Here is a 131287-nt window from a genome sequence, read left to right as displayed (position 1 = left end):
GTAAGAGATACGGTACTTTAAAAACGCCGTATCTTTCAAAGCAACTTTAAATACCCTTGCAACGTTTTCGAGACTAGCATACAACCAGAGGAAGCTTTATTTCTATATCCACTCACATGAATAATTCCATGTTGCAATATCTTAAAATATATTCATTTAGAAAACGGATCTTGGAAGATTTATATTACAAATGTCAAACAAGTCCATGGCTTCTTAGAAGGCAAAATATATCTTGACGTTTGAAGAGGGGAGGGGGAGGCGTTGATGGAGGGGGTGTATGTTCAACGACTACTAATGAACTTATCAATTTATGCATCTATATGGAAATAGTGTATTATTTAGCCTCAATATTTTTCTAGGGTTTAGTTAAATGTGGTTTTACTTATAGAAATGTGTTTTCAATACAAACGTATATATATGTTGCCAAGTAGAATTAGAAAAAACTTGGAGTCTGAAACATGTTACCTAATGCAGTACATTTAATATGAAATGAGAATTTCCATTTTGCTTTGTGTTTTACCTGTTGCATCTTTGTTGTTAACTTCGGTTACTTGTACAATCGTTAAGTCCAAAACAAGACAAGAGACATTAACTTATAAAACAGAAGAAGAATAGCCCACTTTTATAAATATGTCGTATAAATATAACTCAACTGGCTTTGTTTTGTGAATCCCATATATTAACCTTACAAACTTAGGTAAAATAAAGCGTCATACAATGCACATCATCATATATAAGACCACAGTCCGACAGTTATAACTCTGCACGGAGAAATTCCAAAAGATACTACAACAAACTTTGATTAATCAACTTTTGCTCTGTATTATAACAATATTTCCACAAAAGAAATCGATTAAATTTCACAAATGAAGGTCTTTTATTTTCAATGCCAAATGATTACCAGAGTTTAAAGTATTCCCAGATATTTCTCAAGAGATTGGTTCGTTTTACGTTACATGACGATGTGAAATAAAACCGTAAACCACAATAGAACACATTGATGATTCTATTGAACGAATCGATTTACTGTTGTTTTAATATCAACTTTCTCGTGAATGCGAGAGGCATCGGTATCTTTTGATTACTTTCTTTTAGTTTTTAGGAATTTGGAAAGATTCCTTTAGTTTTCAGTGTTTTCCTTTCTGGTATTACATTACTGCATTCAGATATTATTACTTACCTGTATATCTTATAGAATCTTTCATCGCAACATATATATCAGCAAACTAAACGCCAAGAGATTATTTGAAAAAGAATTTTACTCATGAAAGTAATATACAACTATTATCAATTTGGTGTATCGTCAGCCTGTCAAAGATATTTCTTTGCTTGTTTGTTTTAGGAAGTACGAAAAGTTTCTTCACCTTTCAGTTTCAAATATTTATCGATCGACGAATCTCATCTTACAGTCTTGTGGTATATTGTTGATTGTTTATAAATTGTTGATTATTAATCGCAACAGACGAGCATAGAACTAAACTCCATTGGAAAATGCCAGAGAATCCATTTGCTCAACTAATTCCGTACTACTATTATCAATACACATACTTAGTACTATCATTAATATTCATACTTAGTACTATCATCAATATTCATAGATATCACTGTCGTCAATATTCATACTTAGTACTATCATCAATACACATACTAAGTACTATCATCAATATGGATACTTAGTATTATCATCAATATACAAACATATTACTGTCATCAATATTCACACGTAGTAATATCATCAATATTCATACTTAATACTATCATCAATACAATCTAAAAACTGTTGGGTAAAACGTTACCCAACCTGGGCATTATTTTTGCCGAACGCTAGGTCAGTTTGCCACCATATTGTATTAGGGTAAAACAAATGTGCCCAACTCAGTTGGTTAAAAGTTTTACCAAGAATTTGGGCAAATCTTTCCAATCAACCATGGAGCTATAAACAGATGAATCAACCAAGAAGTGAACTAAAAAATAATAAAATATACATATTTGGGTGAATGGAAACTTGATCCCCAAAACCCTTTTTAATCTCCTAACTTGTAGCTCAAAGTATGCTATATTTATTTTAATGCAGTCTTTTATTAAATATTTCAGTTTTTGCTTATCACAACCAAATTAATACTGCATAAACTACCGTCCGTCCTTGGGAATGACTCAAAAATAATCTGAAAACTTTCTTACAAAAGAGAGCAAGAAACTAACAAAACCATTTCCCCTGTTTGTTAATTGGTGACTGATCCAATTATGACAAGTTTTCAAACTTTCTCTAATATGCATAATTGAATAATATTTTCATTACTTGGATGATAACCATTTAATATCTTAAATATTCTTATTATGAAATAATTTGAAAGAAACCAGGTTAAATACATGATCCAATCTACTGGGAGTGATAGGGTTTCTGCTAATGTCAAGATTCATTTTAATCAACAGCTGATGATATTAACCACGATTAGAGATGCCTGTAAATAATAATTAGGGATATCTTTATATAATAAATTATCAATCAGCATGTTAATAAAATACTATCATATTCCTTTCCACACGCAGGCATATTTTTTTTTTATGACAATGAAAGACTCCTTACAGTATAATCAGACACGAATCATGTTTGATTAACATATGAATTTAAAATCAATATCAACATCTTACAAAATGTGTATAACAACAGAAATAATACATTTTTTATTCACATGTAAGCCAATGCATATATCAGCTTGCCAGTTAACACCATTTTTTTGGCAACTCTAACCAGTATGGTTTTGTACGCAGGCATAGAATGCACTTACTCTTCTTTTTTTCAATGGCACCAAACATTTCCGGTTGAGATAAGGCTCCCCTGCAGTGGGACTAGTATGAGAGATCCAGGACAAAGTGACTCTTGAAAAAGTCAACAGCTGCTAAGAATCACGGTTTCAATACCATTTCAGACCAGTTATTCTAGCTAGGAAAAATATTATGCTCCTTAAGTTTATGGATATCAGACCTATTGATCTAGCCAGTATAGCGTTGAACAGTTTCCAAAATATTATGCTCCCTCAATTTATGGATTATGTAAATCAAATTGCATGGATTGCTTATAAGATTAAAAGAGTATCCTGTATTGATGCTGTTTTTGTACTAGTTCACGATATTGTTTCACATTTGAATAAGAAGTTAACAACTATACATCAAAAGTACTTTACCTTGATGTTTTTCTAGTGCTTTCAACGCAGTATTGCCAAATCAATCATTATTTAGAGAGATCTGTCGATATTCATTGAGCCTTGGCGTATTCGTTGACTTGAACAATGTCTACATAGATGGACAGGGCAGGCAACGCTGGATAAAGGGTTTTCGGAAATTTAAAAAAATATAAGTTGGTGTGCCACACATACACACAGATGAAATCAAGTCAAATGAATTTATTTCGGTCATAAATGTATGCTGATGACACTGCACTGTCATGCAAAATTTAAAAAAAACCTTTACCAGGGATCTACTTTTTTTTATCAGCAGGCCATAAATGGTATAGTATATCGTTGTATGTGTATGTATATTTGTCAGTCTGTACACAGACATGGGTAGGCTATATTGAAATGACGTTCTCGTCATCAGAGTTACATTTATTAAATATACTTACCAAGGGACAGTGCCGACTGAAGAAGATTCAATCTCGGAGGGTGCTGGGACAGTGGGATAAGTGATTTTGATTTGAGGGGCAAGACCAACCGTCCCCCCCCCCACACCAAAAAAAAAACAATAAGAAATGTATAATTTCAAAGTGCCAATTGATGAAGATTTGTTGAAATGCAAATACTGGAATTTGTGGTTCAAAATACCCAGAGGAGTCACTTTCCCGGAATGTTGAAAGTGATTTTACGGTTTCCTTCCTACACGCAAAGTCAAATTTCCACTAGCCACTGGAATTTGTGCCAGCACCCCCACCCCCACCCCACCCCTTCACGCCTCTGACCTGGTTGATGTCTCTTCCGCTGTTTCTGGCGATACGCTATCGTCGCCCCTTTGTGACCGTTAAATTTCGTTTGATCTAGTTCGTGCTGTTCCATGTTACAAACAATTATTAATCCTTGAGAGCTCCTCCCGTCAATATGAACTTGACATGCTAAGAGAAAAAAGAGACAAGACTAGGGAGCAGGTTTCACTTCTATCCAAACTTGAGACATTAACAGCTTGAATTTGTATAAAGATACTGAAGACAGCACACAGACAAAAGTACACGATGATCTACAGACAGACAGACAGATAGATATATCGGTACATTGAGAACAGAGGGGACTTTTTGGAGTGTGTTGCTACTAGATCAGCTAATGCGCGATTGTGTATGAGAGGTCCTCTCAAGGCTGTCTCTATGAGGTCCACACAAGGTATATCCACTAACGTGCAAGTCAGATACAGTTGCTTTAGTTTCTGTTTCTAGTATTAATGACACGTCAGGATATATGAAGGGTGACATAATTGTTGCCTTAAGAGTAAATGTTTTAACATTCATAATCACGAATATATGACACGTGAGATAGATATATGTCAAGATCTCCTTGAGGCTATATAGATGAAAATATTCAAAGCTTTGTCGAAATAATTAAATTGAGGAGCTCTGCTGTATGTATGAATAACCCAAAGGTATATGTACCAGTTAATTGACTTACTACGAAAGACGATGAATACAACCTGTGGGCCCTATCGCTGGATATATAATCAATTGAAACATGCCAAGATGTTACCGTATTCCAACCCATTTTATAACACACCGCCATCGACAGTATATATTCTTTAATAAAATTTGTATGAAGCAACAACAAAAAAAGCAGGTTTCTTTCTTTACGTTGTTTTACTCAACTCATGGGAATCGCTACCCTTTTATCAGTGAGCAACACTTCTATAAACACATCCTCTCGTTTCCTCCTTGTACCCGTTCAAGTACCACAAGTTGTATTTTCTCCTCTGTATATTTGAAGAGGCTCAATGTCGGATGAAATTGAAACTGGCAAAATAATCAATATATGGAGTATCAAATTTGTAGTGATATTTACCAAACGGACGAACACTTTCACTATAACGTTAATGGATAGAATACGTCAACTAATAAATTATCAATAAAAATGAGAAAATTAGAGATATTAAATATTTAATGTACGATCGATCGACATGCATTCGTTTCCTTTATTTTTAATCACTCAATAAATTGTCTCCAGTTTTATCTTCAAGTCATTTGTAATTATATCTAACATAGACAAATAGATCAATAATTGTTGTTTTTTAAATAATATTTTAAGGTCTTAGTTTTTTTAAATTAAGTTGTGCGTTAATTCAGAGGGGGTTCAATCGGGAAGGAGAGGGGGGGGGGGGGATGTACCGGGCATATTCGAGGAGCAGAGGGATGTTTGACCTTGATTGACGAGGAAACCACAAATGCGACCCAAGTGAGTGTGGTTTAGTATTATCAATGTAACACCAGAAGTTCACACAAGTTTATAGTGATGTTACAGGTTGTATCTACAGCCATCCATGGTATGTAACTCTTCTCATGCAGTCAGTCTGCTAGCCTTTGTATTTTATGCATACTTTGAATGTATCTTATGTTTCTTTGATATATGTTGTATTTAAACATACTTGAAATGTCTCTTATGTATCTTAGATATCTGTTGTATTTTATGCATACTTTAAATATATCTTATGTATCTTTGATATCTGTTGTATTTTATGCATACTTTAAATGTCTCTTATGTATCTTAGATATCTGTTATATTTTATGCATACTTTAAATATATCTTATGTATATTTGATATCTGTTGTATTTTATTCATCCTTTTATGCATACTTTAAATTTCTCATATGTATCTTTAATATCTGTTGTATTTTATGCAAATGTATCTAATGTATCTTTGATATCTGTTGTATTTTATGCATACTTTAAATGTCTCTTATGTATATTTGATATCTGTTGTATTTTATTCATCCTTGAAATGTCTCTTATGTATAATTTGATATATGTTGTATTTTATGCATACTTTAAATGTCTCTTATGTATCTTTGATATCTGTTGTATTTTATGCATACTTTAAATGTATCTTATGTATCTTAGATATCTGTTGTATTTTATGCATACTTTAAATGTCTCTTATGCATATTTGATATCTGTTGTATTTTATTCATCCTTGAAATGTCTCTTATGTATAATTTGATATATGTTGTATTTTATGCATACTTTAAATGTCTCTTATGTATCTTTGATATCTGTTGTATTTTATGCATACTTTAAATGTATCTTATGTTTCTTTGATATATGTTGTATTTAAAACATACTTTAAATGTCTCTAATGTATAATTTGATATATGTTGTATTTTATGCATACTTTAAATGTTTCTTATGTTTCTTTGATATCTGTTGTATTTTATGCATACTTTAAATGTATCTTATGTTTCTTTGATATATGTTGTATTTAAAACATACTTTAAATGTCTCTAATGTATAATTTGATATATGTTGTATTTTATGCATACTTTAGATGTCTCTTATCTATCTTAGATATATGTTGTATTTTATTCATACTGCAAATGTATCTTATGTTTCTTTGATATGTTATGTATTTTATACATACTTTAAATTTCTCTTATGTATCTTAGATATATGTTGAATATTATGCATACTTTAAATGTCTCTTACTTATCTTTGATATCCGTTGTATTTAAAGCATACTTTAAATGTCTCTTATGTGTAATTTGATATATGTTGTATATTATGCATATTTTAAATGTCTCTTACTTATCTTTGATATATGTTTTTTTTTATGCATACTTTAAATGTCTCTGGTGTATCTTAGATATCTGTTGTATTTTATGCATTATTTAAATGTCTCTTAAGTATTTTTGATATCTGTTGTATTTTATACATACTTTAAATGTCTCTTATGTATAATTAATATATGTTGTATATTATGCATACTCTTAATGTCTCTTACTTATCTTTGGTCTCTGTTGTATTTTTATTCATACTTTAAATGTCTGTTTTGAATCATTGGTATCTGTTTTGTATCTGCTGTTAAAATACTAATATAAAAGGTCGGAGAGGGAAAGGCGGTAGTGAAGCAGGCATAATTACGGACGGTATTTAACAAAGTGTAACCCTCAAGTCGAATTATTTTTCATATATACATACTTCTCGAATACCCTCGTACGCGAGCCAGTACCTAAAAGGCTTCAATGACAGTATTTGTAGAGATAATTCAGTGTTTGTAGTTAATAATAGATGATGTTACTCCGTTTGATCCACTGCAGTCTTTCTTCTAATATAATATTATGTAGAAGACTAGAAGTTCAAACCTTCAACAGTGAATTGATGACATGTTTTTCTCATTCGCCAGCATGAACAATTTAGCACTCTAGTTATTATTAGTACACCCTATTATGTTCCTCTTCGTTCATGCCAAATCGTAAATCGTTTGAAAACACGGTCAGATCTTGCCATGCCCTCATCTGATGATACTAGATAAGTATATATATCGGAAAGATAAGAACTGCTTGATGTGACGTCGGTAAAGAGTGTGTTCTCATAGCACGGGTTTTATAACTATTAAGAGTCCCTTAACATGGAACTTCACACATTACAAATATACTACATGATAAAATATGCACATGTCTACAATGTGGTTAGTTAATGAATGAACATTAATAATTTAATTTTTTTTAAAGCATGGAGTTTTACTTTTCTGTCATCATTGGAGACGACGGTTGACTATAGACACGCTAATGTGTATTCACCTATATATATATTTTTTAATCGTTATGGGATTTCAGTATTGCAGTGGCGTGCACAGGATTTCAAAGGTGGAAAGGTCAAATAAATACCCCGATTGATTTTGGTAAGGGGCTGAACTTTTACGGAAGGGTCGGAGGCGAATACAGGATATGATAAAGGAGGAGGATGCCCTGGTTTTATTGATGGAGACTCCTTTTTATGGGAGTATGGGGATCTCCACCCTGACAAAAACAAAACTTTCATATGGAAAGGTGGCGATCATTTGATCCGTGCATAGTCGACCTCGGGCCTTAAGTGTGTGTTTTATACCTTCCAAAACGACCGTATCGCGATCTTTTGAAAAAAAATCAATGTACCGATATCATTTACTGACATCGGCTAAAACAAATTACAGTAGTTTAAACATTTCTCTTTCATAATCTTTTAACGAATCATCATTAATCTGAACTTTACTGTACGTCGTTTTCCGATTAAAAAAGTCTAAATTTTTAGTCCAGTTGGATTTATGTGCTTGCATATTCGTTTATTCTACAAGGACGCTAACTTCAAACTACTCGAATTCTCAGACCGTTTGATCAAACTGCATGGCTAAACTTGCGCAACTAACTTCAAATTCTGTTCTTTCATATTATATAAGCCTATTTCTGATTGGTTAATGTTCACTGTCTTTTTTCCATCGAATGAAAGTTTCCGTTAGAAATTTTTCTTCGAAAACCTCATTATAACGCCTTATTATTTATTCATGAGCTACGTCACGAATCAGTGAATTGTGTATCAACAACATTCTCACTGATGCTTCGTCCGACAATCGTATTGTGATTTCTGAGGTGAATTTCGAGATTTGTTAAGTAATATGCAATGAAATAAGATGACGACATTGCAATAAACATAAATCAACAAGTTGAGAATCCTATTTCATAGTTTCCTTTGAAATAGGATGAATATAGTGATATAAATTGCCCGCGTAAACGTTTGTAGCGAACGTACAGGCCTACCGTGCTTTATGCATTAATGCATATGGTTTCGTACAGTTAGGTTAACACTCGTATGTACGTAGGCTAAAGCTATCGTTAGGACTATCACTGGTTGTTTGTTTGGATGATACCACTATAAGTGGGTAACTCTCTATTTTGCTTTTACAACCAATTGATTTGTAACAAATGTTATTTTCTCAAGTTCGATTAAAAGGTGTGCAAACAAATAAATGTATAAACACAACGTCATGTCTCAGTGTTCGTTTATATTCACTGCTATAATTATTTTAGCATCAATTCATTTAGAAACAAATACAATCCCCATACCGGTAATGGAACAGTCCGCCTGTCAATATGCATATTCATACCGGTGACATCGGCGGATTTTAGTCTGTGTGGCTTTGTAGAGCAAATGCTCTTTTATAGCCTAAACTTTTCCATATGAGACGTTAAATTGTGCTTTGTGAGGCATATTTAGAATAAATTGTAGGTCAATAGAAGTACTTCTAAACGCAAGATTGTGCTGATCAATAAATCTTACGAGCTCCCCGACTGGTATACCCCAGCCCCCCCCCCCCCCCTGGTAGCAATGGTCCAATTCTTCCCCGGTTGAATGCAAACAGTACCCCGGGTGAACCATTTCCCCCGACTGACGACCGGAGATGGGGGCCAACCCCCCCCCCCCCCAAAAAAAAAAACGCCCGCCCTTTGTGCACGCCATTGCAGAATGGATTAGCATAAATCACAAAATTCATCAAATTTCAACTGTTTAATGGCTTGGTTTATATATAAACATAAAATTAGGTTTTTTTCTTGTTCCTATCGCAGCTATTTACATGGTATCTCCATTCAATCCATTAACATGGAAATATTTACATACATTTGCAGCGTTAGAGGGACGAACATTTATATAACGTCTCATGTAGTATGTTTCCATTTAATTGCTTAGTTGTTATTGTTTTGTCATACAGACATTATATTTTGTTTTAAAGCAAAGTTTATTTATCTCTTTATTGAGCTTTAAAATATTTAGGATACCCTCTCTTACGTCACGGTAACGTCTTCCTAAACGAAACACACCGAAGGAGAAACAAGACCGTTCTGTAAATTTAAAACTTCGGAAGCAGGGAGATAGCTTTAGATTCGTTTCCTGCGCTCTTGTGTCAACGGTTCTTTAGAAAGAAACAAAGTCGTTATTGACACCGTCACATCTTAATATTCACACAACCTACTTTCTAATAAGAGTTTCGCTGACAGTTTCATTAGTGTTGGCATTTGCGGTGTTGTAAAATCGCATCGTTAAATTAATACAAAACTCCCCGATCTGTGCTTATCGAAACATGTTTCTTCATTTAAATTGTCACCGGTGGGATGAAACGTCTCGAATAACATGATAGACCTACTAGCGACATAATAGAGTTCCCAGCTGATAGTTAAAACCTCCATGGAATAAGATGGCTTGTCTGTGGGGAAAAATCATAAGTTTCTAAGTGTTTAGCAGGTCACCGGCATGGTTTGCATGCACGGCGATAGAAAGTGTTAAAAGCCACACAAAAAATGAGACAAGAGGAAAATCGTGCCTAATGATAAAATTGGCAACTTATGTCTCGATTTATGCGAGTAGTAATTTATTGAAGTACTTTATTTAAATTAGTAAAAAAATCAAAAGATACTTAAGAAGAAGGATACTATAATTCATTATATAGATTAAAGTTAATTGTAAGAACTGCAGAGCCCACTTTACCATCACACTAACTGCGTTTAGCCGTAAAAGTAGATCAACCAAGCGTGACAGGATTTTAATGCAGCCATCTCTGAAATTTTACTAATAATAAACTTCAGTCATCTGGTTTAACGATGCATGGTAACAATTAACACACATCAGTAGGATATAAATCATAATGTTAAAGTATTCAACTTATTTTAAAAAGACGAAAAAGAACAGCGTTCGTTAAGGGGGACGCAAATCTAACAACCACCATTGGCTTGTGGCATCTAGATTTATTGTGACGTCGACAGGAGGAAAATGGCGGACGATACTTAGTGATATCATGTATATAGACTTCTTCGGAGTGGCACGTGCCCGTTTAGAAGCAGGAAAGTGAACCCCGATCTAACGGCAATAAATCAGTCAAACTTACTGTTAGTTTAAAGTAACGTCTTAAGTACCATATGGTGACAGCTGTCTCCCACCCATACCCAGACTCGTGACAGATCTACACTATAAATCTACTATGCACGGGCCTGGTTCCATATTGTTTTAATAAGAGCGTCATGAAACGTGGTGGCAATGACGTCATTGAACGTAAGTATTGATGAAGTCATATAACCCTATGTATATGCCTATAGATGATAACATTTAAAGTACAACCCTGGCGTCTTCTACACCACTCCACTCCCCCCCCCCTCCCTCCACACGCACAAACATACCCACTTGGATATTAAGCTTCTTGTTATTTATAATGATCTGAAACCATGTCACTCGCCATTTACCACACTATACGACTTTGTCAAAACAATAACTAGGAGAACTCTTCCATGTATTCGTTAAACGCCATCCCACCCGCTCCCACCCGCTCCCACCCACCCACGGCTGTGCAAATATATCCGTCCCTCTCCCACCCACCCCACGACTGTGTAATTCCATCCGTCACACCCACCCCACGGCTGTGTAAGTCCATCCGTCCCACCCACCCAACGGCTGTGTAAGTCCATCCGTCCATTTAAACAGACCATCCCAACTAAAAAGTCATCCGTGCCTTTTCCAATCCTAGCGGTTGGATTTTTAAGTTCTTTCCTCAATAAAACTCGAATCAAGATAAAATATTGTCTTTAAAATTCTGGGTCATAACAGAAAAAGGTTACATTTATCCCTCAAAGGTCTGATTATTCTGATTAACACCACCAATGTTGATCATAACCCTGATACAAAATAGTAATAAAAAAAATACTTCTTCGGAAGTACACTTGGCCCTGGATTGGTACAGTTATGTACCTTTCTATTATCAGGTCCTTCAATTCCGTACACTTAAATCTTTAAAAAACAGCAGAGGTAGGCTATTCACTTTACTCTGGAAAGTGCAAATCAATATACCAGACATCTTATTCAGAATAAATAAATAAATAATGACTTGAGAGTTATCTTAAAAATACAAATTGTGACAGATGAATATAATTGTTAGTACGTTGACTTCACAGCCATGTATTGACCAGTCAAATAAATCAATACTTCTGACTGGACAGGAGTTGATTTTGTTGATAACAATAATATAAGTTTTTACTGCACGGTAAATTGTCATCATTTATTTTATCTATGTTGTCATTCAAGAAAGGAATGGTCAAAATGAGGGCGGTATCAATATATTCAAGACTCGCTTTACCGCTTCTGCAAATCGCGTTTTACATAGATAATTAACAAAACAACAATAATGTTTGCCGCCGGAAGTTCATTGGATGTGAAATAAATCAGAACCCATTTATAGTTTGTATTTTCTGATAGTTTGCATCCGAAACTCTCCTTAGCGAACTAAAAAACAATACTAAATCTTAAAAGTTAATTGCAATCACAAGTTGATGAGATAGCGTTGTGGAATTGTTAGTGTGTTATGCAAGGAAACAAGAGGGGATCGTCTATCAGGTCACGTACATGCAGGCCGAGGCACAGGGGGACGTGCCCTATTTGCAGATGTCTCCCCCTACCCCCACCCCACCCCCCCCCTCCCCGCACCCGTCACCGATTGTTGCCACCATCATGTGTACAAAAACTTCACAAGTCAAAGGGCACGAGTATTTTGCCCCTTCTTAAAATGTTGGTGCACCTTTAAAAAAATTGTTGGTGCCCCTCCGACTTAGAATTACTTTGTACGATTTTGCATTTACTTTTAAGAAACTTACATCATGATATGCTCAATAACATTTTCAAGAATAATACAAGACAAGAAAACCACTATTAAGAATGTTTTCCTTTTCCCTTTGTTTATTTGTAATGAAACTGAATAACAAAAAAACGTTTGTACAAGCGTTGTGTATTCCATCTGAGGTTCCGTGTAAATACTGATAAAGTTTTAACGAACCGAAGCTTCGCACATTATTTGTCGCTCGGCAAGATAGAAAAGCGCTTTTACGAATTTAAATTGCATCTGGATCGAACAGAAACGTGATTGTGGTTACGACCACGCCCCTTTAAATCCACTGGGACTTTCCGTGGTCGAAATCACGACCTAGTTATTTTGCTTTGTGTGTACTGTCTTTGTGAACCACAATAAATACACAAAGGAACCAAAATATATATATATATATATATATATATTACTTCAGAATCTGAATGTCATATTTACTCCAATTATGGTCTCGCTTGACGCCAGAATGTGGATTTGTAACATATTCTCCAGAACATGTTTGAGAAAATTAATCATATCTTTTTCACTTGATTTGTAAACATATATCAAAAGATAATGAATCAATTAATCCAGTATTAGTGTTCTTTAACAGCAGAAGGTTCTGCAGGAGTTAGTTTTATTTATTTTGTTTATGCGTTGTCTGCATTCAATCGCTTCTAAACATAAATATTTGTTCATTTTCTCACACCAATTGGAAGTGTATTCTCACCATTGTTCCATGTGTTAAATATAGAGTACCTCTGTAAAGGAACTCTAGTATAATACAGAGCCGTATATAGAGAGAGTTTGGCCAACTGGCGATTTGTGACGTCACACGCAAACCATGGGCATCAAAATAGGTCCAGTTGTCGTTACCAGTTGCGCGAAACACGAAAAACACCACACACAATATATAGCAACTTTGCACACTGTGCTCGTTGCGAACAAACGAAGCGACTCAGAATGTCAGATTTTGACAGGCATACGAGGAACAAAATGTATATCAGGTAATGAATTAGAGTATGCGTTAGTTAATGACATTTACGTTTATCTTCACACCTGAAATGCATAGAAAACTAGCTGAAAACCTGTCATTACACTTGTTTTATTTTACGCCTCATACTACTAGTCCTACTTTAGTCATACAAACGAAAAGCACACATCACAGTCCTGGCTAGGCTAGATTACAGACGCACAACAATAGCATCAGGCCTACATTAATAGATCCTTCAATTAAATAAAGTAGGCCTACACATAAAATGACAATTTATGCTTCACTGATCTTTTCAGGTTTGCCAAAAAGTAGTTGTACCAGAGGTCATTGTATTAAACTCCAGAAGTTACATACTGTAGTAGGATTAATATTCGGCATAACTTTTTCTCTAAAGTCTAATACAACTTATACAAGGGTTGTGAATGGATGGAATGGTTTGCCTGAGAAGGTTGAATTGCAAGTAGTGTGAATGGGTTTAAGAATACTTTGGATGAGTACATTAAGCATTGTAATTGGGTATGACATTTGATGTCCTCGGTTTTATTCCTCTCATATAGCCTTAGGGTCCTTAATGGGGACTTGAATGTCTCTCCTGGTCTTTTTTTCTACTAAACTAAACTATATACTTGAGTGTAGGAGTTAGCAATAGTTGGGAGTCTGTGGGCAAACCTAAGAATGATATTGTGGTGTTAATTTCTCAGGAATGTAGTACTAGGCTATAGTAGGTGCAACAGATTGAATGGGTCTGTCGAGAAAAAAAAAACCTGCAACAACTGAATACTGGTGTATGGTGTAGCTTATGTATTTTCCATTAACATATATACTATACGGTCATGTCCTTAATAAGGTTTCATGGATCACACTGACATAGTGTGCCTACTTGTCAGTGTTGTCAACTGAGCACAGGGCTGATGACATCATTCAGTTTGTTATTATGCAGACAGCAAATGGCCATAATGATAATTATTAATTGTTACTTATTCTTCATACTGCCCTTACTGGCCTTACCTGAACAGTGATGTATAAAAATGCAAGAAGTCGTTAAGCTTTTCATTTAAGAATCGTTTCAGCCTGTCCTATTTCAAACATATGATTGGCAGGTTTCCGCGTTACATAGCTTATCAAAATGGAGCTGTTCTGTAAAGCAAGAAAATCACACATATGCATGCATACAAACACACTCATATATAACAATTTCTGAATATCTTTTCAGCTGCCCAAAGGTACTGGAATGCAAGCTCTGTTGGGTGAATTAAAAAACCCTCATTGTACTCTTTTATCATGGTCAGCGTAGCTGGAACCAGCAATGATGGTGATGTGGATTTGACAGTACCTAGACAAGAATTCAATAGCTGCTTTGTGTTGAAGTGGGTTCAACTTGCTCAAGGCCATGACAGGATGACGACTAGACATTAGGATGAATTATCTGTTGCAGAGCTCTATAAACCAGGCAGTTGTTAAAACATCCATTGGGTGACCCTCACAGTCTACCAGGCACTGCATCGCAGAAGCAAAATGAAGTGTGTGTTATACCTTCATCTTATGAGAGTGGAATGGTATCAGTGTGGCCTCTGTCAATTTGGCTTCAAGTCTTTGTTTTCTTGAAAGCTGAGAAGATCTTTCATTGGTTTCACACTGACCTCTGTACTTGACAATTCATGTGTATTTGCCAGCTCAGGAGGAAGCCAGATTTTAATTACATTAACCAATGCTGACTTTTTTTTGGACATGTGGTACAACTGCAAGGAGGTGAAGGAAGCAGTTGGAGTTGCATGGATGTGGAATCTTGTTGATAGTCTGGCAGTCTTATCCACAGATTATCCCAAAGCTTCTCCACATTCAGAACTTATTACATTGATAAACTTGAAAATTGCAGGAATCTAACGAAGCACCCATCAAGGGAATTTGTTTGTATAATTATTGAAAGCTGTGACCTTCTGATGTGACAGACTAATGTGAAATAAAGGGCAGTAGATTACCTTGTAAATGAACCTTGTTATTGTTTGATTGTATCTAATGTTTGCAAAATTTTAAGTTGCATGCTACCAATTGAAACATAATTCTTTCTCTATTAATGGGATATAAATACTTCTCCTTAAAGGGTGTGGAGACTCCCGCACAAAGAAACGTCTCATGCCGGTTATCTGACCTAGTTTCGAATGCGGTGTAACAGAAGTGTTAGACACCACCATTGATCCCAGAAAATACACATACAGCTTGCTACCATCTGTAAATAGACATTAGTGTACAGTCAATACAAACATCACGGTCAATACCCACAACACAGTGCACATAGCAGCGTGGACATCTCAGGTCTAGATAAAAGATAACAAGGTATCAGGTTTCATTACTGTCTGCATTTTGTAGCGACACAAAAAAAACTTCACTTGCAAGCAACGGAAAGTAAACTTTTTCAGAGCGCGGCATGCGGTTTAGGGCAAGTCTTCAATACCTTTAAATATACTGCATCGGTTGTTGTCACTTGATCATTTGCTTGTGTGTGAGCTAAACAGCTTAAATAATAAGTAAAAAAATAATACAAACTTTCAAATTGCCAGATATTTACTTACTCAAAATCATTATCCAATCATGATTTGTTGCTATCCTTGAGTCCATTATTCAGATGATGAGGCAGATTCCCTTCAACTCTCCATGATGAAGGTAAAACCTTATATCTTAACCAACTGCCATTGAGTGTCCATTTGAAAGTTTCAAACACACAAGTGCATTGATTAAAACAAAGACTTTATTGCTGTGGTTGCAGGAACTGGATTTCAGTCTAGTAGTCACTCACCAGGTTTGTCATTATCACAGTCTGCTAACTGTGGCTTTTTATGTTAGGAGTTTTTCTTCAGAGCACATGTCACCTTTGATTTGTAAAAAAAGTCCTGAAATTCAGGGAGTTAAAATTTACTGTCTAAAGATAATTTAAAAAGATTTTTTTTAACTTCAATCGTCAATGTGGGTGTCAATTAAGGGAATAAGGAGGTACTGATGCAACTTTGATAAATGATAGTTGACTGCATCCAAATTAAACCAAGGCCTAGGCTATCCTTTTGAAGAAGAAAAAATTAGGCTGAATTCATGTTAGCCTAAAAAAGCTAGGCCAATGCTGACAATTAACACAAACCAAGATCATTTTACCATTTGGGCACTTGTTTATGGAATACTAAAAGGGTCTATATAATTAGGCCTGTATGTGTACACAACCCACAAGTTGCCAATGAGTATAGACCTAGCCTAACTAGTTTAGGCCTAGGCTACTTTGTTTTCCTTAGACCTAGTTGAATTGGGCCTTATACTGTGCCATATTATGTAATGTGCTATAACAGTTGTAGTAATAGCAAGAATGGTCCAGGTCTATAACTAAGCCCAGGCTTAACTTATGCTTCGGGCTTAACTAAGGATTAGGGCTTTACGTGATGCCTAGAGGCTAGCCCACCCTTTTACATTAAACTACGTGATACTTTTTTAGGCTAGGCATAGCCTAGGCATACAATAACTAGGAATTAGGATAACTATATGTGCGACTGAAACTGCCATGCCTATGATTAGGAGAGCTGGCATAATGAAATCGAATTTCTGGATCGTAAAACGAGAGAGAATAGCCATGCATGTAATTACAGAAACCAGTCTGAACGTAAAATTCTCGCATTGCTTGTACATTACTCGTATTACACTAGGGCCTATGGCTAGTATGGGCCTAGGCTACACAGACTTTTTTTCATTAGATCTCCATCTTGTTCTTTCTACTTCCAAAAATTCCTCTTCTTTTATGGTCAGTCGGATAATCAAACAACAATATCCATGTTCTGACCGATTGCAGTATCCCCAGCACCATTTCTTTCATAATTTCGTACTTTTTTCGTGTACACAAACGATAGTCTATACACTGTGAGTATGCGTGTCGTCTGCTATAAAGTTTTCAAGTGGACCTATTTTACCACCCTGTGTGGGCGTTTTCCCTCTCGACCAATCCAAATCGGTTACATGGTTGGCCAAACTCTCTCTATATACGGCTCTGGTATAATACAGAGCCGTATATAGAGAGAGTTTGGCCAACTGGCGATTTGTGACGTCACACGCAAACCATGGGCATCAAAATAGGTCCAGTTGTCGTTACCAGTTGCGCGAAATACGAAAAACACCACACACAATATATAGCAGCTTTGCACACTGTGCTCGTTGCGAACAAACGAAGCGACTCAGAATGTCAGATTTTGACAGGCATACGAGGAACAAAATGGATATCAGGTAATGAATTAGAGTATGCGTTAGTTAATGACATTTACGTTTATCTCCACACCTGAAATGCATAGAAAACTAGCTGAAAACCTGTCATTACACTTGTTTTATTTTACGCCTCATACTACTAGTCCTACTTTAGTCATACAAACGAAAAGCACACATCACAGTCCTGGCTAGGCTAGATTACAGACGGACAACTATAGCATCAGGCCTACATTAATAGATCCTTCAATTAAATAAAGTAGGCCTACACATAAAATGACAATTTATGCTTCACTGATCTTTTCAGGTTTGCCAAAAAGTAGTTGTACCAGAGGTAATTGTATTAAACTCCAGAAGTTACATAGTAGGATTAATATTCGGCATAACTTTTTCTCTCAAGTCTAATACAACTTATAAAAGGGTTGTGAATGGATGGAATGGTTTGCCTGAGAAGGTTGAATTGCAGGTAGTGTGAATGGGTTTAAGAATACTTTGGATGAGTACATTAAGCATTGTAATTGGGTATGACATTTGATGTCCTCGGTTTTATTCCTCTCATATAGCCTTAGGGTCCTTAATGGGGACTTGAATGTCTCTCCTGGTCTTTTTTTCTACTAAGCTAAACTATATACTTGAGTGTAGGAGTTAGCAATAGTTGGGAGTCTGTGGGCAAACCTAAGACTGATATTGTGGTGTTAATTTCTCAGGAATGTAGTACTAGGCTAAAGTAGGTGCAACAGATTGAATGGGTCTGTCGAGAAAAAAAAACCCTGCAACAACTGAATACTGGTGTATGTTGTAGCTTATGTATTTTCCATTAACATATATACTATACGGTCATGTCCTTAATAAGGTTTCATGGATCACACTGACATAGTGTGCCTACTTGTCAGTGTTGTCAACTGAGCACAGGGCTGATGACATCATTCAGTTTGTTATTATGCAGACAGCAAATGGCCATAATGATAATTATTAATTGTTACTTATTCTTCATACTGCCCTTACTGGCCTTTACCTGAACAGTGATGTATAAATATGCAAGAAGTCGTTAAGCTTTTCATTTAAGAATCGTTTCAGCCTGTCCTATTTCAAACATATGATTGGCAGGTTTCCACGTTACATAGCTTATCAAAATGGAGCTGTTCTGTAAAGCAAGAAAATCACACATATGCATGCATACAAACACACTCATATATAACAATTTCTGAATATCTTTTCAGCTGCCCAAAGGTACTGGAATGCAAGCTCTGTTGGGTGAATTAAAAAGCCCTCATTGTACTCTTTTATCATGGTCAGCGTAGCTGGAACCAGCAATGATGGTGATGTGGATTTGACAGTACCTAGACAAGAATTCAATAGCTGCTTTGTGTTGAAGTGGGTTCAACTTGCTCAAGGCCATGACAGGATGACGACTAGACATCAGGATGAATTATCTGTTGCAGAGCTCTATAAACCAGGCAGTTGTTAAAACATCCATTGGGTGACCCTCACAGTATACCAGGCACTGCATCGCAGAAGCAAAATGAAGTGTGGTGATACCTTCATCTTATGAGAGTGGAATGGTATCAGTGTGGCCTCTGTCAATTTGGCTTCAAGTCTTTGTTTTCTTGAAAGCTGAGAAGATCTTTCAGTGGTTTCACACTGACCTCTGTACTTGACAATTCATGTGTATTTGCCAGCTCAGGAGGAAGCCAGATTTTAATTACATTAACCAATGCTGACTTTTTTGGACATGTGGTACATCTGCAAGGAGGTGAAGGAAGCAGTTGGAGTTGCATGGATGTGGAATCTTGTTGATAGTCTGGCAGTCTTATCCACAGATTATCCCAAAGCTTCTCCACATTGCCACATTCAGAACTTATTACATTGATAAACTTGAAAATTGCAGGAATCTACCGAAGCACCCAGCAAGGGAATTTGTTTGTAGAATTATTGAAAGCTGTGACCTTCTGATGTGACAGACTAATGTGAAATAAAGGGCAGTAGATTACCTTGTAAATGAACCTTGTTATTGTTTGATTGTAATTTGTATCTAATGTTTGCAAAATTTTAAGTTGCATGCTACCAATTGAAACATAATTCTTTCTCTATTAATGGGATATAAATACTTCTCCTTAAAGGGTCTGGAGACTCACGCACAAAGAAACGTCTCATGCCGGTTATCTGACCTAGTTTCGAATGCGGTGTAACAGAAGTGTTAGACACCACCATTGATCCCAGAAAATACACACACAGCTTGCTACCATCTGTAAATAGACATTAGTGTACAGTCAATACAAACATCACAGTCAATACCCACAACACAGTGCACATAGCAGCGTGGACATCTCAGGTCTAGATAAAAGATAACAAGGTATCAGGTTTCATTACTGTCTGCATTTTGTAGCGACACAAAAAAAAAACTTCACTTGCAAGCAACGGAAAGTAAACTTTTTCAGAGCGCGGCATGCGGTTTAGGGCAAGTCTTCAATACCTTTAAATATACTGCATCGGTTGTTGTCACTTGATCATTTGCTTGTGTGTGAGCTAAACAGCTTAAATAATATGTAAAAGAATAATACAAACTTTCAAATTGCCAGATATTTACTTGCTCAAAATCATTATCCAATCATGATTTGTTGCTATCCTTGAGTCCATTATTCAGATGATGAGGCAGATTCCCTTCAACTCTCCATGATGAAGGTAAAACCTTACATCTTAACCAACTGCCATTGAGTGTCCATTTGAAAGTTTCAAACACACAAGTGCATTGATTAAAACAAAGACTTTATTGCTGTGGTTGCAGGAACTGGATTTCAGTCTTGTAGTCACTCACCAGGTTCGTCTTTATCACAGTCTGCTAACTGTGGCTTTTTATGTTAGGAGTTTTTCTTCAGAGCACATGTCACCTTTGATTTGTAAAAAAGTCAATGTGGGTGTCAATTAAGGGAATAAGGAGGTACTGATGCAACTTTGATAAATGATAGTTGACTGCATCCAAATTAAACCAAGGCCTAGGCTATACTTTTGAAGAAGAAAAAATTAGGCTGAATTCATGTTAGCCTAAAAAGGCTAGGCCAATGCTGACAAACAACACAAACCAAGATCATTTAACCATTTGGGCACTTGTTTATGGCATACTAAAAGGGTCTATATAATTAGGCCTGTATGTGTACACAACCCACAAGTTGCCAATGAGTATAGACCTAGCCTAACTAGTTTAGGCCTAGGCTACTTTGTTTTCCATAGACCTAGTTTAATTGGGCCTTATACTGTGCCATATTATGTAATGTGCTATAACAGTTGTAGTAATAGCAAGAATGGTCCAGGTCTAACTAAGCCCAGGCTTAACTTATGCTTCGGGCTTAACTAAGGATTAGGGCTTTACGTGATGCCTAGAGGCTAGCCCACCCTTTTACATTAAACTAAAAGTGATACTTTTTTAGGCTAGGCATAGTCTAGGCATACAATAACTAGGAATTAGGATAACTATATGTGCGACTGAAACTGCCATGCCTATGATTAGGAGAGCTGGCATAATGAAATCGAATTTGTGGATCGTAAAACGAGAGAGAATAACCATGCATGTAATTACAGAAACCAGTCTGAACGTAAAATTCTCGCATTGCTTGTACATTACTCGTATTACACTAGGGCCTATGGCTAGTATGGGCCTAGGCTACACAGACTTTTTTTCATTAAATTTCCATCTTGTTCTTTCTACTTCCAAAAAATTCATCTTCTTTTATGGTCAGTCGGAAAATCAAACAACAATATCCATGTTCTGACCGATTGCAGCATCCCAGCACCATTTCTTTCATAATTTCGTACTTTTTTCGTGTACACAAACGATAGTCTATACACTGTGAGTATGCGTGTCGCCTGCTATAAAGTTTTCAAGTGGACCTATTTTACCACCCTGTGTGGGCGTTTTCCCTCTCGACCAATCCAAATCGGTTACATGGTTGGCCAAACTCTCTCTATATACGGCTCTGGTATAATATCAGCACGAGCGCCCTCTATTCTCTTCTACAGCATTCGCCTGGTTTCTTATAGTCTCAAACATGTGCTTATCTGATTTTCAGTTATACGAAATATGTCTATCGAGACCCTATAGGTTTCAAACTGTCGAATAGGAGCTCAGTTATAAAGCTTAAAGAACTCATGTTGGGAATCATATGGCGGCAGATTATTTGTAATTGACAGATTTGAGACCTCTAAAATTAAACGAATTAGAAAAGATAGAAGTTTATTTCCCCCTACTGAAATCCCAAATCTGGCTTTATATCTGGTTTAATCTGGCCAGATCAAGTTTTATCTGGCCATATAAAGCCAGATATAACTGGATATAGAGTCAATCCAGATATGCAGATAAAGTTTTATCTGGCCATATTAAGCCAGATATAACTGGATATAGAGTCAATCCAGATATGCAGATAAAGTTTTATCTGGCCATATAAAGCCAGATATAACTGGATATAGAGTCAATCCAGATATGCAGATAAAGTTTTATCTGGCCATATAAAGCCAGATATAACTGGATATAGAGTCAATCCAGATATGCAGATAAAGTTTTATCTGGTCATATAAAGCCAGATATAACTGGATTCACAGCGCGTACTCCCTCACCTTATATAACCTATGCATTACCGTATTAACCTCGCTCTAGCATCTGGCAATTGTCTGTATCAGAGTGTGGCCATCTCCCTTCCGTAATTGCCAGCCTTTTGCACAAGTATCGCTCTCTCATTGATCTTAATAAAACTTAAGATTTCAATCACTTCGTATAATATTATCGTTGTTTTTGTAATTCTATTTCATCTGTTCAACGTCCTGCACGTTTGAACTGCTTCTTGTCTTTAAAACGTTTTATTTTTCGTGATTTTCGAACGTTTTTTGTTTGCCTCGTGAACGTGGTTCACGTAGCGTGGTTAGGCCCGCACTTTAGTGTAGCGTTGTCCTAGCGTTTGTTTACTTTCACGTACAGCAGTCGTGTACGTTGTCTCACTTTACAGTTAGGTAACTGCTTTGTTTAGTTCTTTCATACTGTTCACGTACAGCAATCGTGTACGTTATCATTTTGCAGTAAAGTAACTGCCTTGTTTATTCTTTCGTACTGGTCTAGATACGAATTTCATTAGGTTTCCGTGCTGTTTCTATTTTAGTTTCACAGCTTCGAGTTTCGTGGATTTCTCAAAAAAAAATCAAAAAAAAAAAAAATCGAGATTTTTCAGAGGATGGAAAAATACCGTTCTTGTAAGCAGTTCCGTCCGTTTAAAGCATGGGGCAAACACGATTTGTGTCCGAAGTGTCGCCCATGCGGGAGCAAACAGACTTGCTCCATTTGCCAGGACTGGACCCAGGAGAGCTGGGATTTGATCGGTACCTGGCTGGCGGATAAAGCCGCAGAGAAAAGAAAGAAGGCGGCTTCCTCAAAGCAGGGGAAGAAGAAACCGCCGGCGAAGGAACCCCAGGCGGCCATTCGAGATGGCATAAGTCCTAAACATGGGGGAACGGAGGGCGCCATACGAGATGGCTCAAACCCTCCCCAAGAACGGGTATCCATACGAGATGGAGCTAATTCCCGTGCGGCGTCGGCACAGCCACGGCCGCGGCCCCAAGAGGGTCCGTCCACATCAGGCCATGTGGAGTCCAGAAGCCCCCGAAGGCAAGCGGTGGCGGACTTATTTACATCTATTCCGGGGTCATGGGACCACAACCGGAGAGATTTCTCGGGGTTCTCCCGGAAAGTACGGAACGGCGCCAAAGCCGAAGTATAAGCCGTACCCACAGCCGTAGCCGCGGTAGGAGCCGGGAAAGACACCGGCGACCTCGACACAGGTCGAGGTCTGGCTCGTCGCCCTCGTCCTCGAGTGGACATTCTTCTGGGCGACACAGAGCCAAGAAACGCAAGAGGAGACAGTCCCCAGACTCGGGCAGGCTCTCCTTTCCCAGGTCAAAGACCTCCTGGGACAATTGTTACAAAAGCCGAGTCAACAGGACCCGGAACAACAGGGGGCTCCGTCCATTCCACGACAACCGGCGCCACCGCCAGCACCGGTTACGGACGATCACGCCCCTGAGGAGGCCCAGGTGGATCCCTGGGACGATGCCTCCTCCAGAACTGACGACGCTCTGTCGATCGCAGCTAGTGCCCGCCTCCTCAGTGGAGATTCCGAGGCGGATGATGAAGAACCCCTACGGGGTACAGAAATTTCGGCGGAAGCCTTTGAGAAGGCGGCGGCAGTACTCCGCAGAGTCCTCGGCTTCGAGGAAATGGCGGATGCGCGTGCCCAGGAGGGGCCGGCATCCAAACTCACATTGAACGCTGCCGCTCAAAAGCCTCGAGCCTCCATCCCGGTGGATGTGGAATGTAGAGAGCAGTTCGAGGCGGTGGCACAGGCGAAACGCTGGACAGCCTGCCAGCGATCAGCCCATCGCACTTTCCACGTGGGCGACGAAGACTGGGAAAGTCTTTTTACGCCACCCCACATCCCGCCTCAGGTGAAGGAGAGACTTCGGTCGGCGGGTGCTTTAGACGGCAAAGACAAGTTCAGGGAGAAGGGTGCACAGACCCTAGAATCCTCCCTGTTTGACGTAGATAGGGCCTCCCGCGCAGGGATGAAGTACTCGTCGGCCTTATTGCTTTTCGCCGAGCTGTTGAACAGATCGTTCCAACAGGCCCAGGCATCGGGTATCTCCCGCAACGATACCGCCGCCATCATTGCCCTCCTGGGACCCGTTTCCAGGATGGTATTAGACCAGTTTGCCCGCGTCTCGGTTAAGGCCACCTTGACACGCCGGGACCTGGTTTTGAACTCCCTGAATTGGTCGTCCAGATCCACGGCGGACGGGTTCCGCAACTTACCAATCCTGGGCAGTGACCTCTTTGGCGGCAAGTTCGATGAGAAACTCCGGGAGGAGGCAGAGAGAATGAAATCTCTGAGGGAGGCAGACGAACACATGTCCCGCTCGGCCTCATCCTCGTGCCCACGATATGACTCACGACAAGGTAGCCGCTTTAAGCAACCAAGATCCAGCTACAGTCAGAGTCGGGGCGCCCCGCGAACACAGCAACAATCCGCTCCTTCGCGGCCCGAACACAGGCCGTACCGACCGCAATACCGCGGAAGCCGCGGAAATCGCGGCCGCGGTAAACGGCCCTAGGGATGCCCACCCCACCGTAACGCCCAAGGCCAAGGTGGGGGGGGGGCGACTAAGAGTTTTCGGGGCTCACTGGGAGGAAATCGACCCAGGAGCCTGGGTACTGGACGTGGTAAAAGGGGGCTACAAGATAGAGTTCTCGTCTACCCCACCCCAATATCGCCTCTTAACAACCACGCCAGTACCCGAGATACCGGAAAAGCGGGCCGCCCTAGAGGACGAGATCAACAGTCTCCTCAAAAAAAGGCGCCATTACGCGGGTCACCGCCGCAAACGCGGACGGCCCCCTCTTCCGGTCCTCGTTCTTCCTCACGCCGAAGAAGAACGGGACTTGGAGGCCCATCCTGAACCTCAGATCTCTCAACAGGAGGTTCATCCGACCGGAGAGGTTCAGGATGGAGACCCTCACATCAATCCTTCACCTGCTGCGCCCAGGGATGTGGGCATCCTCCGTCGATCTAAAGGATGCCTACCTACATATTCCCATCCGACGCGAGGACCAGCGATTCCTCGCATTCAGGTACAAGGCAATAGATTACCGCTTCACAGCGCTACCATTTGGCCTCTCCACAGCACCCAGGGTTTTCACCAGGGTAACGAGGGCGGTCATGGCTCACCTCCGTCGAAACGGGGTAATGGTGTTCACCTACCTAGACGATTGGTTAGTACTCGGCAACTCCCAGCAAGGGGCACTCGCCAGTACAAACGCCACCGTCTCCCTCCTGACGAGACTGGGCTGGTTAATCAACGTCGAGAAATCCAACCTCGTGCCCGCTCAATCGATCATATACTTGGGGGCCCGTCTCGACCTCGCCCGCGGCATGGTCTACCCGACGGCCGAACGAACGGCGAGCCTAGTGGCCACGGCCAGAGAAATACTAGGCAATCGGAATACCCCAGCGCTCATGTGGCAGCGCCTGTTGGGGAAGATGGCGAGCTTCACAGACCTTCTGGACCTGTGCAGACTCAGAATGCGGCCGCTCCAGCGGCACCTCCTCAAACATTATGCCCCGGACCGATCGTCTGCGGCAACGCCAATCCCACTTTCAACGGGGCTAAGCCCGTTTCTCACGTGGTGGGCAGAGTCGAACAGGATCGCGGCAGGGCGACCTTTCCGGAACCCAGCCCCTACAACGTCGATCACGACGGATGCCTCCCTCAGCGGTTGTGGAGCTGTTTGGGGCACACACACAGTCGCGGGCGAATGGGCGGAGCCCGAGAGGGGTCTCCATATCAATATTTTAGAGACGGAAACGGTCCTGAGGGCCGTATGTCACTGGGCAACCCACCTAACGGGCCACACTGTCACGGTCCGGTCAGACAACACCACGACCGTGGCATATATCAACCGTCAAGGGGGCACTCGATCCCTGGCTCTCCTACGCAGGACATGGGACCTGCTCTTCCTCTGCGACTCCCTTCGGATCGGCCTACGGGCGTCCCACCTAGCAGGGAAGGACAATGTACTGGCAGACGCACTGTCCAGGGGGTATCTCGACAATGGGGAATGGGAGCTCTCCCGAACGTGGTCCGACCACGTATTCCACCTGTTCGGCAGGCCGTCCGTCGACATGTTTGCGACGGCCAAGAACGCCAAACTCCCGACGTTCTGCTCCAGATACCACGACCCACAGGCCTGGAAGACCGACGCCCTAGTCGTCTCATGGGCGGGCCTCTCCATGTACGCCTTTCCCCCACTGGGATTACTCCGCAAAGTTCTCACGATGCTTCGGGACGTGGAAGCGGACATGCTTTTAATCGCTCCTTGCTGGCCCAATCAAGCATGGTTCCCACTCATCATCGAGATGCTGGTGGACCTACCATACAAATTCCCAACGGCCTCGAAGCTCCTCTCCCAATGGAGCGGCCAAATAACCCACCCCGACATCACGAGCCTCCATCTAGCTGCGTGGAAACTCTCCGGCTCTCGCTCCAGACAGCGGGGTTTCCACCGGAGGTTGCGGACATTGCAGTGGATGCCCGCAGGCAGTCCACGATTAAAACATACGATTCTAGACTGAACCGATACTATGTTTGGGCCAGGGGCAACGCTGTTGATCCCGTGGAGGCCTCAGTAGACCAGGTGGCGGCCTTCCTACTTGAACTCTTCCGAGTAGGGAAGCAAATAAGCACAATTAGAAATTACCGCTCCGCAATAGTGGCGGTTCACAGCGGATTCTCGGATGGCTCCACAGTAGGAACCAACCCGGTCCTCCGCCAGGTCTTAATGGGCATGTTTCACAGGCGCCCTCCCAGGCGCCGCCTGGCCCCATCGTGGGCCCTCCACGAGGTCCTGACGACCCTCGCGGGCTCTCCGTATGAACCGCTACACAATGCTCCATTGGACAAGCTAACACACAAAACACTGTTTCTGATCGCGGCCGCCTCTGCTAGGCGCAGAAGCTGCCTCCACGCGCTCACCCTCCAACGGGGGTTCACAAGGTTCGAACCAGGAGGAGTCAGATTACTACCTGACCCTCACTTCCTCCCAAAGAACCAATCAGTAACCTTTACCCCGAACGAGATCTTCCTCCCGAGTCTGTCACAAGCCTCGTCAATCGCGGAAGACAAGCGCTGGTGCCCTGTCCGAGCCCTTAAGTGGTACATAGAGAGGACCAAACAGCTACGTACCTCGGACAGGCTCTTCATTTTACCGAGGTCGCCTTACGCCCCGGCCTCAAAGGACACCATTTCACGGTGGATGGCCGACCTAATACGTGTCCACACGCAGCCTGGGGAACCCGTCCGGGCGCATGACGTCCGAGGCCACGCCACGTCCAGGGCGTGGTTCCGGGGGGTTCCCCTGGAAGATATTATGAAGGCTGCGGCCTGGAAGACTCCGTCTTCCTTTGTCGCCTGCTATCTCACAAACACCCCTGCCACAGAAGGGGATTTTGCCCGAGCGGCCCTAGGTCCGCCGCCCGCGAGATCCTCGACACACCGCCAGGGCTCCTGTGTCATAGGTTATATGAGGTGAGGGAGTACGCGCTGTGAATTCCCCAAACCTTAACCGGTTTGTGAATTAACGAGCGACGTACTCACCTCATATAACATCCCGGCCCGCCTCCCCACTATGGGGGACCTCGCGGACGCGGATACCCTCCTCGGATACTAGGGGAGCTGGCCACACAGATATGACCATGTGACGGCCTTTCCTCCCAGGAATTTTCGAGGGATGTCGTGGGGGTCACGCCTACACCCACCGACGACCCACTCTGGACCCACTGCGGGCCCGCTCAGGCCCCACCGGTCACCCACCACAGCCCACCAAGGGCCTCTTCAGGTGAGAATGATTTTTGGATGTATCCTCGGGGTTTCCGCCCCTTGGTCGGTCCTCTCCCCCTTCTCCGTCCGGTGCCGCACCAGTGCGGCCTGGAAATTACGGAAGGGAGATGGCCACACTCTGATACAGACAATTGCCAGATGCTAGAGCGAGGTGAATACGGTAATGCATAGGTTATATGAGGTGAGTACGTCGCTCGTTAATTCACAAACCGGTTAAGGTTTGGGGAATATAGAGTCAATCCAGATATGCAGATAAAGTTTTATCTGGCCATATAAAGCCAAATATAACTGGATAAAGAGTCAATCCAGATATGCAGATACAGTTTAAATCTGGCCATATAAAGCCAGATGTAACTGGATAAAGAGTCAATCCAGATATGTAGATAAAGTTTTATCTGGCCATAAAGTCAGATATAACTGGATGTAGAGTCAATCCAGATATGCAGATAGTTTTATGTGGTCATATAAAGACAGATGTTACTGGATATAGAGTCAATCCAGACATGCAGGTTAAGTTTATCTTGCAATATAAAGCCAGGTATAACTGGATATACATGTTAGACTGTATGCTCTTACATAGTGTATTTTCATAGAGATTTACATTGCACTATATTGAGGTACTGCACTATGCATATATATTTCAATGGTAAATCACCTACAGTGCACACTAAGTCAAAGGGGGAATAACTATCTATATCTGGGAGTGTTTATAGCTCCATGGAGTGAGATAGGAAAGGGAGCTATGTGTACACTAGTGTGCACATGATAGGAGTAAAGAGCAGAAGGAAGTTTAACAAAAAGGATTGGTACATTAAGGAAAGGTGATGGAGATTCGTAAATAATAACCTATTGATGTCAGGACATTGGCAAAGGATTCTATATTGAACTGAACAGTCAGAAGTAAGGAAGAAGTTTTTGGAACGGATCAAAACAAGGAATATATTTTGGGACTGAACTTCGATACTGAATGGAACATATATCGCCCTCCTGGAACTTATTTATTAAAGCAAATATATTAAATAAAAGAATAGCACAACGCAATTTAGTTTCAACCTCCTCAGGACCACAGAAGAATAAAGAACTCAAGCTTCAAGTATTATTTTTAAGTGTACTAGTGATACCGCGCGATATCGCGATATGCCAGTTTATTTAAGTAAGTAATATGATTTACCTGGGCCCAAAATTTGAATGTACTTGTATCCAATATCAGTTTGCAAATGTTTTGGTACGGTATAGTAAAAATGTGTAATGTGCATGCACATTACATATTTCCACTATGTTCCAATCCAGTTGAGTTCTGTGTTTATGTGTGTGTCTAATTGCTCTCTGGATTTTCTTTATATCAACCAGATAAAGTTGTATCTGGCCCAGATATGGATGGCAAAAAAATTAGCCAGATAAACTTTTATATGGGCCATATAAAAGTCTATCTGGATTTTCTTTATATCAACCAGATAAAGTTTTATCTGGCCCAGATATGGATGGCAAAAAAATTAGCCAGATAAACTTTTATATGGGCCATATAAAAGTTTATCTGGATTTTCTTTATATCAACCAGATAAAATTTTATCTGGCCCAGATATGGATGCAATAAAATTTAACCAGATCAAATTTTATATGGGCGATATAAAACTTTATTTTATATCAAGTTATATCTGCCCAATTTTTTATCTGGCCAGATATAAATTCCAGATCTGCAGCATATCTGGCCCAGATTGAAATTCCAGATCTGGGCCAGATCTGGATTTTTATATCTGGCCCAGATCTGGGATTTCGGTAAGGGTCATGCTGCATTATTTCTCTCATTTTAAACTTAATCAACTAAAATAACGGAGGAAGCGCAATCACAGGAAATATACATCAGATTTGTAATACACAAACCCAGTTAATTTGTAAGATCAGAGAGATTCCTACTGTTTTACTAGAATCAGGGAAGCAGGAGCCAGGAGTGGGTGGTGCTGGGGGTACGTCCCTTCAAGTTTTGTTAAAGATCACAGCAGCGACCCATTTTCAATAATTAAGAAAGACCATATTTGCTAAGGAATTTATCCTTCTTTATTATTGCAATGTAAATTGCCCATTTTCTATTCTAAAAAGTGCCTCTTTGTTGAAAAAAGTGTGAAAGAAAGTGCCCATTTGTTGTATTTAAAATAAACGAAATAGTTATTAAGAAGGGTAATAATATTTTGGAATACGTACATATACTGGAATCCGTTGTATAAACTGCACAGGTGATATGTTTTCTCCGGCCCGCCATTTGTGGTGAATTTGCGGTTTGCCTCCTCAAATCAAGTCATAATCCCACCGCCCTTCAAATTTGTGTGCCCACACCCTTCCAAACTAGATTAAACCCTATTCCGCCTCTGTCTAGAGTGATCATTTTGATCTGTGAAACCTTCTACTTACAAGTTCGATTAAGACTACTTATTGGATGTAATTTATAAGCTCGCAATTCATCGATAGAACGTACTTCCTAAATATCATATTAATAAATGGGTGCTACAAATACGCGAATATGCGTGTCGCGCATTTCTCTTATATCCTATGCCTGATATACTTCGAACTTAGTGGGTATGTCAAAAGGTCAAAGGATAAATGGTCATTAAAACCGAAACCTTTACGCGTGAGCCAAAATGACAGAATGGACAAAACCCTGCTACCATGGCGGAACGACTTTCAATGATTAGAGCGTATTGATTAACCGTTAGTAAAGATGTCAAAGTGTATGAGATCCGTGTAGTTCAATGAGGTGTGTAACAAAGAGTTGTGTAACAAAGAGGTGTGTAACAAAGAAGTGTGTAACACAGAGGTTTAACAAAGAGGTGTGTAACAAAGAGGTGTGTAACGAAGAGGTGTGTAACACAGAGGTTTAACAAAGAGGTGTGTAACAAAGAGGTGTGTAACAAAGAGGTGTGTAACAAAGAGGTGTGTAACAAAGAGGTTTAACAAAGAGGTGTGTAACAAAGAGGTGTGTAACGAAGAGGTGTGTAACAAAGAGGTGTGTAACAAAGAGGCGTGTAACAAAGAGGCGTGTAACACAGAGGTGTGTCACACAGAGGTGTGTAACAAAGAGGTGTGTAACAAAGAGGGTGTAATAAAGAGGTGTGTAACAAAGATGGGTGTAACAACGAGGTGTGTAACAAAGAGGTGAGTCCACCTGAACCGTAAAGCTCATGTACGTCAAACTCGTTAGGTGTGTGAAAGAGTGTTGATGTCAAAGCGATAATGCAAGAATATTGGAATTAGTTCTGTAACTCCTTGGGTTGTCTTCTTATTTGTTTCGTTTTCCTTGAACAAGGTCTCCTCCTTACATATGGCAAGGCGGTTATAGCTCTATAAATTCTAGTGAGAGGTCGAACTGGTGGACGTGACCCCCGTTTAGCCATAGACACGAACAACGGCAAATGTCATGCACGATTTAATAGAAAAAACAAGCATACACAAGTATGCGAGTCGCTTTAGTTTGGGTTTCATTTTGCATATTATCGGTGATAACACGCACTTATCTCTATTGGAGATCTTTATCTCCATGTAATATTCCACTCTTTGATTACCCAATGCTCCCTTGTTTACCATAGAATCAATCTATAAATTATTAATTATATTTGTATTTGGTTCTGGCAAATACAAACAGCTTCTTTCACTATACTGCCTGAGTATGTATTTTATTAACCGTTGACGACAAAGTCCGAATAAAGCTTGTCTGTGTCAGTGTTATAAATGTGTTTTTTTTCAAAGCGGGTAGGGAGAATCGTCGTCGTCGTCGTCGTCGTCGTCGTCGTCGTCGGCATCATCATCATTATTATCCTGTTGCCAAGACAACCTACATATATTGGACAAGCTGAATAGATTTAGATATCATCCTCCCTTGCCTTTTGTAAAATACTGTTTCCTTCGTGATCTCCGAGATTGGTATATGGTCTGGGGTTTGCCATAGTGTGAGCACTACAGTCCTGAACAATTCTTTTCATTCTGGGAAGCTAAAAGGCAACTACAAAGTCGTTAATGACAAATTATATAATTGTGTGGAACACAATTATTGTGAATGCACACACACAACTCATTAAACTTGCAACGTTAAGAAATTCTGGGATAATTTTCAGGGAAGGTAAATGAAAATTGGACACTGTTTTAACGACATAACTACAATCTTGTGCTGCATATTTATCAGAGTATCGACATCCTCTCCAACAAGTTCCTTTAAGATAGACTGAAGTAGCCTACTTATCTGAATATAGCTGTAACAACCTTCTCAGGACTAATGAAAACCATGAACAATCTAGCTCATGATAGCTTGAATACAGACCAGGCTTTCATTTCAAAATACTAAATAAAAAGTATTTTGTATAATGTAAGAAAGCGAATGGAATCATAAATTAATGGCTTAAACATTCAGTTGATCAAACTGGAGAGTGCTCTAAGGTGATGGGTGTCCCATTCTCTATGAATTAATTGTGTTTGAGTTAGATGCAAACAGTTTAATAACTTTCATCATTTTACCTATATTTTACAGAACAAGTATTCAATACTTTTAAGGTGTTCTATTAAATGTTGGCCATTTGGAAGAAACTTTTAATCCCCCCCCCCCGCCATTCCTTACCCCTGTTGATATGGCCCTGGTAGCAATTCATGAGTCTATACTTAGGAGCAATGAACTTGCAGATAAAGCATGGTTTTGTAGATGAACCCAGCATTGTCACGGCTGGATGTTTGACTGACTGACTTAGGTGCGTAGGACGCTGTGTCCCTTTGCCCTCTGGCGAGTAATCCTCCTCCAATTTGGTCTGTCTGCTGCGCAACTTTCAACAGCTTGGGTTGTCATACCTAGGTCTTTCTGGATTAGGTCCTTCCATCTTGAAGGTGGTCGTCCTGGAGGTCTTGGCTTGCTGAAGTCATTCTTGAATGCTTGGTATGGAAGCCGATGCTCCGGCATCCTAAAGACATGGCCGGCCCATTTCAGGCGTCTCTTGCAGATTGCATCATTGATGGTAGTTGTTACATTCAGCCTTTGTCTAGTGGTGTTGTTCCTCACTTTATCTAGGATGGAGACACCCAGTATTGCTCTGAGACATCTCATTTCAAAGACATCAAGTCGATGACGATCTTTTTCACGGAGTGCCCCATCTTGTGCATGCTTCTTGAAGTTCGTTGGTGGCCTCCTGTAGGCTGAAAAGGTCCATTTCTATGAGAGTGGTGTCATCAGCATAACGGATGTTGTTTATACACATGTTGCCCATCTTCAGACCTGAGTCAAGATTGTTTATCTCTTTCATGACAAACTCCAGGTAGATGTTGAAGAGACAATAAAATGTACTTAACTAAATGTACTTACATGTACTTAACTAAAAGGGATTCTAAACAAATTTCTTTGGACTTTGTGGTTCAATGTTTGAACACTTGAACAAAGAACGAGTACAAGAATAGCTATGAGCGGTATTTGCAGCTTCATATATGTATTTCTAGAATATCTTCATATTATTTGCATTGGCTATCATTGTTGAAAATGAAATTTGAATTTTATCAAAAGTTACACATCAAAGTACAAAACAACAATCGTTTCATTTTTCAGAAGTACCTCATCGTCCAGGGACGGCGGATCCCAATTTAGGCGCGTAGCCAGCCTTCGGGTGTCACGGGGTTATATTACGGGGTTATGCCTCATTTTATGAGTGAGGTATAATTTAAGTTTGATTAACGCTTGTATTTGTTTGACTTATCATGACAACGTATATGGCTTTGCCCTCTATTATGAAAACTTTGCTAATGTCGGTTCTGGCTAGGGGTCCAAGGGGACCAAAGGGTCCAAGGGGTCCAAGGGGGGGCGAGTTTGTAATACTAAGGGGACTTAGGTACAAAATGGTGCTATCATATTTTCTAATTTTAACTGAATTTAAAAATATGCAATAAACGCACGAAAATTGGCATATTCCAAATTAAGTGCACATCGGTCGATATCATCAAATCAGAACTCTAGCATATGTATGTATGTATGTATTTTAGATCCTCCCGCAAGCAGGAACTCGCGAAGAAGCCTCATTGGCTTATCAGAGCCGCAAGCTGACCGAAGTCAGTCTCTTACATTCATATTTAACGTCCATGATTATAAATTGTTAATTGTCAACAACTCTGTAACTGGACGACATACATTAATCTGGGAGTGACTCGAACCGGGGACCTTATGATTGAAAGGCACCGGCGTTAACCACTGAGCTAACACTCCACTCCACTCCACTCCCATATGAATGGGATCGTGTAAGAACAATTCCTTTCGTATGTTTATTAATAGGCTATATGTATATTCAGTGGCGTAGGAAGGTACTTTTGAGTGGGGGGGGGGGGGCTGAAGACTGATGGCCGACCTTGAGGAGGGGTCTAAGGGGGGTCCCCTCTCCCTTTGGATTTTTTTTTTGCATTTCCAGTTGGCCTTAGATGCAATTTGGTGCTCCAAATAAGATTTTTTGGTCATTTGGAAAGGAAAAAGGGGTTTTCTGACTAGCGAAGCGGGGGGGGGGCGGAATGATACTTCCGCCCCCCCCCCATATTTTTCACTGGGGGGCTGGCCCCTCCCCCAGCCCCCGGTTCCTACGCCCTTGTGTATATTAGACGTATTTCTATACTTTTATTAACATTATACTTTGGATTTGCAAACACTCTACTTCCCCAATTCGCATAATGCAGGTCCACGTTGATAAGATTTGGTAAGATAGTGATTGGCTGTACGTAAATTGAAACTACATGGACTTTGGATCTCGACGCTGTTCCACCCAATATTACTGAGCATTTTGATATTTGTACAGCAGCGGACTGAAGCAGTGTTGTTGGCAACCTTCCACAAGATGACATAAGGATTCGAGCAATTCGTCGCCTTGCAATATGGGTGTTCTTTAACAGTGGAAAAGGTAAGCAGTAATAAACTTTTAGTTCTCACACTTCTTTGTTGCTTTGCATGTCCTTCGACATGCGGCTTTGATAAGCCAATGAGGCTTCTTCGCGAGTTCCTGCTTGCAGGAGAATCTAAAATACATACATACATGCATATCAGAACCAAAAATTCCATAGATCCTATTGGTTCTATTCTCAATCATTTCTTTCGAAAGTTTAAGCATGATACTTTACATCAGCCATTAAGTCATCATACGGCCAATATATTAGTATACCTTTGTAAGAAGCACAGATGGATATAGTTAATGTACTGTTTTACCAATGACAGAATACGCCCGCAGGCATACGGAGCTTTATATTTAGGTGATTGCACTGGCGGATCCAGGGCCTTTGTTTGGGAGGGGCCAAAGTGGCATTAGAGTGATATGGGGCACCCCCTCCAAAGGGGAGGGGGTGCCCCCCTCCCCTTTGGAAAATTTTCTATTGCTGAATGCCCTCAGATGCAATTTGGTGTGACAAACGTGTACAATGGTGATGTAAATTTACTTCTTAAAAAAATGTTTCCCAGGTGTAATTTTCTAAAATATTTATAAAACAAAGTTGGGATTATCTTTCTCAAGAAATTTTATTTCTCATAGGTTATAAATTTCTTACAACCAGCCTGTAACTGCAAAATGGTGTTAAACTGTAATTCCTCATGCTTATACATCTACATAGCTCCCAACTCTTGAGAAGGCAAATGCTGGTCCATGACACGAATCGCCGTCCTGGGGGAGGGGTATAAGGGGAGGGGTGTCCCCCTCCCCTTTTGGATTTTTTTTTTGGAATCCTGGTGATGCCTACATGTAAAATGGTGGCACTTATAGAAAGGCTTTTGTCACCCAAAATTTTCTGAGAAATATGCATTTTTTTGTGTGTAACATCAATAAATTGAATAGTAGGTGATAATTCATTCTTTCCCGTGGCATGAAAATGTTCGCTGCTCGCCCCAATGAAAAGAAATATAGACTAATTTGAGGTTCAAATGATGCTGTAAAGGAGGTTTTATACTCTATTATGCTAAATGCTAAAGAAATGATGGTTGCTAAGTCAAAATTTGATGCAAATTTTTTATGTATACTTGACAATTACAATGCATTTTTTTCGGACGCTTATGCGGGTCAGCGGGTTTGGGTGTTAGAATGCGGGTCTAATTCCCGCGAATTGCGGGTCAGTTGGGAGCTCTGCATTTAATTTTAAACCAGAAAACGAAAAGGTTTACACTAGTCTACCACTGCTATTCCTCTCGATTTTTTTAATTTCCAATCATATGATTTAGCGGATGTTCGGAAACACTTTTTGGCTCACCTTGGGGGGGGGCCATGGCCCCCCTTGGCCCCCCTTGGATCCGCCAGTGGGTGATTGTCGCAATTCGGTGTGATTAAGTGGCCAAAGTTGAGGGCTAGCATCAACGTTTTATGTTAATGGATTCTCTTTATTTCTTCAGATCGCTACACTAGACTAAGATGTATAAAGGAATGATATTTAAGAAGTGAATTTTATGACTCGCCATTCCTTATTTGGCAATGAGCGTTTAGTTAAAATATTCTTTAATTTTCGATACATTGTTAGTAACTGCACGCTCATTAATATATCTTTCTTTATGTAGATTAAACAAATGTACAGATTTTGTTATTCAAATTGTCATATTTTCCATAAATTAATTTATATTCATCGGCTAACTGATTGATTATTCTCACTGATTGGAACATTATCTAAAGTCCTTCACAAGACTTGCTAACTACTTGTGTATCGTAAATTGTAACATGAATATTTTACCCATTCAAGGAACCTGAAACGAGATATCACTCCTTCATTTCAGATGATAAATGGTACATCCTTCTTAATATGTAGGATTAACAGATATTGTTCTCCTTCCATGCACCGTTAAAGATCAAACGGAGCACAATGTCACTAGAAGGTAAGCATCTAGTTTCTCCTCACGTGTGTCTATAGTGCAGACCGTTTTCAAAATGTCTGTAAGTCTGTTACTCTGTCGCTGTATGCAGGCGTGGTGTTTGTTTTCTCGCTAAATACTATGTCTGATTTGCTTTGGCTGGATTCATCAAAGTTTTCAATCATTTGTAGTATCATTTAACTACATAAAAAAAATGATTATTACACGATTTTATGCATCTAAATTTACAATTGATTGTGTTTCTGATTGATTTTGTAAGATTATTCCTTCATAGGATATATAGTTTAGTAGAAAAAAAAAAGGATCAGGATGGACACTTAAGTCTCAATCACGGACCCTATAGAGAGAGAAAAAAACTGAAGATACAAACACTCAGACCCGATTACAATGTTCAAAGTGCTTGTCCAAAGCATTCTTAAACCCATTGACACTACTTGCAAGTACGTGCAACTTTCTCGGGCAAACCGTTCCACTCCTTCACAACCCTATTAGATAAAAAGTTATGCCGAATATTAATCTTACTATGTGACTTTTGGAGTTTAAGAAAATGACCTCTGGTACAACTACTGTTAGCAAACATGAAAAAGTCGGTAAAAGATAAATTTTCAAAACCATACCCAGTCTTGAAGACCTGAATCAAGTCCCCACGTAACCTCCTAAGCTTCAGTGTGGTGAGATTCAACAGATGTAACCGCCTATAATAAGGAACACTCTTTAAGGAAATAATCATCCTAGTAGCCCTCCTCTTGTCCTTTTCGAGTACTTCCTTATCCTAAGCAAAATATGGGTTCCAAGCCTGCACAGCATACTCCAGATGAGGCCTAACCAACAGCTTATAAAGCCTAACTACGATGTCCTCTCTCAGAAACTGAAGTTTCTTTTGATTATACCTAAAACCATATTACCTCTTTTAGCAGCTTCACGACAATGTTTAGAAGGTTGCAGAGGTGAGTCAATGTAGATAGCTAGGTCTCTTTCAACAGAGACCTCCTGTAACTCATCACCATTATATAGGTTATTTCAAACGAATCGGTTTCTATACTGTATACCCATAACTAGGCTATAATGGATCATTTCGCATGTGTTAGTAAATAGAGTAAAGTGCTGCTTTACGGTCCATATATCTTATTCAAGAAACAAAGTTCGAAACAGTAACTATAGGCAACTCTTAAATCCTTAGTTCCCAATTGCCACGTCATGTCATTGTTCCTGGGGAAAATATTTACACATTGTAATTACTTAAAATCTGTTCATTTTTGTCAATAGGGACCCAAGTATTGACAGATAGGTATTGAAATAAGGTTTTAATTTTTATAATTTTTTTATAATTGAGCTAATTAGATATGTAAATATGCAAATGAGGTTATGATACATAACTGTACTTTCCTTTGCCCATTTGAAATTATTTCGATGAAATCTGCTGGACTTTTGATAGTTTGATGAGTTCAAGACATGTTATTTTATCAGTAAAATATAATTTGATGTTTGAATGTGAGGAATATGACTGATTTTTTGACGTTTTGTTAAATTTTCATGTCCATGCTGGTCAAGGGCTCTTCTGGAGTGATAAGTATAGGCTGTTGTTCATCCACATCTTATTTGGCACCTCAAATGTTGCTGTAACTGGAGCAAGGGTCTAATAAAAGGCTAATTAGTATGCGCATGATTACAAAATTTGTACAAACAATACACAAAAAAAGGGAAGCAAATTGCTTTGACTTTTGAAATTTCTTATTCAAACTTAAAAAAACCAGTTCATTCCCCTCCCCTCAATCATATCTTCTACCAGGTTGCCAACCCCTCCCCCTTATACCCCTCCCCTTTCCTCCAAACTACTTGACCTACATGTATTATGCAATACAATGGTAGTCAAGCTTAACGATGAGTCATATAGGCCTATTGCGCTACGACAGTACATGTATACACAATACATACAGTGTGGCTTACCATATCAGGATTTCATCGTCAGAATCTTCTTCAGATTCAGCGATGTCGTCATCCTCCAACGAAAATTGTTGAAGGCTGCACATTATACAATGATCTTTAAAAAATCCTTATATATTTTCGTTTCTTATAGATAAGAAAGAGACTATGATAAGAGCTTTGAAATGGAAGTACAAGAGACGGTATGAAGCAGTCCATCCCATCCCATACATGAGAGAAAAGCACTTCTCCGTGAACCAAGTCTTTATAGATACCGGTGTTGAAGTATGTCTGACCGAAACACCACATCAAGGAGCTTCAATTCCATGGGAACCGTTAGAATCATATAAAGAGATTTTCGGTGATCGTCGAATGCAAGCAAAGAGACTCGTAATAGAAGGCGAACCTGGATATGGAAAATCGACATTGACGATGCAACTTGCGTATGACTGGTGCAACAAAATAAAAGATTCTCCGATACATAAGGTTGATATCCTAATTATTCTCCAGTTGAGGCAATTAAGTAGTCAAACGTCTATCCCTAGGGCCATCAAGCTTTACTTACTACCTCGTGCTGACATTACCGTCAAGGACATTGAATCTATTCTTCTACGATACCACGTTAAAATACTTTTAGATGGATATGACGAGTATCTTGAACATGACTTAGGCGTCGGTTTGCGTCCCGTTGACATGGTAATTGTCGGCAAACACCTAAAGAACATTGACGTTGCTATAACAACGAGGTATCAACCGAAGGAACTCGCTCCAGGAACAAAAATTGTGAAACTGACTGGTTTTGACGCGAAAGCAAGAGAAGAATATATCAGGAAGGGGATAGATGCCGACGATACGAAATTGAAGGAAATTCAAACACAGCTTGAAGACAATGTTGTTTTGAGAGATTTCTGCGAGGTTCCTCTGATATTTGTAATGTTTGCTCATGTGGCTGAGGAGAAGAAATATTACTTTAGAGACTATAATTCTGTTACAGGATTATTTCGCTTCCTCGTTTCCTGCTTCCATGATCACATGAGAAACAAACTGACAGATGCAAATGTAAATAATCTTTACCGTTTCGAAAATGACCACGCTAGGTTAGACTATATAGCGTTCAGCACTTTAAGTGAGAAGGGACATCAGACTAAATGGGAGAAAAAGCAACTGAGTGAAGCTCTTACAGAGGAATTATACAATCGTTATGTTCAATTAGGTAGTTTTATTGAGGAAGAGGTAGTTCTCGATTTGGATGATTCAACGTCTAGGATAACTGAAGTCAGATTTTATCACGACATAGTTTGTGAATGGTATGCAGCTCATTACTTAGCTTTCTTAGCGTCGAAACCCGAAACAAAGTTTACGAGCACGGCAGGACACCACTCTCCGCAAGAAGATTTAGTCTCTTTGAATATGTTAAATCCGTTTAATTTCCAATATGTTTTTCGATTTGCTTGTGGGCTTCGGCCTGAAAGTGGAGACAAAATAATTGACTATTTGAGGAGCATACCGGGTGGTGAAAAGTTTGCAATACTCTGCAGCTTGGAACAAAATACGAAGGAATCTCTGAAAACGGTGCGAACGTTATGTTCAGATACTGTTTCGTTTAGCGACAAAGACTCACAATTGTCACAGAGATCTTTGGCCTTACTATTGAAAATTGCGTCTACTCATAAGGTAAGAAAATGCTACATCGGTGGAGATTCTCATCTGGCTATGCTTATTTATGTGAAAAATTGCATTTTAGTGATTACAGTCAGTTATTTGGGAGTAAACAGGAAGCTGCTAATATCAGGTATTCCGACTGGTATAAGATTTTGATTTTAATCAGGAAATTAAACAACTACATTAAACTAGTTGCATACAATTGTAATACGGTCCGGCAAGCTAAAGTATGGACGCAAGTAACATTCAGCCCACTGTTAATGTCGTACCGTACGCATACATTTCAGTTATCATACATCTAGTTACAATGCGTATAACGCAACGGCATGCATTTAACATAAACAAATATTTGAAGCCATGCAACATGGATATAGAAATAATTACATCATTCAACAGGGTTCTGGTAAACTGATATGGAGCACACACTAATGATATCTACCTATCCCTGTACCAGTGATCATATGTTGTAGATATCGAATGTATGTATACCTCTCACATAGTTTCTTACATGACTTTAAATAACATTTCAAAAACTGTTGCATTTCACTCGCAGGTCCCTATTGAGTGTTTGTCTTTAGAGAAGTGCTTAACTGCGGATGAGGATGGTACATCGTACTTAAAAGGAGAGAACCGATTGCCTTTCCTCCAAGTGAAGAAGATGAAGATTGAGAAGTCTACTCAGATAAGCGTAGAAGACATGGAAAGAATATTAGCCTACGCCCGCCAGTCTGAGATAATAAAGGAACTCGTGTATGTACTAGAAAACGAAATTGAAACCCTTCTCATTCCATAGCAATCTTTTTGCAAATAGCAGTTATTATTAAAGGTGATAGGAAATGGGGATGTAGCCTGTAATTTCTTGGAGAAAACTTCTACAGTATTTTCCTTATGCAACTGTCAATAAGTTCATTTTTGACGAATACTTCAACTTCTTGGTAAACAGTTAGTAAATATATATTTGTGTCTCGAATCATTTGCACTTGCAGGATTAACAGCAACAGAAACCCAACAAATGCCTCGGTTCAGAAAATTTCATTGAGTGGCAAGCATTTTCAAGGTATTTATTAAGCCCAGCTTCTATCAGTGCCATATATATATATATATATATATATATATATATATATATATATATATATATATATATATATATATATATATATATATATATATATAAATATATAAATATATATATATATATATATATATATATATATATATATATATATATAAACATTGGCTGTTTTTCTTCCAATCACTTACCTAATTCAATTATTGTATCTCACTCGAGATCCAGCCTTTCTCTAAATGCAGCATAGTTGTTTAACAGTTTTTCCGTTATTCCTATCTATATCTTTCACTGTTGTATCTAATTGATCCATCTATGCTTCAAAATGGAGAGCACCTTTGAAACTTTGAAAACGCTTCGACGCCTTTCCGAAAAACGGGTTCGGTATCGGCATCATCTTTCCAACTACAGACTATACCGTAAAAACAAAACGGTACCAAAAGGACTTAAAATCAAAGTCCGTGCTGGTTTACCACTTTCTGATAGCGACAGCTTTGCCAATTGGAAAGGAATCCTTAAGAATGCTTCGCTTGAATTAATGGCTGTGCAAATAAGTATTTGTCGCAAAACCATTCACGAACTTAGCCAGCAAATTGATTCCAAAACCAGAAAACTGCAAAAAGAACTACCCAAGAACGAGTTCGAAAGAAAGCTTGACTCCATCTCCAAAATTTGCTTGAACCTCTCACATACCCTAGCTTCAAGACAATGTCACAAATTGAAGAGGGATAATGTCACGCAAAGAGTTAAGTCTTCTGGTGAAACCCAACTTGAAACCTCAAAAAGAACCAGGTCTCGCAGATTCCGTCGGAAAGAGATACAGACCGCATGCAACACCACCCAAAGTGCAGTTGTTACCATTGATTGCCAACTCTCGGCAAGAGAAACAAACCTTCTCTCCAAAGGTCTAAATTTTTGCCCTAAACCACGGCAAGTTTAACGCTCAGAAACTTTCTCTTGACCTAAATCTGTTCTATCGACGCTTACGTCTCCGTGAATTTTTTGCCGACGAAAATGGCAATAACACCACGCAACAAACCAACGACTTGCATTCCAATTTTAAGCCAAAAAGCTCGTGGAATCCACCCAAGGCCCATTGTGCGCCTCTTGAATCATTTATTTCGGCCATTGAAGAGGATGTTAAAACACAGACCTCCGCCCCAGACTTCCGCGACAATCTCAGCAAAACTGTCAGACAGGCCATTCATGAACTACGGAAGCGCGATGACATTGTCATCAAGTCAGCCGACAAGGGTTCTGCAATTGTCGCTATGGGCAAACAATTCTACAGAGAGGAAGCGAACAGACTACTCGGCAACCCTCAACACTGCAAACTCTTAGATTCTGATCCTACTCAAGAAATCACACAAAACGTGAAAAGAGTCATCCAAAAGATAGTCTCTAACGGTTCCATTGACCGCAAGTTAGGCCAAAACCTCCTGGAAAACGACCCAAAACCTGGTCGCTTTTATTTTCTGCCTAAAATTCACAAAGAAGGCAATCCCGGGAGGCCCATAATATCGGGTAATGGTACAGCGACTGAAAAAAATTCCAAATTCGTGGATCTCCTCATCCAACCTCTTGTTTCGGCCCTTCGTCCTATGTGCAGGACACTACGGATTTCATCCGGAAAATTGGGGAAATAAAAAATCTTCCCTTATCTACTCTGTTAGTTACCTTGGATGTGTGTTCGTTATACACAAATATCTCTAACGAAGAGGGCATTTCGGCCTGCACAAAAGCATTCAAACCGAAACGTGGCAAAACCCCCACGAAGAAAGAATTGGCCGAATTAATGCATCTTATCTTGACCAACAATAATCTGGTATTTGGCAACAAACACTACCTCCAAATTCATGGCACCGCAATGGGTACCAAAATGGCACCGTCTTTTGCCAACATCTTTATGGGAAACCTCGCGAAAGAATTTTTATCTCGACAAAACTTGAAACCACACACGTGGTTACGTTACATTGACGATATCTTTATGATATGGACCCACGGTGAGGCAAATCTAAAACTCTTCATTGATGACATAAACTCGTTTCATCACACTATCAAATTCACTGCTGATTTCTCTGAACATGGCGTTCACTTCCTGGACACCACCGTGACCCTACAAAATGGTTCACTCAAAACAGACTTGTTCAATAAACCCACGAACGAGCACAACTACCTCTTACCAAGCAGTTGCCATCCACGTCACTGTACCAGAAATATTCCGTACAGTCAAGCGTTGCGCATTCGACGCATTTGCTCCTCTGAAGTCGATTTTGATTCACGCACTAAAGAACTGTCACAACACCTCCGAAACAGACAGTATTTTCGGGGTACTATTGAAAATGCCATCAAAAAGGCTAAAAGCAAACCCCGTACCGAAACATTGACGTACCAAACTCGTCAAACCAGTTCCAAAAGGGTACCATTGGTTTCTGAATTCCACCCTGGTCTCCCACCACTGGCTAATATCATTCAGAAGAATTTTCACCTACTTCAAGGCACCGAACGCCTGAAATCAGTTTTCCCAGAATTACCTGTCATCGCTTTTAAAAGACCCAGCAACCTACGAGATATCTTAGTTCGGGCATCCTTTCGGGATGACACCCCATTAGGGGAAAGCAAAAAAGAAACTACAGGATCATCGCCCTGTACACAAAATTGCAAAACGTGCTTACTTGTTGATTCGACCGGGGCCTTTCAGAGCAACCAAACCAAACGCACGTTCCAAATTCGGCACATAATTAACTGCCTATCCAAAAATGTCATTTACCTCATCTACTGCAATATTTGTAACTTACAATACATTGGAGAGTCAAAAAACACTCTTAGAATGAGAATGACACAACATAGATCGGCGATCAAAAACAAAAAAGATCTACCAACCTGTTGCAAATCACTTCGATCTCTAAAATCATTCAATTGAGAATTTGCGTGTTATTGCCATTGACCAGAACGATTCTTGGACAGATAAATCTAAGAAAGCGAAAGCAAATTTCTGGGAACTAAACCTAAAGACCACGGCACCATTCGGTTTAAACATCAGAAACGATTTGCCGTCCCAGATCAACCAAAACAATTCCTTTACAATAACGACGGAATTATGCGGATTAAAATAATCCGAATTTCTAAAACTTCTGCTCAATTCAGCAGATATCAGTAAGTCGCTTTGCCTTTACAACCATGCCGACATCTTCTCTATAAAACAGTTTCAATTCCTGCTACTCCTTGTCACTTTCGGTGATTATGCACGGAAGAAGAGCTAGTTTTGCTCGAAAGCTCTGCAAAAACCAACCATTGGCTGTTTTAATTCCAATCACTTACCTAATTCAATTATTGTATCTCACTCGAGATCCAGCCTTTCTCTAAATGCAGCATAGTTGTTTAACAGTTTTTCCGTTATTCCTATATATATATATATAGTGCTAATCCAGCAGAAATCAGTAAGTCGCTTTGACTTCACCGCCATGCCGACAGTCTTCGCTATAAAATGTTTCAAATCCTGCTACTCTTTGTCGCTTTCGGTGATCATGCACCGAGAAAGGCTACTTTTGATTGAAAGCTCTCGTCATTATAATGGCCACAATCATCACCATGGTTATAAATGTGCAAATATTTGCAGAACAAGATAAATTACACATGGATTCTGGATTTTCACATTAGTTCATCACACCTGTTTCCTTCAAGTTCCTTTTTGGTAAAAAATATTTTCATCAAATAATGTTATCTCAAAAACGATTTTGTTTTCTCTTTTCCCAATATTGAACGAAGTTCGGTGGTCATGTCCAAACGGGTTTTATGCACTGGACTTTGCTGGGAAATGCTGGAGGGTAAGTGTATCTGTATATACATGACTGGCAATGATACATTTAATAAATTGGTTGCGTTTTTCAAAATAAGTAGTCATTAAATTCATTTTCCACAGACTTTGAAAACGAAATATTTCATGATAGCCGTTGCTATTTGAGGTGGTTACAACATATCATGTATATTGTTCCACTGAAAGACTCACAACTTAAGTTTTTCTTTGAAATATTAATGTACCATTACATTGAATTTAACTGTAATATTATGAAAGAAAAACACAATACGTGTACCAAAGGAATAATTTCCAAGTGATATAGAGAGACGTCTGATGCATCCACTTATAGATGTGATAAAGCAATATTATGGATGAAGACAGTACTTCGGCAAGATCATCAAGCACTTCAAAGTTCCTTGCTTCTAAATCACAAAAGTAATGGGGTCTCCAAGTCTAGATAGAAGATTTTATTAGCTAAACACTACCCATCACTGGACAGCTGACAATTTGGCCTTTTATGGCATTATCATTTCTGGTACCATGACCGCGCAGATTTTTGGCTATCAGAGCCTGAAGTTTTCGTCACTTGTAAACAAACCGCTTCACTCAGAAGTAAACAATTTTCGTACGCTGCTCCTGGGAGGCTTAAAGGGGTTTAAAATTGCCTCAATTGACACAATTTTTGCACTACATGTACTTCCGTTATTGTTCTTAAATATGCAAGCCACAAAAAAAAACAGATACAATTTTTTTGAAAAGAATGGTACCAAGTGGTCCTATAGTTATCTTTTCATCGAAAAACGTCAATCATTTTCTTTTTGAACCAAAAAAAGTACCAGACTATACACAACTAGTATCAAACAAAGATTGAAACGGTAACATTTCTTTTATATTGATCGACAGGTGATGGGACCGTCTCGTAAAAGGTAACACTTAAAATAAGGTTGATGTAATCATTGATACATATTTACTGAAAGTTAAGATAATAAAAATTCATACCATCTGTTGTTCCACCAAGTAAGATTCCGCTGCGCAATCGCCGTGCCAATTGGATACTTAATGCAAGTTATATTTCTTGGTATCCCCGTACGCCCTGTAGATCAAGGTATTACGGGCGCTGATAAACATGTATTCATTCCAAGTTATCCGCAAGTTAACCACAATGGAATTCCATATTATTCTAATACTATTGAAACTCCGTTCATGAGTCAAATTCTTTTGTCAAAGCATCTCTTTTTATCTACAGAAATACGTTAAAGCTTAAGGTTATTTTTGTCATTGCAAAAATCTCACGGTGTCAGCATAATGAGTCGAAATTTAAAAAAAAATGATTAATGAAGGAAAGTCAATATCTTCAATTAAAGCAGTGTAACGTTTGAGATAAAATGTCGAATTTTAAGGAGCAAGTCGAAATTTCGTAATCAAAAGTTATGAATGTAAGAATATAAGTCGAAATATTGTCGGAAATTGAGAAAATCAAGTTGAAATGTTGGTTTAAATAAAATACTTGAACTTTGCACACACAAAAATAGTGGAAATCAATTTTTAGATCACAATTTGAGGTTTCTATTAGCAGGTGATAAGAAAACCTTATCTTGAGGAAATGGTCGAAACTATTAGATAATATAGTAAACCTTTGGGAATAAATAGTCGAAATATCAATAATAAAAACAAAACAAGATAAGTAAACAAAATATGGACAAAGTAAGTCGACATTTTAAGAGCAAAACAAACTAAGCTATGAGATGGAAAGTGGAAAACTTCGGTATGAAAAGTCCAACTGGAGACAAAAACTGTTGAGATTCCAATCCAATCACCGTTTATGGAAAATTCCCCAAACCTGCGGGGTTTGTCTGCCGTTCCCAATTTTTGATAGCTTCTTTCGCCGCTTTATTACATGATGTAGCCCTCCCCGAACACCCACCCCACCCTCCCCGGACTCTCAACAGCAAACTGGACGCCCAGATTTTGATCATACCATAAGATATTCACCCATAATAGTTTATTCGTCAATTCAACTAAACTGTATACACTGTCCGAAACATTCAGGAGTGTTCTAGCAATACAGCATTTTTCAAAATCATAAGCGGCCAATCATAAACTTGTCTATGAAAAATTGTATTGATCCATGGCTGGAAGGGAACTGGTTCTCCTGTTTGAGCAAGCGCGTTAAACATATTTACAATCGAAGGGTGGCTTTCAAACATTTATTATATAGCGTATTATGTCAAAGTTATTGTATTTTGTTTTGCTTCAACAGAAAACATGATAACACAGAAGAAGAGGTGAAAGAACAACAAGCCAAACGATCAAACGAGTCATTTTGTACCATATTATAAGGCACCGACAGACATCAAGAGATATGACTGAATAGTTGATTCGTTGTAATGTGGTTGAATTAACCCTTGATACATTGGATTATGTTCTCTTTAACTAAATTAATGATGAACTTGTTTGTAAGAAAAGTTATTTTCACGCTGGATACATGGACTTTATATTCTAATGAAAAGCGATGACATTTTAGTCAATTGCCATAATGACCTATTCGCTGAATCTGATGTTGTCAGATACATTGATAACATATCACGAAGTTCTACAAAGTTTTGTCTCCACGATATAAAATGCTGTTAATGATGTGGTTTGACCCAAAGTTGTACAATCTTTCCAGGAATGTTATTAAGCAATGAATTTCAGCCATCAGCATATCCCTTCAAAACATCCGGATGGGTTGGATACACTAAATTACGTAATCATATACCACATCAGATTCAAGAAAGCAATAAGAGCAATGTCCACCATTAAACGTTAACGGTTGAAAAGAAATAGATTTACGAAATGTTCGACATCATCTACTTTGACATTGGTGCAACAAACCGAGAACAAACATGCTCAAAGTGTATTTAGATGGCAGAATACTGTACGACGCAATATGAACATACTAGAACATTGAAATATTCGTGTAAATGCTGTAGCAATACTTTCAGAAACATTCATGTAATTTAATAAGATACGTGTTGCAATATTTGGCTCACTGTGTATAGTTCTTTAATAAGTGTATGGTTCATTTTCCTTCTTTTTTTTTCCTTGCTGGTTGTGTCTGTATTTTTTCTTTTCTTTTTTTTCATAATTTTGGGAGGGGGGAGGAGGCTGGACCGAAGAAACAACTATTTTAGATAGTTAAGTGCTGCCTTAGTTCTATGCAAGAGTATGATATATATAATTTAATCTGTATGCTCATTTGACTGGTGTTAGTCCAAATGGTTTTAATTCATTACTGGAAGATATTTACTCAATTTTCTCACGTCTGATTATAAGAACAAGGAAAGACATTGTACATTTTATCAACAACCATATATAACCGTTCCAGAAATTAGACTTTTGATAAAAGGTGTTCGGCAAACTTGTAGGCGGAGCTTGATTGGAAATTCTTAGTTTCATTTTCTCTTGGCTCTGTGGAACAATTTGCTTATTAATCTCATTTTTATCTTCAATTTCACCAATGCTCAGTTTGTATACAACAATCCATAATAGTATTATGTCTCGAGCTTTGAAAGGCGAGTTTCGTCATCGCTAAGAATCGTAAGATCTGATTTTAAATTGAATGAGACATCACAATCATTTTATTTAAGTAGTGACACGCTTTGTAAAATTTATTGCTTGATTGAACTCATATTCGATTGAACATTCATTTAAGAGCAAAAGAAAAGAATAAATCGTCATCAAATCAATTGAAACGTTTAATAGCTTGTTTTTAGAATCACAATCCTTTCACTTATAGGCGTTGTAACCTACCTTACATAAATTCATAGGACCCGTATTCCGTATCCTCTACCCGAAGTTACCAAGATACCCCCCCCCCCTCCCGACTGACATTCGGTTGGAACGAAGGGTTGGCTTGGGGAACTAAATCCTTGAGATGTTTCCTTGAGAATAAGTCATTTTGGACACATAAATTGGCACAAGATGTATTTGTATTTCTGCGTCTCTTCTGTTTTCGACGTGTGGTTTTAGATCATCTGCTCATAGGCAACACAAAACACAATAGAAAAAAAGAACGTCGAACTTCTTAAATAACCTATTTACAAGCATTACATAAGAACACATTTGGTGTTTGATGTTATTCAGGCTCGCTCTTTCGTTTTTATAACATTAAAAGAACATTGTTGTGCTGCGTTATTATAATTTATATGGCAACAGACTGATATTGAAGACAATAATCATATTAATAATGAATATCTTCCGGCAAAAATTGGAATAGCTATCTTACTATAGCTTTCAAATGTTCCAATCTCTTTGATTTTTGTTAATTTAATGACATACCACCACAAATTCTGCCCCAAAACATCCTTCGATGTATAATGTATTCGTGATTTTACTCAGTCTGTAGACAAAGAAGTAGAAGAGGGATCGATACCGCAGACATGAAACATTATATGATCTTTCACACTGTACACTCATGTTAGTTACATAGCTGTAAGCAAACGGTCAATTTTGGGTTCCACGTTTCAAAACAGTAAAAGAAATATTTCTAGTTAGCTTACATAACCCCCTCTCTTAAAAATATGGACAGCCTTCATTTTGATTGTTTGACAAATTTCGATAGACTATTTAAAATAAGTTTTAGACATACAATAAGCATTGGATTTGCATTTAAAATATACTTGAACTTGATAAAAAAATTAAATGAAATCACAGTTCCTTCAGACTTCGGCATTTTCAGGTATCAAGTTTGCAATTTCTGTAAAATGGTCAAGTAAGAATTTTCACACACACACACGCACGAGCATACACATACACGGGAGGTAGCAGCCTTTAGACCGGAGAAAATTGGAAACGAGTATTTAAAATTACTTCATGGAATTAGAAAAAAAATGTATTATAGAATGCAAAATGTATGTAATCAGTTTTGAGACAGTGCATGCAAAAAATAGAATAAAAATCAGCAGTGCTTTAACTGTGTTAACATTTATTTTTTATCTGGTGTAAACACAATATGAAAACATATATTGACACATAACAATTTAAAAATTTAAAAGCAGTATTGAAAGTTTCTATTTGTCACCGTTATAAAAAAAATTATATCCATAATTTTTTCATCATTAAGCACCATAAAGAAATTAGGAAATTGGGATATAAAATGCTAATGGAAGCAATTTCCATAAAATTACTTACACTGAACATCAAGTGAAACACAAAATAAATTAAATACACACATAGAACAAACATCTTTTTGCATCGCAATGTTAAATTGATTAGCTAAATGTCATAGACCTATCTTTCAGTTCTAATAGTCTCCAAATGCGAAACACGTGGGCAACCCATGGAGTTGCAGATCCCCGTTGCAGATATGACCTTTGGATGCTGATGGTATGATGCCATCACTCGCGGATGTACGTGGTCCCATGCACAGGCAAACACCCATCAATTTTAGGTACATGAGCCCAACAGTTTACAACACGCTTTGAGCCTTTGACCCAGCACTTTTGAACTCAACGTTAACTAAAACAATATCAACATTGGTAATCTGATCTCATACACCAGGGTGATATCAGGCAATGTTTGAGGAGATTTTTTATTTATTAGTAGCATAATGTTCCTGTCCTTTCATCTTAACGAACAATTCGTCTTTGGTGACTGCGTTGCATTGGCTGACTAGCGTCATCTGAAGGACCAACGAGACAATTAAAGTAATAGTTTTATCCTTACAATTGATTTGTTTCAACTGTGATTTAGCAAATGATAATACAATATAATATATAACTTTGCAAGAGACGTGATATGAACGACGATGTTACGAGGGATTTGTCTCTTTGTTCCAACATAATTTCATTGAAGGCGCTGAGTTTCAAAATCGCAATCAATGGGATCCGTTCTTTCCAAATATTAAAACGGAGAGTTTTGCTCATCGTTTAAGTTATGAAATTAATGTTTTTGGTATTTGAGTTCCGGTAACAAGTTTGACATTCTTAAAAACATCTTTGCTGTATGTTAAGGAAAAGCATTGTTGCATTCTTAAGGAACCCTTTATTCCTACATAATGAAAGAAAATCAACAACTAGACACGCTGTAATCCATTGAAAGCTAACGGTCAGTGTTGTAAGTGTGGGATACAAAAATTAAAATATTGTTCGTTTATATGTGTGCCATAGTAAATGAGATAATGCTAGCATAATATTCACAAGGTGGCATCTTTGTGGAGGGGATATGTGCAGGTGCTGGCACAAGCACGAGGAAGCAAAATATGGAAAAAATGATTTTAAACTTACCAATCCAAGAATTGTTCACAAAAACTGACCTTTGTAAGAAAGACCATAAATAAATTGAAACAATCAAATTATCATTAATATCTTGCAATAACATGTTTCATTTTTTACCTCCAATTGTGTTTCATTCTTTGCAGCACATACTCATTAATATTAATATTTTTGAAATTTGGGTGGTTCTAGTAATGAAGAGCAGGTAATTTCTGGACCATTTGTAGGCAACCAACAATATAATCAGTCCCGAGAATCATAGCTCAACATGTAACCCTTACACACTACAACTGTATGTTTATAATAGAGCAGGAAGTCCAACCATCTATGTCATAAAGATGCATATAACAACTCACCCACACAGTTATCATTTGACTTGCTTGTTATTTACTGAAACCTTTAGCAAGTCCAGGAAACTGACATCACATAGTCACTGGTGCCTACTATGCACATTTTTAAGGTAAGTGTCTACAATGTTGGCACTGTACCAAAACCCTCATAATGTCAGGCTACATGGTTCAATATTTCAGATTTAGCATTTGCCAAACCCATCTTCATAGTACAGAATATATAAACAATTGGCATCAAACATTGAAACAAATGTTGCTCAATAAATATATATTTGACTTTGTCAAGTGTTCAGCCTTTTGTTTCAACGGATATTAAATATGTGATGTCTCCCAAATGAGAAAAAGCAATCTTGAAAAACAAGTGGCTCATAATGAGATAACCAGACTTGATCAAGTATTCAACCTTGCATGTGAAGGAATGTTTAATATATGATATCTCCCATTACAAGTAGAATCCAATGTTTTCTTAACTAATTAGTGAAGGTATTCATGGCAGTTAACTCCATCAAATACGATGGTTTGGTGTCGGTCACATTGAATTTCCAAAGCCATTTTAGAACAGTTGATTTCAGTGAACAATATTAAATATTGTTAACCAAGACATCAGTCTCGTAATAATGAAGTGATGTTCAGTGATAACATCGCATCACAAATGAATAAATTTACCTCATTATCATACCCTCTTTGTGTCATTGTTTTCTCAAAGTCTTTTGTCTGAAAAAGAAATAAATTGTAAGCTGTTATGTATCTGTTTCACTGAGTCTTAAAGGCTAAATTGAATAATGTTATGAGCATATTTCCTTTACGTGGTTACGTTCTACTTCACTATATAGCTAACTGAAATGATTACACATAAATACCTGAAATCGGCGCTCCGACTGCAAACGTAACAAACACCGTTACTTACTGTATATGTGTGATATGTAGCTATTGCTTTATAGAGATGAAAAAGCCATCCAATACATTGTGGTAGACTTTGCATAATATCTAGTATATCTAGTATGTATATCTATATATATATATCTATTTTATCTATATATCTAGTATATCTAGTATGACATTTAGCAAATTTGATAAATGTTTACTTTACCAGGAATGTATGAAGAACAAAACGCCAAACACTTTGACAGCATTCAAAATGATCACTAAAACCATTTTTTGTTCCACTGTATCTATGTTATCATTCTGAGGAAAAATTGATGCAATAAAAGCTGCGATAAGGTGTAAATATATTATGAAAAGTAGAAATCAAATATGTTCTCAACCGGTATGTATACGCCCCGTGAAAGGACAGAGAAGGTTACAAAGTATTTTCCCACTCTATATACTAACCTTCCATGTGCCTAATACGTTATCCAGCTTGTACCAGGTTCCAGTAGCACACCAAAGCACTACAACATAAACATAAACATGTCAAGTCATTAGTAAATAGTCAATATCTCAATTAACACTATCTGTAGGAATATCGAATATATCTCTCACCCTTTGGTAATGATGTTAAATGTTTAACGCAATAAAATTATATTTTCTTCTAAAGCAGAATTCACATTGTTTGTTTTACGTAACCAAATCATGATTTCACCAGATTAACTATAGGTCATCCATACTGTCCCAAAAAAGGCTGTAAAGTTAATTAATAAACCAAAATTCTCTAACCTGAACAAGCATTTTACTACTACTCTAAAATGCACAGAGACATGTAACTGTCTATTGAACGCATCTTAATGTCAGGGATTCACTTGGAGTATCAGAATGTACATTGGAAACCTTTTCAGCATGACAACATATGGTGACCATGCATTCAGGTAACTATTACAATATTGGCTACGAACGCTAATTTGTATGCCCCGCAAGGTACAGTTAGCTATATAGCCCTATCCGTTAATGACAACTACACCAATAGTTATTAAATATTCACTATAGCTCAAAAATTGTATGTCTGCTATCACAGTATTATGTTGCTGTTGATTTTTGTTAGGACAGAGACTTTTCCGAAGCTTTTAACATATTTTTATCAATGTTATATGATCTATTATCTTTACCATTCAGACTCTTCAGCGACGGATCTTTGAGGCGTTGTGGAAGTAAGCAATTCTCAAACCTGAAATGAAGCAAACAATTTTCGATTTAAAAGGTCGATTAGCTTCCGAACCTCTTTGTAGGTAGGCCTATAGTTACCTCAACCATAAAACCTATCGTCATGAACTATTATAATGTCGACTATAGCGTTTCAACATAACTGGAATGTCAATTAGAAAATGACAGTTCAATGCAGTAATTATAGCGACGCTGTTCTTTTTTACATTTCCTGCATCCGTTTGGAAGATAATTTTTGGCCTTTTCTTAAATCCCAGTTTGAGACGAATGTTTGCGAGCAGTGCCTGAGTTGTCTTTGTAGCGTCTAACTAAAGTGGAACGTTATGCCCGGGAAGGTATATCGTTGACGTAATTCCATTATGTTGACTTACAAAACTAACCTTAAACATTCTAGTTTCGAACATCTCGATGAAAACTTCAGTATACCACTGACTTCATCTTCAGAGAATCTTCTTCTCTTGTCGTTGATTGTAAGTTTTTGAAGAGTATCCAAATTGGGCATCCGTAGATCATATGTAATGTAGATTTCTCCCTTATCATGATCAATATATTGCAAGCACTCATCCAGTGATAGAGACAAAATCGGAATCTATTAGTTAAGATGAAAAAGTTTCAAATGGAAATCATTTAACTATCGATAGTATTCAGTTATCCCCTTTTATCCATCGATACGAATATATTTAGTCCTTGATCGATGTACTTGTTACTCATAGTTTTGATAGTTTGTAATGTAAGTATAATTTTCATGAAATCTGAGCCGAGAAACTTGATCTGTGAAACTCACCTTGCTTTTGGCTGCGATGGTTAGAAGTTGCAATGTGGCTCTTTGCATAAGTTTGGTATCAAGAGAATCAACTTGAATTACTTCTTTGCAAAGATCAGTGATAATTTTACGGAAGTTTGCAACGTTTCCACTTTGTTCTAAAGAGCACAATATTGCCAGCTTTTTCTCGTTCCGAACTTCGTTTAGATATCCAATAATGATTTCAGCAGCACGTTCATTCAGACCACATGCGAAGCGAAAAAGATATTCTAGATTGTATGGGTCAAGACTGTACAGAAAATTGTCTTTGTTTTGGTATGTCTCTGTTCTTGTAGATGATGAGATACTATTTGCCACGTACTGAGCTGCATACCATTCTGCAAACAGATTATGAGAAAATCTCACTCGTTGGCCTTTTCCTATGAACCCAGAATCCGATTCATCAAGCGAAGCAGCAATGTCATCTTCAATCAATATTCCTACTTTTATGAAATATTCCAGGCATTCTTCTCCAAGTCTCTCACTTAGAGATTTCCTTTTCCAATATTTGTATGTCTCACATTCACACAGACTATCAAAAGCAAGCAAAGTCAGCTCTTTATTCTCCAATTCGTAAGTAACTTTTTCTAAAATTGTATTTTCGTCAATTTTCCCTTTGTTTAGAAAGTGGTAGTGGAAACTTGCAATAGCGTAACGAAACAACTCGACGGAACTAAGCCCATCATGGATATCTCCTTGTTTAATGAGTGCGGTAAATACGGCAAAACACTGTGGCACTTTGAAAATATCGTCAAGAATAGGGTTGTTCAGACAATCTTCAATTGTTCTTTGCACAGCACCATCGTCAATTCCTAGAATTTTTCGCATGTAGTTTTGTTGTGACATTTTGTCGAATCCCGTCAGTTCTATGCGATTTACTTGTGCTGGATATGCTTCGGGCAATTTGTTTGACCTTGTGGTAAGAATGACTGTGGCCTTCTGCAGCATTTTTCTTGCAATAATATCATTAATGTCTGATTTTGTCCTTATGTCAACGAACTCATCATATCCATCAAGAACAATTAAAGTTGAACTGCTCTGATAAATAATATTATTTATTTCCGATACATCAAGTGATGTGTCTATTGGCAGTAACAATTGCTTGATTGTTTCAAAGAATGATAATCCACTTGATACTTCACGAAGGCGAAGGAGAATCAACAATTTAAATTTTCTTAAAGGTGACTTTTTGATATTCTTACACCATTCGTACGCAAGCTGAAGAGTAAATATTGTTTTACCGTAACCTGGCTGGCCTTCAATAATATACCGAGTGCCTTTTTCTGGCGAGTCATCAAATATATCACGATATGTTATACGAGACTCAGACATGCTGTTACGATCTAAAGAGTTAGACGTTTTCATTTTGAGACTTCCGTCAACAAATACATCGTTCACACGGTACCGTTTATCTTTGAGATATGGAACTGGTTGGATTGAATTGCACTGGTCATCGTAAGTTGTTTTTAGCTGTTCGATGAATTGCTCTGTTGGAGAAGACGTATAGACTATTAATTCACTTATTTACTGACAGAATTATAAACATTACCCATTTGCCCGATTCATTGTAGACTTACTTGCACAACAATTTCCAATTTTATAGTTCAATGGTTATATGTTTATCGTGAATTAGTTACTCACTTGACAGCAAAATGACCCATTAATGACATTGTTTATATCATTTCTCTTTGTTAGCAGTACGAACATACCTTTATTATTTGTCCCGATCAATAAGTCTCTCTCATGCGATGTCGTCTCACCAAGTTCCTTTGCAAGAATGAAACATAAAGCTACAGATAAAACATCGCTATTAACGACGATATTTAGGCTTACACACGATGAGTTGTAAACTGACATGCGACGGTATATTTGTAACATATCTATGAAGAAAAAATCCTTTGAATCTAAATCCACCATGATATGATCATAGGAAAAGGTTATACAATATTACTTTATCGATCGGTTAAGATAAACGGATAATAATGTTAATAGCAAAAAAAAGTTATGCCACGTTCCCAAAGCGACAATTCCTACAGAACATTTAAACCTGTATGTGATAGACGAGGACACTTCTCTGACCCTCTTCATTTCCTCTTGATGTCATAAAAGCATAAATCTTACCATTGCATATTGCGTTCTTTTCCCCCTTTTCCTAGCTTTCCTAGCTCTTGCTCTTTTCACCACTGAAAATTTGAAAGATAGTGTAGTCGTAAATGTGATATCTACTGACGCTCTTACTTAGCGTACAGGTTATTAAGCGTAAACACCGATCCTAAATAACGCAATATATTACCTTGTGTGATACCTATATGCACCTATGAATGGAATGATAAGGAGTTAAGCAATCAAAACCATGTTACGCGACAGTAGTGTTACACGGAAGCCTTCGTTCTACAGTATACAATGGCTCAAAGGTAAGAACTAACAGCGAATGCAGTGAAACGTTGCATAGTCAACTTTACATAGATCGGCATTTACAAGCTAACAACGTAGGTTGTATGGTCAGGAACTGGTAACTTTGCCATTTCTTCTTGTGCAGCCTTGTAGAAATGTTTCCATCAAACCATGTGAAATATATATATATATATATATATATATATATATATATATATATATATATATATATATATATAAACTGCACTAAATATCCTTATGAAATTGATAGCGTATAGGATATTCGATGATTGTTTTCGTAAATTTTGTCAAACAACATCAACTGTTTACCAAATATTACCCTGCAGTTTTGATATGTTTATCAAAGAAACGAACCCAGAACTGAGGTTTAGCATTTTGGTAAATATAATGAAATGAAGACAATTCTAACATTTTACTACTGTATGTGTAATGCATGGGAGCCATAAATCCATCTGGAATGATAAACAACCAATAGTTTGAGTATTGGTCCTCATATAAGTATCCTTATTTGTGTACATAAGTAAAGAAGGACGGTGTATTTACTATGGGTACGTCTGTTCCAAAAATCAGCAAATGACATGATTATATATATAGTAAGATAAGACAACGTTCGATGGTCGGTTAATCCTTTACAGAAGACAGAAAGAACATTATATTGTTGTGTTAGTAACTCTCGAGAGGAGACTTGTCGGAACTGGGACTTGTGAAGTGATTGTAGAAACATTAAAAAAATTTATTGAATTGAGAGGTATACAGCTATGTTCGGAAAGCAAATAACATGACGTGATGATTGAAATTCTTGTGCAATATAACATATGTACTATACTTCAACGCGTACGTAAATAACAGTGTCAACTAAAGGCCATTACTTACCACAATAGAAAATGATAATAAAAATCACTGCTATAACCAATACGACTGCAACAGATATGGAGCTGAAAGTAACTACTTTCCTGCCTTCAATTAACACTATCAAGAAACAATTGAGAAACTGTGGATAGCTGAAATACATTCTGTACATTAGATTATGTTTTTACATGGGTGAAGTTACATCATGTTTGCAAAAAGTATCATTTTAGTTAACATTGAATTTGATTTTATGAATGAGGTAGTATGTTATAACATGTTACGGTATTAAATAGGGAGTCACGTCTCTCTCATTCGTGACTAATGGAGACGCATGGTCCGTCTCCACCTTCTGGCGCATGTCGAGTTTCCTGTCCGCCATACTTTGCATACTTACGTTCGCAGATCAAAGTAGTTCCCATGAATATATAAAATTATATTGATCTCGTAGTATGACGTAAATAAAGGAATTTAACGTGCAAAAAAAAAACTTTAGTACGAACATTGGGTTTTAACTTAGTGAACTAACATGCAAAGTTAGAAAACAATCATGAATCTAAACGCAAGAAATTTATTTTGACTTAAGTACAGTATTGCAACAGGATTCCACAAGTCGTGGAATATTCTTACTTAAGGTTACTATGGCAAGACATATTGATGTTGATACCACGTCGCAATCTATGAACTAATAAAGTGTAATATTGTGTGCGGCTGCTGATAGCAGCTTGTAGCGAGTTAGTGTAGATTAGAAAAAAAGTCTTAATCTTAAAGAGTGTTTTCAAATTCAAGGACGCGATGAGGCAAGCCTTAAGATTTCACACTGAAAATGATTCAATTCATTTCAATAAATAATATTAATTTCTTTACTTCAATATTTGAGTCAGAACTATACTGTAATGTAGAATAGCGTGACTTACAATCGGTAAGGAACAGGTCTATTTTAGTGTTCAGATCGAAGTAAGTAGAATTTTCTCCTGTAGCAAAGCACTCCAATGTGATTTGCTTATTGCTAAACTCTGATTGAATTTGATAGTTGGCTCTGAGATATATATCGTAAAGATCGCCATTTTCTTCTATCGTGATTGTTTGGTTGGAAAATGTAATCATCTCGGGACTGTCATAGGCTCTCCATTCTAAGCGAATCACGGGTAGTATCGAATTTACTCTGCATAAAAGTTCTCCGTCGTTTTTACCCTCCAAAACGCAGTACTTGTCATGGTTGCATCTTTCTACGACAGGATAAGAAGGGGTGGGAAGCACTGCAAAAAGAAGAAGCAATGAATCAGTGAATGAAGAAAATGTAGAATTATTGCGTACACTAGGGAGTACAGCATTGTGTATCTATTATTAGGAGTAAAGGTCGAGAAAATATATGATTGTGCAGGTAAAGTTTGTACCATGTTGTTTAGTAATACGATAAAGAGGTTGTAAAGTGGGAGACAGTTTGGAACTGTGGGGAAGTAAATGGGAAGTAAGGAGAATCAATATCTTTTAACTGTTTAAGGTTTCAAGCCAAAAGTCATTGATTTTCGCATGAGAATAAACCTTGGACATCATGTGAAAATAAATTAAAACTATATGTTTGCAAACTTATACCTTCGAATGAACAACGACGATATAGTTCAGTGTAATCTCTGCTGGGATCAACGGGAGTAATGTACGAAACGTATTCTCTGACTGTTTTCTTAAGTTGAACTTTCAGAAATTTCACTTTAAATATCATTCAAAATGTTTGTATATAATTGAAAAATGGATGAAAGTTCTAATCTATTTTATGCACACCAAGATGTCATCAATGTAAATTTCTGCCGCGTATATATTGTACATACACGACTCGAAGGATGTATACAACAAGTGAACTCAGTACTACATCCTTTCAACAATATTTACACGACATGAAGAATAGTTACCTTTCTCAGAACTACTTAGTGATTATACTACAGCTTACCAATCACAGTGACATTGTGAACTTTGATTTCTTCACCACCTTCATGTATGCACACATAAAGACCATCGTGGTGTATCTTCACATCCGGTATGGTCAGGGATCCGTTATTGTTGACAGTCACACTTTCCATGAATACATTTATTATAACATCTTTCACAAAAACCGCAACGTCATGGTAAGTGCTTTTCGAATCTCTTTTCTTCCAGACTGCTGTTTCGACATCAATCGAGCATTCTAAATATAAGCTAGTGCCCTTTTCGACAGGTGAATGTTTCTGCGGGGCGTTAGTTATATCCATGTTTTTGTTTTGAACTACCAAAAGTGACTCGTCTCGTTTTAGAAGTGTCAACGGGTCGTCTAAAGCTCTACAAGCAAGAATTGCCAGGTAATCTTGGCCCTGGAAGGAATATTCTACCGACGCAGTCGATGAATATAACGAATACTTCACATCTGAGCTATTGGTGTATGTGATAGGTTTGTCTCTTCCACCTGCTCTTATTTTCCATTCCAATGGGATTAATGGTCGAGAATGTTCAACGAGGCATGTCAATTTTGTAATGTGCTCTATTTCTGTGAGGAAGACAGCCTCACCAATTGCGGGTGTTCCGTTTATCAGAGGAAAATGGTGATGAGGCCTCTCTATACATGGGAGAAAGAAATTGTAGTAAATTGTTGTAAATTTTAGTTGACAGTGATGTATGATAAATGATCATATTTAAAATTATCGATGAAGTGGGTATTTATCTTAAACATTTTTAAACCATTACAATTGTAAACACCTTACAATATTTTCATTACTGCATAGTAGAATCTCTTTAATGAGAGGAGTATTTTTTCTATCGTGTGACTGACGAGTACGAAGTGGTAGCAAACAGCTAGTGCAGGATTTTATCGCAGAATCACTTCATCGAACAGGTTCATATGTATGAACGTATAGCTAACTACAAGCTATTATACGCCAGGGGTTTTGCCCTGCTGGTCTCGAATCACCTTTTACTCTGGAATATTGTATTTATTTGATTCTAGCCACCGTGGTTATGTCGGTGCTCAACTTCCTGTTTTATGCTAACATAACAAATCTATATTTTACATAGATCTTAATATTCTCCTGCCAATTTATAAGTAAGCTATATTTGTGAAAATAACTGCGGATGGTTCAATACTTAAAATTAAAGGAAAGTACATGAACAAAACAAATTTATAAAACAGAACCGTAAAATAAATCCAAACAATGAACTTACTAATAACTTGCACTTCAATAACCCACGTATCGGGAATTTTAGTTCTGGACAAAAATAATGTGGCGCCAAACGAATTGCCGTGTTGCAATGTCACATTGTTTATTATAAGTGATCCGTTTGGATGAATATCGAACTCTCCAGAAGTGAACCCTTTGCCACTTTTCTCTGAATCTCGATAATTTAACACTGGCTCCTCGTTGTTGAAATCCGTGGTATTATACCAATGGACGGATAGGAAGTCACTGGGAAAATAACACTGGATTGTTCCTTCTGTTCCAATTTCAAGATATTGTGGAGAATTACAAACATCGGAATAACTGACACCTGCAGACAGACAAGAAAATAAAAGGGAATTCATGGAAAATAATACACGTGGTTCGTTGTGTTAAATAATTCTTCAGTGGCAAAATGCATAAAAGTGCTCCAGTGAAGTATGCAGAGCAATCAGGCATTGATATCTAGTTTTTTAATTATATTTAGATCAATATATGATCCTCAAGTTGCATAGTATTAACCATTATGATATATAGCATCACATATTCCCTAAGCCCCATGGTGACCCTCTGTGCCCCGGGGACCCCTCTTTGGACATATCCCATTTATCCCCTATTTTCGCGGCCCCTGGATTTTTTTCAGCCACCAAATATACCCAGGGCCTGTGGTTATAGCCCACCCCTGACCCATCTCCCATCAGGCTGGTCAAAGATCCGAATCAGACAGATGTTGACCCCATAACGATATTTATCTCCAAGAATCCTACGGACTTCCAAGCAAGGCTTACAAACGACACTGAAACCGTTGGGCCTATGAGAAGTTTCACACAGAGACACAGATACAGAACCACTATCGACTTACCACAGGAAATACACAATAAAGCGACCATCATGTGGAACAATGTCTTCGCCATTGTTCTAGAACGTAGGTGTTTAATTGAGGGTCCTCAAAAGAAAAAGGAAAGGAAAACAATGAATACAGCACATATATTGCTCTGACGAATATTTGTAAATGTTATTTTAAAGGGAGCGCTGCATCTCTTGAGCTGTTACTGCTTTCCTCAATTTATATTACCACGAAAGTTGTAAAAATGAAGGTTGTCAGAGAAAAAAGTTTCATGGCAAGCTATATTTTATGTTTAATAGAACAATTATTGTGACCATTTTAGCATATTTAAAAATGTTTGTATTATCGTCATTGTGGCCGTGGGTTATTTCCAATTGGTACAATCGGCGCAGTGAAGATGACATATCCTTCAATATGACACTGAGCCATAAACTTAGCACACAATGAAGGCCATGGAATATATATTGTTTGTATAAACCCAGCTACGATATTGAGGCAAACAACTTAACTTGTTTACTTTCATTTTGATATCGACAAAAACACATCCAAAGGTCTTTTACGGTTGGTGAGAGATGAATGTGGCATAATATAGTTCTACATGAGGCAATTTGAAAATGGTATAATTTCAAGTGTTGCCAGTTTAAAATAACAAGTAATCTTCAAATGATCGAGCTTTATCTCTAACTTGCAAATTCGTTTGTTGATAAGGTTTCATATATGGTATTGTAGATATCGTTTTTCGCGTGGAGCATGAAAAAAATTAATAGGGTGTTTAATATCTTCAATAACACCAAAGTGAATGTTGTACTGTGTTAGATTATAATTTAATCTCAAGCAGTCTTAAATATTTCCTTCCAAAATAGATAACCATGAGGACAAACCCAGAATATGTGATCTACAATGTCTCCTCATTATCATTACCAAACGTTCAATGAGAAGAATCTTTGATATTCAATTTACACAAGCAATTATTCACTTCTAGTATCCTATGCAAGAAGCGAATGTGAATCTTTGCTTCTCTTGTAGCTATGTACGGAAGCGAAAAAATGTAATATGCTTGTTCCAGCATCATGTGATATTTGTATAATTTTGCTTCCATTTTAAAATGTGGCAAGGCTTAGAAACTTTAACTCTCAATAAGGTTCTATAAAGGTAAGAGGACTCTTTGACATATGGACAGAAGTGAACTTTTAAATTTTGAATGTTCAAGTTACTTTGCTTATAATTTTAATAAAGGAGTTGTCTGAAACATATTAGCTACCATAATCTTTTTCAAGGTTAACCACAATAAAACATGACCAGGCATCACATACCTGGTTCAATAACGTATTTGAAGGTTTTATGTCATCTTTTTGCAAAATTAACTTTAAACATTAAGTTACCGCCGTACTTCTTTTAGAAAATACCCCAAAAGAGAGCTTTCCATGGTCTATAATGATCATCCCTGGAAATGTTAGCCTGCCTGTTGTTTTGAGACTTTAATCGAACGTTGCAATGTCTATCATACTCAAACCTCCATTACTCTTAGAGTTACATAAAACAGTTTGTTTAACTTTATCACGCAGTTTATTACTCCAGATAAAATTGAAAACGAACCTTTTTAAAGATTTTAGAAAATGACCAGGAGGGGCAGGTAATAAAGTAAGGAGGTATACAACTTGAGAGATTGCAAACATCTTTATCATTAAAATTTTTCCTGAAGGAGTTAGATCACGTGAAGACTATGAAGGAGACCATTTATCCTCTTGAGGTTGGAGCCTAATTAGACGGGAAAATCCCCTTCATGATTGTGAATGAAATTCTCCATGCTAAATAGAATCACTGTAAACACTAACGTTAAAGTTAGTAATGTAACTCTAGATAGTTGGGTGCAAGGGGTCCAAGCGGGAACAAATGTGACTATTGTAAGTTCACCTTCAGACATCACCTTCTGACATCAGGCTGAGGAAACCTTTTTAATACATTGAAAATGTCCTGAATGAAACTTTCAGAACGATCTGTTATTATGACGGTGTCGTCTGCATACTGTGATATTTAACAGTAACGCTAGAGAGAGAAATGCCTTGAACTGAAATATAATTTATAGAAGTAGACATCCCGTACAAGTGATGAAGGGATACAGGCTTAGAGGGCACCTTTGACGAACGCACAAGGAGGGCCTAAAATAATTGTTGTGACACAAGAACAAACATTTATATACACTAATTTGATCCAATACTTAACGTCTGGTCCAAAATTATAAATAGAGCAGATAATTTTGGATAAAGCCCTAATGTAGACAATCAAATGCTTTTTGATAATCTACGAATATAGAAGCTCGTTCAATTGAATATTTTTTCACAATAGCAGATGAGGTCAAGAACTTATCTAATATTCTCGCTTATAAGGCGCCATTTCAAGAAGTCGGATTGTTCATGACTTGTCATGTGAGGCAAAACCTTTGTCATATTGGAAGCAATACACTCATAGGCAATCTTGTAATACGTACTCAGCAAGGCAAAAGGTCTCCAATTCTTCAGATACCTATAATCTTTAGAAGGATTTGATATCAATGAATTGTTTGCTCAGACACAAAACTCCTTTGGAATTCAACATTCAAGGAATTCACGATTAGTCCTTCATCATCCCAAAATGTAGATAAAATTAGACAAGGCCTTCTGGGCAAGGTGCTTTATTCAAAGACATAGTTGAAGCGCATCGCTGCATTCCTCAGTAGTGAGCAAGCCTTCACAGTTCAGTTGTTGTTCAGCTGACAATTTTGTGTGATGTAAATTCAGATTTGTTTAAAAACTTTTTTGCTGAACGTTTTTGTCCTTAGAATAGAGAAAGCGTTTTGCTTCACACAAGTTTTCCTTGGAGTTTGTGAGAACTGTATTATTCTCTGTAATATCATATCTTTTGCACTAACATGAAAGATCTATCACCATTTTTGTACAGCAAATTTCAAATTATGTTTAAGGTGGAAGAGTCCTCAAAGAAACGGAAAATAGCTTTCGAATAAAGAAACATTTAGTTTATGGTAAGACAATAGAATTACTCTTATTTCCGTACAAATATGTTCAGTTTGTATATTACAGAAGCATTTAGAAACATTAGTTACAGAATATCTACAAACTGTGTGCCATATATATGTATCGTGAATAAATGAAATGGCAAAAAAAAAAAAAAATCGTTTGTCGCCTTTATTTGTTTCCATGTGCTTTATCTCTTATTATCAATCCCAAATTTTAGCTAATAAATAGTGTAGCTGTTAACTTAAACATAGAAAACAGAAATGTTCTCTTACCTCAACGACAACTGTTTCAAAATATAAAGTATTTTTCAATTGCCACGAATATCTCTACAAATTACGAGTCCCGCTACCGGTTTCCATAAGATTCAAACTTGAAAACATTACAAGATGGCGTCGTGGTTGCAAACTAGATGTATAGACGTATATACACGGTTGCAGCATCGATTGTTGTGAGTATATAGATATTGACATATGCCTAGACGTTAGTGTAATCACGCATTAAACGTTCAAAGTTCAATTTCGTCATATCTCTTATATTATTTCACATCGGGCGATTCTTGTGTACAATGGCGTCGACAGCCATGCATGTCAGTCCGCCTGAAAAAAATATTTCGTCAGAGCACATTGTTGAAGTCTTGTTTTTGTACATAACATAAATAGGTCTTTATTATGAACATAAAAATTAATTACTATTCATACCATAATACCATCATAGTTCCCGGCTTTACTTGAAACCTGGCCCGGTCTGCTTGTGTACAATTTCTACAACGGTAATGTAGGCCTACTTAAAATTCCAGTATGAGAATAACGGTTGGCAACAAATTATTCACGTAAATTGCAGTCATTTAATGATGAGACAGTTTAGGTTTATTGTCTGTTTGTCGTGACTGTGTAAGACCTTTCAGTAGTTCTGGGTGGCTAAAATTAATATGTTACTTTAACTGAAACCGTATCAATAGTGTGTATAATAAGGTATAAACTTCACTTGATTAATCGAAAACAAAAATATAACAATAAATTTGATTAATATGTGAAACACACAATTGTATGTATTGAAACAATCCAAACCCTTTCCTTGGGAAAGACAGACTGTTTATATTATCTGAGATCTAATGTTTAGATTGTTATTATTAGGTGACCAGCATTAAATAAACCAAATTGAATATTGTAACCGAACTTGCGTAGTATTTCAACTTTTGAAAGCTATTCGTTACGCTGTATTAACTGTTTAAACTTGAAGTAATGCTGCAATTCGTTGCCGGGAAATCCTGGTTATATGACGTAGGCAATTGTGCACCTGGCCTTTGTTCGAAGAGTTGAGCTTTCCGGTCCCCGGAAGACTGGTAAACGCAACGTAGAGTCGGTGTTCTTTGAAGTAGTAAATATTTGCGCGCGTAAACTTAGGCCAATGTTCAGGCTAGCACAAAAGGTGCAGTGTGACGTACACTCCTAGACTCAAGCTCATACAAGACGGTACTTTAACGGTTACATCTTTATGTTCCGAAGTCTCTGTTCCGACAAGAAGATATTATTCGGGACAATTTTGTTTTATCCAAAAATTCGTTTGTACCAAGGAAACAAGTTTCAGACCCCAATATTTTTGTGACCAAAATTTTTTTGGCCCAATTTTTTGGGGATCAAACTTTCCTCCCCCCACCCCACCCCCCCCCCCAAAAATGGGACCCAAAAGCTGTTTTTTCCCCCAAACTTTGTTGTGACCCAGACAGTGCTTGTGACCAAAAATTGCTTGTGACCCGAAATTTGTTTGTACCCCAAATTTTGTGGACAAAAAGTCTTTGGACCAAACTTTGGGACCAAAAAGAATACTGCAAGCGGCCGCAGCGCAATTTTCTTTTGTATATTTGCACGAAAAAGATATAAACATGAAAATCGATAGGTACATACTAACGGGAAGAGAAAAAACCAGTAAAATGTTTCAGTTATATTAGTTGCAATAAAGGAGGTATATAAAGGAAAATCAAAAGGTACATACATCGACGACCATGATACAAGACTATAAACCAAAAACACAGCCCTAAAAATTATGGTCCGAAACAAATTAGGACCCTAACAATTTTCCGCCCAGTGGCGTCTGCACGATTTCATGGGTGGTTGGGCCAAGTTCCCAATGTATTGTTACACGTTCTTAGTACTATGTGGTGAGTCATCTCTGGAGGGAGGCAAGGGATGGCAGCTGCCATCATTCTAATCAAGGAAACATTCAAAGAATACAATAGAAACAGAAATAAAAATAAAAATACTTTAAAATTGTTCGTTTATCTTGATCTGTTCTCGCCCTTTTCTAAACAAACAAACACGAGTGATAACGAAAGAAATTTCCAAATAACAGAAAATATTTCATATGCCTACACAAATGATACTGTACACTAAGCGGCCTTTGTATAGTGAAGCTTCGCACAATTTTTGTCGTCCATTTTTTGATGGCGCTATTACGAATATTAAAAGGTACCGTGATCATAAAGATTCTACAACGCGGTTTCGCAAATTATATTAATGTGGCTCTCCAAAAGTCGTGATGTTTACAACCGTAACAAATTATCCATGCACTTCATGTGGAAGTAACTTCGACTCAAAAGGACTAAAAATAGTGTCACTGAGCATTACCTTTTTCTTCGAGTAGAGGAGCGGCGGGGATGAGGCAGGCGATCCACTGGGCAATCAAATAGATTTACATATCAGTTTATTTTCAGTAAAATTTGGAAAAGAAGTGAACGAGATGATGTTTTTGCCTTAATTTAGTCAGATTAATTTATAAACCATTGGATGACGAAAAGTAGCATAATGATAATACGTTGTACTCTGAGAGAGGGCGCTGTACTAGTTTCCCCGATGATGATAATACGGCCTTCCAAACGAGGAGCGACTGGTGAATGCTGTTCCAGATAACTGGACATAATTTCGGAGTCTTTTCGTCCTGAGAAAATAAACGACATTTGATAGCAAATTTTAATCACATTTTGAAGTGAGTTCAAATGTTTTATGATTTCTTTTGGCGGTGCAGAGGGGGTTGGGGATAGAATGGCGGAAGCATTATTTTACATGTAATAATTATTTTACATTGAACAACAAAAGCCTAGTTTCTAAAACGGAGCGCAGATGAGACCGATGGTAAGTTGTGAACACATTGTACTCATTATCAATAAAAATATACCAATTCGAAGACCCGTTTAAGTATTGGATTGATAGTTCACACAATAAAATGTGGTCAAATGTGTCCTGAGCAAACTCACCTTTCCGCCTCCAACCCCCCCCCCCCCTCCGAGCCAAACGTAAAGCAATGTAAATTGAACTAAGATTAGTAACTTGAGGATAGTGGAATAAAAGTCAAGTTAATTGTTAAAGTTCATTAGTATTGTTGAAAGTTCTTTCCTTGTAGTTTTGCATCACCAAATTACTTTCAGAGATTTAGAAGTGTTTAAGTATTAATTTTAAGACAATTACTTTCAGAGATTTAGAAGTGTTTAAGTATTAACTTTTAGACAATTAAATGTTCCAGTGAGGAATAATACAATGAGGGTGGTAGTTACCTTGTTTTTTGTAACACAAGGGACCAATATTTCACTTTCTGCATATTTGTGGCCAATATGATGAGCTTTTAGTTTTTCTTACCCGTTTTATGACTTATCATATTCTCGGCTATCATGGTGTATCCATCCCCACCCTCAATGAGGTATGACTGCACCACTATTTTATATACATTCTCCAAATCGAGAGGTTCATAGAACGGAATTGGGCAGTAAGAACACAAGACATCTACAGAGGCTACTCGGTTACCAGCTGGGCGGCTTACATCGTACGTCACGCGAAGTCCTGCATATATATAGAATTTATCAACAGTCGTTTTATTAACATGATAGAATTAACAGCAACAAATGAAGGACTAAATCTGGCCGATTTGGGACTGAAGTGGCCGATTTTGTTCGGAAAAAATGAAAACATGCTGATCAGGAAATTTGCGATGGATTTACAAGATGGCAATATAAACTAATGGGTTTGTACAAAGTCTATCGCGGATATCTTCATTGGGAGTAAGCAAGGAAGCATGATGGTGACATTACGTCACCTGAAGGTGTTGGTTACACATGTTGGCCTATACTCCGTTAACGGAATACTGAATGACAAATCGGACAATTTCACAATATCATATTCTTCCACAGACTGAGTTGAAAAAAACAAAACAATTATAACCCTTCAACCCGATTAAATCTACATATGTTTTGATTGGGAGCGAGGTCATGACGTCACCTTTGTTAATTAATGTCACCTGTTAAATGGAATTAAATGGAAAATCGATGAGGTATTTAGGTAAGGGTACTATATAATTTTACAGGCGCAATAAGGTAATGTATACCTGAATACTGCAGAAAGAATCCGGGTAAAATGATGAGATCATATTCCTCGACGGAACGTTCTAGAACTTCAAGAAGATGATGACCTCTCAACTCGACTAGGTCAACAGTGTCAGAGAAAGGCATCACGGTCGTGATGTCATTTAACTTGATTTCACCTGAAGTCAAACAATATCGAGAGTAACTCATACAATCATTTATAGGGCAACATATATAAGCTAATGAGGACATGTGTATACTCATATAAAAGAACAAAATAAGCCTATAGGGTATGATCATTTTGTACTAGTTACAAATTGTTTGATTTATTTTACAACATTCCGGAAGTAGAGAAGACCTGACATAAGAATATCGAGGTCAGGTCACATTACGAAAAGAAGGAAAGAAAAAAACTTTGTCAAAACCTGAGGAATGAACATGAAATCTAACTTAAATAATTATGATCTTCACCGTTTCTGCCCAAAATACTTCATGCCTACTGCCACCACCGTGGCGGTGTAAGTGGCTGCAATTCTTGCATGATGACGGCAAACACACAGTTAATAGTTAAGTGGCTTTTGAAGTTTCTCTCTTTGTTATTATTTTTTTGGTTGATAAATAAATATACAGTTGCGATGAATATGAAAAAAACATATCAATGCTAAAAATATAACATAACATATTAGCATAATCTACATAATATATAAATTCATATTTGTCACTTTTAGAAATGTTTACCTGCTGGTATCGAGGATCTTAAACCACCGGAGCTTATTAAAGCAATACTGACGTCACTCCATCCATCATTCTGAACGGTCACGTGTTCCCATAGAAACGCGTCAGCTGCCATGTTACCTAGGTTACATTCATTGGCTCGGCAACTCGGATTGGCTCCGTCAAGGTACGCATAGGTGTTTCCTATTAAACGCTCACCCCATTCTCCGATTGGTTTCGCCCACTTATTCACTTCTGCTAAAGTATCTTTATCTACAAAAACAAGAAATCTGGAGCTATTCCGGCAAATGGGAATCTCTTACTCGAATAGGGATACAAAAAGTAGCAAAATAGGTTTCCTTTCATGATTCTTTTCATTCTCCTTTGAATAATGCTTATCAGAGGAGGGCCTGCTGAGAGAGGGCCCAGGATACCCTTCACAGACGGATCCAGGACTTTGAAACAGGGATGGGTGGCCCCATTTTATCAGAGGAGGGCCTGCTGAGGTAGGACCCGGGATATCGTTCACAGATGGATCTAGGACTTTCAAACCGGGTGTGTGGCCCCATTTTTATTAGAGCAATTTGTATCAAAATATAGATACATAACATATCAACGTAATTTAACGAACCTTGTTCAATAGAAGAGTCCAATAGTATTGGATTTCCGTTATAATTTGTAATGTCTCCATTATCATCAAAGGTTACCTGGAGGTAGCCAAGATATTGTCCAAAGTTAGATGTTTCCACGATTAAGACAATCTTCTCCGTGGTTGGTCTAATGACGGTAGGATAAGGGCTAGTTACTTCATCACTTGTGGAAGGGGTTCCTTGATATTGAAAATAAAAATACGGTATGATTCAGTTTTTCTGCTATACTCTAAATATACTTCATTAAGATTATGCTTCACTTCTTGAAGTCGAAAACTGTAGCTGCTAAATCGAATCGAGTTCAGCAGAATGACAAGAAAGTTATTATGGATGGAAAGTACATATCGTGTCCCGGGGCTGTTGAGTGTTTCAAAGAAATGTTAGAGATAATCATAACTTTGCCAATATATAGCATACAAATTTCAGAAATGATTTCATTTACCGTTATGTAATCTTGCATTTCAAACTGAAGTATACTTGAAAATTGTGTGATAGTTTAACCTGTAGCTTTAAATTTTGGTAACTTCTGACGTTACAAAAAGTTTCTATATTCATATTTATGCTGGAACAGGCAGGTGCGTAGCCAAGGGGGGACTAAGGGGGCAAACCGCCCCCCCCCCCCTTGAGCATATTTTGTTGTATGTTTTATGATATCGCTAGTCATTTCAAGCTTAGATGCAACTTACAAGGCCTGCATGGGAAGTGCCATTTCCAGCGATCTGGGAGGCATTTTCAGCCAACTTTTTTTTGTACGCGTAGCGAAAACTTACGGTGGCGCTACGCTTAGATAGTTTTCAATGCAGAATCTACGGCTCTGATAGTTTGCCTACAGGTTCGCCCCTCCCTAGGCAAATTCCTGGCTACGTGCCTGGAAACAGGTTTAAAAATTGCACAAAATAACGGTTGTATACAGCTAGCACACTTACAACATAAATCAAGTATATAGCATCATGTTTGTGGTTGATGAAAACGATGATTACGTCGATGTGACGTCATATAATATTTAACCATGATAGGCCCAATGATTCTATACTAATTACTAATACTAATTTATATAGCGTTGTGTGGCTTGTACTTTTTTCGCAGCCTAAACAAAACATTTACTGTTCGTTGTACTTCTTGTTATAAGAAAAAATCATTTTACTACTCTTGTTAAAGTTTATCATGAATGTATTTACTGTAATGTTTCCTTGTGTGAATTCTTTAAATTACCTGTGTAAAGAAATTGGTGGTGATCTGCACCAATGATGACGTCAACACCTTCAACGTTCTGCGCAATCTCAGTTTCCTTTTGCAAGCCGGAAGTACCGAGAACGATAATCTTGTTGATACCGTCAGCTTTGAGTCGATCTATCTCGGTTTGCAATGCCGATATCTCATCACTAATATCTAGAGCACCTGTTGGCAGAGTAGAGGAACGATCAACAGCACAATTGATGACGTTTGAGTCACATATTTACCTCGTAAAAGCGTGTAACTTCCACAACAGACAAAAACACAGATAATTTGCTATCAAGACAATCCTAAACGGTTTTCTCACGTTGAAAAGGGGAAAAATGTGTTTTGCTCTCGGAAAGATGAAATATTTCAGCCATAACAATAACACTGCACGAATATTTTCTTCATTAGAAAAAGTTGTGTGGGCAAAAGAATATATTTGCCACTATAGATTGGAAATAACTTATGTAATGATTTTATACCAATTAATTTGACAGAATTATACATTACAATTCAAGTAGCGGCCGCAAAAAACCTATGCTTAAAGGGAGTGAAGATTCGCGCACAAAGAAACGTCTGATGCCGGTTATCTGACCTAATTTCGAATGAGGTGTAACAGAAGTGTTAGATACCACCATCGATCCCAGAAAATACGCACACAGCTTGCTCCCGTCGGTAATAAGACACTAGTGTACAGTCAATACATGCAGCTACGGTCAATACCCACAACACAGTGTACATAGCAGCGATGGACATCTCAGGTCCAGATAAAAGATAACGATAAAAGTATCACGTTTCATTACTGTCTGCATTTTGTAGCGACAAGAAAAAACTCCACTTTCAAGATGAGGAAATTTACCTTTTTTTCAGAGGGCGGCACGCGGTTTGGGGCGAGTCTTCACTCCCTTTAAGACCTACATAGGCTTTTCAAATGACATAGTTTCGCTACGGTATTTTAGGTTTTTGTTCATTGAATTGACCATTAAATTGAATTGAACGTGCTGTGGGTAGATATTGAATTACTATTTAAAATTGAGACAGACCTTACCAATAATTAACAATTTCATTTCTGTTTATTTTCATTTACGCCGAAGGTCACGTAACTTTATAGGGAAAGCATCGCAATGACGTCATAAAGTGTAAAGAATGAAGTTTCGTGTTCGATGCTTGCCTAATATTTTCTGTAACTTGAAAGCTATATTTAAAAGCCTCACCTCTCATTATCTTGTTCTGATTGATTGTTCCGATCAATAATATTTTCAAAACAAATTTTGAGTAAGAATTGTTTATAAAATTTATCTGCATTCATGAGAAATCCACATAGAGGCTCTTGATATTCAAGGTCATAATAGCCAGACTCAGTTTACATAAGCACAGAGCCAATTTGTTACCTGTGTTTTCACAGCTTTGAAACAAACTAAAATACCCCACGAACTAAAGATAAAATTTGGTTTCTACTAACACCGCTATCTATATTTACTGTTTTACTATATACATAGTATATACCTCGATATTATAACGCACTACAGACGAGTATTGGTAAGGCGTTAACGTGTTAATGAGTATATGTTAATAAGTTACACTCCACGTCGAGAGGATAATCAATTTAAAGTTTGGGTTCATTTTGGAATTTTACAGGACTGCTTGAGATGTGAAAATACTGGTTAAAGTCCACGACCTTCAGATGATATGTTTTATTGTTCCTGGTGAAATTTTCAAAGTTAACAAATGAAATTTAATTTTTGTGTATTAAACAAAACGACTAACGGTAAGCTGGTAATAAAACAGGTTAACCGACGTTTACATACCTGGCGCAGATATAGTATTCGTCTCTGTGGTAGTGTAGCCGACGATTCCGATTCTTTCTCCATCCATCTCCAGAACGATACTTTCACTAAAACGGCCCTGCATCTCAGGTACGTTTGTAGCATCCATGTTACAACTAAGAACAGGAAAGTTTACTTTATCCAAAAAAGCTCCAAAATTATCCGGTCCATCGTCAAATTCATGATTGCTGGGAGCCTATGGAGAAAAGAACACAGTGTATTAGTTCGAAGAGTAATGCAAGGGTTTATACATTTAACCCCACCCCCCCCCCCAAAAAAAAACCTGAAAAGTTATCCACTCTACCCCAGTGATGGTTTACGATTAAAACAAGGGATTCTTTGTAAGAAAAGTCACCCAGGAAAGACGATAAAGCAAACATCCGAACGACTGATCCGCTCTCAACCCCAGTCCCCTTGCATCGGGACTGTGACTGCGTGATCATCGTCAGGTGTGTATCACCATCATATTTTATTTATTTATATAGCGATTATATTTGGGAAGGAGAGATACTGTTCTATTTGGGTCTTTTTTTCTTAAATGTTTCTTTGTTACTAAGTTATATTAAATCTAACTCACCATGGCATCGTATTGAATCCAGTTCATAAAGTGGGCGGTGGCGTTACCCCTGTAATATGTGTACCATTGGGTACCCTGGAAGTGGTCCCCTCCATCAAGTAGAAGGGTGTTACTTTGTTCATCTCTGATCTCTTTAACTTTACTGAACCTCCTAGCTACTCCACCAAAGCATTCGTTGTAGCTAGATTCAGTATCCTCACACGTAAGGCCATGGGAGTCAAACTCTTCAAAATGTGCTTGAATATGATTGGTGTGCATGATCGTGAGGTCGAATGACGTAACGATGACGACATGAACCAAAACAATAAGGTAATGCAGAAAAGCAGCTAGCTCCATTTTCAACCACTAGGTATAAAGTAAATAGAATGATTATCAATGAAAACGTTGGTAATAAATGGGAAATTGACTAACTAAATTCGTTATGTTTACGTCTCTACCTTCGGCTCAATAATTGCCGATTCGATAATGAATAAAACAATTTCGAATTTATCATCCAAGTATATTAGTAAACGACGACAAAGTTTCGTGAAAGAATTTAAACCCGCCCTTGTCTTTATTCTCAGTGGGGTGTAGCTTGACAGTTCTGAAAGTATATATATATATACAAATATATAAATATATAAAATATATATATATATATATATCGGATTCTACAGAAGAAAGGGGTCGCCCTAGGCTGGTTGAGCTCTCTGGGGAAAGTTTTAGGGGTCAAATGTTGTCTTCTGAGGCACATTTATGCTAGAAATTAGGTGTAAAATTATAGGTTGAAACGCAACGTTGTGAAATTGCTTTATATGTTTTAGGTGAGGGTGAAACATAACACATAACACATTTAGGCATATACTCTCACTCGACAACTATAAAATACACGGAAAAATCTTACCTCGTTTGACTAAGGAACTGACAGTTTAGATCGAGCCTTTCAGGCATCAGCTGCATGGATAAAGTTAATAACGCAAAGTAAGTAGTTGAAATTGTTCTTCCCAAACGTATAGAAATATGGTAATATTAGTCGAAGTTAGAGACGTTCTTCATTACCAGGAATATTTTCTTCTCTCCGGTTTCTTAAAATGTCGTGTACTGCCTTCCAACGTCTTACTGTTCTGTATAGCTACTTACATATGTACGTATATGATTCCCTGACAAGATCTGAACTTTCTTTTAACTGTCAACGAGTCAACAGTAAGGAATAACCTTCACACTGTGTTGGATAATAAGGCTGTTATCGTTTAACCAGAGCTTAAAGTTTAACCAACCTGTAACTGACCCCGAAAATGGATGATTTGGATGCACAGGGATTAAACAGCATGCAGTTAGGAAGAAGACATCAGCGTGTTTTCACCATATACTTGGGTTATTCCGACAGAAGTGATGCTTGGATTAGGATTAGATTCGGATTAGAATTAGGTTTTGAATATGAGAGCTCATCAATAAATCGTGCTGACTTCTGCCTGTGCGGTAGCCATTTCAACTATCATATGAGCCGTGCTAATTGAGACGAATGGCCAAAATACAATTGTATTTACTAATTAGCAGCTGTATCATGGACATTTCTGCTTATTTCGATGATTTGGGTGGGTGTGGTGTAGGGGTCGGGTGTACTGGTTGTGGTAGTGGGGGGGGGGGTGGAGTTTATCAGAAAGAAAACTTTGTGGTATGATCGAAAAGATCTATCGTATCTGAGGTGAAAACTTTAACAAGACTAAATTACAATTTGGTTTCTAACCGATATAATTTTGCCCGAGCCGTTGTTTTGTTTTTCATTGTATTATCGCAATGGAATAATTTCCATTTGGAGGAATGTCCTTTTCCACTTTTCTCAGCATGATTTCGTAGTATGAAAATCCCTTCATATAGGTAGATATATATTACCTATGTGCAACCACATGACTCGTGCATGTTGGGGCTATACCTCTTATAGTTATAAGCTCCCTACAGCCATGCCGAGGGTCAACGTGGACCATTTTGTTACTGTTCTTCAGGTTTCCTCAACATGGTGCCGTATATAAATATATTAAACAGTGAATGCATAGTCTAAGTGTTTGCCACTTAGAACTTTGTTATTCCTCTTGATATTCCACTTGGTTCGTGTAGTAACGTCGAAATGTTTGACCACACGTTTTGACCTTTCAACCTAGATTTGTATTGTCCTTTGCGAGTATATCAAATGTTTCCAGTTTTCTAACAAGAATAATGGAGGTATATATATATATATATATATATATATATCTGCAACGAATATTTGTCATTAAATACTGCTTTAGTTCAGCTCAAGCCAGGAGACTGCGATATAAAATAAAATACAAAACTGAATCCTTTTGCGTCCAAATGCCCCGTCTAACCTTCTGTTTTATTTACTTTATTCCATATTACCCGAAGTGAAATGAAGTTTATCCGAGTACAAGCGATTAAATAGAACATATTCAGGGACAATCAAAAATATGTTCAAAAGTTTTTCTCTGTATTATGAAAAGACCACTGAGCAAGCAAGAGGAATACTTTAAATGTATGACTCAGGTCAGGGTGGAATTTAAATCTAAATAGGCTTAACTTGGGTCGGGAGGGGGGGGGGGGAGACTAAGGGAGTCCTACATTGTTCCGTGGGGCCACATAGCGGGGTTGGTGACGGGCGAACCCCCACCATGCAGTTAGTACATTAGTTCCCTGATCTGGTGGTTATCATATATTCGGATGCAGGCTTGACGGGAGTAAGGGGCGTGGCCGGGACCGGGTGACCAATTGACGGTCGGGAAAATATGGGATATAGAATAATGTATTCTCATTTTCATAATAAGGAGAGTAAATATTTCAGAAAGGGGGCTCTGTGAAATAACTGTTAAATGATAAAATAAGGTATACACTTAACAGTGAGTGCTTAATCGAAAACAAAATATACCATTAAAATTGAATATGTGAAAAGCACAATTGTATGTATTGAAGCCAACCAAACCTTTTAATTACGAAGAGACAGATTGTCTTTATTATCAGAGATATAATGATTAGATTGTTCTAATTATGTGTTAGTATCAAATGGTGTGGTCATAATATCGAAAATCTACAATCGCATCACATGCACAAATGCAGCTGTAAACATCCCACCCGTATACTGGTCCACCTCAACCCACCCCATCATCATCGCATACCCCTCCCTTCCACCATGTGTAAATTCATTTACTTTTATCATCTGGATATTCAAGTGAAACACTCCTAAAATTCTGAAACTTACACAAAAACTCCTAAAATACTGAATCTAACAAACATGTGTGATCAGTATTAAATAAACCAACATTAAAATATATATATTTCTTAATTTCAACAGATTCCAAAAACTTCCCCTTATGTACATTCTGAGCGTAATTTGATATTTAACACATTATGTACCTACCCCCCTCACCATCCCCACCCCAAAACATGTTTTTTCATTGTTATGTAATTTTGTAACGGTTCATATCATATTTACGTATATATAGGGAAACGACACATCTGCCTTATGACTTATGGACATACATGTCTCACATACATCAATAAGTATCGTTGCCTTTTATACGCATGAATAGTAAACACATAAATGATTTAAAAGTTCAAGGCATTGTAAATACTGGAGAAAAAAGCACGTGGGCTAAAATATAATTTGACAAACAATAGTTGCGAATGTTACTAGGAGCATTGATGACGTCGTAAGAATGGTACTGGAGGATTCATCGCCAATGATTATGATTCTTCCTTCGACACCTGGAGCGATTGGTGAAAGTTTGGTTAAATATTCATTAATGACGTCAGAATCTTGTCGCCCTATACATTTTGGAGAAAAAAAAAGTCAGAGTTTATGATGTTAAGTTTGACATAGATGAAACAAAATCAAGTAGGGCCTTGTGTAGAAAACATAAGGAGAGAAACTAATCAGTAAATCAACAGGGTTTTACATCAAATATTGCGACGTTTTTCAAATTTTGATTAAAAGAAAATGTATTGTTGAAGATAATTTTGGTATTTTCTTACCAGAAATTCGGCTCAGAAGATGTTCAGGAATCATATCAAATCCGTCGCCACCTTCGGCAAGATATGAGGGCATCACGATTTTGTAAATTCTCTCCGTTTCAAGTTTTTCATAGCGTGGAATCTCACACAGAGCACACCGTACCATAACAGATACAACTCGACTCCCAACTGGCTGTGTGACGTCATAAGTGACGACCAGACCTTTGGAGAATAATATGAATAATTGAATGCGAAGGAAAAACGGTAACGTTTATGAAATGAAATTACTTTGGTTTTACCTGCAATTGAAAATGACTTTATTGATAGCATTTAGCATCTTACCAAGTAAAAGTCCAAGAAAAAATAAAACAAAATTCAATAATAGTAATGTTGCCATGGTTACTCCCATTTTCAAGATATTATGCTTTAACCTACTGGTGTATTCCTTTCCGGCTAGTTCAATGATGACGTCATCCTGATGCTCCGAAGTGCATATATACATATATATATATATATATATATATATATATATATATATATATATATATATATATATATATATATATATATATATATATATATATATATATATATATATCGAAATTAATGTTCATCATTTTAACGATGACTTTAAGGCACTAAATTAATTTAGACATGTTATTTATTGACCGATAAAAACACATTTTTCAGTGCAGGCTATATTTTTGTACCAGTTGTACGTTTCAAGAAATGACCTTTTGAACGTCCGCGGTTTATCAATTAAAGTTATTTAATTAATTAGAATATAACAGAGAAGATTATGTCAGCTCCTCAAATGTAAAATAAATCGCAATAGGTAAACAAAGAATTGGGTTACGACAATAGAATGTAACATATTTATAAATACAGTACAAGTTTATCAGGTACAAATGGTATTAGATTTCATCCATATTTTCTCTGTCGTTTATAAGATGTCAAAAGAATAGTTTTAATTGAGTCACACCAGAATATTGAAGGAAGAATCCAGGTAAAATGACGAGGTCGTATTCCTCCACAGAGCGTTCCAAAACTTCCAGAAGATGGTGACCTCTAAGCTCAACGAGGTTAACTGAGTTCGCGTAAGGTATGATGGTCGTGACGTCATCACCTTTAATTTCCCCTGGCAAACAGAGAAATACAGCGAATGTTGTTTCATTGATATTTATGGAATGCCATTTGTTTCATGAAGTTTGACAACAACATCAATATAGTCAGAGAACAATTATCAGTATGTTTCAAGTTAAAATCAGACTGTCAATATGAAAATTAAGATTTTATGTTCCAATATAAGTGTATTAGAAATAATATCGACATATTACAACTCAATGTCAGCGTGTCAAAGATAAAATAAACGGGATTTTTTTTTCTTTCTTTTTTAATCTGAAAAGTGTCTGATTTGGGGGTTGAACTTATTCATGAGCTGTGCCATTCGCTTTAAAATTCCAACAATTTCATATCAGCATGTTACGAAGTAAATATCAGTGTATTACAATTTAACTTCAGCATATCAGCAAATATCACCAATCAGCGGTTGACAGACAGTTCTATTCAGAAATCGAAATTATTCAAACCTATCCTCGGTGGTTTCCATCAAGCCTTACGGTTATTACTCCTTCAAATGTCGGTTCCTGTATTAGCCATACGGGTCATTTATGAACGTATTACCAATCCATTTCTTTCTATTATATCTTCCGATTAAAATGATATACTGACTATAACCTTCACCTGGTGAAATAGACGCCCTGATAGCACCAGAGTTAATCATTGATATGCTGACGTCACTCCATCCATCATCCCCCTGGAATTCGATATGTTCCGACAGCAAGGCATCCGCTATAAAGCTACCCAAGTTACATTCTCCGGCTCTGCAAGTTGGGTTTTCTCCATCCAAGAGTGCGTACGTGCTTCCCACAACCACCTCTCCTAGAGCCCTTACAGGTACTGCCCATTCCTCCACCTCAGTCAATGTTTCAGGATCTCAATTAAAAAAAAGGGTATTAAAAAAAGTGATCAAGAAATGCTGGTCAAACCTTACGATAAAATACGAGTCAGTTTCGTAATGCTGCCGAGCAAGATTCGAACGTTTTTGTTATTTTTTGTTATATTTTTAGGTGACCTGTAGTTAACTAAACATGCAAAGGCCTATGCATAATATCTGTAAACTCAAGCAAAATAAAATGCGTAATTTTAAGAACCATCCAGGGTATAATTTCCTACCCCCCCCCACCCCCCGCTCTATACCACGTGAAGCACAACCCTGTCCCTTTTCTCTCCTCATTTCCGAATCACATCTCCAATTTTCCGGGTTTATACACTGCATTCTGTGCATTCTTCAAATTGTTGACTATTGCATTCCATCCACTTTTGCTCACCTGGTCACCCCATTACCATCTGCACCCTTTCCTTTCCCTGTCCCCCACCCCTCCCCCTCACCCCTCTCGTCTATTTTAGAAAGCCCCTTGTACAACGCACGAATGCTACACGAACTCTAGTATATTCAATTATCTGTGACGTCATACCTTGTTCCACACTGGAGTCTAACAGAACAGGATTTCCCTCGTAGTTCGTAATCTTCCCGTCATCATCGAATGTTAACTGGAGCAGTCCTAAATATTTACCGTAGTTTATAGTTTGTACAATGAGGACAATTTCATTGTTATTTGGACGAACCACTGTAGGATACGGACCAGTAACGTCCTCTGCATTTGTTGGTGGAACTCCTACACGAACGAGAGTGGCAAATAAATTCATTAAGTCGCTTATCCGAAACTTAGACAAGTAAAATCTTTCTTTAAAAACTATGATAATAATAATTAATAATATTATAATATAATATTAATGATTATAATAATGTTCAAATTTGAAGAAAAAAACCGTTTTTTTTTAATCAAAGTTTTGACTTGAAACTATAGTCATGTTCGTAATATAAATGTGTAACATTTGTTGGTGTTCCTTACAAACTTCCTGTTTATTTTTATAATGGAGTACAGTTCATGTGTTATATTTAAGAATTATCAGTATTTATCCAAAAAGGTGTATACGTCATGATTTTTGTGGTACATATACGATACATACCTGTGTATAGGAAGTGATGATGGTCCGCACCAATGATGACGTCAATTCCTGGGACTTCCCTAGCTATCTCCATCTCTTTATCGAGACCGGAAGTACCAAGAGCTATTATCTTATTGATGCCCTGGTTGGTCAGTTTCTCAACTTCTATTTTCAAAGCTGTGATTTCATCTGTAATCTGAAAGTCCCCTGTATGGGGAAGATGTATCGCATAATTAAAAATGTATCGTAAGTTCGAAATTTGAAAACAAAAGTTTCTTCGCAGTTCTTGTAAAGGGCATTTATCGAGGATAGGAAATGAAACAGCTCAATGATCTGTGTTAGATACTAAAGCTGATTGGATGGATGGAGGGGTGAGGCAGGAGGGGGGGGGGGGGTATTGTACATATACAATCAATTTTTATGCAGTGATTAAAAATATTCGAATTTAATCGATAGAAAATTGGCCGTCATAAAAATATAATTTGCGCCTATATAACAGTTTTTCTGAACGCCGTTGTGACAGGCCTCTGTACGCCTATGTGACAGGCCTCTGTGCTCCTACTTGACAATCCCTCTGTCGCCTACTTTAAAGTTATCTTTCGGCTCCTGGAACCAGGGGCATAGCGAAGGTTTTTTTGTTGGGGGGGTGTGGAGAATTTGATTTGCCGACGGATCTGGAAGTGGTGACTGAAATGGGGGAGGGGTCTAAGGGGAGGGGGTGTCCCCCTCCCCTTTGGCAATTTTTTAGTTTTGAAACGTCCTTAGATGCAATCTGGTGCATATTTTAAGTCAAATTTGATTTGCCGACGGATCTGGAAGTGGTGACTGAAATGGGTGAGGGGTTTAAGGGGAGGGGGTGTCCCCCTCCCCTTTGGAAAATTTTTAGTTTTGAAACGTCCTTAGATGCAATCTGGTGTATATTTTAAGTCAAATTTGATTTGCCGACGGATCTGGAAGTGGTGACTGAAATGGGGGAGGGGTCTAAGAGGAAGGGGGTGTCTCCCTCCCCTTTGGCAATTTTTTAGTTTTGAAACGTCCTTAGATGCAATCTGGTGCATATTTTAAGTCAAATTTGATTTGCCGACGGATCTGGAAGTGGTGACTGAAATGAGGGAGGGGTCTAAGGGGAGGGGGTGTCCCCCTCCCCTTTGGCAATTTTTTAGTTTTGAAACGTCCTTAGATGCAATCTGATGTATATTTTAAGTCAAATTTGATTTGCCGACGGATCTGGAAGTGGTGACTGAAATGGGGGAGGGGTCTAAGGGGAGGGGGTGTCCCCCTCCCCTTTGGAAAAATTAGTTTGAACGTCCTTAGATGCAATCTGGTGCATATTTTAAGTCAAATTTGGCACGGAAGAAGCTCCCGTTCTCCTTTTTCTATTCAGCTTTCCTTCTTTCTTCCCCTTCCGCTCTCTTCACCTTTTCTCCTTTTGCCGACAGACCCAAAATTTGCCGACAGCGACCAAATTATTGGGGGGTGTCACACCCCCAACACCCCCCCCCCCCGCTCGCTACGCCCCTGCCTGGAACAGTCCTTCCGCACGTCTTTGTGACCGTCCTCTGCACACCGATGTTACATACCATCTGTACTTACCGGGAGCGGAAATCAAATGTGTTCTCGTCGTCGTGTAGCCAACTATTCCGACGTCATCACCACCTATGTTTAATATCACACTATCGGTAAAGAGTCCATCCAGTTCGGGAGTTTCTGTTATGTCGATATTACAACTGACGACGGGAAATTCAACTTTCTTCAAAAAATCAGCGAGAACGAAGGTCCCGTAATCGAATTCGTGGTTACTGGGAGCCTATAAATACAGTAAGAAATATAGGTTATTCTTCAACATAGCGACATATGATATTCGTATTAACAAAATAGCCAAAATGTATAGATTATAAAAGTCGAAATATCTCAATCAAAAGCTATACAAATGAAGAAAAATAAGTTTAAAGGGAGTTGGACAAATGTGTTTCCTTGCTTTCTCTGTCTGTATTTGATATATGTTTTTAATATTTATTACGCTTGATTGTCACTTTGAAAACACCTTACCATAGCATCATATTCGATTCTGTTCATAAAATGCGCCGAAGCGTTCCCCTTGTAATAAGTAAACCATTGCGTTCCTTGGAAGTGATCTCCCCCATCTAACAGAATCGGATTCGTCTGTTCGGCTCTGATCTCGTTTACTTTCGTCAATCGTCGTGCAATTCCGCCAAAACATTCGTTGTACGTCGATTCATCTTCGGAACATGTCAATCCATTACTATCAAATTCCTCAAAATGCGCATGAATATGGTTAGTGTGCATAATGGTTAGGTCATACCCTAACGTACAACTCGTGTAATACAACACGGTTGTGATAAATGAGTATGATAAACATTTCATTTTACAGTAATTCACTTTCTCACTTCAATGAACGGAAAATCTACTGCTTCACCAAGCACAAAGCGCATCAAAATCTTAGCTTGACCACCGTCAAGAACGCGAAAGAAAAAAAAATATGTTAATTGTTGTTTTCGGTTATGAGACTACGGCAGCCTTTCAGCTGTTCGAAGTTGCTTCTCAATAAACCTGATAGAATATTATGTAACTTTTGATAGGTTTTGTGTACGATGGGTGGCATTCTGCATCGGTCAAATTAGACTGATGTTTACAAAACACAACAATGGCTGGTGACTTTATCAGCACGGGAAAGTAACAGCAGTACCGTATTAATTCTAAAGTATATATAAACTATACCATTGCTTCGAATATCTCTTCGAAATTAACAGTAGACACGTGTTCAAACAAATAAACAATCGAGGACGATAAAGGTTCGTTGATATAGGTGAATACTTCAAATAAGGTCAAGTCAGTTGTGTTGTCAGAAAGAGAGAGGAGTGAGGTGTGAAGAAATGAAGTTGCCATGCAGTAACCTCTTAAATTAGTAAATTTATTGAACCTTTGAGCAAATAAACCCCTAGTCATAACCCCCCCCCCTACACCCTCGCAGACACAAACACTCATCCATCTCCACCCGAGCCCCAACCCCGTATTCGACCCTTCGATCCTCGTTCCTGAGATTTGGTTACCACTCAGATGATATTAGTCCCTGAACATTCGACATATTGTTGATATTTTGTTTTAAATATGATGTCTTAGGTTTCTTCCTTCAGTGTTTATGCTTAAGAAGTATGGATGCTAAAACAGAGCAATTAAGGTGACGTTACTTTGTAGCCCAATACGTTCGAGCATTGCAAGATAAGCACAAAGGGGGAGAATAATGAGGGCATGTTTTGTTTTTTCTCATTTTTTCTAACATTCAGTTGGGGAAGAATTAGACCACACCTCCGAGTCCGACAGGTGTTACCAACTATCTATGCGCATACCCCCCACCCCAACCCCCCCCCCCCCGCCACCCCCCCCCCCACAACCCCTCACCGTTTAATGAATGCACGTGGTAGAGACTAGGTAGATGGAAATGACGTGCTAAGAAAGTTTACTTTCGCAAAAGTACCTACTTTTTTTTCGCACAAAAAAAAGAACAATTTCTCCTTGTTCCAAATCTTTGCACTACCTCCCCACTCCCCCACCCCCCCCCAAGTCCTACACGTTGAGCTAAGTAACTGCTGGGGTAATCGAAATATATCAGGATGGTATATAGGAACAAATACAACGTGACAGGTGTAACCACTTGACATATCCCTTATTATCTATTATGGTTGATTATTGTGCGCATGTACAACGTGTTTATAGCTGTATCGTCTTGTAGACCTGCTTTATCTCTCTTATATCCAGAAATCCGATTATTAGTCTAAGAATCTAACTTTAATCGACATATGGTGATTAATGTTATATCCATTTAACCAGTGGCGTAGGAAGGTACTTTTGAGTGGGGGGGGGGGCTGAAGACTGATGGCCGGTCTGGGGGAGGGGTCTAAGGGGAGGGGATGTCCCCCTCCCCTTTGGATTTTTTTTTCATTTTCAGGTGGCCTCAGATGCAATTTGGTGCAATATAGCACACTTCAACCCACCCACTCCATTTTGTATATAATTTTGCATTTTCACCTGGCCTTAGATGCAATTTGGTGCTCCAAATGAGATTTTTTTCTCATTTGGAAATGAAAAAGGGGTTTTCTGACTTGCGAAGCGGGGGGGGGGAATGATACTTCCGCCCCTCCATATTTTTCACTGGGGGGCTGGCGCCCCCCAGCCAACCCCCCCCCCCCGGTTCCTACGCGCTTGCATTAAACCATTGGTCAGATGATAATCAGAGCGCACCATCTTCACGGTCATCAGTATATCCCCTAAATGTGCTATAAAGCGTATAATGGTCACCCATGTTTACCCAAGTATTTCACTCCAACACTACTAAACGTTTGGTTACTCACATAATTACCACTCCTTAATCTTTGAATACAACTTCTCTTTCTCCTCGTCCTTCTCCATCTGTGGAAGGAGGGGGGTGATCTAAATGAGGGGATTATCCCTCCCTCTTTGAGGAACATGATTTAGAAGGGTTAGGTAAACATGCAGAGGGTACCGGCTCCTCTAGTCATGTCACCGTCGAAATTTGTGTCTTTGCACTGGACTAAAATACCACTTTTTCAGAGGACTACGTAGGGGGGGGGGGTAGGAAGGAGAGAAGCATTTCGTCAACCCCACGTATGATACGCTTCAGGGCGTGGGGGAGGAGGGGAAGCATTTTATCAAACCCACCTATAATAAGCGTCAAGGCGTAACAGAATAGAAGACAAGAAACGTTGACATAGCTTTCAATTTTTTTATGAGGTCTGAAGAAATATATAGAACAACAAGGACAGAGTTACATTCAACCATCTCGTCAGGTTTCATGAGTTTGTTTTTGTTTGGTTTAGTTTTAAGACCTAAACGGAAGTACAAATCTAAGCAGTGAAAGTTAAAGAAATTCTAAGATAATTTTTCAATGCATTCATTAACTTTTCTAAGATTAAAAAGATTTTGAAATCAAAGAGAAATGTTATGAAATGGACAACGAAACAAAAACTACTAAAAATGTACCAAAAATCTATAAATAAGCCGACTTCCTGCGGAGATAGCTTTCGTGTTTAGTTTTCAAACTATAACAGATTGGTTCTTTTTATGTTTGGTTTATCTTCTTCAATGTTAAACTCTTTGAGAGTTCTGCAACATATTCAGAATCCAACGAATACATAACTTAGTATACCTCTTAACATAATACTCCTCCTGATCTTGGTCTAAGCTGAGGTCGTAAGCAAAACTTAAGAAACTGTCAACAAATATTAAACCAGAATGACCATATTTGGAAAATCGCCATCTTTTCTGTTTTCATGCCATATTGACTGTATTTCTATCTCGTTTTTTATGATAAGTCTTGAGCATGTACAAAGTCCATCACAGATGATTAACAGTAATCATTCAATTTAAGATACTCTAAATTCATTTCTAACTTCAACATTTCTCTACTTATTAAAGTGCTTCCTTCAACTGATATTAGAAGAGAATCTACTCTATGACATCATTCAAAACAACATACCTTCTGAATTCTGGGACTCTTGCATGACCCCCCCCCTTTCCCCTCCCTCCCCTAGTTATCCCCTGTAACCTTTATTCCCAGGTATGTCACAGTTGGGAAACTGAATTGGTTCAGAGTTCAAACATATCCTTCACCTAAAAGTACATTTCTGATGGAAAAATGCCATCAGCAACAATAAATAAAACCAAACAATAGTATTATTCAACATATCCCAATTAACGAAGATACAAAAAACAAAACAAAAAAAAAGAGAAATCCTTTTGTCTGTTGTTGGCATCACAGGCATTAAACTGTTCTCAACAAGATATATCACACACCACCTATCACAATGCCCCTGATTTATGCAAATTACGGTAATGCTCATGCATATTAAACAGGTTACTTCATTGCCCCATTCATACACCTATGAAAAATGAATATTTATGAATTTGCTAACAAACTCCTTTGTAAAGGTAATACAACAGAATAATACATTTCTAAGTAGGTCATTCTATATAATTGTCCAATAATATTTACGAATTTATTAAAAACAAAATGGCCAGTTTGTTATTCAATGTTTGGTATGATTGTTCTGAAGTTTGTACATTTTTCACTCCCATAAAATGCCATCAACCTGCATACTGTCAAAACACTTTTATGCAAATCCAGACTTGGCAACCATTCTTGTTTGCAACTTACGCTATGCCATTTTTTTCTACAAAAACTAACATATTTGTAGAGCTAGGTAAAAGGGGATTAGGTGAAGATGTATAAACCAAATCAACATTTCCACATCTGAAGAGATACTCGTGTAACCAACAAAAGGTAAAAAAACTCATTAAAACATTACATGCATGATAAGAAACTTAACATTGTATGTTAAGCCATTTTTCTCTATCAAAGGGGGGAAATGTGGCTTCCAACATTCAGGTTATACATTAAAGTGGTGGCTTGTGGACCTCTTTTAAGCTATGTACTCACAGGTGTGTATTATAAAACTGCCAATTTACCAAAATATCTTTTGACTAAACACTTTATACAGACCTAACATTTGGAAACACTGAATACATACAATCACAACTACTCAAACATGAAGACCAATTCATCTCTATGTGACATCTTGCTACGTACAAGGCTGTCGTCAGCCTATTACCTATGGTTATGTTATCATTTAAGAAGCAAATCCAATTCTCGAAAAGGAAGAATGGAGTTTCTTCATCCTCTTAAATGCAAGACAAAAGTCAACTTAAATTAGAAAACAACTTACTAACAGGTTTTCCCTCACAAACATTAATAATGAATAATTCGTGGAGTGGTTTTTGTTATGTACTTTACTGAAGGCTTTACCAAATTAGTTATTTTACGACTTTTAAAATTAGTATATTATGTTATTAAGTTTACAAATTTCATTTGTGCAAATGATCATCAACTGCTGATTACTCTTATATGCCTATCTTTTCTACCCACACCCACCTCCCAACCCCCCGCCCCCACCCACCTCCACATACAAGAAACTCCAATACACCAGGAATGAACGATGGTTTTACCTTGCCAGTCTAACAGTTACCCATGAAACCTTTGAAGTTCACAACAAACAAGGGATGTCAATTTCTCACCCAGTTGGGACAATATTTTCTATACTGTAGTGTCATGTCCCGCTTCAGAGCACTCGTATTGTCAGTAACAGCAGTATGAATATCATGTTTCTATCAGATTAAGGTTAGGAACTGTTTGTACTGTCAATACCAGTGCTTTGAGAGCATTATATTGGAGTACAGTTTAGAGAGGAATTAGCATTAGGAAATTGTCCCAACTGGCTGCATTTTCTCATAAATATTCATATTGCAGGGCCTAGAGCTACTAAATATTCAAATGCCTCTTACTTGAGCAGCCTTCAACTCTGTTGGGATAGCTTGCAGTCATTATGGACCACCACAGGAATGAAATCAATCCTCGTAACATTTATAACCCCCAGAACAAATAAAATAGGAAAAGATTGAATAGGACGGGTTGGATCGCCAGATCCTCCTACAAGAGCCATGAGTAGATGTTGTTGTTGTTGAGGTGACTTAACGATGATGTTGCAACATACGTGGAAGATAGATCACTGCGACTTACACTCTGGGGGCTTCTCCTGTTACAAAACAATTCAAACGAAAAAGGGAGTGGATGAGGTAATCAGAGGTACATGAATGGGTAAATGGAGGTACATGAACAAGGTAAATGGAGAGTAATGACAGGTACTAACCAGATGCATCATTGTACTCCAATAAATCCATTTTGTACAAGTACAAGTAAGGGTTTAAATGAACAGTTCGGTGGACCTAGGGCACCAGCTGGGGGTAAAGAATGGGTACACAGAGGCAGAGTGTTGGGGAAATGAACAAGCAGGAACACGAAAACACATTTAAGGTTCCATACAATATCACAATGCATTATGTACCGTTAGTTCTGGTAAATCCAGTTGTAACCTTGGGGCTAGATATGGGGGGGGTGGTGTGGGTGTAGGTGGAAGGGGGGTGAGGTTAGTAAGGATAAAAAGGGAAGAATTTTTTGGGTACTTTACTAGTTTAAGCATAATCCAACGTTCTATGTTACCAGGGTTAATATTTCTCCAAGATTCAGAGACTTGAATGAATATTATTCTTATCATATTTTATATCCTGATAAGAATAAAGCCAGATTGAACAGGTACAGGACAGTCATCCTAAGAAGCATTCCATAATCATAACAGAATTTGTTAATCAATTCACCAGAATTCATATCACATATAAAGACATTAATCAGAACATAGAAATATCATTTTTCCTAAAGCATACACAATTCAACTTAATATATGGTAATGTTAGCAATAGTAACTGAATGGTTCTGTTACTTCTATATACCAACAATGCTGTGTCCTACTCAAAATTGAGATGTGACCAGAAAATGCACCTAAATATATCCAAAACATGGACTCAACTGACAACAACAGGTCAACCAAGTTCACACAAATAAACTGATAACAACTTTCACTAGGTTCAGAGCATCACTTTTGCATCATTTCTGCAAATAGCAAAAATGCAATGTAAAATTGGTAAAATGCTACAAATAAATGCGAAGACATACAGCTGTTTGTTTACAAAGAACTGTCACTATTTTATGATTTTACTTTAAACCTGTTACACTCAATGACATCAATAAAGTCATTCTCCATATATGAAACAAACAACACAGATTCATCTTGATCAAGAAACAGAGAAAACAAACATTCAGTAGAAATTTGTTGTTACTTTAATAGACAACATTTACATTGTTTTCACAAACAGACAACTAAAAAATCAAGTGTGTACAATTCTCTCTGGTGCAGCAGAACACAAAAATCCCTATCTCTAACCCTGACTTAAGCTTTGTAAAAAACATGCCCACCAGGGCTCAAATCTAAGAATGAGGGGAATATATTAATTTGTCTTCGATTTTCCTTGTAATGGGCAGTGCACCACTCCAATTTGGCAATTTTCAACTTTCAAAAGCACATCCAGGAAATTTTCAAAGATGTTTTTTTTTTTGCTAAGTTGAGAGAAATCACCGAAATAGAATCAATTCTTGAGATCGTTGGTAAATCCACACCTCTATATCTTTACATTAGTAGCAGTTTCTGATACAAATATCACTGGAGACAATTTTTAGCTCTTTTTTTTTCTTTCCAAGTTGATTGATCAACTAAGTTTGAGAGCAACTACCACAAATTTAGCAAAGGGGCATGGCACTTGTTGCCGTTGGTAACAGCGATTTTTAAGGGCATTAAAGCAGGTAGTATGAGTTCCATTAGCTAGTACAAGCCCTGATACACAACACAGATGAACCGAATGTAAAGTCACCAATGTAAAGTCACCAATGTACCAAAAGTCTCCAAAAACACACGTTTTTCAAAAGAATAGCAAATTTATGCAATGAAATTTACGTTGGTCTTGCAGTACTACTGCAACTAAAGCCAGTTGGCCATTTTGTGTACATTTCGCAGGTCATCGTCAAATTGAGTGAACCTTGCCAAATGTCAAGTCTGTGAGACCATCGAGAAACATTTAAAATAGAAAAAAAGCCCAAAACAGTCTCCTTGAAATTCATACCAATGCCCCCCCCCCCAACTGATAAATGTCTCACAAAGCAAACATAAAAGCCACATACATCATAACGTGTCTGTATTCAGAGTGCTTTTAAATGATGCACAACTGGAAGTTTCTTTCTTAACGTAAGTTTTCAACACATGTTCGAATTAACAAATCCGATCAACCTGTTGCCTTGGCAACTACAAGGTTGCTGCACCCTCTTAGCTGTCACATCTCACCTTGGATGGGTCAAAATCTGGATCATTCTCTTCATCCTCATCATCTTCTCCTTCACCCTCTTCTTCTTCGCCTTCCTCTTCATACTGGGATGGAGACGGTAAGGAAAGGAAAAATAGAGATTTAAGATTCATTTAGAAATGACAGCCACAATTTCTACGTTTTCCAATTTCATAAATTTTAACGGTCACGATTATGCTGTGAGGATCATGACCTTATCTGCCTGATATCCTCATGGTGGGATCTCCAAATCTCATGTGCAAAAATTGTATTTACCGATAATCGGTTAAATAACCAGACAATCGGCTAGATTATTTGGGAATCGGTAAAGAAACGGAAATCATTCAAATTTCTGAACAACACGCATTCTTTTGATATCTTGAATGTCAGCTGAGAGTTTAAAACTGATCTGATTAATAACCTTTGCATCTCTTATCAATGTGTTTACAGTCTAATTACAAATACAATACTGTTCAATATGGAGTTCATGTGAACACATAACTAACTGCTTAGTCTATTTCAGTACAAGAGAAAAATGAAATCAACATACCTCATCGTCATCTTCGATGGCCTCTCCTGTGAAGTACAACACTGCCCTCGGTACTATTCTTTCCCGAATCATGTGACCAATTTCAAAGTCTGCACTCAGTAGTGCTTCGGTTTCATCATCCTGCAAGAAAGATAAATATCCATTCGTCAAAGTAATATAAATATATAAGTTACTGAACATTTTACGATTAGTAGATTAACTAAATGACTCACTCACTCTGTCATTCAATAAATCCACCCTGACACTAAGTCCACTCTCTGACACCTAGTCCACTCTCTGGCACCTAGTACACTCTGACACCTTGTCCACTCTCTGGCACCTACTGTACCCTCTCTCACATGTTACATTTAGTAGATTAACTAAATGACTTCCTCACTATGTCATTTAATGTATCCACCCAGACACCTACTGCTCCCTCTCTGACACCTAGTCCACTCTCTGGCACCTAGTCTACTCTCTCGCACCTAGTCCACTCTCTAGCACCTACTGTACCCTCTCTAACACCTAGTCCACTGTCTGACACCTAGTCCACTCTCTGGCACCTACTGTACCCTCTCTAACACCTAGTCTACTCTGACACCTAGTCTACTCTCTGGCACCTCTCGAGCCCTGAGAGACATACAGTAGACAATCTCTCATACTACGAGCCAAGAGCCCTGAGAGACATACATAGACAATCTCTCATACTACGAGCCAAGCCCATGAACCAGTATCTTCAAGGAGTACAGAGCCACAACTCACCAGACCGCAAACCCTCAGAATGGATGAAAGCTTAACTTGGACCAAGGGGTTACCTTTAAGAAATAACCTAATCATCTCCGTTGGCAAGCTCTGAAAGCTGAAGCTAACTGTTCCAACCGATCAAAACATTTTCATGCCTCACTGTTGGGTCGAACCACATAGCTGGCAGACCAGAACTCTAATACACCTTAACAGAACTTTGTAAGACAGACTATAAAATAACTATGCTATCACAATGGGACAAAACTTACCAGATCGGCCTCGTCTTCAGGAATTTCTGGTGGCTTGAAGAAATTGAAGAAGGAGTCGTTGGTGACTGTCTTGGTGACTTGCCTGGTTGTACCTCTACCTTTGTGCTTCTGTTTCTTCTTGACAATTTTCACGGTTACATCTTTGCCTTTCTTCCAATCTATTTTACATCTAAATAAAAATCAAACAAGACTGTTAGCGAACTGCCTATCCACTGAAGAGCCTGTGTAAGAGAATGTGTAACAGTAAGTTGGCCTGACATTTTGATCCTAGCAGGATCTTTTTAAAAGGCTGAAGGATTTCAGCCTTTGAAGATCCTGCTAGGATTGAAACATCAGGCCCTCATACTTTTACACAATATTTTAAATCTGTCAACATTACTAGAAATGGAACAAGTTAAAGGAATTATCCTAAAAATAGACTTCAGGGAATAATCTAGAGCAGGGGTGGGCAACCTTTTTGAATAAATGGGCCAGATATAAGGAGTGAAAAATTAACTGGGCCACACCTTACCAACCCTGGCTACTCAAACTTACCCTTTTGCTCCAACAATTTCTGGTCCTTCAAAGCTAAACGGGTCTCCCTCGTCTGGTTCTGATTTCATCTCGTACCTCTTTGTTAAAACTTTGTTGTTGAAAAACTCGTTTGGTGTGAAGTAAAAATCCAATGTGAATCCCTGAAGAAGAAGAAGAGATATCAGAGACAAGTTGTCTTTAGAAGGCGGTTTAGTTTCGAGTAGATTTGAAAATGGTCCATTTTGAATGGGTTATGAATCTTGTGATTATGGTTTCATTTCTCAAGTATGGTACAATAATAGGATAACTTTGTGATGGTAAGGTGACAAATTATCTTCTTTTACGGTCAAAGGATAAAGACAATCTCTGCTCTGTGGTTTATAGTGTCAACCATGTAATTTCACCGCCCAGATGCTTAATCAGTTTGCCAGAATGACACATACTTGTAAAGGTCTCAAGTCAGAACAGTCAAAGCAAGGAAAAATTTCCAGAACTTTGGGAATGTGTTGCATTTCTACTGTTTAATTCTACTAAAATAGGTGACATCATGTATGAATCGCCCACAGGATACAACATTCACATATTCTTCTTCCCATGTATAAAGTTTGACCATTTTCGTTGAGGCATTGTGGAATAAAAGTGCCTTCGATAAAGTGGTTATCACATTGACGTTCAACTCCACTTGCTTCAGAGTCCATCTGTGCAGCTACATATGTTCATACAACAGTATGCAACGCTATGGGAACACATCAAAATCACCGAGCACCAGATTACTACCAGATTTAGGCAAACTGCTACGGAAAAAGCAATTCAAAGAACAGAAGAAAGAGGTATATATTTGAGCCATCTGTTTATTACTTTCAAAAGCACCGATACGAAACTCACCATCTCTGATCCCTCTTGGAAGATCACTTTGATATCTTCCAGATGTTTTAAGATTGGCTCATCGTGATCTTGTATCATCTCTGCAAGTATGTCCACATTCTTGAATATCGTCAACCAAAACTCTGGTATACCATTCTTGTTATCTTTGGAGGGGGAGGAAAAAGAGGGGTATGGATCAAACTAGCCTTGAAAGTCTGAACTAGACTAACATCCCAGCGCTCTGCACTATAAAATGGCTAAGCAGCAGCACTAGAAGTTAAAACCAGGATTGATTCTGTGCTGACATTTATAATCGCTAGATTGCTTTGCCAGTCACAATACATATATGCCGCCAATATCGTTAGAGTCTTAGGGTGGTAGATTATAATTTGATGCTTTAGCTTGATATGAAGACAGTTTTTAAAAAATTTTAAAGACTTCTTATGACAATTTTGGTGGTTGGACTAGTTCAAGGGCAGCTTCAAATTGGTCGAAATTAAGAAACTTTACGTTCAAGGACCTGAATGAAATTATATTCACTTCTGGTAAAGTGATGGGAGACCAGCCTTAATGAAGAGATAAATTTGTGCCTACATTTTAATAATATTGTTATTGTTAAATAACAAAGCACACTTAATTCAGTTGTACAAAAGCTGCTGCATACATCTTTGCAATTGTGAAGCAAATTTTGGGCATTGACGAATAATGGTCTCAATTGGTGATGACCCCACAAAGCAACAGCACAACATCCCAACATCAAATTTCAAACAGATAGAAGGGTGAGGGTGGGGGTGAGGGTGGGGAAGAGTGGGGAAGGGTGGGGAAGGGACATGTTGGGAGGCGGAGTGTTAAACACTGGATCAAACAGACATAGAAACCAAACAGAGAAGGACTTAACATCTGTCAAATCATGCATACTTTACTCATACATTACTCATTACTTATACATTACTGCATACATTACATAGTCATGCGTACATTACTCAAAAGTAAATATGAGGAAAGGAAAACTCGAGCAAATATACCAAACAGGGGAAAGATGTGCAAAAGAGCAAACAACCAAAACAAAACAGCACTGTTTATGAAAATGCCAAAGGGAGTTGACCAATTAGAAACATCAATAGAAAGCCTAAGGGAGTTGACCAATTAGAAACATCAATAGGTAGCCTAGGGGAGTTGTATTAAGGGAGATGCCCAAGGGAGTTGTCTGAGGGAGTTGTGTAAGGGACTTCCAGTTCCTGCTTAAAACTATTACACATGGACTATGAAGTAGCAGTATATCACCACAGCCATATCACTGCACATGCAGAGAGGGATATTAAGTAACGTTCAAAACCATAACTTACCGTTGTCTACGAAGGTAATCTTACTCTTCACTTCCTCCTACGTATTGAAATATTGAAACAAGAAGTAACGGTTAAATTCTGTGAAAACTCAAAATACATCTGTTAATGACCAGGGTAAATGAACTGCTCTCTACAGAATGCAAATCTGAGACTTTCTTTTGGCACCATTCCATAAAGAAAAGCTGTAGCAAAAACCAGCTCAGCTACTGCAGGATGAATCAATATTGAACAATAAGGGTCATCTGTTTCTAACATGTGTTAAATACCTGAATTATGAAACAGAAACAGACACTTGATCTTTTACGAAGCACTGCTATGCGAATTATAGTATAATAATGACTCAGATCTTAGCTCGAAAAGTTGAAGGTTCGTGGACAACTCTGACATCCACAGGGGGTTCCTGGGGGGCATAAAGTCTTAGAGACTGCTTCTTTTTAACCAGCAGTATCTAATTGTCTAATTGTGGGTCAGTCTTTAAAGCAGCATTTTGCATCCTTTTCTATGATTTTTCTCAACCTCACTGACCCCACTATGTCATAACGACATACATAACTAGCATATCTATTTAAATCTTACTTCAAATGGTGGCATAAAAGTCGAAAAATTTGCAACTTGCAACTTTGTTTTTCTCCAAGATATTTTCCGTTTGGGATCCCAATAAACCTTGCCCATGATATGAATATTTAAACACTACGAACGTTATTGACCAATTCGTAATACAACACCAGCTTGATTTGTGTACAGTCTATATAACAGGTGTACCAGGGAGTTCCATAACAACTCCCTGGTTGTACCAACGCAAAGTTTTGAATCTACTTTTAGCAACGGCTCAAAACTAAACCTGCATCTCTGATTGGTTGAATTCAAACTAGTGGGTTTGGGGGAACTGTATGCGATTAATTTTAAATGTGGAATTTGTCGTGGACACTTTTCTCATTATCTGCAAATATTCTTAATTACTCGCCAATTATATTGTTGGCAGGGAAAAGCTTGGCTAATATCTTAATTTGCTGTTTTGTGATTGATATATGTAAAAAACTTGATGTACATGTCAAAAAAGTAGAAAACGGCGACCAAACGCAAAATGCTGCTTTGAGATAAGTACAATACTTGCTGTACTTACAGCAAGAGCTTTCACCTCTTTTCCTTCGCCATCTCCATCTTCGTCCTCATCATCGCTGCTCTCCCACTCACAATCTGAATCTGTTGGTTCTACTGACCCGGTTACAACATCTTTTCTCTGTCGACAATAAAACAACAGAACACATTTTGACTATAGAAGACCATGATGTACAACCTTGTTTAATAAACTGATTATGACATGACACAAATGAAAACATAAATTTGCTAGTAACCCAACAAAATGTTTTAACAAGCAATTTTGTACAGCAATAAGTTATGTAATATCATGCTATGATCTTGTGAATTTTCATTCCATGATATGCATATTAAATTAAGATATGGTGTGTGATTCCTCAGTGCTAAGGTCTCGTAGCTGTATTTTCAAGCAGTCTTGTGTTTAGATCTTAATATTCATCTCTGCTCCAAACCATCAACAATTGCTTTGTGTCCTTGAAACAGAGTCACATTACGTATTCCTTTCGCACTCCCATCACTGCCACTTCTGAGGTTTTATTAAAAGAAATTGATTTTCATCCTTAGTTAAACTGGTTACAAATTAGCTCTGCATCTTCTGATAAGCAACTTCGGCAAAGAGGTCTCGACAGCTCACTTGGAAGGTTAGAGGAAATCAAATCGATTGGTCTACTACTTCAACTGAAAAACATCTTTATAGCATCCTTCCAGAATATTCTGTCACTATCAATTCTATTTGAAAACTCCCAAAACCAACTTGAACATTCTTTCTGCGACATTCATATGTCACACTCCATCAGAAAAGACAACACCTCCGAGTCACTCCTCATGTCCTTTTTATTTTCAATTTTCTGAAGGAAATCTAAACTTAGTTGAGCTTCTGTTTTGTGAACTCACCTTGACATAGCATTCCTCATACAGTTTAAGCTTCTGTTTTTTAACTCATCTTGTCATAGCATTCCTCGTACCGTTTGAGCTTCTGTTGTGAATTCACCTTGTCATAGCATTCCTCATACAGTTTGAGCTTCTGTTTTGTGAACTCACCTTGTCATAGCATTCCTCGTACAGTTTGGCCTTCTGTTTTATAAACTCACCTTGTAATAGCATTCCTCATACACTTTGAGCTTCTGTTTTGTGAACTCACCTTGTCATAGCATTCCTCATACAGTTTGAGCTTTTGTTTTGTGAACTCACCTTATCATAGCATTCCTCGTACAGTTTGGCATATTTGCACTCCAGCTGATGCACCTCTTCGTAAAATTTGGCTTCCAATTGTATCTGTTTGACTTGATAGTTTTTCAGCGCCTTAATTCTTCTCTTAACTGCAGGTGGCAAGCTTGCAATAGAAAAACAACAAAACCAAATAATGTCTGAAGTGGAAGTTTTGCTGGTAATATTTAAACTAAAATTACACCCACCGACTCCAGCCGGCATTTATTACTAATCTGAACATAGCAAAGGAATTAATCCTCAGATCATTATGATTTCCAGATCACAAAGATTCAAATGTTTATAATTTTGCATCAGTTTTACATTGTGCTTTTACTTCACAGAAATATCTACACAGAGTGTAGTGCATAATTTTGCATAGCTTTATATTATTTCTTTCAAGTTTATGAACTTTCCTTTTTCACAAGCATGTACCTAAAATTTGATGCTCTGGGAATGTTTTGTCAGGTTTTGTGCCACAAAATATTATGGAAAGATGCATCACACTTTGAAATTTCTGTAACTACGTGGCCATTTTGTAAAAAGCACTTTGACATGTGAAACTAGAAGTTTTATCCAATACAGAAACAACTATGGTGTCACTTTATGCCAAAGTTACATACCAAACTGTTTTAAGTTAAATGCAAATAGACACTGATGACTCACAAATCGATATATCCAGACCTCTGTCCAACAAGGCTGTCTAATCTGTCCTGCAATGCGGCTAACACTTGTGGATTCTGTAAAACTTGTTTTTTGAGATCTAATGTAGCCTTTTCCTTTTCATCTTTGATATCGACTGTGTCCATCTCCTCGCTGTTAGCATCTCCTTGAGCCCCTGCTTCTAAGTCGATAACTGCATCAGATGAGGCATTTTCCGCCCTGTTTGTAGACGAGGACAAAAGAACATTAACTAGGTTAAGAGAACACATTTTATTTGTTTTAACATGAAGTGATGATAACATTTATGTACAAGTTTACAAAGCAAAATAAAACAAAACTGTTAGCAAACTGCTGTTCCACTAAAGAGCCTGTGTAAGAGAATGTGTAAAAGTAAGAGGGCCTGACGTTTCGATCCTAGCAGGATCTTCTTCAGAGGCTGAATGACAATTACAATAACAGACGGGACAAATACACGCACAGAATACTGACAGGTTAATGAGCATGGTGAACACAAAGAGATAGATGTAAGAGGATTAGTAGACAAGGGATGGAGAGAAGAAAGAAACCAACAGGGAAAAGAGAAGAGGTTTACAAATCATCAGCTGTGTGAATTCTTAAACCCAATCACCTTTTAAGTGTAGGTGACTGCAGGCTATCCAACAATATCAACACAGGATGCACATTTTTGGTTTCAATTTTTCATATTAATGCCAAGTGTGCAAAGATGTATCCTGTCTATGTTTCCAACGCTATGAATTATTACTTTTCTCAGTTATCTTGAGTATTTCATTTCTCATAAAATACCGTAACAGTATGCTCCCGTGTACGACACTGGTAATACAAACTTCTTGGAAATTCAGCTATGGACGATCATATCAAACCTACCCAACATTCTTCTCTGTATCAGCCATTATCTGCGGTTTGCGCCTTGCACTGCTCTGGTTTTATTAATTCTGTAGAGAAAAGAAAAAGAGGAAATATTTGTTTCGCTTTGAAAATGAATATACGTAGCCTAGGCCTACATCAAAAGCCAATATATTCACATGACGTGATGATGTATCAAATTTGGGAAATACTTCATTGCAAGTTGATTGAGCTACAATTTACTTGCAACTTTTCTTTTCCATACTGTCCACTACCAGGCAAAAATATGGGTCGCAACAACAATATACATCTCCAATATCAAGTCAGGTAGGTAGTGGGGGAAAAAATTTGATTGGTATACAATGTTAGGATCTGAGAGAAAACTTCCTTTCAGTCATGCAGTGGTTTGTATCCAAAGTTTTGATGTGTGTGTGCTGTCATTTTTTACTATCTTTCAAACAACGTGCAATCAGTTAATCTGCAATTACAATCCTCAGGGAATATTATTGTGACAATGAAAGGCCTCAGAAATTTCTGGATGTTGGGTAGACTTGAGAAATCAGGACATTGGTTGGCAACGTAGAAGCTTGCATCAGATTTTGATTGAAACTTTCATTTAACATGTTAAGATTATCAGCATCACCTATCATCAGCATGGGGGTCTAAAGTTAACTTTGGTCATATGCTAGGCTACAGTACTTTTAGTTTTTTAGAGGATTGTGTGCATTTATTCACCGATTTTTCATAGAAACCACAAAGCAATTGCAGGGCAATCTTACTGCATAGATGATAGTATTTGCGAGAAAGTGATTGCGAAGTAGCCTATACTTGGCCAATGTATCTGTAGTGTGCTGTAAGTGTAAGTTGTAGCCTGTGTAGGGTAACCCGTTACTCGTTAGGACTGGGGCTAGGCCTAGCCTATAACTCATCAATAACACACACGTTTACTCACATCGGTATCTTTAACTTAGTGCTAGTATAAGCCTAGGCCTATATTTTGTAATGTGACACTCACATTGCTGACAAGTAGTAACCAGTTTTTTGCGGCTTAGCCAATTATTCCATGCTTAGGCATAACTGACTGTGAGGTTTGGCCTAGCGTTACAAATGAGTGTGCGAGATGTAAAACAGTTTTTTTTTTTTTGTCTCCGTCATCGGTACTGCGACGATCATGCACAGAAAGTAACTTAGTATTAATAGTACTTACACCGGTACGGAACGTTGTCAAGTACGGGCGGTTAATGAAAATATGAGAGCATAAATACTTAGTGTGCTGTCACTTTAAAAATCGTAAATGTTGTGCACCTAAAATCTTCAAAGAATGAATAATTACCTCTTCGATCTCATGCACATGTACTGCAGGCAAGAAACACGGGTTACGTACGTACGTTGTGTTACTGTATTATTTCATGCATTGGAGACCGTAATCGCATGTTCCAGCTGCAGCACTACATGTGTGTATTGCATGCAACAGTGGAGAAACAACAAGAGCGGGCGCACGGCTTTTAAAAGTCTAGGTAAAGATGTATTTGAAACTGCTCGTGATTGGTCAATATGGTCACAAAGCAGTTTAGCTGGCCAATCATCATTGATTTGACATCAGTTGTTATGACGAAATTTCGCGGGCCGGTTTCCCGCAATTTTTGTGAGCTAAAGAATCCAACATGTTTTTATCTGCCTGGTAACGAAATCACTGTAAATATTTTTTCTATGATCTATTACCATATCCCAAGGTAAAACAATGAATGAATAATAAAGAAAGATGGCAAAGATTAAAATAAATGGACAACTAGGATAATTCATTGTTGATAGTTTCTGCTATAGGCATACTGTATGAGTCCTAAGATGGTCACGTTGGACGGTTGGAGGCCTAGCTTATATTGAGTCAGTGAAGTTATTTTACCCGGGTCATTGGATCGAAATAAAGCAAATGTACACAGAGAGAGAGTGACCCCAAAAGGTCATTAATCTTGTTTCTCGCCAATCTTTGGGCTTGGTTTACAATATACCAATACGTCTACATTGACGTCACATTGGCATTTTTAATATTCTACCGCTAGGCCTACAAATATTTCCACATAAATTAGCTCGCGCACCGTTTGGTATCGCTATGGTAATATATGCGCTGCTGTTCTAAAGACACTAAGCCGTGCTAGTTTTCAGTTGTAATCTATATCACTTCGATGTTGAATGATAAATTCTCGACTACGTTCATAGTATTGATTTGATGTGATTCAAAATATACTACCTACTGCTGTACCTGCACTCGCTGATATATTCACCAATGTAATTTATAGGCCTAAAAAATGCTCCTTTACCAATATTTATTTTTAAGTCGATGACGTCATGCAATACAGGCCTAATTATATCAATTCTTATTTATATTACTGTCATTTTATCTCTCTCTAGAGGGCCTAGATCGATAAGTTTGTAGTAAGTGAAGGGGCCATTTTGAATTAACCCGCCCTGAGTTTTTATAGTGTATCTTAATTTCAGTGAAAGGAAGCAACTCGTGTACCAACAAACCATACGGAACTATCTAAAAACAATGAAAAAACGGTATTAGCCTTCGTAGTTTATAACCAACAAAATATAGGATATATTTTGATATACACCCAATGATTTGACGAGTGCCCTGAAGTGACGGAGTGAGTTAATATAATTTGTTTAAAGTCATGCGGCCGGTACAATAACAGTTCTATCACGTTTTCATCTCTAGATTTCTATAAAAAATAATCTATTTTCTATCAACATATTCGATTTGTTCCTTCAATTACTTTGAACTTCTATTTTCAAATTTCCTTTTTCCCCTTTTTTGGTTTCCCGGAAGGGAAAACAATATGGAGTCGCTTATTATACCGACCGTCGACCGTCGAAAGTCGGCAACTATTACGCGGATCGCAAAGTCGGTAATTATTACTACCGATACATTCGTCCAACACGGCAACATACAGAAACGCTGTATTCATTTAACATTTTGCTATATGGTTGCTTCAGCACGGCCAGACAAGGGTCCAGAATGTGTATCTGGCCCACGCCGCCCCCCCCCCCCCTCTGTCCATGCTCAGGTAAATCTAACCATGGATACAAGTATACAAAAACGTGTACTCAAAGCCTAAGACTTTGTTGGTACAGATCATTTAGCCAGCGACGGCTACATTGTTATTTCTCAGAAAGGTTGCGATTACTCAAATCGTATGGTCTGCACTGATAGTCAATGTTACAAAAGAAAACCATTCAGTAGGTAGAAAAACAATCCAACGAACATTCAATTGTACTTGGTACTATTACAATTTAGTAAATGTTGATAATATTATATAGCTAGCATGTCTTTGAATGTTAAAGTATGTTGTGTTTGATACAGAATTGTTAACCCTTCAATAATTTTCTATGTACCTGAAGCTTTGTAGCAGGGTTACCCCCCCCCCTCACGAACCCCTGTGGATGTCAAAGTTGTCCACGAACCCCCAACTTTTCGAGACACGATCTGAGTCATTATTATAATACGCATAACAGTGTTATGCGTATTATAATTTTATTAACAGTGCTTCGTAAAAGACCAAGTATCACATGCATGGTACGGTACTACTAAGGCAACATATGCGTATGGAACGCGAAAAGAGTTTGTCGATAGGTACGACATTTGTATACATTACTAAATTATATGATATATCAGATTTTAGTTCAACAAAAAGTACTCCAGTTTTGACTTTCAGAAACGTCTCACGAAACCCCTGGGATGGAATCACGCACACCCTGGGGGTTCTTGCACTCCAGTTAGGGAACCCCTGCTTTATAGGTTAGTTAATTATGTCGACAGAAGTAACGTAAGTTGGCTGAACAAAAGAGGAATATATAGCTATTACGAAATAATTGCTTGTACGGTAGATGACATATAAGGAACACATTTAATTTTTTTGTTTTCCAAAATAAAGTTTTCATTTGACTACTCATAAATGTATATTGCATGCCAACCTTATGCATTATGAGTAGAGCCCCATGCAAATCTCACGCGGTACGGCAGTGGCGGATCCAGGATTTCGCCGAAGGGGGGGCCCAGATGGGAAATGCCTAATCGTCGTCCTGGGGGAGGGGTCTAAGGGGAGTGGGTGCCCCCCTCCCCTTTGGAAAATTTCAAAAAATATGGAGGTCCTCGGTGCAATCTGGTGCTACTTTTCGTGAAAGTTTTGAGTAAAATTTATTTCCAATAAATCATGTATTCATGGTTTGCCGGGCATATATTTGCAATTTCGACCAATGAGCTGGGATTTACGTCTTTGGGGAGTAGGTGGTGATGCAAACTACTTTTTACCAGGCTACTCCAGGCCATTTCATCTTGGATGCCCCTTCCAGATGGAGACTATTGATGCAGTCAGAGTGCCCCTCTCACCTTCACTTTATCAGAATGATGGTGTACTCTTTTTGCAAATTTATTTTACAAAAAATTACACGCACAGTGGCGTAGCTAGGATTTTTTGAGTGGGGGGCCATGGGGGGCTGTTTTTTCTTGTGGGGGGCGGAGTTTACTATCTAAGCGGAGCGCCACCTTGGTTGGCGCGGAGCGTACAGAGAAAATTTGAGATTTCAGCACCCCCCAGATCGCAGGAGATGGCACCTGTGAGGCAAAATAGCAACCAAAAAGATGTGCAACTTTGGTGACAGAAATGCAAAAAAAGTTTTTTTCTCTTTCATGCTGACTGGCCTTGCCAACTCAGCCAGACTTTTAACTTGAGGGAAGATGGCATCATTTGTCGTTTCAAGCTGTCAAGGCCTTTCTCCCAACTCAAACCCCTGTGGGCTACCGGTAGATTTGCAGGATATGCCCACATGTGGACTTAAATAGCATTAGAGGAAGGGGGTGGAAGACTAACACGCATCGATGTTTTGGTAATGGTCCACATTGGTGGCTCGGTGCTTATTAGGCCATTTATTGGGTTTCTTGAGGCAGCTGTCATCAGAATCTGGCTTTTTGTGCCAATCGATGACCGATAACATGTATTGGTATGTAAATTTCTTCTTCATATATCTAGCAACACTCTAAAAAGAAATGAGTGGATTTCATTCCATTGGAGTGATCACTCGGCGCACTTCAAATTAAGAGTAAAATTTAACTCTATTGGAGTTAACCCTCACTCCTAATATGAGTGAATATAACTCTATTAGGAGTTAAGATTTACTCCAATGGAGTGGAAATTCACTCTTATACCGGAATGTGCTCAGTGATCACTCCCATGGAGTGAAATTCACCTATGTTTTTATCAGTACAGTACAGTGCATATCATCATAGACGTACGTACGTACGTACTACGTACGTTCGTATATCAGACGCACTCGATACCCACGATACGATACGGTCCTGGAGAAACTATTTCCACTCATCATTTTTTAAGGCGATACAGTACTGAGTATTGAACAGGCACAGCCGCATGTTTGCAGGAAATTCAGAATTCCCAATATTTTATATCTCTACCAGTAGTGAAAATCATGTTTTGACAGTTTTGTGGACATAAAAATTTGTTTTGTGGAATATTCAATGACATATCAGGGGCGGATGCAGGATTTGTGACGGGGGGGGGGGGTCTGACTGGTCCAGCCGCGCCTGAACGTAAGACTATCTAAGCGGAGCCCCATCATCGGTTGGCGCGGAGCGTACAAGAAAATTTTTGGCTTTACAAACCCCCAGATGGCCGGAAACGGCACTTCCCGAGTATTCTTAGCAGCATGTACCTAGCCTGAAAATATGGATCTCATGTCTGCAATTTCAGGCCCCCCGTAGCTACGCCACTGATCACGCATGGGGCCCTTTCCCTCGAACGCGGTAAAAAAAAAAAAAAAAAAATCAGGATTTTCAAAAAGGGGGGCCCGGGCCCCCCGGGCCCCCCCCCTGGATCCGCCCCTGCGGTACGGATACAAAACAAATGAACACAGTGCACACACAATTGCAAAGTAGTTATCAAAGCAAACGTGATTATCGACAACAGGCGCGTAGCCAGGAATATGCCAAGGAAGGGGCGAAACTGTAGATTCGGCATTGAAAACTATCTAAGCGTAGCGCCACCATGATTGGCGCGAAGCGTACAAGAAAATTTTGGCTTAGAATGCCTCCCAGATCGCTGGAAAAGGCACTTCCCAGGCCTTGTAAGTTGCATCTTAGCATTTTCTCTTTTGAAAATACTAGCGATATCATAAAAACATTAAAAAAAAAAATTATGCTCAAGGGGGGGGCGGCTGCCCCCTTCGCCCCCCCCCTTGGCTACGCGCCTGATCGACAAAACATGAATTGCAAAAGAGGACAAAGGCAAAGCAATTTAAATGCAGACTTTGTACTACCATTTTTACTCTCCTGGCAAAACAATTATATGTGTACCTGTGGGACGCCCTCACTTTAATGTCTCGTCTTTGGAGTTCTAGGTATTAACATGTACACTGGCGGATCCAAGGGGGGGGGGGCCAAGTGGGACCATAGCCCCCCAAAGGTGAGCCAAAAAGTGTTTCCGAACATTCGCTAAATCATATGATTGGAAATTTAAAAAATCGAGAGGAATAGCAGTGGTAGACTAGTCTAAACCTTTTCGTTTTCTGGTTTAAAATTAAATGCAGAGCTCCCAACTGACCCGCATTTCGCGGGAATTAGACCCGCATTCTAACACCCAAACCCGCTGACCCGCACAAGCGTCCGAAAAAAACCGCATTGTAATTGTCAAGTATACATAAAAAATTTGCATCAAATTTTGACTTAGCAACCATCATTTCTTTAGCATTTAGCATAATAGAGTATAAAACCTCCTTTACAGAATCATTTGAACCTCAAATTAGCCTATATTTCTTTTCATTGGGGCTAGCATGCCACGGGAAAGAATGAATTATCACCTACTATTCAATTTATTGATGTTACACACACAAAAAATGCATATTTCTCAGAAAATTTTGGGTGACAAAAGCCTTTCTAAGTGCCACCATTTTACATGTAGGCATCACCAGGATTCCAAAAAAAATCAAAAGGGAGAGGGGGACACCCCCTCCCCTTATACCCCTCCCCCAGGACGGCGATTCGTGGCATGGACCAGCATTTGCCTTCTCAAGAGTTGGGAGCTATGTAATTGTATGAGCATGAGGATTTACAGTTTAACACTATTTTGCAGTTACAGGCTGGTTGTAAGAAATTCATAACCTATGAGAAATAAAATTACTTGAGAAAGATGATCCCAACTTTGTTTTATAAATATTTTAGAAAATTACACCTGGGAAACATTTTTTTAGAAGTAAATTAACATCACCATTGTACACTTTTGTCGCACCAAATTGCATCTGAGGGCATTCAGCAATAGAAAATTTTCCAAAAGGGGAGGGGGGCACCCCCTCCCTTTAGACCCCTCCCCCATATCACTCTAATGCCACTTTGGCCCCTCCCAAACAAAGGCCCTGGATCCGCCAGTGTACATGTATAAATCCATCAAAACTATTTTTTGGAATAGTAAGCTCATTTCTGATAAAAAACTAATAATACTGATGATGAAAGTAATTAATTTTAATTTTCAGGTTTACAGTCTTGTTCAGGGCCAATGCCTTCTCACACGACTTTACAACTTAACCCTGGACATTGGTAACTTGTCACACCTACACACCAAAGTGTGCACAATTCGATCAATCTCTCCTGGGGCACCACAGTACACCACAACCACGTGTCCCCCGGGGGACTTCCCATAGGGTGCAGCCACAAACCGGCGCAAACAACTATATTTACAAGTTACCTTGCAAGTCCCCATTTATACACCTGGGTGAAGAGAGGCAATGGAGATAAAGTGCCTTGCCCAAGGACACGACGTAATGATCTGGCCAGGGCTCGAACCTGTAATCCTTAGATCACAAGTCCACTGCCTTAACCACTTGACCACAACGCCCTGACGTAACAATCTCATGTTAAAACTGATATCAACATAATAAAAAAAACGTATTGTACTAGATCTTCCTAATCCTGTGAGATAAGCTACACCTTCAATGATAAAATTAATTTATCAAAACCACTTTCATCAGCGAGGAGTCTTTGTAAAGCATTCAATGATTGGAATACATTGGATGAAAGTATATATAGTAATTTATCAGACTAGGCACTTGAGAATAGTTAAAGAAATAATTCAACCCTGAAGAATAAATAAAAATATATTACAACTGATAAAAATGTTAACGGAACGCATTTTACAAGATATATTCCTAATGCTGTGAGATCAGCTACATCATTATTCATTCGTGAATATAGTTAAAGAAAGATTGAAACCACGAAGAAGCAGTGAGAAGAAATTACAACTGATAACAATGTTGAGGAATCAGAAATACATTTTACAAGAGCTTTTACACATTTTACAAGAGCTCTTATCGATATGCAGCTCTATTAGTTCTATTATCATATTTTGTATTCGATATGAATGTTGGCCTTAATATTTGGAGGCAGGTTTCATGTCCGTTGTGGTATATCGTCCATGGACTCCATGGTATATCGTCCATCGATCTTTGGAAGGCCGTTTTTGACATTATTTAATTATGCCTTCTTATAGTACCTTGCATATATTTTCATTTATTTTGTCTTGATTTGTTGTTCTCGTTGCAGTGAATCAGTTTTATACTCTCAATAAAAGAGATGTTGTTGCTTTTTTTTTTTCATGTTAGAACCTATACTCTGGCCCTGTGATGCATTGGTGTTTGACTTGTAAGGTATGAATACAGACTTCTCTGTAAAGTGAGAGTCACCGTAGTTGATTTTGTAGAGCGGTATATATGTCCAGTGGCGTAGGAAGGTACTTTTGAGTGGGGGGGGGGGCTGAAGACTGATGGCCGGCCTGGGGGAGGGGTCAAAGGGGAGGGGGTTCCCCCTCCCCTTTGGATTTTTTTTTGCATTTCCAGGTGGCCTCAGATGCAATTTTGTGCAATATAGCACACTTCAACTCCCACTCCATTTTGTAAAGAATTTTGCATTTTCACCTGGCCTTAAATGCAATTTGGTGCTCCAAATGAGATTTTTTTCTCATTTGGAAATGAAAAAGGGGTTTTCTGACTTGCGAAACGGGGGGGGGGGCGGAATGATACTTCCGCCCCCATATTTTTCACTGGGGGCTGGCGCCCCAGCCCCCCGGTTCCTACGCCCTTGCATATGTCCCTTTGTCATTTGTCATATCCATCCCACAGTGCTGGTTGACTCCTAATTCTGGAATGGATTCAAATTGCTGCTCTTTGATAGACCCCACGAGATACAAGTAAAAACTCAGAAAATGTGTTCTTAGCCATAAACACGAATAACAAATAATAAAGTGTGAAAACTCGAACAGTCACAGTCAATCATTTATATCTTAATTTTTTTAGTTTACACAGGCGAAGAAACTATAGTAAAACGTTTCAATAGGTATATATATACATATTAACAAGACATGTCAATAAAGTGTCATGCATGATGTCATCAGTCACGTGATATTAAGCATATGCATCAAAGCTTACAACATTGAGCCATATACGATGTGATTTTGTGTTCTCTTTGTCAGCACGAGACATATACAAATACCAACATGGAAAACATTTCCTTAGTAATAATATACAAATAATAAACAAGACATGCTAATCAACTTTTAATGAGTCACCAATAATGAGTTTTATGATGCTTTTGAACTCTCAGGAAAACGTCTTGAAAACTTAAAATTGAATGAAAGTGAGCGAGAAATGTCAATTAAGTCACACATTCATACTGATGTAATCAGGCATATGGAAAACATGTATATTTACATCGATACCATTGAGTGCGTTTTCTGTGTGGTTCCCAAGATCTACCGCGGCTGTAACAGTTAAATTCGCTTTCTGTCAACAGGTGAAAATTAAACTTATCTTGGTGATGTATGAAATACATTATTATTCATTTCAAGTAAAATAAAATAAGTATTGTTGCGTCGGGCGTCACTGCCTATCCCCTCCAGAAGACCAGGAATTATTGTAAAGGAAAGAGTTACCGTATCTCTGGAGAATGTAACAGTGGTGTTCCCATGGATTTGATCGAACACACATAGCTCCAATTACTTTGATAATGTGCCAAAAACACTACCATGCTTGTTTTCAAACTTTGAGCCTTATCGTGCATTCAATTTCGATGGCCTGAATAATCTTTATTTCTCAATATTTTGTAGTAAATAAATATCACACAATCATGATGATGTGCTATTTGGCCAAATTTTGACCCATTTGCAGAGATTCAGCGAATGTTAAGTTCAAGCAAAAACATTGGAGTCAAATGAAAGAGGGCGCCTGTCTCATACATTGACGGCATCGAAAACCATGGTGGTAAAGACGGCGGGCTCAACATCGTGGTCGGATTCGGAATATAATACAGAGTGTCTTGAAAGAGGGATGACATTAGTCCCCGTACATAATATCTCATATTGTACTGATGGTGGTTTAGGTAACGATGATAATACTACTTAATGCGTGTATTTAAATAATAGGCAGAAAGTGAAACATGTGCGGATGTATACTTAATTGAACATAATTACCAACATCTGTTTATAATATTTCCTGATAACTATGAAAGAAGGATGAAGGAAATGCATGCCATCCCAACTCATTTTTTTCTGCATTCATGAGTACATGCATACTAAAGGTATGACTATACACTCAGGGTACAAATGTTACCACCAAATTGTGCCAAATGTTTCATGCATGAGATATAATTATTAAGGGAAGACATAAATATCCAATGTATGTGGAACAAAATATGTTTTTTTTTTTTTGTTAAATACAACATCATGTTAATTTATTTATGAACCTCTTGTGGAGTATAGAACAGGTTCATTAACCGAAATAAATTTGACAATTGACACTTCTTTTCCTATCATATTCCAAGAAAAGAATGTTTTTATTCTATTTTGTTTTTCTATTAATTGTGTTTATTTTAATTGTGTTTATTGTCTGTTTATTGTATTTATTTTGTTGTTGTGTGTTGTATTAATTGTTGTTGTTAATTGCAGTTGTGTTAATTGTGTTTAAATTGTAATTTGTTTGTTTGTTTATTAACTTTGTTTTCTCTGTTGTTTATTGTAGCGAATGTCTCGAATGAACCCAGCTGGTACTCTGGGCATGTCTATGTCGTAGTGGTTTCGATTGCAGCAAAAGCTTCCGGTGAGTAATATGTGTTTGGCGTTAGCGTGTCCTCTGCCTTTGGTAGATCCACGTTTGGGATGATATTTCCAGGCTGTGCATATTGCGCAAGCGTAGATTGTTCCTGTACAAGGTCACCAGATCTTTGTTGATTTTCGACGTGGCTAAAAAGAGATTGCGCATACTCAGCTGGTGAACTCTCTGGGCTCTTATTTTCATCAATTAAGGTATCGGGAACATCGTACACTTTCTCCTCCTCCTGTGGTTTAACTCCTTGTTTTAAATGTGTCTTTGATGATCTCATGCGAATATACCCTGCAATATGTGTAAAGGAGCACCTTTTCACTTCGACAACATTATGATGATTAATATAGCCTGGAAAATGTGCATAATGCTGACCTTAATATCTCATACTGAATATATCATATTATTATCTGATACTATACTAATATACCATGAATCAATAGCTAATTTTGATAATAGTGATAATAACAAAATATTTGCTGATATTAATCCAACTGATAATTTAATATATGATATTGATAATGTTGATAGTTACATCTTATTACCGTATATTGATAATATCAACAATTTGATATCTGATATATTGACCATGATAAATTTAAAAACATGTTTTTATCTGAGGTCCGTGGTATCAGCAAGCTGATATTAAAATATTTGGTGTCTTTTCACCTTGCTACTAGTAGCCTATATGATTAATATTTAAAAAACGCCAAAACAGTGTCACAATACCTCCAATGGTTTCACTTTCGTCAGGCTTGTTCGCAGATTTGTTGCGGTCGTTGTCACTAATAGGATGGTATTTATTGTCATTAGCCTCGATGTTTGTTCCATTGCGACCACTTACTTTAAGTTCCAGCTGCAGAAGTCGCTTGTGGAATCGACAGCAGAGAAGAAGCGACACAATGGTTAGAGAAAAAGTAATAACCAGGCTGCCGATGGATAGCAGCAAGGACAACTCTATTCCAGTTGTAGGCTCTGATTGTAAGTAAAGAATTTCAGATTAAAAACAGCAACCAAAACAAAGTTAGCACCTGATTGTAGTTAATTAAGTGTAATTACATAATATGAAAGTTGTTACATCGTGTGTTTGTTGCAAAGGATATTATTTTCTATTCAACGAGTAACTCAAGCGAGTGAGTAACAAAGGTTTTCAGGAATGAAAACTCAGTGGTAATAAATAAAAAATAACGTATTAACTGTCTCTATCTTTGTGTTTATAGGGTGTGAAGACTCGTGAGACAAAGAAACGTCTCATGCCGGTAATCTGAACTAGTTTCGAACGAGGTGTAACGGAAGTGTTAGACACCACCATCGATCCCAGAAAATACACACACAGCTTGCTACCGTCGGTAATTAGACACTAGTGTATCAGCTACGGTCAATACCTACAACACAGTGTACATAGCAGCGTGGACATCTCAGGCCTAGATAAAAGATAACGAAGTATTACGTTTCATTACTGTCTGCATTTTGTAGCGACAAGAAGAAAACGTAAACGGAAATTTAACTTTTTCAGAGCGCGGCACGCGGTTTGGGGCGAGTCTTCAATGCCTTTAATACTTTAAAAGACTACGTATACCATTCTTCATAAAGTATTGTTTATACAACAACACATTCTTAGAATTATTAATTAAATCAGTAACTCCTGTTATTTGAAAGCTGCACCTATCAAATATATATGAAAATAAAGAAAAACCAAACTCATAAGGGAACAGAATACCTGATGCAAGAGAATGAATATTGTGGTAGGTATTTTCAAATCAAATCCGTTATTCCTATATCATGATCCATAAATGAACCTCATATGATTTTAACATGAAACATTCATAACTCATTCATAAACATTTGATGAGTCATAATGTGAGTCATCAATGAGTCATAATGGCGTCATAATAGATTCATAATTATATCCTGTATATGTGAGTCAGGTATGAGTCCCTCAGGAGTCATACATAAGTTATACATTAGTCACACTTGGTTAAGATTTTAACAGTTGATTCCTGTTGTTCATCTTTACATCTATGCCAATCAAAATTAGGTATTACCATTCGCAATTGTTCTGCAGTGTCATGAAATATCCACACTGCGTTTTGTGATGTCAATTATATTCCCTAACAAGCCTAAGTAAAATACAAAGCAGCCTTATAACGTAAAGAACTTACGACCATTTGTCTCACAAAATGAAATCAATGCATAAAATCCAGTCTGAGTCGTAGAGGAGTCGGTATCGAATATGATATCCATTGTATTACCCGTACTGTAGATCGGAGATGTTAAAAAACAACCACACAGCTTCCCTAGAAGTGTTGTTTCATTAGCCGAGACAGCTTCTGAAATCTGTATACAAATGTCACATAGGTTACATGTTATGCATGTATAGTAGTAGTACGAATGCTTAACGATATACAACTTGGTAGCTGTGTCACCATATAGCTACTGGTAGAAGGGAGAGGTTAGGCCTGAGGTTAGTAAAGATTATAATTCATTTTATATGCCCCAAAATGGATGGTGGCGAATAATGTCTCAAGAGATGAAAGATGGTTTGACAGCGGCTAAATTTGCTTTTGTGTCATCTCACTCCACCCCACCCCCTCCTTTCCTCAAATCCTGGGATTGAGTGAAAGTAACCAAGGATTCTCTCTCTCAGATCGAACATAATTCACTTGTGATTATTTTATTTTCCCTCGACCTATCCCATACCGGGATCCACTTGTAAATAAACAAGACTATTGTAACATAATGCTCATACACGAAGCGTTTCCCTCGCTGCTTGATGTGCTGCGTTCGTTTCGACTGCTTAGCTGTTAAGAAGACCCCTGATTTCACAGTTACTGCATGCTGATTGTCGCCAATATATATCATATTGATACTATCTAGTCAAGTTAAATATACTGCACAGCAGGCATTAGGTAGTGTACGTTGTCTCATTTCACTGTTAGCAGATTCCATTACATTTAAATATCCAAACTGTAAATGGCAGAAATGAAACAAAAGGGACATTGCACGATTCAATGGAGGTATTTAACAGAATCTTGTATTTTCCGTCCATGTCAGAACGTCAGTCTATAGTAGGTTAAGGGATATATCGTAAAGCTGTTCAGTAAGCCAAAGCAAAGACCTTCAAGCAGGAAAAATGTTTTGAGGCAAATAAAACTGAACCAATTAAATCTGAAGAAATAAAACAATAGAAATTATCACTGCTTTGACATTAAAGTCATTCTGTCCAACGTATCATTAAACTCATTCGTCAGAATATTCAACTTACATGTGAATTATCAATAAATTCATCCTTCAGTTATATTTGACTATCATTTTTAACGTCATTATTTGACTGTACCCTCTTACCTCTAACTTATCATGACATCCTCCTGTCATATTTCCTTCTACATCCAAATGTTTAATCTCCAATTTGATGACTTTAGCAGATGGCGCTTGTACATGGTACTTGATATATTCGTTGTTTGGGTACTGCCGGGGAAAGTTTTTTGACATGATGGGTCTTTCTGAATCAACATACACAATACCTGTAATTAAAACAAAGGCAACATACAATGTGTTAACGCATTGAAATAGCCAGATCTAAATGGCCAGCACCAGGTATTGTTTCTTTCAGATGTAGAGCACAGAATAACTTATTAAGCTGATGGTTAGATTGGGTGTATGATAAGTATAACAATAACGTGGGTAATATTTACGAAAACTAGTTTACTTTGAGAGAATATTGGCCAGTTTCAGTTATACCCGCATTAGAGGTATCGTCCATAAACACATGCATATGAACAGTAAACTTTCAAAGACGTGCAAACTTCGTTTTGCAACTCAAACATGTACCGTACTTCATATTTCCTCTTCAGAGGCAAATGTATAGAAAAGGTTTCTGAATATTATCAGGTGCGTATCCGGGGGGGGGGGCGTTGGGGGCGCGCGCCCCCCGGGTAAGAAAAAGAGGAGAGAAAAAAAAAAGAGAAGGAAAAAGGAAAAAAGAGGGGAAAAAAGAAGAGGAGGAGAGGAAGGAAGAGAAAAGAAAAAGAAGAAAGAGAGAAAAAGGAGAAAAGGAGGGAGTAAAAGAAAAACGCGAAGACACCGGGAAGAGAAAGAGCAACAGTGACATCATTACAGCGCTGAAGGGTAGCCAGTGACGGATCAATGATTTCGTAAAAGTGTGACTCACCCTACCCCTTACACCGACAACTTCATTTTTTGACGTTTCCATTTTCCTCTCTCACTAATGATCTATATATACTATATATGGTCTATCATAACGCGTGTGTAGAATTGTGCTATGAAACCAACTGTGGCTGGTCTCGAACTCGACCGTGTCGTAGGGGAACATGACGACTTTTGGGATGGGGGCGACCGCCCGCCCTCCCCCCATTCAGCATTGTTTTAAATGATATCGCTAAGTAATTTCAAAATAGAAAGTGCTTAGATGCAACTTACAAGGCCTGGGAAGTGTCATTTCCAGCGATCTGGGAGACATTTTCGGCCAAAATTTGCTTGTACGCTTCGCGCAAACCTATGGTGGCGCTACGCTGAGATAATTTGCCTACAGGCTTCGCCCCTCCCTTGGCAAATTCCTCGCTACGCGCCTGTTCGAATTTGTAACGCAAACAGCAGATATCACATCATATCAGTGAGCATGAAAATGGCGTTCCAGGATGAAAAGCCTCAAAACTGTCCGACTTGCCTGCAAAAATAACCAAAAATTTTCGCGCGCTAAGCGCGCGTTCAACGTGTTAATGTCGATATCATATAAGCAAGCATCGGTTATTACATCGCATGCCATTATGTACCGTACGGTCCGTTAAAAGTGCGCAGTATACCGCGGGATGCTAATGTAAACAACGACATGTCTCATGTAGATGTATAAAAAGCAGGTCCAATTATGTCAAAACTCTCTTTTACATTAGTAATGGCGAATTAGGGGCTGCACCCCCGCCGCGCAGTGGCGCAGCGTCCATACGGTCAGGGGGCGCATGCCCCCCCCCTGACGGATTCAAATGGACTGCTGGCGCCTTTTTCAGCTCTTTACCACTTTTTACTTATTCTAGATTATTGACTTTTTTATTGCGCTCTCATCTACTTATTGACATTTGTCACATTTTGTTGGTGTAATTTGGAGATGACACCTATTTATTCTTCGTTCATCTGCAAATTAGCCAGGCCCGGTAAGGGTCATTTCCGGCGATCTAGGGAGTATCTTTACTCAAAAATTTTCTGTACGCTACGCGCCAACCAGTGGTGGCGCTCCGCTTAGATAGTGTTGAAAGCGCCCCTACAGACCATTCTCGCCCCTCCTGACCAATACCCCTAGCTCCGCCACTTCCGCCGCGCCTCCTACGCCTATGTGTATAGTGTTCGGTTTCGGAAATATCTGCTATTTTTTCATTTCCTTCAACCAAGTTTTATAGTAGCCGTTATAAGAGGTTTTAATATTTCTACACCAATAAATTAACTGTGTCGGAATTTTCGAAAATTTCTCACCAACATTCTGCATCACACTTCCCTCTACTCGTGCAATTTTGACCGCTCTGTTAGGGGTTGAAGGAAGTTTTTCTACATTGGTTGTCCATAGATGAAATTTTGTACAACATTATGGGTATGTTTTCAAGTGAGTTTATTCACGAGAAATGTGAATTTTCAAATTCTGAACAAATATGGGGCTTAAAACCTTGAAAAGTGGGGCTGACGGGTATTGTGGGCCGCGACGTAGAATCACCTACAAAAGCAAAGACCCACAGGAGATGCGATCAGGTCGAACATGATGTGTGCCGGGTTGACAATCTTCAAAAAGGTTATGGATGGAAAAAAAAAACTATTAGGAAATACTTGGTTCTCAGGCAAAAAGTGTACATCTGGTTGGTCATTTCAAGCCCGAGAAGTGCCGTTTCCGGTGATCTGGGGGTATCAAAATAAGAAATTTTCTTGTACGCTCCGCGCCAACCGATGGTGGCGCTCCGCTTAGATAGTAATTCGCGCCCCCCGGGTTTGAAAATCCTGGATACGCGCCTGATTATACACAGTCAAGTGTGTCGTGCGTAGACTGACACATTCGTGAGTCGAGTTTTAGGGTTAGTGGGTTAGTTTCAGGCTCAGTGGTTAACGCCTGTGCCTTTCAATCATAAGGTCCCCGGTTCGAGTCACTCCAAGATTAATGTATGTCGTCCAGTTACAGAGTTGTTGACAATTTACAATTCATAATCATGGACGTTAAATATGAATGTAAGAGACTGACTTCAGTCAGCTTGCGGCTTTTATAAGCCAATGATGGCTTCTTCGCGAATATCTGCTTGCAGGAGGATCTAAAATACATACATACAATATAATGACAAGAGTTGTTTCCCTTCATATTAGCCAAATAGCGATAAATATCGAATCTGACGAATGTAATTTCAAGAAAAGAAACTTAGATTGATGTCTTAATAATGTCTGATAACTGTTACTTCGGGGAAAAAAAGATAGCAGCATCTACTCATCATATTCATTTAGGCTTTGTTTTAATGTTAATTTAATCTTCTAAAGAAGTGTTTCTTAGTACTTCTTACCTTCGTTTTTGGTAGATGTAGTGACGTAAGCCCTGCACTTAAGCACGTTGATTTGGATAGCGCATATTAATAGAAAGCCAATGTAAGCTACCTTAGTCATGATGATATCTTGCAGCCACGAGAACCCAAAAGCTATAATGATATAGTATGGCCAAAAAGACTGTAACACTCAGTAACGTTCAAGCAATAAAGCGTGTAATGTAAACTAAGCTGCTACATAGGCTATTACAGTACAGATGCCTTTATATGATATTAGTTTCTGTTTATCGTTGCCCCTAATGTCTTATAAGTGCTTAACCCAAATATCACTTTCATTATTGTTGCTTGTTTTATTTCACCAAGCATATAAAATATTTGAGCATGCACTCCAAATCTTCTAAGGATATACATATTAAACTATATATACCTACGCCTTGGGTTATTCTTTAAGGATGTTAATGGTTCCTAAGAAACTCCATATAAATTGTTAAAATTATCAGGAAGTGAAACCTTTATCATATCCCTTGAATTATTCATAGATAATTAACTTTTCTCACGTACTTGCACATAATATGCGAGTAGTGCATAAACGCTAAAGAAACTATACTTAAAGAACTTGCAGGGTTATAAAATCAGGAACTCATTACGTATTTTTAGATCTCATTACGTATTTTTATTTTATCGTATTACTTTTAGTTTATAGTATTTTACTTTATCGTATTTTATTCTATCATACATTATGTATTTTTAGATCTTATTACGTATTTAGTACAGGAACTCATTACGTATAACATGGTATTACGTAATTTTATTTTAGCGTAGTATACTTGTATTTTACAATTTTTTTACTTTATCGTATTTGATTCTATCGTACATTATGTATTTTTAAATCTCATTACCTATTTAATACAGGAACTCATTACGTATTTCGATCTCACCCGGAATCTAGGGTCTTTAAAAGGACACACAGAAAGGTACTATATACTATAACGTATCTATAGACCAGTACCAAACAAACCAAAAACAGTGAAACGGACGCCCACCGGCCCACTGACCCGAGACACCAACGGCCCGACAAAACAGGTCTACACAAAGCTGACGTTAAAAAATCCGTCTCAGTTTGAACCCGCAGGTAATTATTATTATTATTAATAGTACTATGATAGTATTATTCTTATTCTAATTCTTATTATCATAACTCTCATTCTCATTATGCAGTTAAGTTTCGTGCGTTTGAAGATATGCTCCATTGACATTATTTTCTATTTTCAAACCCTCAGTTCGACAAAGAAAACTTAATAAAAGTTCATGTATTTATCGATGCTGGATGGATACCTCTTTCAATAGAAACTGGAACCCCAAAGCAAAGTAAAACAACCGCTATAATTGCAGGAGAGAGTCGATAACCTCAGAAATCCCACACTGCACAATTGATAGTACGGAATAGCAAATGCGACGTTTCTATATGGGGCAGTGGCGTAGGAAGGTATTTTTGAGTGGGGGCTGAAGACTGATGGCCGGCCTGGGGGAGGGGTCTAAGGGGAGGGGGCGTCCCCCTCCCCTTTGGATTTTTTTTCATTTCCAGGTGGCCTCAGATGCAATTTGGTGCAATATAGCACACTTCAACTCCCACTCCATTTTGTAAAGAATTTTGCATTTTCACCTGGCCTTAAATGCAATTTGGTGCTCCAAATGAGATTTTTTTTCTCATTTGGAAATGAAAAAGGGGTTTTCTGACTTGCGGAGCAAGGGGGGGGGGGGCGGAATGATACTTCCGCCCCCCATATTTTTAACTGGGGGGGCTGGCGCCCCCCAGCCCCCCCCCCCCGGTTCCTACGCCCTTGATATGGGGGTCATCCCCTCCCCGATCCCTTGTGAATTCCCTTGGATGGGAGTTTTGTATTCTGCTAAGAAATGTTTCTTGGAGTAAGAACAAGGAGTAATACTGATCAAATCACAGTCTTTTCAATTCTCAAACAAAATTTTACTTTAATTTAAAAATTGAAACAATAAAGAGAAATCTAAGTTGCATGTGAGCGTCGCTGATTGATTTATTGCGAAACAATTTTCTTTCATCACAAAAGTGAGGAACATAATATTATAATATGATCATAAGAAAAATGTAATGAGTCCTTTATATGTTACAAAAGATGCTAAACACTCAATGGATATGAATAATTAACAAACTTCTACTTAATCTATATTAGTGATTTACAAACGAGCATCAAAAGAACATTTTGTAACATATGTCTACGAGAGAATGAAAATATTGGTGTGCTAAATAGGCTTGCTGAAAAATAACTAGGTTTTCTGATGATCAAAATTGGAGGGAGCAAATTGCACAAAGTACATCCTATATCTAGAGAGAGAAATGACAAGATTCCATAAACTTTAATCATTTTATCTTCCCTAGTCTCTAAATGAGTTTTGTAACTCATAGAGGTCTGATGAGTGAAGGGGGAAGGGGGGTTGAAGGGGACTACAGTCCCTGTCCGGTTAGGGGACCAAAAAAAATTGTAATGTGCTTGGGAAAGTATGGGATAAGGAATAGTGTAATCTGACTTTTACAATATACATAAGGAAAAGTGAAGAGTGCAAAAGTGGGGAGGGGGAGGGGGCCCGGTGATATAATTGTACCCAGAGTGGAATTGAATCTTCACAACTCTGAACGTTTTGTTCATCATTGGACATTGCAAGATAAAAGGAAAATTTAAGGGGATTTTGAAGTTGAAAATACCCACTACTGAACCTCTGTGGTTATGAAACCAATCAACAGTATTCATTCTTTACTAATTACTGGTTAATAAATCATTTCAAGCCATTTTATTGATATGCATACTTAATGACATAATAATCTCATTCACCTATATTCTGTGGCTACTCGCACAGCCACAGTAATTTTAAACTCACCACTTATTCATAATTCATCATTCTTTGTAATATGTCTTCAGATAGATCAACGTATTATCTCAATATTCAAATCCATTCCTTCAAGTTGCACGATACTCAACCAATCAGAAACACTCCTAGAACAATCATTCATTAATAATATATTAGCTTCTTTTGTTATACGGGAAGTTGGCACGATTATCTAATGCTAATACCACTTTATCCCTTCCTCTCATATCATGCTTCAAAGCACTCGTACTGACAGTATGAACAGTTCCTAACCTTTTCTGGCTCTAATGCTACTACCACTCTAAACTGTGATCTCTTAGCATGCTTCAAAGCACTCGTACTGACAGTATGAACAGTCCCGCACCTCGACTACATATACTAGTAACAGGATATTCACACAGAAAAGAACAGTTTATATAGAGTTGTCTAAAACTGGCTGTTTTATAAGCCCCCTTGATCCTCGTCCAATTACCAGTACTCTCTTTCTATCCACCAATGAATAATTTATTATCTATTAATTCATTATTACTTAATCACATGCATACTTAATTATAAAGACAAATCACATTAAACAAATTTCTTATCTCCTCACCCAATCAGCAGTAGAGTTTGTTCCACTCATTACTGATTACAATCTCATATTTTTCAAGGTGAAATTTTTAACATATTTACATGGTTATTTGCAAGAAACTACCAATTCTATTGCTTAATCCACAAAATGCATTCCCATTGTGAGATTTCCTTGATGGAAATAATGAGGATGGGGGGTGGGGGAGGAGATGGGGGAGGAGATGGTAATTGGAGGGAAGGTGGTGGGGAGAGGGAGATATGTACTTACAATGGGAACTGGGGGGAACCTCCGATTTATCTCTCACTCTGACACCTCTCCCCCTCTTTTCTCCCCTCCCCCTCTTTTTCTTACTTCTACCCACCTGACACTGTTTGGAAGACACATAGGCCCTTGTATCTTGCAGTTCTATTGCAGACAATTATAAAGCTTTTGAATTAATGTTAGGTATGTTCAAATGGCAAATTCATTTACTATCCATTAATGTTCCATAAGCTAACATTACAAAAAACATTAGATGTATCAGCTTAGTCTACCAGATGTATCAAAAAGGTGACCTTATTGAAATGAATGTTTGCATTTTATAAAGCAATAAATGTTATCAAATACAAAATACAAAGTTTTACACAAGCAAAAATAAAGGCTGCAAAACAAAACCAAATAGCAATATCAAAAGAAAACAACAAAAACTTTATATCCAAACCAAATTGCTGATTCTTAACAATTTCTAATTAATTGTATACTGTGGCAGACATTCCAGTCCTAAATTGCTTGATGTTTAACAATTTCTAATTGTTCACTGTGGCAGACATTCCAGTCCTAAATTGCTTGATGTTTTACAATTTCTAATTGTATACTCTGGCAGACATTCCAGTCCTAAATTGCTTGATTCTTAACAATTTCTAATTGTATACTCTGGCATACTTTCCAGTCCTAAAACCAAGTTTTATATTGACAGTGACTGACTCCAGCTGACTGGACTTTTCTACAACCTTCTTATTTCAGGTTAACAAAACCAGTAAAGTTTTTGCAAAGAATCTGAAGATGAAATATGTTTTGGAAGGAGGCTAATACCATCAAGATAAATTGGTATTTGGAAGTCAGAAGTTCATGATGTCCCTTTGCAGAATAGCCCCCCTCCCTCCTTTGATCAGTTTTTAATTTTCCACTATTAGCCTTCTAGCAGTTTCATGAGCGAACACAAACTTCAACGCCTAAACTATGAAAAATATGTTCCAGCTGCTAAAATAACACTACCCCTCTAAAAACTTGATAAAAACATAGAAACGACTGAAATGTGACAATTATCTGAACGAAACAATTATCATGTTCTTTTATATTGCAGAGCCAGAATCGTATTTCTAAAAATTGAGGAAACTGCCAGTGATATGCACACAATTGTAGACTGTCTATCGAAAAAAAAACAAAGTGAGGATGTTTGACTCTGCTACCAGGGATGAGCCTGGGGTAAAAAAAAAATCTAGGAACTATGCAAAAATTGCGGTATAGGCTCCAGTATGCCTATGCTACAGTGTGTTAGGATAATAGTTTTTGTCCCCGAGGTAGAAAAGAAATCACGGATATTCCGCAATTTCGCGGAAAAAGCTCATGCCTGTGCTACTCTCTTTACCTCTGAGCGATTGAAACCATCACAAGAAAGAGGAAATATATAGGATTTGGATGACCTAAATCATCTTTCCTGCACTAACAGGTTCCTTACAATCACATTATTATGATGAGAAAATTCTATGACAGGAAGTCAATCAGAAATGAACTCCTTGGAATTCTCTGCGATAACCAGAATACTTCTGTAAGAGCAAAGACCGTTGGAGTGTTGGACCATAGATGAGCCTTCAGTCTTTAGAGAGAACTTTTCTACAAATAATCTCAAACTTGAACTACAACAAGTCTCTTACAAGTAAAGATTCTTTCTTCGCTAAATGTTATCCCTGATACATCATCACATAATTTTTCCTTTACCTGATAATTTGTAGTAGAGTATCAATAGGAGTGTATCATACTTGTTTTTGGCAATTCTTAAAAAATCACATGAAAGTGTCTAAAGTGAAGATCAGATTTCTTCTCTTCACAGAGCTCTCCGGTTGATTCTCATTTCATCTTCATCTTCTTCTCTTTGTTCTACTGCAACCAGTTGTAAAAATAGATCTTCTGCCATTTAGGTAGGTACTCGGAGAGAGATTCTGTTAGAAGCAAAATAGACAGTAGTGGCTAAGTGTAATGCTAAGAAAACTTAAAATATGCTACGTCTGTCCTTGAAACCATGACAGCAAAGTCTGATGATAAGGTATTTACAGTACAAGGAAGAGTGGAGGTGGAAGGGGAAATGGAGGGGTGGAAGCGGAGGGGGAAGTAGAGTAGGAGGGGGAAGGAAAGGGGGAGGGGAAGTGGAGGTGGAGGTGGAAGGGGTAATGGAGGGGTGGAAGTGGAGGGGGAAGTGGAGGAGGAGGGGAAGGAGAGGGGGAGGGGAAGTGGAGGTGGAAGGGGTAATGGAGGGTATGATTTGCTTCATGGAACATGCAGTGGTATACATATAGTTTACCATGATAGCCAAGTCAAAGAGAAACATATAAAACACAAAAGACTTGCTACTGATTCTAAATAACTACATTTTATACTAAAATGGTCAAAACTGCTTTGCTTTTTGTGTCAAACAGACAGGAGATTATCACAAAGTTGGATTTGTATGTCTTCATTAACTTCTATAGCAAATTACCATTGAAACCATCTACTTCAACATATGAAGAGGAGAATAAAAAGTAGACAAAATTGGAGTTTGAGCAGGCTGCATTTAACACTTACTGGAAAGAGTCTGTAGGCCCCAAATTCGTCCAGTTGTACCAAGGAAAGCAAGAACTTTAGCTCTGCAGCAAAGAAGATCATGGATCATGAATGGTTGCTTGTTAACAATAAATATTTAATTATTATGTAATAAGCAGGTTAACATTCGATATACAATTATGTAAATGTATACCAGGAATGCAACATAGTAATCACACACAGATGTTATTGTAGTAATATCCAACAAGAGCATTAATGTTACAGAATCATTACTTCATGAGAGATAGTAAGATGAAATAAAGATCATGGAGGGGTGGGGTGGGTGGGGTAGGAGATAGATGAGGAGGGGGTTTGCAGAATATGTTCACCCTCAATCAGGCAATAGACTCTTATTGTATTTTTTTTCTGTTGACGCAGCAACCTTGGGAGGGGGGGGGGCTACCATTTCATATCTTTCCTAAACATTGCTCTTCACTCAATCAGACCACCATATTAGTCTCTTAGTGTATTTCTTTCTGTCAATGCAGCAACCTTTGGAGGGGGGCAGGGGGTAAGGGGGAACAAGGACTACCATTTCATATCTTTTCTAAATATTGCTCTTCACTCAATCAGACCACCATATTAGACTACATATTGTAATTGTTTCTGTTAACGCAGTAACTTTGGGACAAGGGGAGGGTGTAGGGGGAGGTCTACCTTTCCATATCTTTCCTACATATTGCTCTTCATTCAATCAAGCCACCATATTAGTGTCTTAGTGTTATTCTTTCTGTCAATGCAGCAACCTTGGGAGGAGGGACGAGGGGGGGGGGGGAGGGAGAGGCAAGGACTACCATTTCATATCTTTCCTGAATGTTCCTCTACACTCTTTCAAGCCACCATATTAACCTGACGTTTTATATTTATTGAAGTGGTGGCCAATTAGCTAATGCGTCAGACTCGTGATCCAAGGATTGCTGGTTCGATTCCTGCCTATAGTTCATTACATTGTGTCCTTGGGTAAGATGCTCTATCCCACTTGCCTCTCTCCACCCAGGGTTTACATGGGTACCTGTGAGGTAACTTGTCATTGGGCGCAGTATATAACTGCTGCCGACTGGAGGGATTGTCTCTGGGACAGGTTATCATTGACCAGGGGTAATATAACGTCTGTAAAGCGCTTTGAGACCTATCGCTTGTATAAAGGGCTATTTAAAAAAGCAAATATTAAGTGAAATGTGTAGCCTCATGCCAACCTGGCTCTGCTGCTCAGGTCAGCAGTCATGGACTCGAGAGCCATATTGCCCATTCCATAAGAATCATAATAACAGTCAAGACACCATTAGTTTCACTTACTTGGAATAATTATCAAAACACGGTGACCTCAAAAGATAGAGGAGAAGAAGAAGCCTACGTCTGCTAATTTCTTTCTCTTCGACGATATTTATTTGGTCTGATTTTGAAAGCAGGATCAAACTGAAAATGATAAAGAAAGAAAGATAGCAGACTACGTATTGTAAACAAACCAATCATCTCTGAAGACACCTTGTGTAGGTTAATGTTTGGTAATACCTCAATAGTCATCATTAACAATTTGGGAGAGAAAAGAAAACACCAAAATAAACGTTCCAAAAGTTAGATTTTAGTGACTTTTTTTACTACATATTCAGCAATTTAAGTGGCATTTCAGTACAATGCAGAGATTGCTACTTATACATACATACATATCCTTCGGAGCTTAACAAGACCTGTCTTAAAATAAACATGTTTAATCTGCTTAAATAATAAAGAGATTTTACTTAAACTTACTTGGCAAGATCGACAGTTAAAGCAGCTAGCCATGGCTTCCAGGATTTTTCACCCCATTGAAGAAGGCACGTTACTGATAAATAATATTCTCAGGAAAAGAACACTGATATGTATGAATGAAAAAGACAATTTTGTTACTACTTTCAACCACTCAGGTCTCAGACCTGCCCACAATTTAGCCTGCATATGCAACTAACAGTCATCTACAGAACCACATAAGGCCATGCAACATTAATTGCATTTATCTGCCCCCTCTCCCCCTCCCCCCTCCTAATTTCCCACATGTGTTTGCAGTCATTATTTGTACTTTCACCAGTTTCATTACCATTACTGCTGTTTGTGAGCCTTCAGAGTTCATAATTACATCCTTGTGATATAAATAACAATTATGTTACAGTCAATGATGTCATAATAATGTATCACACAGTACCTGAGAAATGTTGAACTACTTTTTTTTTATTTAATGTGTAATTTTAGTATTGTAAATCAGGGATAATTTACTGTAAAATATGGATAAATATATATTACTGTAAATCATGGATAATTTTTGGTGATCACTTAAAGGTTTTTAAGGTGTAATGGGGTCACTTGAATGATGGCATACATGAACACTAGAAGAACAGGGAGAAAATAGTTTCTATCCCTGCATCAGTTCTATATCATGACCAACCCTTACACCCTTTCCATCACCCATCCACTATATATGACTGTCATTATCCCACACCCCTCACCCAAATCCCTACCATGCATTGTACCTCACTGTCATCCATGAAGCCTGTCCATCACACCTTGCCCTCCCACCTATTGCTCATACCTCTCTTATCCCCAACCTCCCATTTGCAAATCCCTTCACACCTACAGTACTCCCCACCCCCCCCCCCCCCATCCACCTGTAATACAAGGATACAATGGACAACAGGTCTTGAAATGTGTAGTATTTCACCAAGCAATGGAAGACCAGTCAACTCTGTTCTCTCCAGATGCTCTGGAGTTCTAGGGACCGGGTTGCTGTCCGGTAACCTCCACGACCTGTGATTGATGTCTGGTGCTGCGTCTAGAGTACGAATAACTCTCCCTGACCTTTGACCTGTGAATGTGGCGTTTGCACCTTCCTCACTATACGATGAGGACTGTGGCTCATTAAGATGACTCTGTTGCAGTGATTTGGGATCCCGCTTTAAAGTAGTGAGTGGAGGAACGGGTTGGATTCCAGAACTGTACTTGAAAAGAAGTACCAATCTCAGTATAACTCTGTAATGAAATGAAATTAAAGCAATACCACATCATTTTAAGCTGCATTTTCCTTAGATTCTGAAGTCTCCATAATTGACCTGTAAAGGACAAATAATGTATTTGAAAACATTCTCAACTACTTAGTCAACCATGGTCATAACAGGAAATTTGGCCTTCAAGTTTTAAAGGTTGGCAAATGCAGGAACATAACATTCTTTTTAAACGTTTGGGGGTACATACAAGAACTTGCTAATTAGGCCCAGTTAATGGGTGTAGCCACAAAGAAGCACAAATATGCAATATTATGCATCAATTATGATTTTTGCATCAATATCAATATGCATGAATAATCCAAAATCAAATAACTGTCGATCATACTCAAACTTCAACTAGCAATTTGTTGCAATCCTCATTCATCTTCCCTCACTGAGAATACCATTCTTTTCTTTGTCAAAATATGAACATTCTGTAAAGAATGGAAAATAATTTGAGCCTAAGAACCACTAAGAAACTAGTTTTTAAAACTTTTTAGAATGATTTAAACATTGTAATATTTATGGGTGATACTGAAGACCTTCTTCTAACTTTACATTGCTGTTTGATTATCTTTACTCCCGTACTGTCTGCATGTTAATGACAGTAATAGCTGAACTTAAAGCAATCTTGTTCATTAAAGGCATTGAAGACTCGACCCAAACCGTGTGCCGCGCTATGAAAAAGCTAACTTTCCGTTGCTTGCGAGTGAAGTTTTCTGCTTGTCGCTACAAAATGCAGACAGTAATGAAACATGATACATTGTTATCTTTAGCTGGACCTGAGATGTCCATCGCTATATCGTTTGTACACTGTGTTGTGGGTATTGACCATAGCTGCATGTATTGACTGTACACTAGTGTCTAATTACCGACGGTAGCAAGCTGTGTGTGTACTTTCTGGGATCGATGGTGTCTAACACTTCTGTTACACCTCATTCGAAACTAGGTCAGATTACCGACATCAGACGTTTCTTTGGGCGCAAGTCTTCACACCCTTTAATGAGTGATACTGAAGACCTTCAAACTTTACATTGCTGTTTTTGATTATCTTTCCTCAATGTACTGTCTGCATGTTAATGACAGTAATAGCTGAACTTAAAGCAATCTTGTTCATTAATATTACAACACACACACCTCAGGATATGAACTGATGCTATGATAATCCATCTTCCGGTCCGTCCCGCCAGACGAGTTCCAGCTAGTTCTAGGAATACTTCAATGTGTTCTATAACTGTTAACAATTTAATTAATCTTTCTTCTGTGAGGGTCTGCATCAAGAAAGAAAATTAAAAGAAACAGTTTAAGGTAAATTTGAAACTTGACAATAGTTGAAGCACAATTGAAATAGATAAATATTAATTAATTCAATTTCATTTTTATGGGCCACTTCATGTCCTCTGTTTAATCATTTTTCTTCAAATAGAAATGTTTATGAATGCAATCTTAAAATCATGAAAACTTACCATTTGTCGACAGAGATGAAGAGCCTTCCTAAGGATATTGTCGTTGAAGAACACATACAGATTTGACAATGCATAGACTGTAAGATACAGAAGAATGTAAGATACGGAAAAAAGGAAACACTTTAATTGATACTTGAAATAAGGTCACACTTGTCTTAATAAGCTTAATGAGCAATGACTGTTTTGGAGTAATGCAATTGCAGTACTCCTGGGATCCAAAACAGGCAAATTAAACATGAAAGTTACAAATTTTGCACACTTGTCATTGAACATAATATAGAACTGCTTTTACTTCTATGCAATAAACATACAAATTATATGCAATAAACCAAAAAATAATATGATAATCCAATGTAATAATGCAATAAACATGTGAAACTGTTACACAGTACCTAATGGTTCTTTGATTATCTAGCTTCTTTGTTAGGAAACTTTACTGAAAGAAATTCTTTATGAGCTTAAAAAAGAGATTAAAATTGTGCAAGTGAATATTGGTAGAAAAGCAATTATTATCCAATACATTTATTAGCAAAACATTTAATCATGACCATAGCTTAAAGCAGATCTAGCTTACATTTCAAATTGTCTTTCCTATGTTCTGATAAACCCTGGGATCTTTTCAAGACCTTACAAACTTTTTTCTCTACAGTTCAATATATATATATTTTGTGAATTCAAATTTGCAGTCAGCATCCATGAAAACATTCAAGTGCGCCCATCCTTGGAAGAATAAGATCGACACATTTAACATACCTAATTCAGGAAGAACTTGCTGTGTTATCTCTTGCCCTACGGAACAAAAGAAAACAAAAATCAACAAATTCATGACAAATGGAAAGAAAATGCTTTAATTAATTGATACCTTCTAATAATTTTCTAGTAGCAATGTTCTATAGCCTACTCATTTTAAAATAATTCTGTTAGGGTGAATCAGAATGATGACAATGCATGTTGATAATTTTTTTCCTTAAATAAAAATAGTAAATTTCCTTTCTGATTTCTGCAATCTTACCTGGATTGAAATTTGTCATATTTTCATAAAACATGTAGCAGTTGAGAACTCAGTTCAAGATTTTCTCTTTAATACTAGCTGGCAATGTTGGTGTGTGTTATGGCAGTCTACATTATTGATTGGAATCCATACATGTGAAATTCCCATGGTCCTTTTGCTTGTACATTTATATTGGGCACAAAGAAATGACACTTGAGCCGATCTCAGTGACCTCACACACAAAATTTACAAATATTGATGTATTGGTTGTTGTCACATTACACGATCTCTTGATATCATGTAACTAGCGAAAAAACACTTTGAGAAACATGCTAAATTCTGAAGTACACTTTCAAGAGGGCCATACTTTATATTGTTTTGAATAACTCCCAAATTGTGGCACAATACCTATCACACCACATTGGGATTGGGCACCAGGACTGACACTACAGTACCGTACTAGTAACAGGCTGCAATGCAAGAACATTAACAAGCCAGCACCACCATTTACATGATTCATAATATGTATCCCTACTGCACAATCCTTGGAAGCTACTCAAAATCCAAACGTATGATACAGATAAATGCAATGGGTCTCAGTTGTACTTGTATTAATAATTTAATAGTAAGATGAAAGGAATACTGTAGTAGGTGGCATAGAGTTAGGCTATAAACTTAGCACTAATAGTAATACTCATAGTAGGCCCTAGTACTGCTAGAGTAGAAGGTAAGTTGGATAGTACTCTACCTGTGAACATGTACGATACATAAGCAAGCGAACGGAAAATCCCTTCGACTCGAGCAACCGATTCAGGGTTTTCTGTCACCCAAGTTTCGTATGACTTCCATTGGTGCCTATACTTAGCATGCAAACTATTGTACCACTTAGAAATAACACTGTCGTTGGAATCCTCCATTTTCGAGACGATCCTAGCAGTTCGAAGTGAAATTATACATAAAAACCGTGGCTAGTTGAATTGCGTCAAGTGGTATGAAAGTAGTGTATGGTAATTATATATCGCAGAACTGGTTCCACGAGGTCACATGTGTAAACATCGAGGCGCAAAGGTCAGTTCTGGGCGCCGAACATACACATTGTTGACCTCAACGTTTAACATACATGTGTCATTGATTTTTCATACGTTTCGTTGGTCTCTTTCGCCTCCCCATTCCACCACCACTCCAGTGCCCATCCTCTCCCACAAACCTCTCCCACATCGTTGTGCCATTAACCATATGTCAGGTGTCCTCGGGGCAGAGAAGGGGAAGGGGGAGGGGGGTGCAATGTTATGTTGACATCAGTGGACGTTGAGTTAAAGGGAGAGTAAACAAGAAACTTTTACTTTTATATATACCGTTTGCAGGATACGAACAGCTTTATATTCGATCTATTTTGGTACCGTATCTGTTATGACGGTGTGTCATATCACAGCGGGAGGTTCACAACAATAAAGGGAGCCGATTGATTCACTGCTCAATTCAGTAACACCTGGATATATGTAATAAATGAATTATAATTTATAGTAAGAGGAGGTGAAAATAAGCTACGGAAGCGGCCCTATCGTAAGAATATGGACAGTCAATAATAAAATGTAAAGTTACCTTTAGTCAATAAAAAGTTGGTGATAGCCTCTCGGGATCTATATCATCTTCAGATATTTTCCTATGGCTGTGATACTTGAGACAAATGTTAAGCAATATTTTCTTTTGCACGAACCAGTTATTAAAACTAAAACAATAGAAATTTGCCATGGGAATTGCTATCGCTCTTCTGTCGGGCGAATCGTGGCTTCTCAGTAAACTTTAACAGAGCAATGCGAACGGAATGAAAACTAGAACAACTTCCGGGAACTAAAATATATTTCAAGTACCTAACACTATACATTAAAATATTAAACTACAGTTTAGAAGTTATACAAAACAGTGGGATTCCCTTGACCAGGTCGGCGGAGCATGACAGATTGAACAGCCATTGCGCCGAGGCCTACTCATGCTTGGTCAAAAATGGTGCGAAAGGTTTCGAGGCGCCACACACTGATGCGCCGCGGGTTTTAAGTCTCAAGCGCCGCCAGTTTGATATCTTATCTGATCGAAATATATGCAACTTTCCCCCTCGATCCTCATTACATAAAATGGGAAAAACTTCCAGAATATTGTCTTCAAACATGAAGGAAATT

The 131287-nt window shown here is 38.1% G+C and overlaps 8 protein-coding genes across 12 annotated transcripts; 1 reads left to right on the top strand and 7 right to left on the bottom strand.

Annotated features, from left to right (window-relative positions):
• The first annotated feature begins 35102 nt into the window (after window positions 1-35102).
• On the top strand, window positions 35103-49219 carry LOC139970171 (uncharacterized). The gene is made up of 8 exons (XM_071975812.1): window positions 35103-35162; window positions 37007-37105; window positions 39180-40699; window positions 41241-41437; window positions 41674-41744; window positions 45522-45580; window positions 46456-46478; window positions 47813-49219. Exons 2-8 carry the CDS (start codon window positions 37093-37095, stop codon window positions 47889-47891), a joined length of 1962 nt encoding a protein of 653 aa, XP_071831913.1. The 5' UTR covers window positions 35103-35162; window positions 37007-37092; the 3' UTR covers window positions 47892-49219.
• A 1398-nt stretch (window positions 49220-50617) lies between these two features.
• Window positions 50618-66184, bottom strand: LOC139969882 (uncharacterized). Of its 2 annotated transcripts, XM_071975243.1 has the most exons (16): window positions 66058-66184; window positions 65632-65955; window positions 62361-62444; window positions 61506-61829; window positions 60265-60903; window positions 59234-59575; window positions 58344-58439; window positions 57177-57238; window positions 56765-56822; window positions 55038-56542; window positions 54634-54842; window positions 54199-54257; window positions 53489-53547; window positions 52823-52870; window positions 51819-51847; window positions 50618-51214 (listed from the first exon to the last, which is right to left on the bottom strand). In XM_071975243.1, coding segments are annotated over exons 3-16 (3483 nt in total). In that variant the 5' UTR covers window positions 62413-62444; window positions 65632-65955; window positions 66058-66184; the 3' UTR covers window positions 50618-51213. The 2 variants fall into 2 exon arrangements, with proteins under 2 accessions (XP_071831344.1, XP_071831343.1); XM_071975242.1 differs by lacking the exons at window positions 50618-51214; window positions 51819-51847; window positions 65632-65955 and having other exon boundaries at window positions 52423-52870; window positions 66058-66078.
• Window positions 66185-67859: 1675 nt separating this feature from the next.
• LOC139969896 (5'-nucleotidase-like) lies at window positions 67860-72466 on the bottom strand. Its single transcript, XM_071975275.1, has 6 exons — window positions 72284-72466; window positions 71053-71250; window positions 70446-70694; window positions 69731-69886; window positions 68989-69189; window positions 67860-68293 (listed from the first exon to the last, which is right to left on the bottom strand). Exons 3-6 carry the CDS (start codon window positions 70555-70557, stop codon window positions 68124-68126), a joined length of 639 nt encoding a protein of 212 aa, XP_071831376.1. The 5' UTR covers window positions 70558-70694; window positions 71053-71250; window positions 72284-72466; the 3' UTR covers window positions 67860-68123.
• On the bottom strand, window positions 71932-75033 carry LOC139970223 (5'-nucleotidase-like). Its single transcript, XM_071975863.1, has 4 exons — window positions 74693-75033; window positions 74098-74311; window positions 72284-72469; window positions 71932-71939 (listed from the first exon to the last, which is right to left on the bottom strand). The coding sequence occupies exons 1-4, from the start codon at window positions 75026-75028 to the stop codon at window positions 71932-71934; spliced, it is 744 nt and encodes a 247-aa protein (XP_071831964.1). The 5' UTR covers window positions 75029-75033.
• Window positions 75034-77476: 2443 nt separating this feature from the next.
• On the bottom strand, window positions 77477-84642 carry LOC139970170 (snake venom 5'-nucleotidase-like). 2 transcript variants are annotated; one of them, XM_071975810.1, is made up of 8 exons: window positions 83792-84638; window positions 83336-83549; window positions 81764-81949; window positions 81208-81408; window positions 80414-80665; window positions 79653-79808; window positions 78692-78892; window positions 77477-78484 (listed from the first exon to the last, which is right to left on the bottom strand). In XM_071975810.1, the coding sequence occupies exons 1-8, from the start codon at window positions 84125-84127 to the stop codon at window positions 78312-78314; spliced, it is 1719 nt and encodes a 572-aa protein (XP_071831911.1). In that variant the 5' UTR covers window positions 84128-84638; the 3' UTR covers window positions 77477-78311. The 2 variants fall into 2 exon arrangements, with proteins under 2 accessions (XP_071831911.1, XP_071831912.1); XM_071975811.1 differs by lacking the exon at window positions 79653-79808 and having other exon boundaries at window positions 83792-84642.
• A 1848-nt stretch (window positions 84643-86490) lies between these two features.
• LOC139969881 (nucleosome assembly protein 1-like 1-A) lies at window positions 86491-101141 on the bottom strand. 3 transcript variants are annotated; one of them, XM_071975238.1, is made up of 12 exons: window positions 100991-101141; window positions 99679-99746; window positions 98797-99012; window positions 98116-98257; window positions 96950-97066; window positions 95827-95863; window positions 94502-94644; window positions 93638-93777; window positions 93104-93272; window positions 92112-92231; window positions 91564-91647; window positions 86491-89370 (listed from the first exon to the last, which is right to left on the bottom strand). In XM_071975238.1, exons 2-12 carry the CDS (start codon window positions 99702-99704, stop codon window positions 89341-89343), a joined length of 1224 nt encoding a protein of 407 aa, XP_071831339.1. In that variant the 5' UTR covers window positions 99705-99746; window positions 100991-101141; the 3' UTR covers window positions 86491-89340. The 3 variants fall into 3 exon arrangements, with proteins under 3 accessions (XP_071831339.1, XP_071831342.1, XP_071831341.1); XM_071975241.1 differs by having other exon boundaries at window positions 96965-97066; XM_071975240.1 differs by lacking the exon at window positions 100991-101141 and adding an exon at window positions 100865-100974.
• A 7616-nt stretch (window positions 101142-108757) lies between these two features.
• On the bottom strand, window positions 108758-117550 carry LOC139969880 (uncharacterized). Its single transcript, XM_071975237.1, has 5 exons — window positions 117357-117550; window positions 114157-114335; window positions 112974-113148; window positions 111541-111786; window positions 108758-111102 (listed from the first exon to the last, which is right to left on the bottom strand). The coding sequence occupies exons 1-5, from the start codon at window positions 117454-117456 to the stop codon at window positions 110771-110773; spliced, it is 1032 nt and encodes a 343-aa protein (XP_071831338.1). The 5' UTR covers window positions 117457-117550; the 3' UTR covers window positions 108758-110770.
• Window positions 117551-119366: 1816 nt separating this feature from the next.
• LOC139969879 (peroxisomal membrane protein PEX16-like) lies at window positions 119367-130159 on the bottom strand. Its single transcript, XM_071975236.1, has 9 exons — window positions 129859-130159; window positions 128873-128908; window positions 128120-128196; window positions 127791-127924; window positions 126296-126639; window positions 125389-125461; window positions 124936-125055; window positions 123622-123683; window positions 119367-123002 (listed from the first exon to the last, which is right to left on the bottom strand). The coding sequence occupies exons 1-9, from the start codon at window positions 130025-130027 to the stop codon at window positions 122941-122943; spliced, it is 1077 nt and encodes a 358-aa protein (XP_071831337.1). The 5' UTR covers window positions 130028-130159; the 3' UTR covers window positions 119367-122940.
• Between the last annotated feature and the right edge of the window lie 1128 nt (window positions 130160-131287).

Source organism: Apostichopus japonicus, chromosome 7, assembly GCF_037975245.1.
Source record: "Apostichopus japonicus isolate 1M-3 chromosome 7, ASM3797524v1, whole genome shotgun sequence".
NCBI lineage: Eukaryota > Metazoa > Echinodermata > Holothuroidea > Aspidochirotida > Stichopodidae > Apostichopus > Apostichopus japonicus.
Note: the sequence above shows the minus strand (reverse complement) of the source record. Positions and strands in the feature narration are given on the sequence as shown.

What these genes read in the sequence shown, in the direction of transcription:
- LOC139970171 (XM_071975812.1), top strand. An exon ending in GAGTGGCAAGCATTTTCAAG is followed by an intron (nt 41,745 to 45,521) that starts GTATTTATTAAG and finishes TATTGAACGAAG; the next exon opens with TTCGGTGGTCATGTCCAAAC. An exon ending in TTGCTGGGAAATGCTGGAGG is followed by an intron (nt 45,581 to 46,455) that starts GTAAGTGTATCT and finishes ATTGATCGACAG; the next exon opens with GTGATGGGACCGTCTCGTAA.
- LOC139969882 (XM_071975242.1), bottom strand. Translation starts at nt 62,412, where the DNA reads ATGGCGAAGACATTGTTCCACATGATGGTCGCTTTATTGTGTATTTCC. An exon ending in AGACCTGTTCCTTACCGATT is followed by an intron (nt 58,440 to 59,233) that starts GTAAGTCACGCT and finishes GTTTCTTGATAG; the next exon opens with TGTTAATTGAAGGCAGGAAA. An exon ending in CCATCGCAGCCAAAAGCAAG is followed by an intron (nt 54,843 to 55,037) that starts GTGAGTTTCACA and finishes CTTAACTAATAG; the next exon opens with ATTCCGATTTTGTCTCTATC.
- LOC139969896 (XM_071975275.1), bottom strand. Translation starts at nt 70,557, where the DNA reads ATGGCAGCTGACGCGTTTCTATGGGAACACGTGACCGTTCAGAATGAT. An exon ending in ATTCTTTCTGCAGTATTCAG is followed by an intron (nt 69,190 to 69,730) that starts GTATACATTACC and finishes ATATATATGCAG; the next exon opens with GACTTCGCGTGACGTACGAT. An exon ending in TATGATAAGTCATAAAACGG is followed by an intron (nt 68,294 to 68,988) that starts GTAAGAAAAACT and finishes TTATTTTCTCAG; the next exon opens with GACGAAAAGACTCCGAAATT.
- LOC139970223 (XM_071975863.1), bottom strand. Translation starts at nt 75,028, where the DNA reads ATGGAGCTAGCTGCTTTTCTGCATTACCTTATTGTTTTGGTTCATGTC. An exon ending in GGATTCAATACGATGCCATG is followed by an intron (nt 74,312 to 74,692) that starts GTGAGTTAGATT and finishes TTTTCTCCATAG; the next exon opens with GCTCCCAGCAATCATGAATT. An exon ending in GAATACTATATCTGCGCCAG is followed by an intron (nt 72,470 to 74,097) that starts GTATGTAAACGT and finishes CTCTGCCAACAG; the next exon opens with GTGCTCTAGATATTAGTGAT.
- LOC139970170 (XM_071975810.1), bottom strand. Translation starts at nt 84,127, where the DNA reads ATGAAATGTTTATCATACTCATTTATCACAACCGTGTTGTATTACACG. An exon ending in GAATCGAATATGATGCTATG is followed by an intron (nt 83,550 to 83,791) that starts GTAAGGTGTTTT and finishes CTGTATTTATAG; the next exon opens with GCTCCCAGTAACCACGAATT. An exon ending in TCTTCTGAGCCGAATTTCTG is followed by an intron (nt 78,485 to 78,691) that starts GTAAGAAAATAC and finishes CAAAATGTATAG; the next exon opens with GGCGACAAGATTCTGACGTC.
- LOC139969881 (XM_071975238.1), bottom strand. Translation starts at nt 99,704, where the DNA reads ATGGCTGATACAGAGAAGAATGTTGG. An exon ending in GAAATTGTTGGAGCAAAAGG is followed by an intron (nt 93,273 to 93,637) that starts GTAAGTTTGAGT and finishes ATTTTTATTTAG; the next exon opens with ATGTAAAATAGATTGGAAGA. An exon ending in CCATCGAAGATGACGATGAG is followed by an intron (nt 91,648 to 92,111) that starts GTATGTTGATTT and finishes TCTCCATCCCAG; the next exon opens with TATGAAGAGGAAGGCGAAGA.
- LOC139969880 (XM_071975237.1), bottom strand. Translation starts at nt 117,456, where the DNA reads ATGACTAAGGTAGCTTACATTGGCTTTCTATTAATATGCGCTATCCAA. An exon ending in GATGTCATGATAAGTTAGAG is followed by an intron (nt 113,149 to 114,156) that starts GTAAGAGGGTAC and finishes ATTTGTATACAG; the next exon opens with ATTTCAGAAGCTGTCTCGGC. An exon ending in CGAAAGTGAAACCATTGGAG is followed by an intron (nt 111,103 to 111,540) that starts GTATTGTGACAC and finishes CACATATTGCAG; the next exon opens with GGTATATTCGCATGAGATCA.
- LOC139969879 (XM_071975236.1), bottom strand. Translation starts at nt 130,027, where the DNA reads ATGGAGGATTCCAACGACAGTGTTATTTCTAAGTGGTACAATAGTTTG. An exon ending in TGTATCGTACATGTTCACAG is followed by an intron (nt 128,909 to 129,858) that starts GTAGAGTACTAT and finishes TTTGTTCCGTAG; the next exon opens with GGCAAGAGATAACACAGCAA. An exon ending in TTCAAGACCTGTTGTCCATT is followed by an intron (nt 125,462 to 126,295) that starts GTATCCTTGTAT and finishes ATTATTTATCAG; the next exon opens with TAACGTGCCTTCTTCAATGG.